The sequence below is a fragment of the Cavia porcellus genome, unplaced genomic scaffold (assembly GCF_034190915.1).
Source record: "Cavia porcellus strain 051 isolate PalLab524CR breed Dunkin Hartley unplaced genomic scaffold, mCavPor4.1 scaffold_17, whole genome shotgun sequence".
Lineage (NCBI taxonomy): Eukaryota > Metazoa > Chordata > Mammalia > Rodentia > Caviidae > Cavia > Cavia porcellus.
In genome coordinates, this window is record NW_026947500.1 from 27,977,104 (window position 1) to 28,100,328 (window position 123,225).

Below are 123,225 nucleotides of genomic sequence, written 5' to 3' on the forward strand. Positions count from 1 at the left end.
GGGCAGGTAGTTGAAGCCCTGGCTTTCTGTTCGTTCAGACAGGAAATTAAAGCGTTCCCGTACAGGAGAATTGTACAGATGTGACCTTTGCGAAGTGTCAAGGGCTGTTGCATGGCAAACGACCAGAAAAAGCCTGTAGTGTCTCCGTGGGTGCGGAAAGGGATCTAGAACACCGCAAAAGCATTAGCAGGGACCAGGAGCTAGGACCACTCTCTTCCCTTGCTTCCACCTGAAGCACGGTTAGCGACCCCAGCCTGGGCGGGGCCTGGAGGGCGGGGCTTAGGGCACAGGAGCCAATCAAGACTTAGGAGTTGCAATCCACCCACTCCCTTGGAGGCGGCGCGTGCGCACTCCGGCCGCGGCACTCCTGGCCCTCCCCCGGGGCGGTGCTGACGCTCAGGACGACGCGCCGGACGTCGGGCACGTTGACGCCGGCGACGCGCCGCGGGGCCCGCTCCTCCGCGCTCGTCAGTGTCCGGCAGCGGGCCGGCCTTCGTTAACTGGCGGCTGGCCCTGGCCGCGCGTGGGGGCCGCGGACAGCGGCCGCGGGCTGCCTTTCTGGGCCCGCGAGCTCGCCTGCAGCGAGCCGCCGCCCGCGGGCCGCCGCGGAGCCTCCTCGCCGCTCCCGCCGGCCAGCAAGGTAAGCAGCGGGAGACTGAGGCAGGATGGTTGGAGCGGGCCGTGGGCCGCGCGCTAGATGTCACCCAGGGGTCGGCGCGGGCGGGGACAAAGCTTCGGCGCTCGGCTGGCGCTTAGTCCTGCGCGCGCCTAGCAGGATCCCCTACGTCTCAAAGGACGTGTTCTAAATTGCTGCGCGTCGCCCCGGAGACCCCAGTGTTGGGACTGCGGCCGCGCACCTGTGGCCGCATCACGGCAAGCTCTAGGGTAAGTGGGGCCAGAACTTCTACAGCACCCGGTGCGGTGCTACAAATCGTCGTGGGGCAGGTGTGCGGTCGCGGGCATCTCTTGCTGGAGGGTCGCGCCTGCCAGGGATACTGCCTGGAAGTCCTCAGCGACCGCTTTCGCCCTCATTAGCCCGTCTGTCTGTGTGACACACTTAATAGCCTCCCGTAATCTTAACTTTCACCTTTCCTTTCTTCCTAGCTGTTCGTCACTGTATTGACCTGCTGTATTTCCATTGTGGAATCCTTTTTTTTTTTAGCTGTAAACTTATGTAAGTTAGGTTGACTGACCAGCCACTGCAGTCCTTGAAAAACATCTCTCTTGAGCCATAGCGAATCCAATTTCTTTCCGTGTTCACTAAATCCAGCCCAAGAATTCAGGGAACCGGCAGGCCTTCTCAGGAGCTGACTGCACACATTCCTGTAAGATGCCTGTTGGATTTTGTACTTGTCAGTTTTCCTGGCTGTATACTCCTTCTGTGCTTTTTCTGAAAAATGATTGGGTGGAATGGGCCCCTACCGAGAAATAGAAAAAACTAGGTAACAGAAGCGCACTTGTTTTCAAAACTAAAAATCTGCTTTTGCAAACAAAACCTCACAAGGTTTGCTCTATTGTTTATAGGAGAAATAAGTAGTTCTCTTTGGTCCTTACTTCTTCCCAGGATTGTTGTCTTCTTTGGTGTCTTCATATTGTGGCTTTCTGCATTTAATGGGTGCCTGGGTGTATCTTTCACAGAGTGTTTGTGTCCAAAGAATGACAGATCTGAGAATACAGAGATTGTCAGCTTTCCTTTATTAGCTGCAGATACTCATAAAGTTGTAGATTTGTGGGAACCTGTATTATCCGCTTAATGACTAGTCTGTGTTTTTGTTCCAAGATGATGTGCGAGGTGATGCCCACTATCAGTGAAGCAGAAGTCCCTTCAGGAGGAAGTGGAAGCCGTGGATCTGGCTCCCCTTCACAGCCAGATGCAGATTCCCATTTTGAACAGCTCATGGTCTCCATGCTAGAAGAAAGAGACCGTCTTCTGGACACATTGAGAGAGACTCAAGAAACATTGGCATTGACCCAGGGGAAATTACACGAGGTTGGTCATGAGAGAGATTCGTTGCAGAGACAACTCAATACTGCGCTTCCACAGGTATGTGTGTTTTTCACCTGAAACTACAGGTTTTTTCTGTTAAGTGTCTTTCTATGATACCATATTTTGTTTATGTACCTGTATATTTTGTGTAACCAGTCACTTGTGAAATGATGGTTCCTGGTGTTTGTAAGCACATGCAGAGTTCCTGGGGATTAAACTACTTAGGGCAGACAAACTAGTGTTCTATAAAGTCATGTGAAAATGTTTTACTACTTTCCTCTCTTTGAGGAGCTGCTAAAGATTTGGGAATGCACTTTGAAGGTTTTTTAAAAAGACTTGAAACAACAACCAAGTGACATAGTCCTTGGTTTCTCTGATTCTGTTTTGTGAGATCTCTTGCTTAATGTAGGGTTCCCGTGGCTTGTATCTCAGGAATTGTATGTGTGTTTAGGATTGTATCTCAAGGATTTACAGTTTTCTAATGTATTTTAGTAGATAATGAAGTTTTTTTTGATATCAGGAATCGAACTGAGGACCTTGCTTTTGCCAGGCAGATGCTTATGCTGCTGAGCTATTATCTCTAGCCTTTGAAATTTGATAGACAAGGATTGATTTCACAGAAAAAAATTTTTACAGCCTGTCTTTATCAGAATACCTGTGTTCGTAAATCACATTTGTAATAAGGGATAGAAGACTGGAAATTGATTCTTTAGGAACTTTCTCCTTGGTAGACTAGAGTTTTAAGTTTGAAACAACTGGGCTGGGGCAGCATAAGCTCCTGCCTGGCAAGCGTAAGGTCATGAGTTCGCTCTCCAGAACCAAAAACAAACAAACAAAAAAATCCCTCAAAGTTGGAAACAACTGTAGTTCTTTCTTTCTTTTCTTTTTTTAGGTTTTTTTTTTTTTTTTTTTTTTTTTTGTCTTTTTCGTTTTTATCGGTACCAGGGATCGAACTCACGACTGTCTGCTTGCAAGGCAGACGTTTATGCCACTGAGCTAAATCCCCAGCCCCTAGTTATTTCTTTAAGGATATTATATTCACCCCAGTATTTCAAAACTGCCTCTTGTGGAATTAAATGGAGACTCAATGGCATGTGAAGGGAGAACATAGTAAAACTTGAAAAATATAAGGTAAATGGTACACAACATAGTGGAAGATAAGTAGGTTATTATTTAGGTGTTTATCAGTCAACAACTACCATTTTACTTGTTCATAATAGTTGCCTTTCTGGTCCATTCAGGTAGACCTGAATAAGCATACATTCATACTGTCATGATGAGTCTGCAGTGATAAATCAGCAAATGAACACTAGCCCTCATGTATTTCTTGGCTGTAGTCAATTCTCCTGAAAGATTGATATGCCAAGCATTTGAATTTCCTTTTTAGAAACAATAATTTGATGTTAGTGCTATATGTTTCTTTTGTTGGAGAATCAGTAAATTGTTTGCTTTTGTGGAGCACAGGGTTGAAAGAGGGCTTCATTCGTGATTGGCTAGTGCTCTGTCACTGAGCTCCATCCCTAGCCCACATTAAGATTTTTCTCATTGGAGTCTTATAAATGACAGAGTTTATTTAGATCAGATTTTGCTATAGAGGATTATAAGAATTGGTCAACTTGTATTTCTGTAGGGAGGGAGTGGGGAGCAGTTTATGTGAAGGATTTTATTGTATATACAGGTGTTTGTAAATTTTTGGTGGTTTAGTTTTGTTTTTGTAATAGATTGACTGTAATTTGAGGTATATCTGCAGTTTATCTAATACAGCAGTTAATCTGTTCAGTTTTTGGAAAAAACAGGTGGGCAGGACCTGCGAGGGAAGTGACAGGAGTTTTGTACAGCTGGTGTCAGGCAGTAGGTGTTGTCACACCTGCTGATAAGGTGGGTGCCCGGTGATTTGTTTCTGGCTGCTGCTCAGTGTAGCAGCCTGGAAATGCTTAGTTGAGAGCATAATGTGATGATGCCACCAGGTCCCGTCACCATCTGAGTACCCGATGCAGCATTTCAGAAACACAGAAACCATGAGACAAACTTGTTTTGGTCCTTTTCCTTTCCTGGAATCAGGCTCATCTTTGGTAGTTGTGTGACCGGAGAGGCCCGTCAAGTAAGTGCCCGCTGTACTTTTGGCACATTAGGTTGGCAGGTCAGAATGTACCCTACTTTTAAAAATTGAAGTAAAAGGCTGGGCATGTAGTGCATGCCTGGAATCTCCAACCCTTAGGGAGGCCGAGGCAGGAGGATCAGAAATTTGAGCACAGCCTGAGAAACTTAGCAGTTGTCTTAAATAAAAAATAAAAAGAGAATGGTGAATGTTCCTCAGTGTGAAGGCCCCCAACTATAGCAAATATCAGAAATCTTCTCAGATAGGAATTGTCTTTCTCAGCAAATTTTCCATAGAGCCAACACACTTGAGAAACAGTTCCTAGATCAAAATGAAACACTGGAAGCCCCTGCCTAGTTTCCAGTACAGGTGTTTCTGATTTAATGACCGGCCTAACAACTGTTTGGACTTCCCTGCTGCTCAGACTTACGCCTCCTCTTTTTTTTTTGTACAATTCTGCACTTCTTGTTCATAGACCCTCAGTGTTTTTTTCTATTTAGTACTGTTTATACAGTACTATAATTTTTCTGATGGTACTATATAGTACTGTAGTTTTATGTTTTGTTATACATTATATACTGCATAGAAGTTATGCAAATAAAGGCAAAGTCATCTAGTTGAAGTTTCCTTTGACCATTTCTTTGTTCTGAATATTGTAATGTATGTACTATATACAGTTCCTCATTTAGCAACTAATTCTTTTAACGCTCTACTGACAGGAATAGGACTTGGTGGTTAAATGAGGAATCCTTTAACTTTCCTCCAATTCTAACAATGGTCTTGATCTTTCACCATTGATTATTTTTGCTTCTTCTTGACTAAATGAAGTAAAATAATACCTATATTGTGTTTCTTGGTTGTTTCATTGTGAGATTTACCTGTGTTGTCTATGTTGTTTGCCTATTCTCATCTGTTGTCTGGTAATCCAGCATACAGATATATCAAAATTTGTTCTTTTCTATTTATGAACATTCAGGTTGATTCCAGTTTTTATCAATTCAATCCTGAGTATTCTTGTGTATTATTTCTTTTGTATATGAGAGTGAAGCTATGGCTGAGCATGGTGGCATATGCCTGTAAACTCAGCAGGCAGAAGGCTGAGGCAAGAGGATTGTGAATTTGAGCACTTCTTAGGCTTTATACTAAGACCCTGTCTTTTTTTTTGGGGGGGGGGGTATGGGAATTGAACTCAGGACCTTGTCCTTGCCAAACAGGAGTTGTGCCACTAAGCTATATCCCTGGCCCTTGGATCCTGTTTTAAAAAATTAAAAAAGCAGAGAACTATGGAGTGATAGTCCATGCATTTGTTCAGCCTTAAGAGATACTGCTAAAAATGGCATTGTACTGACACCAACAGCATGTGAGAAGTCAGTGTTCATATCATCTTTACCCCTGACACTGTTCATTCTTTTATGTTAGCTTTTCTGGTGCCTATTTAGTGGGAGAGGTGATTCAGTGTGATTGGAATTTTGTGCTCCTGAAGAGCAATCAGCATGCATATGTGGAGCTTCGCTGAACATGTTCATTGGCCATTTGGATGTCTGCTGTGTATTATCTTTTGCCCATTTGGTGACTGGGCTCTGTTTTCTTTCTTTCTTTCTTTTTTTTTTTTTTTTTTTTTTGTCTTTTTTGTTTTTATCGGTACCAGGGATCGAACTCATGACTGCCTGCTTGTGAGGCAGGCGCTTACGCCGCTGAGCTGAATCCCCAACTCCTGGACTTTGTTTTCTTAATGATTTAAAAGAGTTCTTTATATATTCTGAGTACATGTACTATATGTATGGCGGATTATTTTTATACTTTTTGCCTTTTCACTTTCTCATTAGTATATTTTATTTATTTAATTTTAAAATTTTATTTAAAGGAGAAATAAAACAAAACAGTATAATGGTACAAGTAATACAGAATTTAAAAAAAAGTAAGAAATCACTAGTTAATAGATTACATATTGTCATCTTAGAAATAGTTGTTCAAGTTACAGGATTAAAGCATACAAAGTGGACATTCAAACAGTGAGACTGCAAACAGTTGTGTTCAGTGATCTGACAAAAACTTAGTAATGTGGTCATCTATCTTAACACACCTAAACACACTTGCAGTTGTATCCTTTAGAGCACTTTTTTTTCCCCTCTCTTTTTTACAACAACATTTACACATTTTGAGTTTTAGTACTCCCATAATTCTTATTATTTTTTTTGGAAGAGAATAAAACCAAATATGACAAAACAAAGCAGTCAGTCAAAACAAAGGATGGACATAGTACATGATGTAAGAACAGAATACAAGGAAATCAACAGTGTTTACCATAATGCGTCTTGCTAACTTAAAAAGAATTGCCTATATCATTAGGTATAATGAAATTGAACAAAACAGTACAGAATAAGACCAATAAAACCTAAACATTGGAGACATTACGAGACTTCAAAAGAAGATAATAGTCAAACCAGAATGGGCATCATAGTTAATCTTATTGCCTTCAAAGTAGTTGCCTATACCCTCAAACTTGATACTATCAAACAGAACAGAACAGAGTTTTATTTTTTTTTAAGGCCAGACTGGCCTTGAATTAATGATGTAGCCCAGGCTGGCCTCATAGTAATCCTCCTGCCTCAGTCTCCCTGAGTGCTAGAGTTACAGGTGTGTGACACCATGGCCAGCTCTCATTAGTATCTTTTGATAAGTAGCAGTTTTACATTTCATTGTATCTCGGTTGATCAGTCTTTTCAGTAATATTTAATGCTTTGTGTCTTAAGAAATCTGCTTGACCAAATCTGTGCATTCCATCTTATATTGTCTTGTAAATGTGTTATCTTCCATCCATCCAAAATTGGTTTTATGGTATGAGATAGAAGGCAAGCTCTTCCCCTGCCCCAACATATGGATGTTTGATTGACCCAGCATAATTCATTAAAAGGACCATGCTTTTCCCGCTGTGTCGTCCCGGGCCATCTTTATCCCCTCTTCAAGTGACTAAATGTATGGGTCTGTTGCTGAATTCTCGTTTACTCCACTGATATTTTTGTCATCTTTGCAACAACAGCACTTTGTAGGCTTAGGGTATCTTGAGACCTGGTAATTTAAATTGTCCACCTTTATTCCTCAAGATCTCCTTAGCTGATCTTGGTCTTTTGTATTTTCAGATAAATTTTAGAATCAGTGAGGCAATCTGTCTTCAAGTGTGTTGGTATTTTAATTGGGAGTACACTTAATCTGCAACGTAGTGTGGGGAGAAATGATACCTTTTCAATATTGAATTTTTAATCCATGACCATGAGACAGCTAATATAATTGTTTATTACTAATCTATAGAAGTAGACCTGATATTTTACCTGTTGGGCATTTGTTTCCAAGTCCTGCAACCATTTTTCTTTTTCTTGCTTGATTGCACTGGCTGAGAGCTCCAAAACAACCCTGAAAAGAAGTGGTATGAACATGTATCCTTGTATCCCTGTGTTGTTCCTCACGTGCAAGGAAAGCTTTCATTATTTCCCCTTTAACCATGAAAGTTACTCTAGGTCCTAGGGTTTCCTATTTTGTATCAAAATGTAATTTTTTATTCTTAGTTTGTAGGAGACTTTTAGCAATCTTGAGTGGTATTGAATTTTATCTTTTAAACAATTAATTAATTTTTATGTTTATGGGTACCGAGCATTGAACTCACGACCACACGCTTGCAAGGCAGACACTTGGTACTGAGCTAAATTCCCAGTCCTTGAATTTTATCTTTCGAAACACTTATAATTTTTCTTTTTTCTTTAAGAATTTATATATTCTGTTTACTCATTTTGTACTTGTTATCATCTTACAAAACTAGAGAAATCAAAAGTAGGAAGTTAACAACGTTGGCACAGTATTAACTGTAAAAATTATTCCAGTTTCACCAAGTTTTCCCTGATGCTGTTTTTCTGTTCCGGAATCCAGTTCAAGGCCTCATATTATCCTTTTGTGTTCTTTTCTGATTTTTTTTTCTATTATGTAATGTAGTCTTTTTTTTTAATGGTACTGGGGATCAGTGCAGACCCTTGAGCATGCGAGGCTCATACTCTACCACTGGACCTCACCCTTAGCCAATTTAAGTTTTGCTATTCTAGAACAATTGAAACCCAGTCTCTTTATAGTTTACTTTTACTAGATTTCTTTGCTAATGTTTTGTTTAGGGTTATTGTGTCTGTATTTATAGAAGATACTGATGTAACATTTTATTTTCTTGTACTATCTTCCGTGTGTGTTTGTGTGCTTTGCACCAGGGCTTGACCTCATGACCTCACACTTAGCAGGCAGGCACTTGAGCCACTGAGCTACATCCCCAGCTCTATTATCTTTAAGTTTTGCTATAAAGGTTATTATGCTGGTCTCATAAAGCAAGGTAGAAAGTATTTCTTCTTTTTCTTTTCCCTGGAAAACTTGTGACTTTTTTGTTTTCCTCCTTAAATACTTGAAAGAATTTATTGACAACACCTCCCAAGTCTTGGGTTTTCCTTCTGAGAAAGAAAATTTTCAGAATCAACTTTATAGTTAGAAGTAAGATTTTCCTGATAGTGATTTACAGTATCTTTATTATCTACATGATCTGTAGTGATGTACATTTTAATAATTCGTTGTATTGGCAGTTTGTGCTTTGTCTCTTTTTCTTAAATTATCTTGCTAGGAATTTACCAGTTTTATAAGTTCTTTAAAAGCTGAATTGTAGCTTTGTTGATGTTTTTGTTCTCATTTGTTTTTTAGACAACCTTGCCTTGGCGTTTCCATCTTCCCGTCTCAGCCTCCGTTAATGTGGACGTTGCAGGCCGGCTCCAGCATGCATGACTTGGCTTCGTTGTTGTTTTCCTATTTAATACTTGCTTTCTATTTCATTACTGAACTCTTTGCCTTTGTTCATTTTTCTAGTTTCACAAGTAAATATTTCATCAAATTTTATTATTATTATTATGGCACCAAGAATCAAACTGATGACTTTGTGCTTGCGAGTTAGGCACTTGTGCAACCGAGTTATATCTCCCGCCCCCAATTTTTAGACTTTCATTCTTTGTCTTTTTTTGTACTGAAGGTTGATTTCAGGGCTTTTACACTGAGCTACATCCTCAGCCCTTATTTTAATTTTGAGATAGGATCTTGCTAACTTAAACTTAAGATTTTCCTGTCTTACTCAGTCTTTTCTTATATATATATTTAAAGCTATTAATTTCCGTGGAGCACACTTTTAGTTATGTTCTACACGTTTTTGTAAGTCAAATTTGCATTAGCTGTAATACAAAAAATAGTTTCTTTTTTCGAATCTATTTTAATTCATAATAGTTTTTTAAAGTATAGCATTTAACTTCTAATTTTGGGAGAGTGTCTAGTGTTTGTTTGTTTGTTTTTAAGTTTCTTGGGCAGATGAAGATAAGGTATGTTACCCGGCATGGTGGCCCATCCCTGCAACCCTAGAACTTGGGAGGCTGAGGCAGGAGGTTGAAGATTTTGAGAGCAGTCTGGGCTACATACCAAGTCAAGGCAGGCCTGGACTATATAGGGAGGTCTTGTTCCAAGACAGAAACAGATGTTGTTAATATACTGTGCGTAGCCTTTTATCTGGGTTGAATAAAATATATTATTAAACTTAATTTCACTTGTTTCTTTTTACCTTAATGAGGCTACTGGAATCTGAATATATATTAATTTAATCAGTGTAGATAAAGGACTGGATTTGTCACTATCTCCTTTTATATTTATCTTTTTTTTTTTTTTTGTCTTTTTCCTTTTAATTGGTACTGGGGACCAAACTCACGACTGTCTGCTTGCAAGGCAGGTGCTTATGCCGCTGAGCTAAATCCCCAGCCCCCTGTTTTGTTTTGATAGTACCAGAGATCAAACCCAGTGATGCTTTCCCACTAGGCTATGTCTCCAGCTTCTTTTATTTTTATTTTAAAACAAGGTCTCTCTAAATTCCACGGGTGGGACTTGAATTTGAGATCTTTGGCTTTTCCTCTCCCAAAGTTCTACAATTTTAGGTGTGTGCAACTGTGCTTGTATGTATTTTGAGACTGTATTTTAGGTACATTCAAACTTAGAGCTTTTGTCCTCTTTGTAGGTTGAACTTTTATTATTGTGAAGTGTCCCAGTGTACCTCTAGCATTGATTTATGCTTTTTTGGGGGGGTCGGGTACCGGGGATTAAACTCGCAGCCTTGCACTTGTCAGGCTGGCACTTACGCCGCTGAGCTAAATCCCGAGCCCCTGATTTATGTTTTTAAGTCTTTCTGATGTTGTTTACCACAACACCTTTAGTTGCATTTGCCTGTGGTCTTGTAATTAGAGTGTGCCTCTCTGAATAGTACAGTGTGTGGTTTTATTTTGGTTATCCTCACAATCTTTGTTTTTTAATTAGAATATTTGTTCCATATATATATATATAACTTAATATCTGATTATTTATAAGCACACATTACTGTTGGTTTTGTTTGTCCTATCTGTTCTGTGTTCTTTTTACTTTTTGCCTTCCTTTAGAAGTATGAACTTTCTTTCTTCAGTATGAACTTTCTTTCTTTCTTTTCTTTTCTTTCTTTCTTCTTTCTTTCTTTCTTTCTTTCTTTCTTTCTTTCTTTCTTTCTTTCTTTCGAGACAGGGTCTTGCTATGTAGTGCAGGCTGGCCTTGAACTTGTGTATGTGGCCCAGGCTAGCCTCAAACTCACAGGCATCCTCCTGTTTGGATTAAAGGTGTGTGCTACCACACCTCAGAAGTATGAAGTGTTTTTAATTCCGTGTTTCTTCTGTTAAAGTTTTGGATATATATATATAAAATGTTTTTCATTCATTCCTAGGTAATAGGATCAATTTTAAATTTATGCCTAATCTGTGGACCAGGGGTTTAGCTCAGCGGGACAAGTACCTGCTTGGCAAGTGCCAGGTCCTGAGTTTGATTCCCAGTACAAAAAAAAACAAAACAAAACAAAACAAAAAGAACAACAACAAAACATTATGCTTTATTAAGTACTTTTACTGTTTTCGAGCCATTGCTGTTTTTTAGGCACTTATGTCCACCTTTTGTGCCATTGTTACGTATTATAATGTTAGATATATTTTGGCATTGTCAGCATTGTTTTATATAATTAGTATTACTTAGATTTATCCTTATAGTTATACATTTTATTGCTCTTTATCTCTTGTTTCTTCACATTTCTTTTAGTTTGTTTATTTATGATTTGTTACTGGGAATCAAACTCAGGACCTGGTGCTTGCCAGGCAGGTGCTTGTGCCACGGAGCTATATCCCAGCCCCTTGTTTTAGTTTATATATGTGGGAGATGGGTTGTCCTTTTGTTTGCCTGAACAAAACCTCTCTTGCCTTCACTTTTTTTTGGTACTGGGAATCAAACTCATGACCTCCTGCTTGCAAGGCAGGCGCTTACGCTGCGCAGCTAAATCCGGCCCCTGCCTTCACTTTTGAGGAATATTTTCGTCGAGTACAGAGTTCCTGGTTTATGGTTATTTTTTATGCACTTTTTCTCCTTTTCAAACTGTATTTTTTCACCATTTGTAAACTACCTATTTGCTGTTTTCTGGGCTTCTTCTCCTTTTTCCCACCCCCCTCTCTCCTGGAGGGGGACAGTCACACTACATAATTAAGACTGACCTTGTACTCTTTCATTTAAAAAATTTTTTATTAATATATATTGGTCTTGAATTTTTTTGTTTTTATCTTTTATTAGTACGTGTTTGCAGTGTGTAATGATTACATTCCTTGTGGGGTATTGGTACATGTACACAGCATATCAGTTATTTTCTTTATCCCTTACACTCCCCTTTCCTCCATTTGTTTTTTGTTGTTGTTGTACTGGAAATTGAACTCAGGACCTTGCACTTGCCAGGCAGGTGCTTGTGCCCTGAGCTATATCCCCAGCCCCTTTCCTCCATCTTTTGCAAAAGATCATTCTCCTTAGTTCTGTTGTCTATCTTTTATTTTGCTGTTTGTGTTTTGACTTTCTCTGTAAGAGAAGCCATGGAATCTTTAAACTTGCATGTCTTGATTTATTTCACTTAACGTTGTGATTGCAAGATACATCCAGTTTCCTACAAGTAACTCAAGTTTGTCCTTCTTTGTGGCAGATCTGCACCCCATCATGTATATAGCACAGTTGTTTTTTATCCATTCATGTTTTGTTAGACATGTATGACTTTAACTCTTGACCCTCCTGCCTCAGTGGCCCGTGCTGGGATTACACACGTTGTTGCCATCATGCTCAGCTCTGCACTTGTCTTTATTAACAAGTTAGCTTACTATGCTGTTGGCCTGCTTAAAGTAGTGCCCTTTTCCTTGTTTCTTTTAATTTTGGGGGGAGGGAAGGCACAGGATCTCACACTAGGCTGGCCTTAACTCACTGTGTAGCCCAGGCTGGACCCACGCTCAAGGCAGCGCATCTGCCTCAGCCTCTCTAGTGCTGGCTTATTTGATTCTTTCCTTCTTGGTTTAGGCATCAGCAAAATTGCTGTTCTTTGTTGTTTCAGGTGACTTGATTCTTTGATCAGTTTTGGAAAAGTTTTCACTATTTTCTTTATAAATTTTCCTTATTCTATTTTTGGTTCCATTTCAGTCTCCATTTGTATGTGCTTTAGACTTTTTATTTTTTACCCTATAGGTATCATATGCTCCCTTACAGATTTTTAAAACTCTCCTATTTCTATCTAGATATTTATTTACTGACCTTTCTATTCAGCTCATTGATCCTCACTTAAGCTGTATCCGATCTGCTGTTTAGTTCATAGGTTCTTGTTTTCAGTTCCTGTATTTTTTAAGGTTCTGGAATCTGTGATTCTTTTAAGTAATCCAGTTTTCTATTGAAAATTTTCCCTTTGTGAAGTATGATTTTGAACATTTGAAGTTGCACCTGGTAACTTGGGTAATTTGGGACATTTTTAGGTCATATCTAGATCTGGTCCTGTTTGTTGATAGTCTTTTGTATTTCTTCACTTGAGCATATGTATTCCATATGAAAGATTGTAGTAGGTTGAGAGATGCTCTGTTTCTCCTGTCATGAAATGTACTGGTCACCTCACTTGGTTCAAGATAAGAGACTGTTAGCGCATGCATTCTACTTTTTTAGTTCTTGGTGGGTTAGCATTGTACAGGCTTTGTGTGTAACAGGAAGTAGAAGAAAAGACTGGCATGTTCTCCATCTACAGTTGCATATAAAAGTCTTAGTAAATATATTGATCAGTATTATCACTTGTTACAGGAGCAAACAAAAGCAGTACTTGCTTGTAGTCATTGTTGAGTTTCTAGTCAGAACCCCTAATCTGCATCGCCCAGTGATTTAACCTTAGAAAGACAGTGTCACTTTTCTGGGTCTTTGAAGTTCTATTCCACTCTCGTCTGTTTTCCCTGTGCCCTGCTGCTCCAGAGAAACAGCAAGTCAGGCAGGGGCAAAGGACAAGCTAGGGAGGTAGAAGAGGACTCATGATGTTCATTCAATGTGTTGATCGTGTGTGACTTTTCTTTCTCCTTTTTTTTTTTTTTTTTTCCCCTCTTCACTACTGAGCTGCATCTCCTGCCTTTTTTTTAGAAAATTTATTTATTTATTGCTGGGGACGGCTACTGGGAAACAAATGCAGGACCTTGCGTTTGCTAGGCACTTGTGTTTGCTTGTGCCACTGAGCTAGCTATATGTTTGGCCCTTAGCCGTTTTTATTTTTATTTTTTATTTTGAGACAAGGTCTTACTGAGTTGCCTAGGCTGGGCTTAAACTAAAGATCCTCCTGCCTTAGCTTCCCAGAATGCCGGAATTACAAGTGTGTGCCCTGATACCTGCCTGTTGTTTCTCAGTTTTTTAAAATTGCTGCTTTTAGATATTGCTTCAGTTTCAGTTTGAAGTTCTAGCTGGATTTTCAAATGCAAACTTTATTCTTAAATTCTAATGCAGTAGTTTTACAGTCTTCCAGGAACTCTGTACGATCAAGAAAATGGAACATATTCATGCTAAATTGCAGATGGGACCCTACATTTTGCCTGTTTCTTACAGAATCTGCTAACTTGATCTAAGAGCCCAGCAATCAGAGTGTTATGAGGAAAAAAATCCTAAAAATCATACCTTGATGAAAAATGTACCTACCTCGCCAGATGTGTCCATTGTCAAAGCAGGGGCAGAAGTCATGCTGCATGGTTAGTACTTCTGTGATGAAGATGTGAGGTGCTGTATCAGGCTAAGCACTAGAATATAGAGAATGGAGTTAAAACAGAACCACCGAGCACAATGGTGGCACTAGAGTATGAGAGAGAGTGGGGATGCCCAGGTCAAGCTTGAGTGTGAAGCAAAGGAAGACACTGACATTTGATGTTGGGGGTATTTTTGGTCATTGCTCTTGGACCTTGGGGGAAGGGAAAAGTGGAACCAGATGAAGTTGGCCAGAGACAGGGCCCCTGGTGTTTACGTACACTCATGTCCAAGACAAGAGCAGGTTGTAAGACATACTCTGACAAAGTGAAGTGGTTAAAGGGACTGAGCTGTGGGGCAGGCTGCATAGCTAGCACCTTTGCCCAGGAAAGCAAGACTTTCTGAGCGAGTTCACTTTCCAGTGAAGGGATGGAGGGAAGGAGGAATTTACCTAGTTCAAGTGTTGGGAATGGCGGGGGGGGACCTTAAAAGGATGGAAAAGTGGAACCAAATGAGCTTGGCCAGGTAGACAAGGATGGTATCAGACGGAGCCTTGAAGGGTAAGGAATTGCTTTTAAGTGCCTTTGAGGCCTCTGCATTTTGTGTACTGTATGGAAGATAGGGAAATAGCGAGGAGTGACATTATTTGGTTACAGGATGGAAACCCTTTTGTGCTTGGGCTATATATAACATTAGTGCCATTGGCCAACATTTGCTTTTCCCACAGAGTCTGAAGCAGTATGTGCTTTTACATATAGTATTTCACTAAACAGAATATATGTTTACATATTATACACAAGCCATTTTAGCATACCATCCTAGTGTTTATGTATATGTATGTACTATGTACATTAACATATTCTGTTTTATGAGTGCTTCCTTGTCTTTACACTGAATATTCAAAATGTGATAAGGGTAACACACGTAGCTTACATATTTTTTTGTGTATAAAATGAAAGAAGGAATAGAGCCCATCTAGTTTGGCTTGAGCAAATTAATAATGTAGGGATAGCACAGCTCTGGAATGCTTGCCATCGTTGTCCGTGTGGGTAGAATTTGGGCAGGTGGCTTTGCCTTAGCATTCCAGCTACCCATTGTACCCCTGGCTCTCATAGCTCCATCTCCCACATGCAGAGCTTGAAATCGTGTGGACACTTAATTTGGATGGACTTTAGACTCCTTGAATTGAACATTGGCCACCTCATCTTCCTCCCTCCCAAATCTGTTCTCTTGTGCGTGGTACTTTTTCCTGTCTGGTCAGGTAGATCAGATCCTCAGGCAGTGGTGCTTCTTTTCTGCACTGACCTCCTTCTAATAGTTGACCAAGACCATGGCCTGGGTCTTTCCATCTCTCAGAAGTCATTTCAGACCCGTTTTTGCCCAGGGTGATCTGGACCCTTTTGTCTTCATTGAGCTGATTCCAGTGGATATTCTTAGTGTCCCTCCAGGTTGTTATTGGTTGCCTCAGTATGGACTTTCTCAAATGCAAATCTTCCCTTCTTGAACTCAGAATGACTCCTAGAGCACAGATTGTCTCTTCTGGCGCCAGCAGCCTTCCCACTTTCCCCCAATTGTAGGTAATACCCCATAGGCAGATTCCTTGTTATCCCATAACTTGTCATGCTCTTCTTTTAGACTGGTCCTTTCTTAATGCAGCTCCTGTTTGTTAGCTTTTCATGCTCGCTATTGACAAGTAATTTTGGTACAACTTTTTGGAGGAAAAAAATGCTCATATTTTGGTTGGTAATTCAGAGTGCTAGCCTACCATCCATGAAGCCTTGGGTTCCATTCTCATGTGCATCAGCACATGCACTTGTGTGCACACACATACACACTTGCACACACATACACGAAGCTCTTTTTTTTTTTTTTTTTTTTTTTGTCTTTTTCCTTTTTATCGGTACCAGGGATCCAACTCACAAATGCCTGCTTGCAAGGCAGGCTCTTATGCCGCTGAGCTAAATCCCCAGTCCCTCAAAGCTCATTTTGATGCAGTAATCTGCATTCTGTTGGGAAAACAGTTACTACCTGGAAGAAATGCAATGCATAATGATGTTCATCCTAATAACTTGTATATTTCTGTTTTCTTGGTTTACAATTTTAAGAGTTAAAATATGCATAAAGTACAATACATTCTTCATTCACAGAATGTATACATCATCATCTGTGCAGCCTCATTCACTTCCTCTGCTTTTAGCACTGTTTCAGATGTACAGTTTCAGCAATCTCATTTTTGGTGGTAAAAAGTGGAATCACTTGGCTGAGATTGCAGACTTTTCCTTTGAGTCTTTCTGCATTTCTCTTCCCTAGTGTCCTCCTTTCCACCTACTCATTTTGCTGTCTGTTGGGCTCCCCGCCCAGGAGTTCTTAGGTTGTTAGGTTGGAAGCTGCAGAGTGGTGATTTTCCCACTTTGTCCTGCAATTGCTGACAGACACTCATGTGGAAAGAGGAACAATTTATTCCCTTTGTCCCTCTCTATCACTGTGGACATACTGTGTTTACTTAGTATTAGAATCCTCATGCTAGTTAGCCAGTAGTTGCTCGTATTGTCCCCTTCCAGTTTTCTCTTGTGTTCTTCTGCCAAGGCCCTATTAATTTGAAGTGTTTTATTGCTTTATGCCACCAAATTTTGTCCTGGGCCCATTTGGTGCTTTTTCTGCCTCAGGAACCTCAATTCCTGTCAGTGATGTAATGATACTTAGAAGTCATTATCCGGGGGCTTTGCTCATCATCCCAGGGATCAGCATCTTGGTTTTCAGTACACAGAGCAAGAAAAAAATATTTACAGAAAGAAAATCCCTAATTTCATATTGAATATTCCTTTATACATTAAAACTTCATTCTTTTTATTATATTTCTTTTGACAATCTTAATTTTTAACAACATGAGTTTTTCATCACATGATATGCATAAAATGGCTCCAAATTTTAATAACTTCTTTTTGTGGTACTGGAGATTGAACTTAAGGCCCTGAGCCTTAAGGCCCTGAACTAATTGCACTGGGCTATACCGCTTAGGCTCCCTTCGCACACCACACTTCTTTTTAAATTTTTGAGACAGGGTATTTCTGAGTTGCCCAGGCTAGGCTCAGATTTATAACCTTTTTATCTCAGTCTTCCAGAGTGCTGGGATTTATGCATGTGGCACCTCACCTACGTCTTCCTATTTATGTTGCGTGGTGATGCATATCTGTAGTCCCAACACTCAGGAGCAGAGGCAAGAGGATCGCCATCAGTTTGAGACCCTACTAAATAAATGAGTTCAAGGCCAGCTGGATTTACATAGTGAGATCCTGTCTCAAAAAAACAAAAAAAAATTTGTTTATTCTTTTCTTCTTAATGAATTTATATTATTTTATTGGTACATTTTTTATGTACATAGTGATAATATTCATCATAGGGAATTTGTACCTGTACCTGGTATATCTTGCTTTTTTTTTTTTTTTCTTTCCCCTATTCCTTTCTCTTCGCTTCAGCTCCTCTTTTCCTTATTTACAAAAGCCTTGTTCCATTTTTTTCCCCACCTTGGTCCTTCTCCCATCCCCCACTCCTCGTTCCCCTTCTCTCTCTCTTTTTTTTAATTGTTTATTTATTTGGTACTGGGGATTGAACTCACAACTTTACACTTGCCAGGCAGGCACTTACACCACTGAGCTAAATCCCAAGCCCTCCCCTTCTCATGTAAACATTTTCTTCCCATTTCTCACAATATGTAATGTATATTTTGGTCCTTATTTACACTTAGGGTTTCTCACACCAGAGAAACCATGTGATATTTATATGTATGTCCAATTTATTTCACTTAAGAGTTTGGTGTCAAGGTACATCCATTTACCTAGAAACATCTCAAGCATATCCTTTATGGCACAGTAGTACTCCATTGTAGAAAAAACATGTTCCTTATCCATTCACTAGTTGAAGGTATTTGGACTATTTCCGAGATTTAGATATTACAAACCATGCCTCTATAAACACAGGTGTGCATATGTTGCTGTGGGAAGATGCTTTTAATTCTTTTGAGAAGACACCAAGAAGGGGAATAGCTAGGTCAAAAGGAACCTCTAGGTTTTGTTTTGTTTTGTTTTTTTCGTAGCGGGGATTGAACTCACAAACTTGATCTTGCCAGGCAAGTGTTTATGCTGCTGAGCTAAATCCCTAGGCCGGGACCTCTAGTTTTGAGGAAATGTCCATACTGATTTCCAGATTGGTGGTACCAGTCTGTACGCCCACCAGCAGCGGAGAAGTATTCCTTTGTCCCCACTACCTTGCTAGCATTTGCTACTGGTTGATTTCTAGCTATTCTTTCTGGAGTGAGATGGAAATCTCAACATTGCTTGAATTTATATCTCTTGAATGACCAATAATACTAAAGGTTTTTTCATGTATTTCTTTAGCATTTCTACTTCTTCATCTGAGAAGGGTCTGTTCATTTCTGATGCCCATTTTTGAATCTGGGGGTGGGTCTGTTTTTTTGAGTTCCTTATATATTCTAGGCAGTAATCCTTTGTCTGAGGAACAGCTGGCAAAAATGTTTTACCATCGCGTGGCTTGTCTCTTCACTCTATTGGTAGTTTCTCTTGCTTTGCAAAAGCTTTTGAATAAGATGCAGTCCCAGTTGTTGATTCTTTCTGATACAAGCTGTGCGATTGGGGTTTCTTTCCAAGAGGTCTTTGCCTACACCAGAGTCTTCAGGAGTTCTACCTATTTTCCAGCAGATTGCAGTGTTTCTATTTTCATATTGAAGTCTTTGAGCTGTTTTGATTTTAGCTTAATGCCCGGTAAGAGATATGGGTCTAGTTGTAATCTTTGGCATGTGGAAAGCCAGTTATTTCCAGCACCATTTATTAAAGAAGCTGTCTTTCTTCTAGCGAGGATGTTTGGCTCCTTTGTCAAAGATAAGGTGATTGAATATTCTGGAGTAGTTCCTGCATCTTAAAATCTGTTCCATTGATCCTTGAGTCTGTTTGTTTTTTTTTGTTTTGCCAGTTTTTATCACAATAACTTTGTAGTATAATTTCCAGTCAGGGATTGATTGGATTCCTCTCTGGTTTTGGTATCAGGATAATACATGCTTCCAGGAACGAATTTGGGAGTATGGCTTCCTTTCAATTTCATGAAAGAGACTGAAGTAGTAGTATTAGGTTTTCTCTAAATTTCTTGTGACGTTCAGCAGTGAATCTGTCAGGGCCTAGGCTTTTCTTTATTGATAGGTTTTTAATGACATCTTCACTTTCACTGCCAGATACTGATTTATTTAGAATTTTTATACCTTCTTGATTCAGCTGTGGTCATTCATATGTATGTAGGAATCTGTCCATTTCTTCTTTGTTTTCTATCTTAGAATACACATTCTCCAAGTAGGTTTGGTTTTGACAATCTTCTGAATATCTGTAGGGTTTGTTGTGATTTCCACCTTTTCATTCCCAATTGCATGGGTGTGGGTCTTTTTTTAAATAAGAATGGCTGAGAGTTTGTCAAATTTATTTAATGTATCACAGAACTCTTTGTTTCATTGATTCTTTGTATTATTTTGTTAGTCTCCATTGCTTTAACTTCTGCTGTGATCTTTGTAACTTCCTCCTTTGTACAAGCTTTAGGCTTGACCTGCACTTGATCTAGAAGCTTGAGGTTCAGCAGTAGGTTATTTGAGCTTGCTCTGTTTTTCAGATATGGGTATTCACTGCTATCAGTTTCCCTCCTAGGACTGTTTTCATTGTGTTCTTTATGTTCTGGAACAATGTCTTGGCATTATCATTTAATTATAGAGACTATTTAATTTCTTCTTTAATTTCATCTATGACCCATTGGTTATCCAGCAAGGTATTATTTAATATCTATGTGTTTATGAATCTTGTAGTTGGCCATTGATTTCCAGTTTCTTTGCACTATAGGCTGATAATATGCCTGGAATAATTTCAACTTCTTTCCATTTCCTTAAGCATGTTCTGTGAGCTATAATGTGGCCTATTGTAGAGAAGATTCCATGTGCAGCAAAAAGAATGTGTATTCTGATGTTCTGGTGTGGAATACACTGTAGACATCTGCTAAGTCCATTTGTTTAACAATTTGGTTCAGTTCTGACATTACATTGTTGATTATTTTGTAGAGTTGATCCACCCATTTGTGACAGTGGGGTATTGAGTTCCCTGTTATAATTGTATTAGTGCTTATTTTGTTTTTCATGTCTGTTAATATTTGTTTTGTATAGTTGGGTTTTCCATGGTTGGCACTTGGTGCATATATATTTATGATTGTTATCACTTCCTCTTGGATTGTTCCCTTGACAAGGGCACAGGGACCTTTGTCTCTTAATCAGTCTTGGCTTGAAATCCCTTTGTCTGCAAATAGAATAACTACCCCTGCTTTCTTCCAGGTTCCTGTTGCATGAGTATGGTTTTCCATCCTTAGACCTTTCAGTCTGTGAATTTTTTTTTGAATGAAATTGTTTCTTGTATGCAGCATATTGTTCGATCTTGCTTCTTGATCCATTCTGTCAGTCTGTTTCTTTCGATGGGGAATTGAGGCCATTAACATTGGTTATTGTTATAACTTGGGCCCCGGTATAAAATCCAAGGAGGCAAGAGACCAAAAATTTAGGTGGCAAAGGCTTTATTTTCAGGCCTGGAGACCAGTCTCCGGGAGCCAATTTGGAGACTGTCCCCCAGAAGCTGAAGGGAGGACTTTAAAAAGGGGCTGGAGGAAAGGGCGGGGGGAGAGAAACAAAGAAACCTGTAGAGCCATCAAACTTGTTGACCCGAGTCTGGAAACTGTATTGCTCTGACAATCTAGGGAGTTCCTGGTGTTTTTTAAAATTACTCCCATCCTGCAGACTGACATTATCTCAGAGTGGCACGTCTGCAGCAATATTTGGAGAAGAAAGTGGAGAGTTAATTATCTCAGTACAACTTGTCTTCGCTAGTGAGTGCGAAGGGGTCACAAGTTATGAGACGCTGGAACTTAAGTTTTACAAAGACCTGATATCTAACTCATTTGATACATACAGAACAAAAGGAAAGCACCGATTGGGGTTTGGGCCATAGTATTACCCGGTAATTTCTTTAAGCTAAGCAGTTCTTAAAATTGGGGCAGGCTCATTTTACGACAGATCATCACCGGGTCGGGGGGAGGTCACCAGAAACCCAAATTCTTTATGGCCTAGATAGATAGGTGAGGGGAGAGGGAGGCAATAAGGCGCCATACAGAACAGAAAATGGCGGTAATGTGTCAAGGTCAGGGTAAAGGGTTAAACTCACAGGCAAATCTCTCTGCACACAAGCAAGTTACTTTAAACAAAATGTAAATTAATTGCCATTCTAGTTTTCCTTAGCTCTTTAGCGGAGAATAGAGGCGCCTAGCAGTGATTAACAACCCTTGTTAGCTTGTTTTAGCACAGCTTCTGTAGTTTGTAGAGGGCAACAATGGTTAACATATCAATTAGGTGAGATTCTTGCAATTCTTTACAGAGGAGAGTGTTGCTCAACAGATCAATTAGGTCACTTAACATATCAGTTAGGGAAAAAGGATAAAACAAACACATTTAGTAAGCCCCTATACAGGTTTGCTATAATACACATATAACGAAGCTATTTTCTTAGAGTACAACAGTTATAACTGGTATGCATTGACTTACCTTTTCATGGTTATTCTCTTATCATTGGTTCCCTCCCCCCTCTGTGAATGGCTTGCCTTGCCTGGTTGATTGATTCTTTTGTTCCTCATGGAGTTGTAGTCCTTGATATCTCTTTCTAGAATGTCCTTCAGAACATTTAGGTGTGCTGGTTTGGTGTTCATGGGTTTCCTCAGGTGTTCTTTATCATGGAAATTTTTATCCATTAATTTTGAAAGCTAGTTTTTCAGAGTATATCAATCTAGTTTGGAGGTTGTTTTCTAGGGCCTGAAATACTTCAAGCTCTGCTTAACTTGAGCATTTATGTTGAGAAGTCTGCTGATTCTGATGGGCTTTTCTTTATAAGTGATTTGTTTCTTTTCTCTAACAACTTTTAATAATCTGTTCTTGTGTTGAATTTGTGGGATTTTGAGTATTGTATGCCTTGGTATAGATTTTTTTGTAGTGGTTATTGGCGTTTTTATAATGGCTAATTGCTTCACTTACCTCTGTGCTGAATTTTTTTCCCTGCTTCGGAATTTTTCTCCTGTTACTTCTGTGAACAAGTTTAAGCAATTTGTGAAATCTCCTGGTTTTTCATTGACTTCAGTCAATCTTACATTATTCCTCTTTGCATCATTTAGTGGCTACTGGATTGACTTTTTTTTTTTTTTTTTTTTTTGGTCCTTTGCTTTTTTAAAGAAATCTTTCTTTTCATGATTGCTAACTGTAATTCTATCTTCTGTATCTGATAGTCTGTTCCCTCCTTGGCCCATTTGGCTGCATATACCTTTAAAGGAATTTTTAATCTCCTGGATATTTGTTTGAATCTATTTCTTCTTTGTTCCTCTCCCCCAAACCCTTTTTATTCTGAGAAATAGAAAAAAAACTAAAACAAAATTTCAAAACACATCAGTCGGGGCAACAATGGCCCATACATGGTGCATTGTCATCCCCAATTCATTCACTCAGAGCACAATATTGATTCTGTTTCTTTCCTGTGTTGGCCGTTCATGGTTTCCATTGTTTTCCTAAGCTCTTCTATTATCTTTTTATCCATATCTGTTCTAGAATCACTGACCATCTCTGTAGTTACCTGAGAAATTATTTCTGATTTTATTTTTATAGAACTTTGTTCATCTGCTTATTACCTCTGCTAATTCCACTTGAGAGAGTCCAGTGGGGGGTTTTGAATTGTTCCACCTCATTTATCCCAGGGTTTGCCTTTGTTGAGCTGGAAGTCTGGGGTTGCATCTTGTTTAAATGTCTCTGTGTTTATTTGTTTTAATTCCTGAGTTGGTGCTTATAAATTGCTTATGGTGAGTAACATTATTGCTAGTATTCAGAACCTTTAGGAAATGACTGTTTCTCAGAGATGTCTTCCAGGGTTATCTGGCTTTGGAGTCTGTTGTGAGATCCCGCCTCTTCAGTTTATTGGGAATGAGAAGTTGTGGCCCACTTGGCCCAAGCTGTGGTTCTTTGGCATGGGCCTATAGTGTTGTTTATGACTCTTAGGCAGTCTCAGTCTTGTTATACCAGGAAAAACAACTGATTAGAACAATTGTGTCACCTTACCTAAGGTAGTGCAATCATCAGTAACAATAGCATCAAATAGTATAGAAAGTAATCAACTGTGGTAACTGTTCATTTGGGATGTTTAAGTGTATGAACTAGATTTATGATCATATAACAAAATCTAAAATAAACTAGGAAATTGTATATAGTGAATATGCCCTCAATATGGCAATTTGACCCTCAGAGGAGAATAGCAAAAGAACTAGAAACCACATTCACACTCATAAAAACAAGAAAAAACAAAAATAAGAAAGGGGGAAAAAACATCCACTTCAAGGTGTGTCTCTGCTGTTACTGGTAGACAGCATGGGCAGAGTCCAGACCCTATTTGATTAATTCCAGTCAGCAGGTCTTGGCTTTATGTGTGTGTGAGGCGGGGGGTAATGGAGAATCCCAGTAAGCGCACACCTTCAGCTTCACTCAAGTTCAGGCTGGTTTCTGACTGTGAGGCTGGAACTAGACTTTTTCAGCCTGTAACACTCTGTGTGAACCTAGCTCCCCGATGCCCTGCTGGTTTGAACCCAGCAGCCTCACCCTGACATTGGGAGCAGCTAGATGGAGCTGGCCTACATCTATTCTGAGTTCTAAACTCAGTTTGCCCTCTCCAAGATGGCTATCAGCCAGTCACCCTCTGTTAGGGGCCATGTGAGCCTGAGTAACTCTCCAACTGCTGCCGCCTGGTACATGCACTGCTCTGTTCCAGTGACGTCTTTCTCTGTGGAGGCCTCCAGAGTGGTCATTGCGTGTCTTCAGGGGTTTGAGCTACTCTTGCCGTGCAGTGAGTACAGGCTCAGGGAGAAAATGCCCCCTGCCATTTCCCTCTTTGTTGAAGCCCCTCTTTGTTCTCCCCGTGGGCTTCAGTTCACCCTCAGATCCCTCCTGGGTCCCTGGGGCCCACGTTCTTTCTACTCCTCTTCTTTCATCACATTGCTGTATTTTAGCTTCTGGATTCCAAGTCTCAGAGAGTCTCTTTTTCTGCTGTTCCCCACTTTGTCATCTTCAGTGTTCCTATTTATTTTTAATGTTGAGGTTTGTATTTATCATTTTAAGTTTGTTAGTTATATTTTTATTTATTTATTTTGGTGCTACTGGGGATCGAACTCACAGCGTTGTGTTTGCCAGGCAAGCGCTTACACCGCTAAGCTAAATCCCCAGCCCCATATTCTTTTTAAATACATACATTCATTTACATGAATCACGAGGCAGAGCTGTATGAAAACATCAGGCAGAGCACTGAAAAGTCATGCTCCTGACCCTGTTCCAACATCCCCTGTACGTGGGGTGAGCACTGGTCCCAGATTGCTGGGATGGTCCCAGTTTGGGCAGTTTGTCCTGGATTAGCAATCCTGCTCCCTTTTCACTTTCAGCTAAAGCTGTGTTGATGCCTGCTAATGCTGATTTAGAGATTTGCACACGTTTCTACTTTGTAGACTTTTTTCCAGTGTGGCTCAAAGTAAGCACTTGGCTGAATACAACAGACTTGGATTGTGATTCACTTGCCAAAGGAGGTCCACTCATGGAGTTGCTTTTCACAGAGTCTCATTCTTATTCTGAGGAATAAGTATCACTTTGCTCCAAACATAAATGTGGGAGCTTGAAACATCCTGCATTTCTAAGTTTTTCTTCTTCACAAATGGGCTAATTATCCCTCCTGCCTGTGTAGTTTTAAACCTGTGCCTGTACTATTATAAAAATTGATTTCCAGCAGTGACACAAAGTTGTTGAATCATACATAAAACAGTAAAACCTGTATTTGACATTAATCAATATCTCTGAGCAGTTAGTCTCTTGGAATCTCAAACTCTTATTGGGGAGCCAGAGTACTTTCCTAAATTTCTTAAATTACCTTAAAGGTAATTTACGACAGATGAGGTCATTAGATAGTGTGTACTGTCAAATAGAGATGTGGTGGCATTAAGGTTATTTTAAATTGTTTGTGTATTACATTTGAGTACTGTGGTGTGATCTTTATTTTTCTATAAATTGAAACTTAAAGGACTTCATTTAGAAAACCAGGCAGATGATGCACACCTATAATTCTGCACTGGCAGGCTCAGGGGGAGGATTGCTACAAGGTCTAGGCCAACCTAGGCTACATAGTGAGTTCAAGACCAAACCGAACTGCACAGTAAGGTGCTATCTCAAAAACAAAACAAAAATACAAACGATTTCATTTGTGACCAGATGTGAAATTGAGTTGAGAAAGATTTATATTCCGTATAGAATTTTACTTGCTGTTTTGTGGCTTAGCTTCTTTATCTCCATCGTAGACACTGTGATGTTTACATTGAAGGAAGCCAGTTGGCAAACAGGCTTTTCATTTTTCTTGTTATTTAAAGACGTTTTACAAAAAAGAATTGTGCGCATTCTTTTCCTCCATTCTTTTCTGTGATTGATTGAGAGTGAATAGTTGAAACAAGCTGCACACCACGTGCATCCTTGCTTGCGTTACTGTGTCTGTAAGACACATTCTGCCGTGCCATCTCCCCACATGGATTCCTAGATGAAGATGGGTAAGTGGTAAGGAAAAGTCATCTTCTGGGTGGAGCATATTCCTGGAGCAAACCAGCTTTTCCTTGTATTTGTCATTCACCTTATCTCTGACCTTTCAATATTCTCATTAGTACATGAGGGGTGATTACTATCATGTGTTTTTTAAAGCAAATACTTACTGCATGTTTGCTATGATAAGCATTTTCCGAGGCCTGGGTATGTTGGGGTTTAGGAGATTAAACGAAATAGTAGCATTCATTACCTCTAAACCTCTTTGTGGAAAGGATCTCACTTGAAACCCCCAGCAGTGCTCTAAAACAGATGATTTGAGAGTCTATTTTGCAGGTCATATCATTGAAGCACGAGTGGGTTGGGGAGCTGTTTGGAGTTCTGTGATTACTGGGTGGTGGAATCTCTTGAACTCAGGCATTCTGACTCTAGAGTGCTCTGAGTGTGGTACGAATTGGACATATGCGTACTGCTCAGATGGCCTTGAGTGTCCCTGGACCCCCTATACTGGCTTAGTAGCAGAAAGTATCTCCCAGCCCACTGCTGTCTGCCCTTCTTTCCCACTGCAGAGCTTCCTTCTACCTAGGATGCGGGCCTGAGGCTAGCCAGGGTCCTTCTTTTCCAGCCTGGCACATAGTGGACCCACATCGTTGTGAAATGTTGAAATGAGCTTGATGTCTGAAGTTGGTTTCTGTAATACCCAGAATATTTTGAACAGTTACCTGTTCTAAGTGTGGTGACTAGTTCTTCCACCTAATTCATCCAAAGCATTTAGAGTTTCTGTTTTTCTTGGTTTCTTTTTACAGAATCTTTTTCCCAGTACAAAATGTTGTACTAAGATGCCAAAAAACTAAATAGTTAAAAACATAGTTATTAGCAAAAATAGTTAAAAGGATAGTGACTAGCAGTATTGTCATTCTGTGCTGTGCTGGTTACCCTAGTAACTACGAAGCACCAACCACATAGTTATAGATTCACTGACGTAGTCCTCACCATGCTGTTCTGTATGAATCTCTTGCATCTTCTGCCCCTACCCCCAGTAACCTGTTTGCTATGTCAACCTTTGTTCCCTTTGTAAGAGACAAATGATGCTGTATCAACCATGGTTCCCTTTGTGAGAGACAAATGTTCCTGGAATTGGCAGACCAAGGGCTATGAATTGGCTAACCACCCACTGTGAAATGCCTCTGACCTCAAGCAAAGGGGAACAAAGGCCCACCTTGTTTCTGTTTCTCATAGCTATGTACTTAATGGTCAAAGAGCTAATCATAAATGAACTAGAAAAATCTGTCAATATTCTAACCCAGTTGCACAGCTTTGCGAACTCCCATCAGCACTATGCTGCGGGGTACCAGCTTAAGTAAAGCTCTCTTTTATGGACGTCTCCCCCGCCCCCATTGTGATTAATATCTTGGGGCCTTGTTTTGGGGTACAACACAAAACGAGAGGATTCAAGTATTTCGTATGTTAGCCTCATCCCCAGTGTGTGCCACTATTGTTTTGTTCAATGGATTCTGACCTGTTACCAAGTTAAAATATACCAACCTGTAACTGTGTCAGTATTTTAAAGATAACTTGAAACAAATCACTGAATAGTTGAGAGAAAAACTAACAGCAGTGCTAGGGATTTGAATGGATCTGCCAGCCCTTGTTTCCCTGCCACAGGGGGCAAGACCATACTTCTTGTTTCTTGCCTTTGATGTGTACAGGTATTGCACAGTGTGGAAGCGTGGTAGCCTACCAACCAGTAAATAAATGGCTGAGGTTCTGGTTTGTCACAGTTACGCTCTTGGGACCTGGGATTACTACTGGGCAGTGTAAGGGGGTACGTGAATCTTATGGTTTAAAGCTGTTTAGAAGTCTGGATCTGTGGACTCTTTTCAGTAGGTAAACCAGCATAGAGGGCTCAGATGAGAGGTGGTCACTGCAATCTCACCTGCTAAAACGCCACTGGTCTTCTGCTTTACCCTAGTCCCTGAAGGGTCCTACGAGGACATTTGAAACCTTAGAGCAGTGATGGCGAACTTGTTAGAGCTTTCAATGATAACTAAGAGCTGAATGTGGTATATGTGATATGGAAACCTCTGAAAGGTTCACCATCACTGCCCTAGGTGGTCCTGAACTTCCCTGTGTGCTCTGTGCTTTTGTAAACTGCATTTTATACAGCTATTGTCTGCATGTTTTGAAGAAGATCTGTATTTGACTGTAGTGTTCAGCTGCAGAAGACCTGAATTTATGGTTGAAGAAGATTGGTGGATTTGGGTAAAGGCCACCCAGAGAGAAATACATGGCATGTCCACATCCTTTAGCTACTGCATCACCAAATTTAGTGCTTTTGAATGGGGATATCATTCCTACCTCGAGTTTAAGAATAGAGATTTTGCAGGAAGGACCAGGAATCAAAAGGGAAATTGACTTTTCTTTATTGTGTTGGTTTCTGTGGTTTGTAGACAGCATTGCTTGTTAGTACATTACCGTACACTGTGGCTTTGAGGTTGTGCATAGAATCTCAGGCCCTGGGTCTGCATTGTCACTTCAGCTGTGTTGTTCACTGTGGGACCTGCCTCACAGGGTTGTGAGAAAGAGAATGGGAGGTCACTGCTATAAGGTGGGGTGATCAGGTGTGGTTCTAGTGAAGAATGCTTTCCTCATGATGCTCAGAGTTAATCATGGTGTGTGGGAATGGTTCAAAAAGCGAAAATGAGTGAACACCATGGAAATGACCATTGTCTTGCCTCCATTCAGTATGGCCAGTGTACAGGGATAGCTGGGGGTAGTGATGTTTTTAATATCCACTCATGCTTTTCATTGAGAAGTAGGTAAAGTTCTAGATGTGAAAATACACCTAAAGAATATGCTAAGTCAAGAGACTTATTTACAGACTGCCTATGTGATGAGGGCAGAAAAATATATTATTAGAAGCATCTTGAATAAGCCACAGTTGTCTCTAGGAAGTTGAAGAACCGGGATTGTAGACCATGGTACCCATTGCACTGCAAAGCCTGCTGGTCTTAGAAGCTGTGCACTGTATTGCCACTGGCACCATGTTGGATGGCCACCTCTGCACCACAGTCTTTCCCGTTCAGAGTTAGCTCTGGGGTAGAGGGCAGGTGCGGGAGTGGATGAGAGAGCAAATAGTTGGTATGTTGGATGCTTGCTGTTCCTTTAGGGTGAGCCATTAGCCATAGGAAGGGAGTTCAGGTGCTGGGTGAACAAAACAGATGACAAGCATTAATAGCGTGATTAAATTTATTGGTAGTCATCAAGCCTCTTAAATTGAGGAGAACAGATGGCTTTCCTTACATGGTGGTAACACTGCTGCTTCCCAGCTGGAATTGTCAGGAAAACTTGGCATGTAAATTTCTCCCATCCTTCAGCTTTCCTCTAGAAAACCTACATTAGCTGTTTGGATTTCCTTTGTTCTATTTTTGTTACTGTACCTAGTTATCTTTAGTCAACCTCAAAGACAAAGAGGAAAAAGTTTCACAGACAAAATGTGTGTGTGAAGTTGGGCATGATGGTAAGGAATCGTAGGTGTTTGGGAGGTTATGGCAGGAGGATTGCAATTTCAAGGCCAGCCTGGGCAACTTAGTGAGACCTTGTGGGTAGAGGGCCTTGGGAAATGTAGCTTAGTGGTGGTCCAAAGACATCTGAATCAAGGGCTGATGATATGGCTCAGTGATAGCGCACTTGCCACAACAAGATCCTGGGTTCTATCCCCAGAACCAAAAACAGCAAAACAGAGTTGCTTGGATAATTCTCTTCATTTGGATGAAAGAAGATGGCTCTGACTGAGAAGTATCCTGAAGTCTCTGATCTCTTGTGGACCTTGTAGAGATTCCTCCTTTCTGTGGTATCACTGCCACATTTCTGAAGGCAATCTCTGTCTCTGGCTGATTTGGATTTTGCAGTGTGTTTTAGACACAGTCGTGTGGCTGTCTTTCTGCACCTCCTGTCCATCATGGCGCTCATCTTCTTTCTAAGCCAGCCTCTTCTTTCCCTCCCCATGCTCCCTCAGGTTTCTGCATGCATCACCCTTCAGTGCTCATTGCAAATCCTCAGTATCCCTTGGTGCAGTCCTCTCAAGTTGCACCTAATCCCCCACCTACCCAACCGTACGTATTTCACTCTTTTTCTATCCAGATGGCCTAGGTCATACTGTTCCCAGTTTAACACATTCTCAAAGGAGCTGTAATTTGTATGTTCCGCTCCTGGTTAGCTCTGATTTGAGTCTGATCCTCTGATATATAGCTAACCTGTGGATGCAGATGCTCTTCTTAGTATCATACCAAAAAATGTTCATGGTCATTTCACAGCTAGATTAAGCTCAGTGGTAAACTTTTGTTTTATTATTTGTTGTTCCTTAGTGGTTCTCATTTTTCTTTGGGATTTTCATTTGTAAGTAATATATAATTTTAAAATCAGTATTATAACTTATTTAGTTGAGCTTTGATTACTGTTTTATTTGGGCAGTAATTATTCAGATTCAAAGATTAACTAGATTTGGTCCGTTTATAGACCTTTTATTAGTTTTATTAGTAAAAAGACCGGTAAAGGTGATTATGACTGTATCACCAGTGATACAAACTGTCCCATGGGGCAGCCATGTATTTGCTACACATGTGGTTTCAGCCAATGGAAATGTGTCAGCCCTTCCCGCTCTTTTGAGAGTTGTTATGAATATGTGTATTTGGAGGAATAAGGGACAAAATCTGAACTCTGGCTTTCTTCCTACTCTGACTTTTCTCATTTCTCCCCCACTCTTGTCTCTCCTGGAGAATGCTTCTGTGTCCTAGCCAGACCAGTGCATCAGCTCTGTCTCTCCGCTCATACCTTATGCTGAAGTGCTTCTCCTTCGGCTAAACTCAGGCCCAGGTCTGAAGGCCACAGTCAGGCCTATGGGGAGATGCACGTGGACCTCCCAAGGTGCCCATAGGACTAATCAGATACTGAAGCCTCAACTTATTTTACTTTTTATGTTATTTATCTTAATTGCAGTTTGAAAGAATACATCTTAACTTTAAGAAAAACAAAAAGTTACCTTAACTTTAAGGCAAACGAAAAAGAAAAGAAAAACATAGGTGAAATGTTAGAATCGAATATGTATCGAGATTCACAAGATCCCTTTGAGATCACCCAGCAATTTTTTCTTCATTTTGATTAGTGGAGTCATAGGTTGATAGAAAATAGCCCCCCTTTCTGTTACTTCTTTGCCCTTTACTCCTTGCCCTCCTCCCAGTTGTTGAAGTCTTGAGTCCTCAGCCTGCTAACTTTCTGATCTTCGCCAAGATATTTCACCTCTAAGATTTTTTGACATGCATAAAAGTAGGACACTTTTTTCTGATATTGCGGGAGATTTTTAAACGAACATAAAGCATCTGCCACAATATTTAAAAAAAAATAAGTGTCTACTAGATACCTGGCATCCTTGTGCAAATCCTTCAGCATCCCCTTTTTCCCAGCACACTGTGGTAACTCCCTTCTGATACCATTGTGTCTCCCCCTGAAAATAACATCTGCCTTGGATTCTGAGTCCCAAGCCACTTATTAACTGAGTGAATTTTGTACCTTTCAAAGCTCCCTGGTCTTTGTTTTAAGTTTTAAAATGAGGTAGTTAGATGTGACTTACTGGTTTGTTGAATATAAAATGTGATAATATATGAAAATATTTTGAAAACTGTAAAATTCTAAATATAAAGTTATTGCAGTTTACATGTTGTGAGTACTTAGCACTATATCATAGAGTTTTTTGTTATTGTTCCATAAGTTACTTGAATTAAGTGGGCTACTCATTATGAAGCTCATGCTCCTATTTATGAAAGCTTAGTGGAACTACCAAGAGAAAATCCCTAATGAAATACTTTTCTTTTGTTTTACGTCTAGCATTTGATTCATTCTGAGATAGATGCTTGTTAAGTTAGGGGTAAATCGTTTAATAAAGGGCTGTTGTCATACTGGTTTTCAAGACATAAATCCATAGAACATGAGACTTTAACACTGTATGCAGTAATATTAGCTTTCAAATAGGACATTGCTGATTTAACTCCATGCATATTTACTGTGGACACTTGCACTTTGCTAGGTTCATTGCCAGCATTTAAGTTTTTAAAATGATGGAGAAGTTCTTTTTCTTAGGAAGCATTAGACTACAAGTAGATTCATGAAAGTACAGTAAAATGTTGGCAGTGTTATGATATCTACAGTGAGAGTCTTGTGTTTTCCAGGGAAGGGGAAGCCAAAACAGCCTCATGAGGAGGTGGGATGTCAGAGTTCAAGCTGTGGGAGTGCATTCAGCATGCAGAAGGCAATGAATTTGGGCAAGAGGAGCACCACATAGAGACGTGGAATAGGGAGACCGTGGTCTCTGGAGGAAGCATGCTGTACCAGGGAAGCTGGGGGAGGAGGGTTGACAGAGAAACAGGAAGGGCTTAGAGGACTGCGAACACGTGAAGATGGGTGCCAAAGGCTCAAATGGGCCCGTGAGAAACTTGTGAGTAGCTCATGATGGACAGGACCTGGACAAGCAGAGAGAGAGCTGTGTGGAGTTGGATGGAGACAGGGTGTGTCCAGACTCTTCCTTCGCTGACAATAAGCCCTTTCTTTTTATTGTTTTGACCAATGTTATGTTGTTTGCTCTAGTCATTCTTCTTATGAAAACTACGTGAGAGAATCAAAAGCATTTTTGAGTTTAGTTGTATTTATTACATTAGCCTTTGCTATACAGTCTTAAATACTAGAGCCTTTGTGTCTCTTCAACTTAGCTGCAGAATATCAGGAAATGCTGTAAGTGTAGCCACAGATACTTGGAGACTACTCATTTTAAAGCCATATTTCCATTTTTTAAAGCATAGTAGAGCCATGAGAGGAAATCCTTGGTAAAACACCTTTCAGTTACAGTTTTATATCCAGACCTTTGATTCATTCTGGAATTACCTGTTTGCTAAGTTGCTAAGTTGAGCTACCTGCATCCAAGATCATGTCAGAGCCTAAGTGGAAGGGGACCTGCCTACCATTCTTCTTGATTTTTTGTGTGCTGAGTCTTGAGTTTTCAATCATGGTCTTTCTGAATCTGTTAAATGGTGGCCAGTGTTTTGTCAATGTTTCTTGAATCCTGTCAGAGCTGCATTGTGTTTCTGTATCCCAGTTGGACACAGTATTGGGTGACTGTTGCATGTCAGGTTGCTGCTCTTCAGCAGACCTGCTGGGTGCTGGGCAGAAGTGATTTCTGTCACAGCACAGGCATGCAGTGCAAGGCGAGTCTTGTTTTATGGGCCTCTTCTGTGTTTTTGTGCCAGATGAGCGGCCTCAGGAAGTGTTGGGCATTTCTGCCTAAATCAGTGCCACAGTGTTACTTTTCAGATTAATTAAGCCATGTGTAAAATAGTCACTCGAGGCATTCTTTACAGAACTGCAGTGCTAAAAAAAACAAACAAACTTCAGTGCTCTTGAAAAATACAAATTAATATTGAAACTAACTTAGAGAAACATTGTGCATCCTCAAAGAGTTTTCAGTAGGTTTGCTAACCTGTAGACTTGAAGGTAGGTCCTGAGGGCTGCAAAGAAAAGGAGGAGGTTGTGAACTGGCATCGACATACCTTCAGGTTACATTCCTCACTAGAGACAGGCAAGGAGAAAGGAATATACTTCCTCTACATTTTAAACACTTGATAAACGAGGAACTTATTCATCACTTGAGTTACCTGCTCTGGGAAGAGTTCATAGCATCCTACTTTTCCTTCAGGATGGCCTCAGCCCCTCTCAAGCTCAAGGAGCTGCATACACTGGCACCTCCCACACTGGCACTTGTTCCATGCTGTGAAGTGTCCATTACTGCCAGCATCAAAAGGCACAGCCAGTATGTCAGAAGCTGGCAGCAGTTTGTGAGGTGAGCAGTTAGCTGGCCTGGCATCCCACAGGGAGAACAGATGGTTCCTTTTCAAGGTAAGGATGTGGCAGTGCTACCAACTAGCGTGTCGCAGGATGCCCAGATGGCTCACCAAAAGGTTGAATTGTCATGGCAAAGAGGGAAAAGCAGTTTAGGATTTATTGGGGGGTGTTAATGCATGTGATTGACCTGTAGGTAAAAAATAAGCATATTATATACAATAACAGCATGCAACTAGAATAAGCAATTTTGTCTATCCACCTGCCCACCTATTTATTTATTGTAATCGGCAAGTAAGGCTAAGTCTGAAAGTATTTATTTTATAATCTGTATTCCTTGTTTTTTTTTTTCAACCTGTATGCTTAAACATACATGTTAAAGTGGCCAAAAGCTTTTGGGCACGTGTTTTCGTGGGAAAGTAATAAAATTGCTTCTTACTCAAAATTGGCTTCTATGTGGACTTGGACAACATACAAGTAATGTTTAAATAAAGTTAATTTTCATATCAAGCTATATAATCATTCAGGGTTTTGGTTATATAACAGGATGATATTTTAATGTCTCCCTTATTGCTGTATGGAGGTTTAAAAAGGCAAGAAATTCAAATGGAGAAAAATTGTGCTGACATTTGAATGAAATGTATTTTTTTTAAAGCATGTTTAGAAATTAGTAAGGCAGCCTTTTTTTGAACAGTACTGCAGGACTGTGAGAATAGCCTCAGTACTGCAGGACTGTGAGAATAGCTGAAGTAATGGAAGTGATCTCCCCTACACCTTGGTACTGGGAGCTGAGTAGTGGGCTTCTCTACCACTGGACTACCTCCACAGCAGTTTATAATATTGATTGATTGATTGATTTAGTAGTAGGGATCAAGTTTACAGCTTCACACTTTCCAGGCAAGCACTTGTGCTACCAAGGTATATCCCCAGCTCAAATCTAACATTGAACTAATTTATTTTTTGTCTCTCTGTCTGTCTTTTTCTTTCTTTCTTTCTTTCTTTCTTTCTTTCTTTCTTTCTTTCTTTCTTTCTTTCTTTCTTCGTACTGGGAATCGAACTCACAACCTTGCACTTGCCAGGCAGGTAATATGCTGCTGAGCTAATTCCCTAGCCTTTAATTTAATTATTTCATTTAATTTTGAAATGGCCTTGCTGACTTTTCCAGAGAGGGTTTGAGCTTGTGACCCTCCTGCCTCAGCCCTGTACGTGCTGAGATTACAGGCATGTTCCATCATGCCCTCCTGTGATACAATCACCAATGGAGAAATTATTGTTGGTGAGGCCTTTACTTTTTTTAAGTTAAAACACGCAAGTTATAAGCATATAGGAAACATAAAAGCAGTAAAATTGATATTTATTCAGTACATTTAAATTATAACAGAAAATATTGTTCATTAAAAGTACATAACCCTTCACATTGAGATATTTATCAATAAATGGGCACAGCTTGAGACCATACTCATGAGTGAAATAAATCAATCTCGCATGTGTGAATACCGAATAGTTTCCCTGATGTAAGTAATTATTCAAATATATAAAAGTATGTGGTAATCATGATTCCCCATTATGTGGCCTTGAAGCCTTATAAAGTTTTCACTTACTAATTGGAAAGGCTTTGTTCTGGGCTTCTTGATATGGAAATATTTGAAGCTATAGTGTATGAAGTTATATTCAAATATTTCAAGGAAAAACACAGACACTATGGTAACTACTATTAAGTCGGGTTATTTGGTGGTGAAGCCCTAGGTTGCTGAAAGTCATGCTTTGACCTGTATTGTTATATTGTATGTCCTCTTTTATCTCAATCTCTCCCATATTCATTAAAAAAATTATTTAGTTATTTTTTATGGTTTTTTTAATTAAGGGGAAAAATTTTAATAATTAGCAGGATATATTATAGTAACTTTTTTGATTTCCCTATTAACTTGTTTTGAAGTCCTGTAATACTCCCACTATCTTGTTTTGACTGATCAGACTCTGTTCCATTCTGCATGATAGTATCAAGTTTGAGGGTATAGGCAACTACTTTGAAGGCAATAAGATTCACTAAGATGCCCATTCTGGTTTGACTATTATCTCCTTTGGAAGTCCTGTAATGTTTACAATGTTTAAGTTTTATTGGTCTTGTTCTCTACTGTTTTGTTCAACTTTATAATACCTAATGAGATAGACAATTCTTTTTAAGGAAACAAGAGACATTATGGTAACCATTGTTGATAACCTTGTACTCTGTTTTTACATCATGTAGTATGTCTATCCTTGGTTTTCACTGACAGCTTTGTTTTGCCATATTTGACTTTCTTCTTTTCCAAAAAAAAAAAAAAAGTAATATGAACTAAGGAGTAATAAAACCCAAAATGTGTAAATGTTATTGTAAAAAAGAGAGGGAAAAAAAGTGCTCTAAAGGATACACCTTCAAGTGTGTTTAGCGGTGTTAAATAGCTGACCATATTAATGTTTTTGGTTGGATCATTGAACACAACTGTTTGCAGTCTCTCTGTTTGAATGTTAGCTTTGTATGCTTTGCTGTGACTTGAGCAACTGTCTCTAAGATGATAATGTGTAATCTATTAACTGGTGATTTCTTACTATTTTTTTTTGTAGTTCTGTATTACTTGTACCCTTACACCGCTTTGTTTTGTTTTGTTTTTTCTCTTTTTCCTTTTAAATAAAATTAAAAAAAAAAAAAGTACATAACCCTTGAGTGCAGCAGGTCCATTTCCAGGTGTATCCCCTACAATGGTGCTGGTGGAACTGTGGTCCACATGCTTCAGTGGGTTGTTTATCATTGAAAGCTGCCCCACAGCATTCCCATACTTCCTTTTTATAATATTTAAAGTTATCTAAAATGAATTTGTTTCAAAAAGCATATCTACATGTATGGTTTTAGAAAATCACAGTGTAATTATATTAAAGGAAATTATTTTAGGGTAAACTATTACGTGACTATTTGGATACAACTCATCAGCAGATAAGTGAAATGTTTGTACCTCCTCATAATGCCTGTTTGTGAGCAAGAGATGATCAAAATTCATTCCAAAGAAAAATATATGCAAGAACATGGAAGACAAGATGGCTAGTATATAAAAAATATGTCTTAAAATGCATAAAAGCAGACCAGTCATGATGTGATTAGAGAAAAGTTAGTGACGTATAATAGGGATAACATGTAACATGGTTTGCATACTATAAATTGTCAACTGAGAAAATGCAGTACTGTTAGCAGACAAACAAGCTGAACCTTCCTCGTTTCCAGTGAAACACCGGTAGAATTCCCTTGGTCCTGATAAAACCAGGGGAGTGGCAAAATGTGCCAGAAAACATATTCCCTCTCACACACCTCCCACTAGTGTCCAGGCTGGCATTCAGGTAGCACATAAAAAGATTTTGGAGACTTGTATATGATAAGCAGTGGAACATGGAAGATGGATTTAAAAGATAGAGATAAGAGATAGTAAGGGTACAAAGAAACAGGTGGTTTTATAGGCTGGCCTATGGGAACAATTTAATAGTATTAATATTAAAAATATCTTTTGACCCAGAAATTCTAAGATTTTATCCTACAAATACACTTGGCACATGTGTAGGATGACCTGTATTCAAGGTTATGCATTGCAGTATTATTTGTGGTAGCAAATGATTTGGAGCAGCAACATAATATCCATCAGTAGGTGAACAATTAAATTGTGACACTGACTGGGATTCAATAGTGTGCTACAGCTACAAAGAAAAGGAGGAGGCTATGAACCAGCAGGGAAGTATCTTGAGGTTACATCATTCACTGAAGACAGGCAAGGGGAAAGGGCTATATTTACTATACAGCTTAAAAACCCAATAAACAAAGAAGTTACTCATCACTTGAGTTACCTGTTCTGCAGGAGAGTGAAAACACTGGGAGATGTTTCCATAATACCTTGCTTATCAATCAGAAAGATTAAATATTTTATTTAAAATTATATTTTCAATAATTTTTTTTTGTTAAAGACGTTTGTCCTGAGCTCTTTTCTCTTACTATCTCTATTAGTTTTTTTAGAAGCTTGTTAGGGCCAGACACATCTGTAGAAGTCTGGATTATGCATATTCTTAATTATGGCTTCAGACTGTCAAGTTCAAACAGGTAGTTCTGGTTTCATACTTTAAAGCCAGTTTCTTTATGATTCAATAATTTCTTGGCACATGCACAGATCTATCAAATTAAATATTTGAAAGTATAGTTTTGTAAACATGAACAATGCCATGTATCATGTGTTGATTGGTACAGGGACTCAGACTCACGGATTGCCAGTCAGGCACTGGGCTGCTGAGCTATATCTCTGGTCCTTTTTCACACTTTCTTTATTGGAAAGTTTGAAAAAGAATTGCAAACTGGATGTTACTGTTGCTCACACTGTGTTTTTACCTTATTTTTAGTGTTTCTAATTTATGCAAGGCTTTTTTAAGCTTATTGTCTTTGGAAAATGTTAATGTTCTTTTTAAGACAGTGTTATGTCACGATGTAAAATGGGCTTAGAGGGTAGCAGAAAGCTCTCATTTCAGTTGCTGAGTCAGGAATTTCTGTCCTTCGATTTTTAAACTAAATTGGTTCGATTCTCTCTTTCCCCCAAGGCTGTTTTAAAATTTTAATTAAAATATTTTTCCTTTGGCTTTTCACTAAGATTTTACATTTAAATTCTAATAAATGTGAAACGTGCATTTACACTGATACTTCTGGTTATTTTGAAGTAGACACGTACATTCACATTGTCCTACTTACTCTAAGGGATTACTTGTGTTTGAGTACTAAATGCTAACAACTAAAAACAGTTCTGTTTGCTTTTCAGCAGAAAGACTATATGTAAACATGTGTGAAGATAGTGTTTCTTAACTCCCATGAAAAAAATCCCAGTTGTGCCTAAACCAAAACACTTTCTAGGGAGAGAAAAGGAATTAAAAGAAATGAAACTATATCATGCTACACAGTGAATGACCCTTGAAAATAGTTTGTTAAGTAAAAAAAGCCAGGTACAAAGGGCCGTGTGTCCTAGGATATAGCTCAGTGGCACAGTGAGTCCTAAGTTTGATCCCTGGTACCAAAAATGGTCATGTGTTGTATAACCCATGTCTATGCAATATCTAGAATAGAGAGCTCCATAGACACAAAAGAAGAGATGATTGCCGAGAAAGGATTGGGGTGATTGCTAGTGGATGATTTTTGGGTAATGGAATTAGAGGCATTGGTGGTACATTGTGAATATATTAAAAACTACCTTTTAAATGGTTGATGTATTTTTATCTTGATAAAAATTTTAAATGTATACTTTTATGAATTTAAGTGTAAAATATTTATATTAGTATTTCAATTATTTGCAATAATGCAGTTCTCTCAAGGGTAAATAAAAAAAGTTAAATTGTCAAGAATGATGAAGTTTCAGAGCTTTCAGGCTTGATGGATTTTAGATTGTCCTTGCATTATTGGTCCCTGGAAATGCCACTTTCGCTGGCAAATAGACCAAATCCTACATTAAGGTTTTCAGGTTGGACCTAAAGTAAGGCTAGTTTGAATTTCAAACCATAAGTGTGCATCCTCCTTAGTTGCTAAGCCACAAGTTAGGAGAGAGACTTAGTGCATTTTTAACCTCTTAAGTCATTATATTTTAAAACACTCAGAGTTTCCTTCTGTCTTTTCCTGCTCCAAATGAAAATCACTTTGAGTTTTTGATGGGGTAAGTTCAAGCCACCATTGGTATCGGTGAGCTCCTTAACATGTAGCAAAGACAGAAACAGTTCTGGAAGACAGCTTAGGCCTGGGGGCAAAGTGTTGGTAACTGTTTGACCACAAATAAAGACCCTGTGTTGGGAGAGAACAGAAGCTAAGATGTGTAGGTTCTTAGGGGTGCCGATTGTGTGTCCTTGAGAATAACTTATCAAGTGTGAGGAGACCAGGTGCCCTGAAAATACAGCCCATTCTTGGGAGAATTTTGATAGCCTAACAGGCTGGAAAGCTAGAAAACAGTCCCCAGTCCAACAGACAGGAGTGCACAAGTGGTGTATGAGAGCATTTTTGTTTGATAAAAATATTGCCATGATGAATGAAATTAATACTTGAAAGATGTTGAAGTGATTTCCTCTTGGCAATGTGGCATTGCTTCTCCTGGCAGGCAGCAGCCTTGGCGGAGCAGAGGGTTGTGGGTATCACAGTGGAAGGTCTGTGGGACTCTGTCGAGCTGGGGGACTGGCAGCACTACTACCTCTGTAATTGAGTGGCATGGTTTGCAGCTTTCTCATTTGATTGTCCCAGTTGTAGGCTCTGGGTAGAGTGAGATTCTTTTTGTAGATAAATAAGTCAGAAAGAAGAACTTCTGTGATGTTTCTGAGGTCCTCAGAAAGGTTCTAAGAGGTAAGTTGCTCCCCAACTTTAGAAGACTAGTAAATTGCCCAGGGGAGCTTTGAGAAACCACATACCCCATTGCCAGCACTCCCGAACCCTCTGCTCAGTGTTGATTCAGAAGGGCTAGGCCCAAAGTCTGACTTGGAATCCATTCCATGGATAGGCATCAGACATTGGTCGTGTCCTGCCACCTAGAAAGCCTGGGAGTTAGTTTGGGTGACTGGGTAGTGGGCAGATGGAGGACCACAGTAAGCAGCTGAAGCTGTGGACACAGGTGGGCCAGTGACCAGTGTGTCCCGGGCTGAGCAGCACCCTGGACGAGCACTTCAGGAGCACCCACATTTTATGAATGGAGAAGCAGGAAAAGGGGCTGGTGGAAGCGCTGGAAGGACTTCATGTCTGCAGGCCAGGTTGGGTAGGCACAGCAATTGGCCTCTGGGCTTCGCAGAGGGGTGTGTTAGCAGAACTTTTCAGGGAGACAGTGGACGCTCAGACCCATGGTGGAGATGCAGGAAAGCAAGTAAAAGACTTGAAAGCCAGAGGGATGCTTGTGGACAGTCCTATTCTAGTCCTGTCTTTGAGTTAGCCTGATTTGGAAAGAAGAGGAGAAAGGAAAACTAGTTCTGTTTTTTTTAAAGCATTAAGCAATACATACTTAGAAATCAAAATTAAAAGGGGATGTAAATTGCCAGCTTGCTTTCCCAGCCATATGTGCTAACAGCATTAGCAGTTTGGTGCGTATCTTTCTATATTGTATCCATATACCTAGGAAAAGTATATACAAGTGTGTATTTAAATTCCTATGGGATCATACTGAAATGTTATTCTACCTAGATGTTTGAATTCAGTGTTCCATAATAACCACTGGGTGTGAAATGTGAGTGTAGTCTTTGCCAGTGTTTATATTTCCCAAAGAGAAAGACAGAAGAAAAAAGTTAAATGAATTGGAATTTTTAGAGTGGTTATCTTTTTTAAGCTTACAAATCACAGTCATCAATCAAAAATTCAAAGTTGTTTAATTTGTGATGGCATTGAGTAAGTCCGGAGCTGTGTTAGAGGCTGATGGCCATAGGTCAGAGTTTACAGAGGTACAGGGTTTGTTGTTGTCTGACCTGATGTCCCTATCTAATCAAGACATGCAGGTTTCAGTTTACAACTTTCATTTAAATACACTTTCAATTTTCTTTCTATTTCAGTTTTGACATGCTTTTCAATCTGACTAAAGCAAAAAAACTCAGTTTTCCTGCTAGAGAACAATGTCAGTCTGTGAGTCAGTTCGTCTGGTGCTCATTTCCATCTGCTAAAATTAGAGCCCCTTTCCATTTTGCTCCCCTCTATATTACTAGAATAAGGGGACATGGATTTTTTGCCTTCAGTGAAGTTTTTTTCTCCCAACGTTTTTCTTATGGTAAACCACAACAGCCCCTCCTCCTCGTTCCCCATTGTAACCACTTTTTAAGGTTCATGGTTTAGGGACTTTGAACACTTTTACAATATTGTGCTCTATCACCACTGTCCATCTCAGGACTCTTCATCTCTTCACAGTGAAACACTGTCCCTGTTAGACATTGGCCCCCACCCTCACTGCTTCTCAGTCCCTGGCATGCTTTATGGACCTGACTCCTCTAGGAACCTCTTACAAGTGGAATCCTACAGTACTTGTCTTTTTATGATTGACTCACTTCATTCGGCATAATGTCCTCACAGCTTATCCCTGTTGCTGGGTGGGCTAGCATTTCCTTTTGATGGCCAAACAGCACTCCAGCCAACAAAATCTTCCCTGTTTTAGCAAAAGGTTAGTGAAAAAACAAATAATTTAAAATAAAACGGTGCTGTTGATAGTATTACAGAGTAAGAGCTGTAGAAATGTAACGTGTTTTGACCATGTAAAGAAAATGGGGAGAGGAAGGAAGGTAAGGCCAGGGGTCCTTGCGTGTGTGGGGCCCTGAGTCCTTGCTGTTTTCTCTCTACCAGGAACCACCTGGAAGTCTCTAGAGGGATGCAGTGGGAGGTGCCTTATTACCTGTGAAAATACGCATCACATTTGATCCATAGGACACTAGTATTTTTTAACACCAAGTACGTTTATTAGAAAGGGAGAAAGTTATGAAATATGCTCATATCTTTCCTCAAGAAAATAGAAATAAAAGAATAAAACGAAAAACAGAACAAAATAATAAAGATCAGAAAATACAATCCCTTATCAAAATATCAACATAATTTTTCATAAAAATTAACATTTTGATTCTTACATTTCTGTAGAAATACAAAAGACTCAGAATACAACTTTTTTTTTTTTTTTTTCTTTTCTCAGTACCAGGGATCGAACTCACGACTGCCTGCTTGCAAGGCAGGCGCTTATGCCACTGAGCTAAATCCCCAGGCCCCAGAATACAACTTTGATAAAGGAACAAAGTTAAGAGTTTTAACCCTTCCCAACCCCATGACTTATCACACAGTTACAACAATCATGACAAAACGGGGTTGATATCAAGATAGGCAAACCACCATAGTGTCAATATGAGGTCCCAAAATAGATACCCACATAACAGACAATGGATTTCTAGAAAAGATGCAATGGAGAAGGGATTGTACCTTCAATAAATACACTGGAACAACTGGGTATCTACATGCAAATAACCCAAACAAAAATTTCTTAAGATATCCAAAAGTCAACTCAGAATGGCTCACAGTAAAGGCAGGTGTGACCTGAGTTGTTGCTTTGACTGAGGTCATTCTCTCTGGGACAAAAAGACTGGGACCAGGTGTAGGAGAGAAGGCAGAACCACAGAGGTGTTCAGTGAAGGGAGGCATTGAATTTGCTTCTGAGCAGGCCACGTAGAGACAATGGAGGCCATTATGCTTTAACTATTTTTATATATATATGCATACACGTGTACATGTTTTTCCTTTCAGTTTGTCACACTAATGAAACAATACAATGTTTACATATGGTGTCTTATTTCACTATTAAGTATGTTCTGAAGGTGCATTCATTTACCTATAAATAAGTGTCCAATTTATCATTCTTTCTGGCTGAGTAGTATTCCATTGTGTAGAAATTCGACGGCTTTTTTTATCCATTCCTTAGTCATTGGGCATCAAGGGTGTTTCCAAGATATGGCTATTATAAACTGTGCTGCTATAAACGTGGGGCATATATATTTTTGTGGTATGCTATTTTTAATTCTTTTAGGAAGATATACAGAAGGGGAATGGCTGGGCTGAATGGGACCTCCAATCCTAGTTTTTTGAGGAATCTCCTTACTGATTTCCACAGTGGTCACACTAGGCCACATTCCCTTCAACAGTGGAAAGGGTTCCTTTTTTCCCCACAGCCCCTCCAGCATTTGTTCTTGGGTGGTTTCTTGATAGTAGCCATTCTTTCTGGGGTGGAGTGGAATCTCAGTGTTTCATTTACATCTCTCGAATGACCAGTGCTGTTGAATATTTTTTCACATACAGTGCATGTTCATCTCAGATGCCCGTTTTGAATTGAGTCTTTAAATCTGGGAGGACTGGGTTTTTTTAGTTCTTTATCCGTTCTCGATAGTAATCTTTATCTGAGGAACAGCTGGCAAATGTTCTCTCCCACATTGTGGGTTGTCTCTTCACTCGGTAGTTTGTTTCTCTTGCTGTGCAAAAGCTTTTCAGTAGGATGAGATCCCATTTATTGATGCTTTGCAATAAGTCCTGTGCAGTCTGGGTTTTATTCGTAAAGTCTTTGCATAGGACTCGATTTAAAATTTACAACCTGGATGTGGCGATGCACACCCATAATCTCAGCTGTTGGGAGACTGAGGCAGGAGTATTACCACAAGTTTGATCCTAGCCTGGGCTCTGTAATGAATGAGTTTACGATCAGCCTGAACTATATAATGAGACCTTGTCTCAGAAAGTAAATAAATAAGGTGGGCTTGATGGTGCATGCCTGTAATCCCAGCACTTGGGAGGCTGAGGCACGAGGATTGCTGCAATTTTGAGGCCTGGATTACACAGCAAGACTGTGTCTCAGAAAACTTTAAAAAAAAAATGATTCGCCTGATTGTGGATTTATTAATAATGTTTGGCTTACTGCATCACCAGCCCTAGTGTATATCAATTGAATGTGTTATCCAGATCTGAAACTTTTATCCAGAAATTGATATTTATCAACGTTATTAAGCATGATGTAAAGCCAAGTTTTTCAGCTTCTCTCGCAATCTCAGATAATATCAAGTGTCAGTGAATTTGCATTGCAATCTTATATTTCAAATGAACATTCCCAGTGATGATTATATCTCTTCAGTTTCAGAAAGTATTTGAAATTTTGGGGCTAGGAGGAGATTGGGTATTGAACTCAGGGCCTTCTCACTGAACTACATCCCCAACCCTTTTTTAATTCTTTATTTTGAGACAGGATCTTAATAAGTTACTAAGTTGCCCATGCAGTGTTTGAATTTAGGATCCTCCCGCCCCAGACTCTCAGAGTGCAGGGATTACAAGCAGGTACTACTATTGCTGTCTTACTTGAAACTTTAATACCAGTAAATGTTATGGTTTGAGTCAAAAATGTCTCCCAGAAGGCTTATGTGTTCAGGGGTGGGATTTGGGGGAATGTGAGTAGATGGATCGTGGGGACACTAACTTGATTAGTGGGTCAAGACACTGAGGATGAGTTTGTAGCTGGGCATGTTGTTAGGATCTGTGGCATGGCTGGAGGAGGTAGGCCACTGGGTGCCTACCTGGAAGGGTATATTCTTGTGCCTGCCCCCTTTTATTTATCTCCATCGGTCTCTCTTGCTCGCTTTGTTTTTTGGCTGTCATGAGGGGAGCACTGTTCTTCTGCCATACCCGTCTCTCTTGACGTTCCTGCTTTGGAGCCAGTTTACCGTGGACTGAAACCTTTAAAACTACAAGCCAAAAATAAACCTTTTCTCCTTTAAGTTGCATATTGCAAGTATTTTGTCCCAGCAGAAGTGATTTAATACAGGAAATGCAGTCAGTCAATAAGATGTCCCCATTAGTTGTGCAGGTTTTTTTTCTTTCTGTGCTTTCATCCTCAGAAGCAGCCTTTATCTTTTCCAGTTTCCCACAGACTTCCCTAAAACCCTTAAACAGTTCTTACTCATGTATTGGTTTTAGATTTTCCCTTTAGAACAAGAGAGAATATGTAATTCCTGATATTTTGGTTAAATACAAGTATTTCCAAAAAATTCAACAGCCAACATCATTCTTGGTACACTGTTCTGGCTAAAGTAAAAAACTAATTTATAGAACTACAGTATTTTTTTTCCTAATGTTAGATTGAACCCAACAAGCCTTCAGCAATCTCCTCACACTTTTCTTGATTTCAAGACAGTCCCATCACTTTGCCCACACTAATCTTGAACTTGCAATCTTTCTGTGTCAGCCTCTGCAGTAGCTAGGATTGTAAGTGTGAGTCACCACACCCAGCTGCTTTACAGTAACTATTAAATTAATATTTTTTTTCTGAAAGGATGCAGAAAATTACCTTCCTGTGAAGGCAAAAAGGCAGCTCTTTTATTCCTGTACTTGAGATTTATAGTAGTTTTTTTCTATAATAATGCCCACAGTACAGTAAGAACATGCTTTTGGAATGTCCTGCCTAATGTTTGTTTAAATGCGTACATTTAAATTTGCCTTGATACGCTTTAAGTTGTCTGATTCTTTTAAGCAGAGAAAAATGTTTCTTTGAGTAACATACTTATCAAGTTCTCTAAATTGATTTTGTACTCAAAATCAGAACAGTATACCAAGAATGACTCTGACTTGAATTTTTTAGGAATACAAGGATTACATATTCTGTTTGGTTCTAGAGGGCAAATCTAAAACCAGTAGGTGAGAACAGTTTAAGGGTTTTATGGAAATCTATGGGAAACTGTGGAAAAGATAAAGGCTGCTTCTGAACATGAAATGTACAGACGGAAAACAGACGAGAGGAACCTGGGTGAGGGTTTATATGGCACAACGTGGCCCGAGTACAAGCACCATCCTTTCAGTGTCACAGACAATATTCGTACCTGCAACTAGCACACATATTTCCAAAGTCCTCTTGCTCTGCCTCGATTGGGTATTACATGCACACACAACAACATTGATTCAAAGTACAATTGTTAAAGTGAAATGCTGATGTTCAGTCCTCCTGGTACCTACAGGCCTGGGACACGCCCACCTTGTGGTGTGTCACCCATCTTGCATGTCATTTTTCTGTGCCCACCTGAATCTCATGTTGCCATCACAGCCCTAAATGCCCTTCTGATTCGTTCCTTTTTCACTTCACTGCATGTACCTGACCCAAACCTGTGCCCTGCTCAGTGCATTCTCTATTCCCACTTAAGGCTGCTGGTGGTCATGTATGCCGTACTGCCCTCACCTGCAGGTGCAGTCCCCACACACAAACTGGTGACATTGACTTAATTTTTCTCAGTAAAACTGGAAGAAATCCATGAACCCCGTCACATACCTGGCTCTGTGCCTGTGTGTGCATTCTTACACTGTGAGGGACTGTTCTCCCAGAAGAGCCCAGCTTCTTCTCTTAGGCCCTAGATTCTGCCTGCGTGTAGCTGCTCTGTCCGTTTCCCTGCTCAGTGGATTCTTGCCATTTGCATACCAATATCTGTCTCATTTTCCAGAAGGCTCCTCTTAAGCTCCTATCCTACTTCTCGGGGCCAGGGATATAACTCGGTGGCACTGTGTGTGTCTGGTGAGCATGAGGGCATGAATTTGATTCTTGGTCAAACAAAGCAAAACACAACTAACACACCACACTAGAATAATCCTTTTTCTTTCTACTCCTTGCTTTAATTTCTCCCTCATTCTGTGCTGCACTTTGTCCATCATTGCACTAGGCCGCCGTTGTGACTGTTGATCTCCACTTCAGCATATTCTGCTGCATGTCATCTGATTTACTCTGCCAGTGACAGTACATAGGTGTGATTGGACCTCTACCTGCGAACATGCAAATTCAAAGGTCACTTCCCACTTTTCTTCCTGCTTGGCAGACCTATTCCAGGCTCCCTGTTGATACCCAGCAATGTTGACTGTCCAGGATCTGACCCTTATCTCCTTTTGCCTACACTGAATTGTGTGGCAGGAAATTGATACTGGTCTCCCCTTCCCTGATACTAACAAGAACCGCAGAGTGAGAATTACAGCTCTCCAATCACTTGACATTGCCCCGTGACTGTGTCGCAGTCATCTCAAATTCAGCAAGTTCAAGTAAAATCCTTAGATCTTCCACTTCCTCTTCCTCTGGTCACTGGCGTCTCATAATTCTTAGAGTCATCCTCAGACCTGTTTTCCCCTATGACAACGATGGCGAACCTTTTACTGCTTTCAGTAATGACAGACAGTTGGCTGTAGCAATTGGGCTACAGGTTTACCCACTGTTGGCTCTAAGACATGTTCATTATGGCTGTGCTTTAAATAGACCCAGAAGCCCTGCTTCTCCTACCTGTAGCCTTGGGGGAGTCTGTCCCCCAACTCCTAGCCTCAGCCCCAGCAACCTTTGAAAACTTTTTCTGGAGGTCCTGTTAAAATAGATGAAGGGTAGAGCTTGTAGCACCTATTGCTTGTCTCACATTCTTCTGCTTGGTGTTGTGAGTTCTTTTTGAGTTTCTCTGTCCCTGGTATTGATCTTAACTCAGAGCCTCCTTTCTTCTTGGGGCTTCTGTGGCACCACTGGCACCACTGGCTGGCTTCTCATCTTCCTCTCTTATGTGCAGCCCAGCTCAGCCCTCCTCCTCCTGAGCACTGCCTGAGACTGATTGTTTGACCACTCCTGTTCAAAGGTCTCCCAGGCTGTGGATAAGAGAACGCCTGCAGGTCAGTGCAGACTGACTATTGTACAGCGTTTTCACGGTCATGCTGTTCACTTACTCCTGCACTGCTACCACCCAGGCCTCAGCTCTTCTCACTTTCCAGATGCCGTTCATGTTTTTGTGTAAAAGTAGCTTGTTCAGAACCAGCTCAATGCTGGGGATGTGGCTCAGTAGTAGAGCTCTTGCTTGCGTACATAAGGCCCTGGGCTTGATCGCCAGCATCACAAAAAATAAACGGAATCAACTCAGTTGCCTTCTCCTTCAGCGAAGCTGATAAGCATGCCAATCCCATGATGGGTGGCTTAGTAGCCTGAACGCATCTCATTCAAAGCATCTATCAGATGAAGGTTCTGTCCAGTTTGCCCATCCTCCCTGTAGAGCGCCCTGAGGAGTGCCTTTACTCTGTGGTGGACTAGTGGCTGTGACAGACTGCACGTGAAACTGTTGTTTAAATGAATTGTGATTCTGACCAAACAGGATACATAAACTCATGCTTTGCCACACCGTTACTCTAAGCACAAGCAATGAGAAGGTAGAGTTGAAGTAGAGGAGCAGACAAGATGAAGACCCTTCAGTAGAGAAGGAGATGAGAAACCTACATGGTATGCATGAATTGCCAGGTCTCACTGGTCTGCTGAGCCTGTGCACCCAGCAGTGTCATGGGAAATTTGGTTGTTCAGGGTTAGAGTCAGAGGGACTGAAGCGTTCTGTAGAATTGAACTAAACCCTGACACTTTTTGAAGCTGGGCTCAGGTAAGGTCCCTAGCCAAGGCCACTCTCGGTTGTGCACACTGGGCTTTATAGGGTGTTAGGGTCCTGAGAAGTGTAGAACCCCATCTAGTGGTTCTGTAATGGGACAAACCTGCTCTGTCATGGAACCATATATCACCGTGAAAGACCAGATTGTAGATTGACATCTGGGGGAAAGGTGCAGGCTGGCAGCAACCATGGAGTGTTAAGTGCTTTGGTCTGAATGGTATGTCCCCTGCAGAAGCCTTTTGGTGAAGTCCTAACCCTGAATGTGATGATGAAGAGCTGGAGCCATGAGGGAAGAGCTGGAGCCATGAGGGTGGGACCCTCCTGGGTGGGGTTACCATAGAGAGTTTCCTGGTCCTTTTGGCTCGTGAGGACACAGGGAAAAGTTAGCAGTACGGCTCTCACCAGATGCTGGATCTGCCAACACTGTGATCTTAGACTTGTAGCCTCTAGAACTGTGAGAAATAATTATCTGTATTTTATTAAGCACCCAGCCTATGACTATGATAGGTTTTTATAGTAGCTGGAAGTGACGACAAGAGAGAGTGCTAACAACATAAAGCCTCCTCATCTAGATGAGCATGAAACCAGATTCCACAGTGCTTAAAAATAGATAATACTAAGACACTCTTACAGAGATGACTACTCACGGACAGGTACCTATTTCACTCGAGCACAGATGGATGGGGAATCTGCCAAAACTGTCAAAATAAGTGTGCATGATACGTAGAGACAGATTAACATCCATATTAACAGGGACTGGCGGTAAGAGGAGGCAGGTATGACACAAAACCAACTTGGAATCTAGTAAATGAAACAGACATTAGCTGAAATGATAGACTCTGTTGTGGACATGGTCAAAGATGAAGAATTGGCAGTAATTCCCCAAAATTGAACCAGATTGTAACAAGAGAGACAACATGAGAAATATTCAAGGACCTCCATTCAGGCAGGCCTAGAGCCAGGTCTGCCCATTGACGTGATAGGTGTGTGAATAGAATTGATTTTTGACTTAGAGTAATTAGAGTCTACTTGTCTTCTACCTGCCACAGAATCTTTCTGATAAAAGATTCCATTAGTGAGATGGCACACTCTGGCATGAATGGTACTTATTAGATGAGTACCATTCAGTCAGCTGGTGCTCATCACCAGGGCAGATGCCAGTCAGAACTCCATCAGGGCCGTGTTGGCTTCTACAGGAGAAATCTGTACCACAGGGAAGAACTCACACTTAGTAGAGAACATGACAGAAGTCTAGATGGCCGGCTGGCCAATACCCTTCCCCCACTGCTGCGCATCCACAAGTCCTATTCCTGAAGTTTGGCTTTGGGCCTGTGAAGATGTCTCAACACTGGCTGGACCACTATCAGGTTTGAAGACACATTTGTATGATTTTTACCTGGTTGGCAGGAAGGAGCAGGCAGACCCTGCCTTAGCGGCCTTGGTGAGGGAGCATTTGAGTGTGAGGAGAGAATCCTGAATGGCGGGTCCAGGGAGGGGAGCCTGTGCGGTTGGCCTGGTGAATGGACCTTTCCTTGTTGACCCGAGGGAGGAAGGGCCCTGCTCTTGGTCTGGGTATGAGAACCATGTGTTGCTAGCTCGGAAAGAGAACGCTCTGCTGGCCTGGGGAGGAGACTTTCTATGTTGTTAACCTGGGGAGCCACCATGGTTTTAGCCTGGTAAAGGGAACTGTGTTTTTGGCTGGAACAGTCTGCTATGCTGAGCTGGGTGAGGGAGGCAAATAAAAGTCCTAATTCAGATACTGTGGACTTCTGCCCTTCTTCATGATATTTCTTGAATAGATACTTTCCTCATTTGCTGTTATTATTTGAGCCATTTCTCGGAGCTTTGAAGAGTGCTTTTCATCATTTCAGGTCTCCCTGGGGAGCAGGCTGCAAAGTTCCTACCAGGCTAAGATGGTCTCACCCGCAGGCATGATTTTTGCAGAAGAAAAACTAGTTTAAAAGAGATTTTGTTCTTTTCCAGTGCTTTGTGTAGCAGTGTTATCTCTCTTTGTCTCTCACTTTACTTACTCAATCTCACTGTGGCTCACATAGGCTCATGAGGCCTGGTCTGGTTAAAGCATACTTCATGGGCCTGTGCTTCCTGTGTTGAGGCTGATTGTGAGCTGCAAAAAATTGCTACCGCTTCCCATTTTAAGTGCATCACCTGTTTTAAACCAGCTTTCTAGAATTATCTAACTCAAGCACATGTTCTTCTGAATGACTGATTATTTATCGCATGGATCTTTATTATTGTCTTTTAAAGGAAAAACACCTAAAGCCGAGAAACACTGCAGATGATTTTACTTATTTCAGAGTTGCTTTGCTCCAAATTCACATCTCTCAATTCAGTTCGTCTGTGAACCTGTGTCGTAACACAAGGTTCAGCTCAGGATGGTGCTGGAGGACTCCTACAGCTTCTGTCTGCCTTTTGGAAGCTCTCCCACACTGCTGCATGCATAGTGTTTTGAGACTGCCCTCTTTACAAAAGGCTTCCTAGTACTAGCAGTAAGCCCATTCTTCATACTTGACTTTGCTCCCATGATTCAGGGAGACTAAAGGGAATAAGGGAAAATCAGAATAGAGAGGAGACTAGAATTGGATGGTGACCTTCTAGGCCTTTTTTCCTTCATCTCTGTAAGGATTCTAGGTCTGAGATCTGTGAATAACTTACAAATGTCTTCAGATGCTTCATTTTGGGATACCAGTTGAGGAAAATGCTTTTGTTTTCTGAAGTCTAAAGAGGTGGACCTGGACACTCATAATCCCCTCCTGTGCTTTCAGCAGTGCCAGGGTGGAAGGAAGTCAGATGGCCTGGGTTAGAGTCTCATTCCATTGGGAATATCTGTGTGGCCTTAGGACAACTGATTATCTCCATTTCTCTGGAAGAGAATGGGAATCCTTTGCCTTGTATCTTGTGTTTGGGTTGCCTGTGTGTGTGGAACTATGAGGCCAATGGAATTCTTGCTTAAAAGGTTTTTTTTATTTATTCCTATATGTGTTGATTTATTCCTTTACTTTGCTGCTTTGTAGGAGTTTGCAGCACTTACAAAAGAGCTCAACATTTGCAGGGAACAGCTGCTTGAGAGGGAAGAAGAAATTGCCGAACTGAAAGCAGAAAGAAACAACACGAGGGTCAGTGGAGCTCTAGTTTAAATGTTTTGTGCTTTTTCCTTTTGTAGAGTGTGTTCAGTATTAAATGTTGCTTATAATTTGTGATATGAGGCCAGGCATGGTGGCATGTGCCTTCAATCCCAAGTTTCCGGTAGCTGAGGCAGGAATGTCTTGAGTTAGAGGTCAGCCTTGGCTAGCTAGTAAGTCCTCAGGCAGCCTATACTACAAAATGAGACCTTCTTGTTAATAAAAGAAATTAATGATGGGAACTAATGACATTCGAATACAATTGAGGGAAACTTATCTAACTCTACTGGATTGAAGGAATTTGAACTTGTTTGACCATGAGATTGTAAAGGATTTGAATGTGAAATTGAAGGTGCTCTTTACATGCCCCCTCTGGCCTGGTTTCAGCTGCTCCTGGAACATCTGGAGTGCCTTGTCTCCAGGCATGAACGCTCTCTCAGAATGACTGTGGTGAAGCGCCAGGCACAGTCTCCTGCAGGTGTGTCCAGTGAGGTGGAGGTGCTGAAAGCACTGAAGTCCTTATTTGAACACCACAAGGCCCTGGACGAAAAGGTACATCAGCCACACTAGTGGTTCTGGGTTCTTACACTTGCTGTGTTCATGGCAGGCTTTGCATGTATTTGTTTACCTTTACCATTTGTTAACTTTTTGAATTCTTGTAAACAGATTTTCTTCATTAAAAGGCAATGTTCTGTATGATTAACAAGCAGTAATTGGAATGTGAGTCTTCAGTTGATTACTTCTGAATATTGACTTCTCATTAAGAACTGGATAGCATTCATTTATTTAGGAACAAGAGTTTCCCAGCCTTAACATTCAAAGCCATTAACAAGGACATTTTCTTGACAGTAATAGCAATGAAAGACATTGAAATTACTTCATTACATGGGTTTCATCAGTATCTGGATAACTATACAGAAAGTGTGCATACGAATATAAATACTCAACTCTTTTCAGGTGCGAGAGCGATTACGAGTAGCACTGGAAAGGTGCAGTTTGTTAGAAGAGGAACTCGGCACCACTCACAAGGAGGTAATTGTGGGACATCATCCTAGCCCTGAAAAGGAGAAATTATTTTATTTTAGTCTCTTAAAGTACAGTATGAAGCCTGTAATAGTTTGGGGTTAGACTTTTATTTCAGATTGCAAGAATCTCTAAATTCCTTGTCAAGCAGTCAGTACATTCTGTTTCTAGTAATCTGGTTCTATTCAGGATGGACAGCTTTGCCATGTACTGTCTTTTATACTATGTTCAGTACTGTAGAATTATGTTTTTCCAAAAGGAATTTTGCTGTCTTTACTCGTTTCTCTTCCATAAGTTATTGTAGTCTTATACTCAATTTTTGATTGTAGCTAATGATCCTTAAAGAACAGAATAATCAGAAAAAAACACTAACAGATGGAGTGCTTGACGTAAACCATGAACAAGAAGATACACCAAGCACTAATGGAAAGGTAAGTCCTTGAGCTCTCTCTGTTCTGTTGCTGATTTCTTGTGTTTTGTGGTTCCTATGTGAAGCTGTTTGGATGCTGTTGCTGCAGTGGCCTGCTTCCAGCTGAAGTGATTGTGAGAGTCCTTTCATCCAACAGATGGCATCAATCCATTTTGATTGTCTCTATGCCCAAAAGGATTTTATTTGGTAGTACACTAAGGTTATTTAAGAGTGTCCATTTTACCTATCAGAGATCTTCTGCTGGCTCCTTAAGCCATGAGGAAGACCTTGCCAAAGTAATTGAGCTCCAAGAAGTCATAGACAAGCAGTCCAAAGAGCAGAGTCAGATGAAGGAGCGCCTGGCTGCACTTTCCAGCCATGTGTCAGAGCTGGAAGAAGATCTTGACACAGCTAGAAAGGATCTCATCAAATCTGAAGAGATGAACACAAAATTGCAACGAGATGTTCGTGAAGTAAGTGATGATAAAAATTACAGGGTTGTCATAATGTTGAGTCCTTAGAGTGGTTAGGATAGTGATTCTTTTTTTTTTTTTTCCTTTCTTTGATCAGTTATTTTCAGCATTAGTATTGTTGAATGAGTATAAATATGAATAATACAACACAGTACTGCTATCAGATTATGACATATCCCCTGCACATGGTTGGGAAATTTCTCCTTTCCTGTGGTCTTTAAAAAGGTAGAGGAGAACTTGCCCAGCTTTTCCCACTTAGGTTGTGGGAGTTTGTCCTTCACCCTTGTGTGGATTCTTCGTCTTTTCAGCTTCATTGCTGTCATCATGTGTTCTTCCTTCTGTTTAGCTTCTCAAGTACATGAACTCCTTAAACAAGGATTTTCAGTACTAGTTGTGCTTTGAGCTCGCTTAAAGAGATGTGAGTACTCTCTGGGACTGTGGCTAAGGGAGCATTATCAGGTGTCTCCTAAGTTTTTTGTATTTTCTTCATACAGAGAGATATGGTATTCAATTTTGGAGGTTAGGTCTGTTGTAAGATTGTGAAATTGATTTACATTTGGATCATTAGGATCTATTTCTGAGAGACATTTCTGTGTCTGTAATTTTATGAGAAACTAATCACTACTATAAAATCAAATGAGGGCCAGATATTTTCTCTGATACTTCCTCCTGTCACTTTTTAACCTGCCCTCTATAGCTCTTTGATGCCCTAGCCTAGTTTTGCAGGTGTCTTGAACAGGGGTGTTTGTAACTTAGCAGGGTACATTTGTGTAAGAACTTAGAACAAAAGAAAGCATTGGCATATGTTATGTAACCTATTCTATTATTTTTTTGGCCATACGCGGAAAATATTCATGTATCAGAAAATTACGAAATCTGCCTTTTTAAATGTTAAGAATTTGTTAAACATAATTACTTAGTAAACAGGAAAAGACCGCAGAACAATGAACTTGGCGATACAAGATAGATATTGCATATGTAAAAAGTTGTTTTTGATAGGTATAATATAAATATGAATGTGGGCTTCAAGTGGCTGCCTTCAGTTAAAATAAACTTTGACTTGTCTTCCATTTGTCAGTGTGCTTCAATTTTATGATTGTATAGAATTTTGTTCATCTTTTACCTGAGTAAATGAGTCTTTGTGTCTTGGTGCTAAATCCCTGGAAATGTCATACCCTTTACTGTGTAAGCCTATTTACTGCTCAGGGCAGATATAGGCTGTCCTCATCTCGGATACCGTCACATTCTTGAATTCCTCTGGTTTGAGATATTTTATTATGTGTAGTTTGTAATACTATATATATCAAGGAATAAGCTTTGGTAAAGTGAGGAAGATAACATTTACCCAGATGAATCTGTGATAATCATTGAATATTTACATTTGCTTCAAGTATAGTTTCATCCACAGCTGAGAAGACTGACATCAGTTTAGTTTTGAGGACATCAGTGTAGCTTCATGTTTGATTTGAGTTTAGGATTTTGTCCAGTTTTTTTCTCACTGAAGTGTATTAATGTTTTGTGCACTAATTACTTGCCCTTTTTCCCCTCTGAAATACCTAATTTAGGCAATGGCCCAGAAGGAAGACATGGAGGAAAGAATCACTACCCTTGAAAAACGCTACCTCGCTGCACAGCGTGAAGCCACATCTGTGCATGACCTCAATGATAAACTTGAAAATGAAATTGCAAATAAAGATTCTATACATCGACAGGTAATGGGCTTTATGACTTTTTTCTGATTTTAATAAATTATATTTGTGGAGGTAATATATTTGAGTCATTTATTTGCATTTTAAGATATTCTGTTCAGTATTAGTACCTTGATTAAAGGAATAGGTGGCAGAGAACTTCAGGGCATTTTGCTCTCATTACTAACACGAAATACACGTACCAAGTTTCTTTAAAAATGTGTGGCACAGTTTTGCCTTGGTTCACTTACATTTTTGTTTGTAAGCACTTTGGTTCACAAACAGAAGCATTTGGCAAATTTTATTTGTTTGCAAATTCTACATTGGGTGACAAGCACAACTTCATCCATGTTTCCTATACATCTTTTTCCAAAGTTATAGAACAAATTAAGTTCATGAATTATAATACCAATGTATTTTATAACATACATTGTTTAATCTAAAAGTAGTAGGCAGACCTTAAAAGTGATGTTGTAATGTTTAATAACATTAATTAATTAACTTAATAAAAGGTTCATGGGTGAGTGACATGATTAACAGATTATAAAATAGAACATATGGGGATTCATACTGAGATAAATATGCACTGAGAAAAAGGGAAGTCTTCAGATCAAAGAAAAATCCTCATAACAACCTGTACTTGGAGGTGTTTTCTAGATGTTTTGAAAACTCTGGTAAATATTCTACATAGAAACTTTTTTAGAGGAATGGATTTGTGAAAGAATAATCATCTACTTTAAAAGCAACTTGAGCAGAGTTTGTCATTAAGGTGCTTTTGGAAAAGCTCTGTGAGAAAAATACCCAGAGCCAGTGAGTTCTTGCATGTTAGCAGTAATCCCTAGAACTGGCGTCACCTTAGAGTGGGGGTTGAGGCTGCTTTTTGACAAGAGTTAGTACTAAGCCCTCCCCCAACCAGTGTTTTCCCTGTCTTTGTGAGAGTACAGACTGTCCTTGAACCCATTTGTAACCCAGGGTGGCCTTGAACTCATATCAATCCTCCTGCCTCAGCCTCGTGAGTGCTGGGATTACAGGACTGTGCCACAATGCCTGTCTGTACCAAGCCCTTCTTGCCTTGTCAATAAGAATGCCTGTGGTCTTACAGAAAACTGGTTTTCCTAAACATATTAGAAGCTTGGTCTTTTAAAAAACACTTACTTCTTTGAAGCTATTTGTGAAAAGCAAAAATTGTAACAAGAAGTGTTTTACACATTGAAATCAAGCCTAGCAAGGTGGAGAGAAAAGCCTCACCCCAAAGCAGCTGCGCAATAACTTCTGTCCTGCAGCTCAGTCTATGCCTGTATTCAGTTTGTGTAAATCTGTTAACAATGGAAAAGAGTCAGGAAGAACATGCTGCATTCTGATGCTGAGCTCTCTTCTTTAGACGGAGGACAAAAACCGCCAGTTACAGGAGCGCCTGGAGCTGGCTGAGCAGAAGCTGCAGCAGACCTTGAGGAAAGCAGAGACACTTCCTGAGGTGGAGGCAGAACTGGCCCAAAGAGTGGCAGCGCTGTCCAAGGTACCTTGGTGCCCTTCTGGTCCCATGCTAGGACTTTATTCCAGGTCAGGGCCCCAGAATCCATGGAAGGGTTCAGACTTGTTCTCAGCGCTGTTGTCTGAGATGAGATTGGCTTATCAGTCTCGGGCAGCACCCTCAGCTGCTGTCAGCCCAAGTCTCCCTCCTGCTCTGTCAGGTGTACGGTGTTCCCCTGCCATGTTGTGATGTCACTGCGCGTTAGGGTTATTTTAGTCACCAGCTTGAAGCATAGGCTTAGCAGCTTCATGTAAAAAAAGGATAGCTTTCTTCAGAGATACGGAAAAACCATTTTCTTATAGAAATAAAATAATTTTGTAATATGTTTTAAAGTAATTTCCTTGTTTTGAAATTGCTTTAAAATGTTTTGAGTGTTTTTTGCTTTGTTTTGTTCTTTTAGTTTTGAATGCAAGGTCTTTCTCTGTTGCCCAAGCTGACCCCAAACTCCGGTTTTTTAGGTTCATGGAATCATCCTGCTTCAGCCTCGTAAATAGCTGAGAATACAGACATACATCACCATGTCTGACTTAAAAAATAAGGTTTTAAAATAATAGTTGTTTAAGAACTATTGTCTAAGCCTCTGAAGGAACAACCCCTGCCCTTCCAGGTCCTGCTGTCCACAGGGAAGCAGGCATGTGAGACAGCTCCAAAGTACTATCGCAGGTACTGGATTGGTCAGTCCACACAGGGGCCCTGGCGCACCTAACTGGTAAGGCCTGGCTTCCCAGGAACATAGGGAAAACCGAAACCTTAGTATAGTACCACAGTGGTAGTACACGTGGCCATGCCCAGTATGTCAAGTACAGGCTGCCTTGGCCCCTGGAAGGTATGCCATCTTCTTAGCCTTGGGCTTAGTCAGCTACCTTAGTCAGCATCTTCTCTGGGAGGACAGAGTCCACATCCTGCTGGCAAGGGTAACCTTGGGGAGGGTGTGAGATGTCCCCTTGAGCTATCTACTCTAACAGACCCTTTGCTCCCCTTTGTGATCTACTTGAAAGTGTCGGTTTCTTTCCTCCCTGCTGTCTTCCTGTCCTCATTGGTTTTGTAGTCTGATCCTTTGCCTTCTGGGAGCTCTGCTGTTAAGGAAGCTAAACTGTTTGAACTTACTTCCAAGCTTAGGAAGGTAGAATGTACATTTCTCCTTTCTTGTGCCTGCTGCTTTCTGCTTTCCATGCTGACGAACCCGAGGCAGCCTGAGGATGGGAACTCACAGATCTGTGGAGCTCAGGCATGCGGTGGGGGAAGCACACAGTCATCAGCGCCTGCTGTGCTTCAGCATCTCCACACCAGAGGGTTGGCTATCTCACACTTTAGGGTGTGCAGCCACAGCGGGTGTGCAGCCAATTCACCCAGAGCATGTGACGCTTGCTGCTGCTGCAGTAGTACCCAGCATGCCTCTGAGAGTGTGCCTACGAGATCAGCTCACGCTGTCTTTGTTGGCAGGCTGAAGAGAGACATGGCAACATTGAAGAGAGGCTACGGCAGATGGAGGCGCAGCTGGAGGAGAAAAACCAAGAGCTACAGCGGGTGAGTGCAGAGGTAGAGGGGGTCAAATGGATTTGAGCCAGAAGTTCCAAAGCCCAGCTAGGGCCGAATGGATTGGATTTCTTTTTTGCTGCTCCCTTCCCTAGTCTGCCACATTTTCTCCCTCTCAGTTTTTATTCTGTATACTTTGTGGCTTTGTCCATGAGGTGTCCACTGATGGACGAAAGTTTTAAGTCCACAGGAGAAATACATGCCCATGGGCAGCACTGCAAGGCTCCATGAGATCCTAGGTCCCAGAAAGGCTTCTTGCTCAGCCAGTATGTTGAAGGAACTGCTCCAGGGACAAGTGGGCCCTTTCAGGTTCCCCTAAATCTGTGGTACTGTTTAAGCGCCCATCTGAAACAGAGCAAGGCTTCTTGATGTAGATGAGTAGTCTACTTGCCTAGGATGTGGCCCTGAAGTCCCAAATTGATGATCAGACCTTGATCCCAAAGTAATGACCTATTAACTTCAAATGTAAGGGTAGGTGCAGGGAGAGAGACACCTGAGCAGGGGAGCATCACAGTTGAGCTTCCATGAAAAGAGCATTAGGAAAACATTGTGGTGGAGGGTTCTGTCAGCTGAAATCCTAAGAGAATTTTCTCTGACAGAGGTGGGTGCGTGCCGCTGTGGAACAAATGCAGAAGAGGCAGTCCCAAGCCCAACTGACACATGGCCTAGTATTTGGAGGTGGATTTCTGTTTAACAAATGGTGGAGGAAGGAAGCATAAACACGTAATTCTAGAACCCTGAATCCCACATCGCCCATCTTTTTTAATGTTAAGACTGTTAGGTCTCCTTTTTATCCGAAGTCTGTATTCTTGGCCATATCCTACAGAGTCAGATAAACTTCCAGGAAATAGTGATTTGAGGCATATTAAGAGATTGCACATCAGGCAATCCCCACCTCCCAGCACACAGCCACATCCTTAAGCACACTCTTACCTGTAAGCAGAGATGATGTGTTACACTGATAGAAGACTTCTTTACTTTAAGATCTGATTTATGGAGGTATGAAAGATAACTTGATGTGATAACTGGTGTTTATAACTATGGCATTTACAAGTAAATGTTAAACTGTTTTACTTTAAAAATACTCAAGTGCTGATAGAAAATAATGACAGGTATCAGGTTTTCTTTTTTTTAGGTATCAGGTTTTCTGTATCCTGTATGAGGTGGGAACCTCTTTTAGATAATGAGTTACTGTGTTGTACACATCCCAGAGACATTATAGATTTAACCTTTACAGCGAGTGTCTGAGTATCGGGAGAGGCATCTACTCACACTTTCCCAGTGCTTAGGAAGCTGCTTCCCTAGCCATTGCCAGGCCTGGTGGTAGGCAGGTCCTTGTAGTCAGTCCTCCTGGTTGGGCAGGGCAATGAGACAGAAGTGCACATCGTAGCTCACACCCAAGGCCCTCTTTCTGGGACAAGGCCCCGGGCACTACAGCAGGGCTCAGGCAAGAGGGACTGTGTGTGTGCCGCCTGGTAGCACTTCTTCCCTTTACCTGTCGCTTGTGTTCATTCAGGGTGTGGAGTAAAACCAGTCTTCGGAGTCTTAAATAACTGTGTGCCACTGATGAGGGAGCACCTCTGTAATCCCAGCACTCTGAGAACCAATGCAGGAGAGCAAAGTTTGCACACAGCCTCCGTAACTTAGTAGGCCTTGTTTCAAAATCAAAGATGTCTGAGAATGTAGCTCAGTGTCCTGGGTTTAGTTTCCAGTACTTCAGTAATAAAATGAAATAAAAACAAAAGCAAAACCCCAGATTTTTCCACTTTGTTACCACATTTTAAAATAACTTACAGTAATTGTTTGTGGTTTTTAGATATAAACTTACATTATGAGAAATTTAAGCAATTCAAGAATATTTTTAAAAAACAAAATATCCCTCCCTATCTCTACTTTTTTCAACATAATTTATTTTTCTTTTTTTAAACTTTTAAATGAAATTAATTTTCTCCCTTGAATCCAGGCCAATCTTTGATTTACATAAGGGAAAATCCTCTGCGAGTATGTAGAGAAGCTGGTCCCCTGAATACCTGCTGTCTCCTGCATATTACGTCTGCTCTGAGTCCACTGTACAGTTGATGGCTGGGGACGTTCTTGAGGCCCCCATGAGTCCTGTATTTAATGGGAGCATTCAGACCTTCTAGTTAACAATCTCCAAGACTTGTCGCTGAGCTTCCCTTGCCTGAATTGGTTCTGAACATTGTGTTACAGAGTCCCAACTGGAGATGACACAGCCAGGGGAGAGATCGCCCATGTGTGGTTCTCTTTTAGTCCTTTGTGGTTGTTTCTGCAGTAATAGAGAGTAACCTCATGCACTAAGCTATGTCCCTGGCTGTTTTTAAGTTTACGTTTATTTTAAGATGAAGTTTTGCCAGGTGGGGAAGTTGACTCGGCTGGGCTTCACCTTGAGATCCTGCGGCCTCACCTTCAGGGCACTGGGATTACAGGCACACACCACTAGGCCCGAGTGGTCCCTGGTACTTTAATGGTAATATGTCTCCTTGAAGTCCAGAGTCTTTGTTTCTCCTGTTTTAGGCAAGGCAGAGAGAAAAGATGAATGAAGAACATAATAAACGTTTATCAGACACTGTTGACAAGCTGCTTTCAGAATCCAACGAGAGGCTTCAGCTGCATCTGAAGGAGAGAATGGCTGCTCTGGAAGATAAGGTAGGTAGGCTGAGCACCAGACTCACTGCAGGGCCTTTGCAGAGGAGCGCTCAGCATCTCTCTTGAAGGATGATGCTGGTGGATGACCATTCCAGGAAGTAGGACTTTCCGTGGAGGGGAAGGTGCAAGCTGCTATCAATCGCTAAGTTCACTTAATCCTTTGTTGTGTTCTTGCCCCATTTGAACATATGGGACATTGTCATTATTCTGTAGGACAGGAGTAGGTAAATAATTGCTTGTTAGTATCTCAGGCTTGTAATAATTATGAGGAATTAAGTAAAATATTTGTTACTAACCAGTAATTAGCACAGAAGTGGTCATAAGTAGCACATTCATGTGTGAACATAGCTTTGTTCTGATAAAATTTTTTGTTAGCGAAGATATGGTGGCATGTCAGCCTTGGCAGGAGGATCTTGCTGCCAGCCTCATGAGACAGGAGAGGTCTTCTTTTTAAAAGTTGTTCTTTTCTTCCCACAGTGACATTCAGCGTCCTGGGTTAAGCTAATTGACCCTAGTTTGCCAATCTCTGCACTAGAATCTTTATTTGGCGCTATGTGTGTCCTTCAAAGCTTTCTCATTAGAAAAATATTTTTTCTTTTTAAATTTGAGACGAGGTTTCACTGTGTCACTTATTTGCTCAGGCTGGGATCAGACTTGTAATCCTCCTGTTTTGCCTTCCAAAGGTGCTAGGATTGTATGTCTGGCTTGGAAGTTAATTTTTGCCTTATTTATAAACATGGTAGCACTTCAGGGATGTGGTGTAATAGGATTTACTCAACTAAACCGAGTAAGTCTGTCCCCTGCTTCTTTCTCTTTTAGTTTGGAAGAAATCTGTGAGCTTGGGCTCTGAGGGATCAAGTTGTGGAAATGTGCTAGCTGCTCCCACAGTGAAGGGTGTCCAGAGCTGACAGACAGTTGGGCTCAGATTTGATGACACCTGTTCTAATTGTACAGTGTCCCTGGCAATGAGGCTCAGAATGTCCCAAGATTGTCACTAGCGTGGGTTGAGCTTACCCAGAGAGACTGATACTTTTCACTTATTACGAGACACATTTAATTTTGTACAAAACTGATTATAAAATGCATGCTTACAGAGCTCAAATAAAATAGTAACTGTCACCTCCAGATCAGTTTTTAAAGTAAGAATTTGTTTTTAATTGAATTTTATGTTTGAAACTTCATTCCTGGTTATGTAAGTGACTAAAGAATTACAAAATCTGAATACTTGCATAAACTTGTCTACCTGCTTGAAATAAACTTAGACCATGAAATTTGCATTCTTAAGTCTAGAACTTTGAAAAATGAAAATAGCAGTTTTACATGGGAAGAGAGAGTATGTATTATCCTAGTCTTGTGGCCAGTGATGGACTGGGATTGGCTGTGCTCCATAGTATACCCATCTGAACCTTCCCATAGCCACATTATTACATGGAGCATTTTCAAGAATGAGCACTCAAGACCTCTCGTTATCTTTTTCAGAATTCTCTATTACGAGAAGTTGAAAATGCAAAAAAACAATTAGAAGAAGCGCAACATGATAAGGTACTTTAATCTTTGATTTATTTAGAGATTTGTTAAGAGCTAAGTTGAAATGAATTATTTTATAGTTAGCACAGATGTTTGACACAAGTTGAGATAAACTTTCTTTATGGCTTTCCTAGTCTACCTACTTAAATAAGACATGTAACATTCCTAGATTTGTATGTGAGGTGGATTGGTTACTGTTCGGAATCTTGAGTCTTTTTTAAGTTTGAAAGTAAAATAGCATCAACCTTTCATCAAAAATATTGCTGTTAGTGCTGAGAGTGCGCTCAGTGGTCAGGTAAGTCTTTGTAGGCAAAGAGGCCATGTGCTGCATCCCCAGCATCTACATAAGTAAGTAAACAGACAGACAATCAGATACACTGGCTAATGCCTGTGATTCCAGCACTCTAGGAAGCTGAGACAAGAGGATCACAGGTTGAGACCTAGCTCAATGACTGGACTTAATGAGATCTTATTTCACAAAAAAGAAATGAAAAACAACACACATATACACACATGCACACACAGCTGGGGATATAGTTCAGTTCAGTAGTAAAAAAATATTAAAAAAAATCAGCCGGGTGTGGTTGTGCACACCTGTAGTCCTGTAAGTTTTGATTGGTTGTGCGTACTCTGTACAGTTTTTCTGTGATGAGATTACAGTTGTCTACTCATTGGGGTTAATGTAAAATTTCTATAGGACTCAGGGAGCAAATTTATAACTTGCAATTTAACCTCATATGTTTACTCTCAACATCTGAGCACATTTGATGTACATGGTTTTACAATCTAAATGAAATCATTTCAATGTGAGTCGCATTCTGTTTTATAGGAGCAGCTTGTCCTGAATATTGAAGCCCTCAGAGCAGAGCTGGACCAGATGAGACTGAGAGGGCCTTCACTCCACCTTAGGTATGGTATCACATGTAGTATCAGCACTATTTTGATGAGCAGGGGCCTGTCCTTGGCTGGGTGAGCAGCACTATTGGGTAGAGGCATGATTTGACCTCTGGGATCCTGTAGCATGGTTGCAGACTAGGGAAAAAAGTAAACTAGTGTTCCAGAGTGGTAGCTTGTGCCTAGGAGACGTACCATGGGCAAAACTCAAAAATACAGGGCCCTAGCTGAGAAATTATCAGCTAGTATTTGGACATGGGCGCCCTAATTCAGTATGATTTTAAGGTGCAAGGACGGGAAACCAAAGCCAAGGAGAACAGTTAAAGGACTGTCTTCATGGGAGCAGAAGAGACACGATAACCTGAACCTGTCTGGAGGCAGCTGTACCAGTTAGAACGCCAGAGGAACTTGACATTTTATGTGTGTAGGACAGCATGTGGAGTTTATGCTTTTCAGGAGATACTGACAATTCAGGATATGTTGTTATTTTAGAATCTTGAGATAAGACTTCAGGTTGCCTGACACAGGAGTGAACCACTTTACTTGTGAGTGAATCCAGTGAACTGCTGAGCATATAAACCCCACACACATCCCTCTTTTTTTCCCTCTTATCTTTATGATAGAGGCAGTCATTTTCATTAAGGTACTTCAATTTTTTGGGTAATCTTTGAAGAAAAGTGGTCGACAGACAAGAGTTACACCTCAGCAAAAGGCACCAAAGTGGTTAGCTGTGAAATCCGTTTACAGAGCAGCTCCTAGTTGAAACATGGCAAGAGAAAAAGTGTGGAGCTTGGCCAGTTGTCTGCATTGCAAGTTTAAGATACCAAAATAGGGAAGGCATCCCATGTGCTGATCTAGCCACATGTGTTTCTAGAGAACAAGAAAAAAAACCAGGGCAGATGGCTCCCAGTCAGAGATAGGCTTCTACTGTCGGCAGAAGCAGAGCAGCGTGAACTTTCCAAATGAAGGTCTTACCTGCTTATGCGGGAAGGGGGGGTCACCTTAACGGCCATTAAAACAAAAAAATGAGGTGTTGATGATGGAGAGCCTCACCAGTTGAAGCTAGTGTTGCGAAGACAGCAGTAAGACACACGCTGGGGACTCAGTAAGATGTATCTTTGAAAAGTGTACATCAGGAAGCAGATGAAAGAAGGTCACACAGTCCTTAATGAAGGGAAGAAGGGAGAAGCTGAAGGAGCAAAAAAGTTTTAGGGACAAATTTTTTAAGATACACAGCTGATGACTTGCCCATGTTTATCAGCCTCAGGTGTTGAAGTGAAAGGAGGCAGGGACAGGATCCCTTGCTGTGGGGATTCCGAGGGAGCAGCAGGGATGGACCATGTCACACACTGTTGGGAAGCACGAAAACAGTGGCCGCAGAGGCACCAAAGAGGAGCTAGCCTGGTTCTAGGAGACAGGTCTAGAAGTTCCACATTAGGTGGCCTAGAGGAGCAAGAGCAAATCCCAGCAGGCATGGCATCAGCTTTGGCCAGGAGGACTGCAGAGATTGTAGCAGGAAGGCTGACTTCATGTGACTTGCCGGTGAATGTGTTCTCTTGTATTCGTGGTCTCCTCCTAGAAAGACTGCTCCCAGGGGCCAGCGATATAGCTCTGCAGTGCAGTGCCTACCTGGCCAGTGCAAGGTCCTGAGTTCAATTCCTGGTTCCAAAAAAATCAAGATTGCTGCAGCTGAAGAGTGGAAAGACAGATGAGGGACAGGCTTCTGTCAGTAGGCTGGGAAAGGACTGGTTGTGGGTGGTGGCACAGCTGCGAGAGGCCCCACTGAAAACACATCAAAACTAGGAGGAATCAGTGGCCTTCAGAGGATCCGTGAACTGTCTAGAATTATATACACAGTTTTATGCGCTTAGCTTCTGTCCAGTCCATGGTCTCCAAGCATGTAGTACAGTCATATTGGAAAAGATGAATAATCAATTTAATAAGTATGAGGGAGTGGAGGACGTCAGGTACAGTTATGCTGAAAGGAAACATCCAGGTTTTGGCACGTTATGAACAAGTGAGGAATGTCACTTTACATTCCATGGAAACACTTCTTTAAAATATGGCTCTGCAAATGTGAAGTAAATGAGTTGGAGTATGCCATGGGCCTTGTCTGTGGATGGGAGGGGAATCATGAGGGATCCCTGCTCAACTCCACGTGAGCAGATTGGTGGGATTCATCTCCCAGCATCTTTGCCTCTGAAGGATTTCTGAAATGAAGGAAACCACCTTCTTTGCTGGAATATCAGGCATTCTAGCAGAAGCAGACAGCAGGAAGATGGATACATGAGTGGGTGCTGGAGCTGAGTTTCCACTGTTTCTCTGGAGCCTTAGCCCCTTGGAACAACAGCAGTGTTCCCCACACCCCTGGGAAGGGCCTGCACACAAACCTGGGCTTTGCGCTCCAAAACCAGAAGGCAGCCCTCAGCTCTGGTTCCCAGGTGCCCCAGTTGTGCTAAAGGGATTTATGCAGTCTGCACCTCAGGGCTGCTTTATGACTCCCAGCTCTCACTCATGGCTCTTGACAGGAGAGGGAAAACCCTGGAAGGCTGGAAGTGGCATCTGGGTGTGCCCCTTGGGGAGGCTGAGAAAGAGTTGAAATGAAGGGGCTGCATCTTTGACCTAGAGGACGATTCTCTGGTGGGTTTCGGGTGTCTGGCTTACCTCCATGTCTGTGGCAGTCTGCATGGGTTTTAAATGTTGGTGTTGAGCAGGCTGAATGTAGCTCTCTGCACATAACAAAAGTGCCCTCCTTGGAGACCACTTCCTGTGTGAAATTACGTGGTTTCAAGTCCACAGGTCTGGCTTGAAAGAGTCACAAAATTTGTTTACCTTTCTTCTAACAATGACCTTTGTTTCACATTTCAGCCGCCCCCACTTGGGCAGCGTCCCAGATTTCAGGCTCCCCATGGCAGATGGGCACACGGATGCCTACAGCACCAGCGCAGTGTTGCGACGCCCCCAGAAAGGCCGACTGGCAGCGCTGCGAGACGAGCCTTCCAAGGCAAGGCTTGAGTGAAGTACAGTACATCTGCTTGCGTAAAAGTTACCTGCTTGTGTCGTGTTGAACTAAGTTCTGAATACGTGGCTGGCTGCTTCTCCCCGGTTCCCTTTATCTGACGAATCGTGTAAGAGTGTACTTTCGGGGCTTTTTTTTGTTTTGTGAGAGAGAGAGAAATTCTGATAAAGTGCAAACCACTCAGATGATGCAATGCTAATTGCTACCAACTTGAAGTTGATGGATAGTAATGTATCTATGATTTAGTGAAAATAATTCATATTTCTAGTATGATAACATATCAGTCATTTATCTTATAAACAGAAATGATTTTTGTTGCTTCACCGTTTTAGTTGTAGGGGTTTTAGTGTGAAATCAGTTGGCCCTGTTGCTTTGGATGAGGCAGCCTATCATGTTGGAGCATGCGACAGAGCACAGGTGCTTATTTCATGGCCAAGAAGCAAAAGAGAGGGAAAGAAGGGGCCAGCATCTCACAAAAGCAAGCCCTCTGTGATCCAGACTCTTCCCACTTGGATCTTCTTACAGGCTATACACACCACCGAGGGCTGGGAACCAAGTCTTTAACAAGGGCCTTTGAAGAACATTCCAGAGCTGAACTACAGCACCTGTATACTTCATTCTCTTCAACAGCATGTCTTTTGATAATCCACCTTATTACTGAGTACGCAGAGTTGTTCAGCTGGTTAAGGCCAGGCACCACTGTAGACCGAGGTCTTCAGTGGTGCTGAAATGACAGCGTGCCTGCTCACTTCATTAGATCTGTTCTACTGAGGACAAAAAGCGCTGAACAAAATAAAAGATGGCATGGATGTTAGTTATCTAGTGCTACATAACAAGGTCCTACAAAGTATAGTGGCTCCATTCAGTGAGCATTCCTGGTTCACCAGTGTGTGAGTTCAGGAGCTGCACAGCAGGGTGACTCCAGCTCAGAGTCCCACTATATTGCAGTTGTGAAGGGCCTGGCAGGGGCAGAGGCCCTGCCTTGGGGGACTCCCACAGCTACAGGCCATAGGCTCAGGTTCTCACTGTGTGTGCTGGTGTGGAGCTGCCTGGTGCTGGCTCTCCTCATAGCACACACTATTAGAGAGTGGGAGAAAGCCCAGTGTCTGGCCTTGGTGTCCAGCAAATCCCATACCGGTACTTCTGTTCACTTCTATTCATTTCTATTCCAGCTGGGTCTTGCCCATTTGGTGTGGGGCAGGTGAGACTTATTCTCTACCTCTTAAAGAGCAGAGCAGAGTCTGTGAACATTTGCAAACCATGCCAGTGTGTCAGGTGTTAATAAGATGGACACAGAGAAGGGCCAGCATACCCTGTTTGTGGCGTGAGAATTTTCAGTAGAGTAGATAGGGAGGTGTCTGCACAAGTGCGATATGTGAGCAAAGACTTGATGCAGGAACGAGGAGGAGGCGTCCTGACACTGGTAGAGCCAGCTGGTGGTGTGTGCTGAGCAATTAGACACCGCATGAACGAGTGAGGAGTCCAGCTGACCCCGAGGGTTTAGGCCTGAGCAGACAGAAAGCCGGGGTCTGCTTCCTGAGATAAGGAAGGCGGCAGGATTGAGGCTGGCTAGGAGTTGAGCTGTGGCTGCAGTCGGATTGACAGGCCTGTCCTGTCTCCAAGGGTTGGGGTCAGACACTCATATCCATGAGAGCAGTCCAGAGCTAGAGCTAGAGCTCCAGCATGCGGGCTGTGAGCTTCCACGTGGCATTTGAAGGCATGAGGCAAACTGAATTCACACATGAAAGCCTGCTGATAGGTGCACAGATGAGCTGCAGAGCATTTCAGGAGTTGGGGGAACTATTGTGAGATGGGAAGGACCCATCAGGTAGGAGGAAACCAGGAAAGGTGATGTTTTGTGGCCATGTGAGCAGGATGCTTTAGGGAAGAGGGAGTAAGCAAGCCTGAGCCTGTCAAGAGCAGCTGGAGTTGTAACTGTAGCTTGGGGAGGGGTGGCAGGCCTCTTTGCCACATGCTTCAGGCTGGGAGCAAAGGAAGTGCAGACTACTAGGGCAACTCCCTACACAAATGCAGTCAGGGGGACAGAAAAGTCGGGTTCTAGACTCTGGATCCTGGAGCCAGAAGTTGGGGATGAAGTGTGGTTTGTTTTCTGTTTGTTGTTTAAAGGTGGAAAGCAAGGAAAATGTTTCCACACTGAAGGGATGAACCAATGGGAAGGCGATGACCTCGAGGGAGTGCTCATGTCTGTGCTGTGTGCTTCCTGATTCCCTACAGTTTTTATGGGAACTGCGTTTCTCAACAACATGCTACCTGCCAGCTCACTGTTACCTATGGCCTGAGAAAGCCGTGTCTCTGCACAGCTTGCTCCTCTTTCATTGTGTTTTTCTCAGTGCCACAAGAGTCTCAAGACTCAAGTTCACTGTGCTATCTGATTAAAACTCTTGAAATGTGATGGCAGCTGAGTAAACCCAGTGCATTTAAGCCATTTTTTCTTTACTTTTTAACATAGCCATTGGTACATAGCAGCAGTGGACTCCCTGCCCACTATTCCTTTGCACCCTTCCAGCTGGGATTCAACCTGGGGATGGCTGAGTTACATCCACCCCTTTTTAATATTAGTTCAGATAGGGCTGCACAAATTTGGCCAAGGTGAGCTCGAATTTGCTATCCTCTTCCCTCAGCCTCCTGAGTTGCTGGGATTAGAGTTGTGTGTCACCATGCCTATACCTTTCATTTCTTATATATCACATGCCAGCAGTTTATAAACATGACCCTTCTTTCCAAACTCTTCTGGGCCTATACTGAAAATGTTTTAAACTTTGGTTATATCTCTTTAATGCCTCTATAACGAGCCTTGTTGATATCAGTCTGCTGAGATTCAGCTTTCTTGTTGACAGGTACAGACTCTCAATGAACAAGATTGGGAACGTGCCCAGCAGGCCAGTGTTTTGGCAAATGTGGCACAGGCATTCGAGAGCGATGTGGATGTGTCTGATGGTGAAGATGACAGGGACACTTTGCTTAGCTCAGTTGATCTATTGTCACCCAGCGGGCAGGCCGATGCACAGACCTTGGCCATAATGCTTCAGGAACAGCTCGATGCCATCAACAAAGAAATCAGGTGTGTGAGAAGCCTGGTATGCTCTGAAAAGTCACAAACAAATAGAATTAGCATCCTCTAAATGTTCAGTATCAATAGAACTCAGCTAAATTCTGTTATACAAATATGGGGTTGGTTAAACTCAGGGAACATGCTGAACAAGCACCACCAAATTACATTCTTCTTTAATCTTTTTGAAACAGGATTTTTGCTATGCAATTCAGGCTTATACTCACTATGGAGCCCAGGCTGGCCTTGAATACATGGGGATCCTCCTGTGTTAGCCTCCCCAGTGCTGAGATTATAGGCATGCGGCAGCCCATGAGTTACATATGTAACCCCTTAATATTTTAAGACAGGATGTTGCTAAGTTGTCCAGGCTGGCCCTGCCTCAGCCTCTCAAGTACCTGGGTTATAGATAAATCACCATGCCTGGCCATTTTAAGAATTTTAATTTCTTGCTGGATGCAATGGTATACACTTGTAATCCTAGCACTCAAAAGGCTGGGCAGGTGAATTGGTGTGAAGCACTCAAAAGGCTGGGCAGGTGAATTGGTGTGAATTTGAGGACAGCCAGGGCTGTATTAGTGAGTTCAAGACCAACCTGAAACTACATATAGAGACTTGCCTCAAAAAGAAAAACAAATGTTTTTTGCCTTTTTTTCTAAATTTGTTTTGATTATAAATTCAGATCACTAGAGCAGTCTTCCTGTAATTGTGGTGTCAGTGTTTCTATGTGAGATACTGTTGGAAATGAGAAATGTCGTCTTCTCCAGAAGCTGACAGCACAATGAGGAGTGTCCCAGAGGCTCAGTGCCCACAGCGAACTCAGCTTCCCCTAGCAGCCAGTGAGCTGTGCCTGGCGGGGGAAGATATGCAGAGCACTCGTCTCCCTCACCCAGTGCACAAGCCTCAGGTCTGTGGTCTGGAGAGGTAGTGACTGGAACACACAGTGAACAAGTACTAGCAGCTTTCTTCTGCTAGCCACTGCCAGGCAGCAGGGTGACTGGGCAAGAAAGAGGTCAGCATAGCCCATAGCAAGTGAAAGATGGGAAATGAGGGAGCGTTGCTTATTAGCATCCGTCCATCCTGAGTGTCCCCTTGATTGTAAGTACCCCCAGGGTCCTACTACACATCTCTCTCCCCACCTCCACCCCATAGGCCACTGCACTTCTCAGGGCTTCATTTCCAGAAGCCTGTTGAATGGCAGCCTGGCATGGAATGCAGAGTCTGGTTTGTAAGTCCCTACTCTTCCTTGTCTTTTGCCATGTGAAGGTACTACTACAGCCTGTAAAAATTTATTCTCTGTAGGAAAATGAGTGGTCTAAGAGTTGGTGTCTGAATCTTCTTAAAGGTTTTTATTTTCTTCAACAAATCTGATAGGGGTTACAATGGAAAATTTACTAAATTATGGGAACGTTTTTAAATCAGATCAAGAATTTGCCCACGTAGTGATGAAGATGGCCCAGTTAAGTCCTTTGCATAGTAGCTTGGTCTGGGGTGCAGCATTATAGTCAGAGATATTGTGAGATTCACCGTGTTGGCTCAGAGCTGATGTAGACACAGCCAGGCCTGAATCCATGTGAGAAGCAGCTTGTTTCATGGGCTGGGTTGAGGGAGGTTCTTTCAGATTGACACAGAAATACGTGTGATTGCCTGTAGAGAACCTTAGACAGATAAGAGAACAGATAGCTGGGGTGCTGGTGCACACCTCCAGTAACAGCACTCCAGGAGGCTAGGGCAGGAGAATGGCAACTTCAAGCCCTATCTAGGCAAGTTAGTGACAGTGAGACCCTGTCTCTGAGTGAACAAGGTCTGAGGATGTAGCTCAGTGCCAGAGTCCTGTGTTTAGTCCCCATCATCACACAAGGGGAGAAAACAAACATCCAGAGGACTGAAAGCTTTAAAGCAGAAAATCAGTTGTACTGCAGAAGTGTTTGACTTTATAAACTGAGTTTATAGCTGCTATTTTTTGTCCTTGTTGTTTGATTGGTTTTGTCTTGTTTGAGATAGGGTCTTGCTCTGTAGCTCAGGCTGGCCCTGAACTCACTAGGTAGCCCACCAGCCTCTAACTCACTGTGGTCTCCAGCTTTGTCCTCCTCCTCCTCCAGGTGTTAGGATTACCAGTATGTGCTACCACACCCAACCTACAGGCACCTTTTTTAACAGTGGTAACTCAGAAAGACAGTCCTTCCCCATCTTTCTGGGCCTACAGAAGGATTATGTACCATTAGTTTTTTATATCAATTTATTTTTGAGACAAGATGTGGCTGTGTAGTCCAGGCTGGCCTTGAACGTAGCCCAAGCTAGCCTCAAGCTCATGGCAGTCCTCCTGCCTCAGCCTGCAAAGTGCTGAGACTATAGGCTTGTGCCACCACACCTGGCAGTTTTTATTTTTTTACAATGTATTGCTAGATAGGAATAATTATGCAATAAGTTGACCTGGTGTAAAAGCTAAGATGCATACACTGACTTGTAGATTTCCTTTTGTTAATAGTAACCAAAAACCCACTTTTCTCAGAATATTTAAGTAGAATTTTGATTCCACAAATAATTCCCCTAATATTAAGGTAATTGCAGAGTTCCTGCAAGGTGTTTGCTCCTTATTGTTAGGATAATTATTATTGATATGGTTGGATACCCCAACTACTGTTTGGTTATCCATAATGAATAACTAAGGGAAGAAATTACACATAATACCTTTGGATAGAAGAGCAGGTAATCTTGAATTATAAATTCATGCAACATGGTTTACACGAATCCAGAAACCTGCAGAAGACAGGTAGAGAATTCTGCCAGGCAACAGTTGTATAGTAAATTGCTTGGGAACGTGTTGTTTTGTTTTTTTTTATGAATCAATTCTTTGATCAGAGTTTCTGATTTGCAGTGTTTAAATCTATAGAGAAATGTACAGCTTTAAATAGGAAAGTCAGAGTTCTAAAGTTTAAATGGCACTTTGCTTACTAAGGAATTATTAGCAGTAACCATGGAAAAGATTATCATCCAGCCTCCTCCAAATGTATAAAGTGATTAAATCAAATGAGAGATATCAGAATCAGCAAAACTCAGCAGAAGGTTTATTTTTTGTTGTTCCAAATTTATTATATTAAAAACAAATAGAAAGTTATTGGAGCTTGCACATAGTGATACAGTGTATGAATAAATTTTTTTGTCCAAGCACATAAATCTGTTCACTAATAAAGGGAGGATGACCACTTTTGTTTTTATTTTAGGCTGATCCAAGAAGAAAAGGAAAACACAGAGCAGCGAGCAGAGGAGATTGAGAGTAGAGTTGGCAGTGGAAGTTTAGACAATCTTGGTCGTTTTAGATCAATGAGCTCTATTCCCCCCTATCCTGCTTCCTCTCTGGCTGGCTCCTCTCCTCCAGGCAGCGGTCGCTCCACCCCAAGAATGGTCCCACACAGCCCGGCCCGGGAGGTGGACAGACTGGGCGTCATGACTCTGGTAAGTGCAGGCTTTCCCCTGCGGCTGCCCCAGCACCTCTGCGTGAAATGTTGCATGTTGCATGTTGCATTCCTGTCTTTTTACCCTGAAGAAAACGGCCTGTATTTTAGGTTCAAGATTTTGAAACTGAGTTATTAATTAATCACACATCTACAACAGATTAATTTTAATATTTGCATAGCTAGATATTCATCATGAGGTTTCTACAAGGCACAGCAGCAGTAGAGTTCCTGTTTCCTAGGAATAGACAGTGTTAAGGTAAATTTTTTTTTCTTTTTTTGGCAGTATTGAGATTGAACCTAGGGCCTCCCACATACTAGGCAAGCGCCAACCCACTCACCAAACCTTTTTTCTTTTTTTTTCTCTTGGTACTGGGAATTGAACTCATGACGTTGTGCTTGCCAGGCAAGTGCTATGCCATGAAGCTATATCCCTGGCCTTTTTTTCTTGTTTTCAAACATTTATTTATTATTTTTTGGTTTTTTGCAAAAGGGATCTTGTGGTGTAAGTCAAGCTGGCGTTGAACTCATGGCAATTCTCCTGCCTCAGCCTCTCACATGCTGGGATTACAGACATGTGGCACCAAGCCTGGCATTATATTTTAATCTTTTTGACAATCTCATTTTTCAATTGTGTCCTTCTTTCCAGACATTTGTAAAAGAAGTGCAGTAATACGTCTGTAATCCCAGCTACTTGTGGTCTGAACTGGGAGTTTTGCCAGTTTAAGGTCAGCCTGGACAATTTAGGAAGACACTGACTCAAAAAGGGCTGAGTATCCCAATTGGGTCACACCTATCATTCTAGCTACTCAGGAGACTCAAGCAGACAATCATAAGTTCAAGGGTAGGCTGCACAATTTAGCAAGACCTTGTTTTGAAATTAAAAGGAAGAAATGATGGGACTATAGCTCAGTGTTAGAGTACCCCTGGCTTCTATTTCCAGAACCACAAACAACCATGGAAGAAAACTCTTTTTTCCTGGTTCTCTAATTCAGTATGCTGGCTGACAGTCTGTGTGCTTCCATTGTTGGTTTTGATTTCCTATACCTCCCTTGTATTTGTTTTATTTTAGCCATCTCCAGATTCAATTCTAATCCAGGCCCCAGGGCCCTATCAATTTGTAGTTTGTCCATCAAGCTCCCCTTCCAGCCCCTCCCCATTCTGTGATGGCTCTGCACAGGTAACCAGGCAAGCACCTGTGAGTCTGAGCTGGATTATGACTCATTAGTGGGGTTTGGGGTTTTTGTCATTATACATGTATTTTGCTCAGTAGTGATCAATTGCATTTAATATATAATTTGTGAATGTGTTTACAAGTGGGATATAAGTGGTTGAGTGGTTTTCGTTAGATTGTGTAGGATCTGCATGATTCATGAGTGAAATATTTCCTATGTTAAGAAATACTCTAGGCTTAATGCAGTGGCACATGCAGTGGTAATGCCAGCTACTGGGGAAGCTAAGAAGGAGGATTATAAGTCTAAGGCCAGTATGAGCAGTGTAGCAATGTCCTGTGTCAAAATAAGAATATATTCATGGCTGGGAATGTAGTTTGTTGAGTTCCCCAACTGGATTCAACCCTGCATACTGCAGAAGGAAGGGGAGGGGCCACTGCTGTGTGTGAAATTAATGGAAACTTTATACAGACAATATGAATCAGATTTTAATGATTATAATCAGAATTCTAAATCTCATCAACTTATTGGGCATATGCTATAGTCTTTAATGGACTACTTTGTAATTAAAATACTACCTACCTTGTACTGTGTTAGCTTTTTGTGTGTGTGTGTGTGTGTGTGTGTGTGTGTGTGTGTGTGTTTTTATCGGTACCTGGGATTGAACTCACGACCGCCTGCTTGCAAGGCAGGTCCTTATGCTGCTGAGCTAAATCCCCAGCCCCGTGTGTTAGCTTTTTTTGTTAGGTATTTTAGGATGCGTAGCTTGCTTTCTTTTATTTCCAGTCTGCTCCTTTGTATTCCACAGTACCCCAGATGGAATCCAGGCTTGGGCAATGAGATACACACACTCCTCTTTTTTCCAGTATTATTTTTTATTGTGAGACAGGATCCTGCTAATTGCCCAGCCGAGCTCAAACTTGTCAACCTTCCTGCCTCAGCCTACCAGAGTGCTGTGATTTCTTGTGTATGCCACTGCACGCAGGGATAAATGATATATTTTGAGAAGCTGTAAGTCATATTCTAGGTGAAGATTTTACTGTATTGCACAAAAAATGATTAACTAAAAATAAATTTGTTCAGATTTTTGTGTTTTTCTGAGACAGGATCTCGCCATGCAGTGCAGGCTGGCTTTGAACTCATGTAGTGCAGGTTGGCCATGGACTTGTGGCAATTCTCCAGCCTTGGCTTCCCAAATGCTGGGATTATAAGTGCACTCCTCCATGCTTGGCTGTTCAGTTTTACAATAGATGTTGCTGTAACATACTTGTCATCATGGGAATATTAGAGAGTAGGTGGTTATCAGAGCCCTTTGTTCTATACAGTGCCATGCTTTAAATCGCCTGTGTTGTAACAGAATTTGCTTGTTGAGTAGTAATTTATAGTGCTTTCTAGTAAATCTTGGATAACTTAGAGTTAAATTTGTGATAAAAAATTATTTGATTTCCAGTTATATTTCCTCTAAATCCTGTCTGCCTTATTTCTGTCTTGTCCTTCATATTGTAATATATTTGCTCGTGTAGATACTTGAATTTTTAACTAAAGCGTGCCATAAATCTGGTCTCTATTTCTTTGCATGCATCTTGTCAGCCTAGCGACTTAAGGAAACATCGTAGAAAGGTAAATTGTCCAGTAACTAAGCATACCTTTTTTTCTCCCTAATGCATGGAAGAGTATTGTATGTCACACATAAGTGTAATGTTGTCATTATTTTGCAATAAATAACTGGTGTTTCATTGGAAATGTTTAAACTGACCTGCCACATCAAAAGTTACTATTCTCTGGGCAATCAGCTATCCATGGAACTAGGGGAGAAATGTGAGCATTGGCTACTTTAACTGCTTTTGCTTCTAACCATTGCATGCGTGTCTATAATGGACATGGAATTATGGATTTGAAAGGTGGGAGTGTTTGAAGCAGAGCCATAGGCTTTAGATTGAGGAAAACCAGTTTTTCTCATATGGATGGCTAGAACTTAGTAAGCACTGCTCTCTGCCAGGTGCCAAACTCAGTGCTTGGCCATTTTGTTGATATATTTAGTCCACAAGCACATCCCTGTGAGAAACCAGTTACTGTGCTTACCCCATTTACAGATGTGGAAACTGAAACTTAGATCACATGATGTGCAGAGCAGGTATGAGTTAAGTCTGGTTTAATTTGAAAACCTGGACCACATCTCCCTTGGGCCTGGATTGGTCAAGATGCTCTGATCTGTTGGCAGTCTCCCTCTCAGAGGAAACCTTGGAAATAAAAGCAGTGCCCTGGGAGCAGTGGGGATTGGGGGGCTTTCTTTCTGTCGATCTAGAACCTCCCCCTAATGCCTGCTGTCTCTGGCTCTGTGCCATGCCCGCTTCTTACTTCCTGCCTTCCTGGTGGTGCACTTGTGGGGCAGTGCTGCCACAGGTGCCAAGTGGTAATTGTCCTCAGCAGCTGTGTGTGAGCTTCTCTATGGGGCTGGGCAGAAGGGTAATTTAGTAGGACACGGGTACAGATCCTCACTCTGATGCTGATTGTTTCCTGGCCTGGGAGCTGTTCCTTGGCCCAGTGGGACTGTGGCTTGCTCTCATATAAGTGAGGAAGTGATCCACACAGTAGTGCTGCTCAGAATGGCCGCGATCTGTGCCTGCCCAAAGTGAGATGAGGCACTTTCACCAGCAGCCAGTCGGAGAGTTTACCTCCGTTCAGTGGACTTAAGTGTGGTTCTGTAGCCTGGTCTTGTTCACTGGTCATCTCTCCTCAGCATGCAGCCTGGTGACTTAGAGGAGACTTGTCCTGGGCTGGCCGTGAAGATTAGCCTAGGGCTGAGTCTAAGGACACCAAACACGGGCCAGACAAAGACCGGTATGGGATGGTTACCTCTTCACTTCAGTTTAACTGGGCAGACCGAGGGGACTTCTTGTCACTTGTGGACAGGTCTGAGACAAGGCAGTGTGTCCTAGCCTTGAGCTTTCCTCCCAGAAAAGAATACAAACAGAATGAAGGCCTTGTTCAGTGAGCCTGGAAGTCTCTGGGCAGAGCGAGGGCCAGTGTAGGGAGTCTTGGTGCAAGAATCTCTTTTTGTGCGTGGAGCATACATATAGTACCCTACCTCTTCTTTTTTCTTTTCTATTTTAACAAATGATTGTTTTAACCTGAAACTTTAAATGATGCCTGGCAAACAGCAAGGTCCTAAGTTTGATTTCTGGTTCCCTCCCCAAAATTTTTTGAACTTTTATGATTCATGTTGGTAATTTCAAGCATGATGGCCTTTTTTATAGATGAGATTGCTGGAGGTTAAACACAGGGCCTTGAACATGCTAAGTAAGCATGCTCTGGTTACCCCAGCCCACGGCAGTTTTTTATTTTGTTACTACAATTAAAAATGAGATCCAGACAAGGTGGTATATGCCTGTTATCCCAGGACTCAGGAGGCTGATATAGGAGGACTGCTGGAGTTTGAAGCCAGCCTGGGCTGCAGTGTGAGTTCATGGCCAGCTGGAACTGTATAGTGAAACCTTCTCTCCAAAAAGAGAGAGAAAGATACAGAATTCATCTATTTATCAGTTAAGATCATATCCTAAATGCTCTCAGCTGTGAATTACACTAATCTAGCTGGTCCTCTGTGAGCTGCTACAGGACTATAATGGAATCTGTATCTTTGCTACAATTGCACTGACAAAGAAGTTAACTATTGAAGTCTTGTTGTTCATACACTTGTCCACCATGAATGTTTTATGTAATCTAGTCCTTCTTCAAAACCAAAAAACAACAGTCTTCTAAACAGGGCCTACACAGACCCTGAAAGGTTCACATGTGCACTGTTTCCACAGTCCTGCCTTCCTCAACACAAAGGCACACTCCTGTGCCATCCCCAAAAGGAAAACTCAGGGTCTGCACAACCCTCTTTTAATAATATACCCCGGATTATTCTATCAGGCCACATGAAGTAAGGTTTTAGGCTGCACGCAGATGCTTCCGCTCGTAACATGTGGTCCAGATAGTGATAAACAGAAGCCACACACATGCATATTTGGTTCTTGGCTCATGCTGTCCTTGTCTTGTTTCCTGCTAGAGGTAAATATTGACAGTTTCCCTGAGTCTCGGCCCTCACTAGTGGAGGTTCCCTTTGAATGACATCAGGAAGTGAAGCTACGTGTCACATGTTCTTCAGTAATGAGAGTAACTTTGTTAACTTGAAGTGATAATTGCAGTGAGCAGGCTTCATTCAGGACTTCACTGTCCCTCAGTAATTATCCTCCGATGTACCTGAGGTTGTAGGGAGAGCAGAACCTTGAGCTGAAGGGGGGTCATGGTGTCCCTGGGCTTGCCGTGGCTTCCAGGAAGGAAGGCTACAGGTCAGCCTGCCCTGTTGTCTCTGTGTGGTCCCATTCTCCCAGACAAAACAGGCCTTCAGGTTGGCATTCAATTAAAATGAGATTTTTTCAGTACAGGTAGAAAGTGTAGCTAATAGGTTTGAGTCAGTTTATGTCATTTAAAGCCTATGTGATGTGTTTTCTAAACAATTCACTGTTAACTGGTTTTGGTTTTTCATTCCTCAGTTGCCACCTTCTAGAGAAGAAGTACGAGATGACAAGACAACGATAAAATGTGAAACTTCCCCTCCCTCCTCTCCGAAGTCCCTTCGGCTAGACAGGCTGCACAAAGGGGCATTGCACACAGTCAGCCACGAGGACATCAGGGACATACGAAAGTAAGGAGCAGATCTCGTAGGCCGCTAGACCCCTGCGAAACTTGCCTGTCTTAGGTTTGATAACATCTATTAGTCTTTTCCTGGGGGAAAAAACAAGGTTTTAAAGAATGCTCAGCAAGGTCATTCGGTTGTGATTATTTAAACATTAGACCTAGAACGTCTGAGGCTGTAGTGACATCCAGGCATTCTGTTTGGGCAAAGTTAAGAAAGAAAGGAAATTATTTGGAATTACCACTTGAGAGAAAGCTCCATTTCTTCAGATCCCACACATTCACTTCTTTTAAGAACTTTCTTTCTATTCCTGTTGAACAATTTGCCACACGGATGTGACAGGTTCAGGATCGTGCTGTTCTGTGGGCAGTATGTGCCTGTCAGGTGCCCTCCCACACTCTGGGTCTTTTAAGCTCTTGAGAGTCCCACATCATCCCTATCCCTTTAGTAAGCATGTTCCATCAGGAGGCCATGAAGGCTTGGTTACCTGCAGACTGTTGTTTTTCACATTTCCTCTTAGAAGCTTCTGTTCCATACCAGGCAGTATGATCAGGCAGGCACATTGGTCTCCACAGTGTCCCTAGAGATAGTACGCCTCTCGCTTTGCATGTGAGGAGAGCAGGACCCAGGGGCCAGCCTGCAGGAGCTGCTGAGAGGGAAGGTGGAACTCCAGTTGCTCCGGCTTCTGAGACCTTGTTCTCTTTCCTGTTGACAGAGCACAACCCTCACTGGCTGAGCAAGGCCCCTGCAGAGGGTGTTCCTTAGGTGTCCACACCAGGCAGGCTAGAGTACAGGCCTCCTCTGAGCAGGGAGCAACAGCAGAGTCTTGGCTTTCCAGACAGAGGTCTGTGGAAGCATTACTGGGACCCTGCGTTGCTAGGCACAGTGTACTGCGGGTAAGAGACTCGAAATGTTCTTTAGGAAGTTGATTGAAGGAATATTGAAAATGCAGACTGTTCTGGTACATGTGAGTGGACTGTGGAGCTATGAAGAGGGCATGTGGTAAAAGTCCATTTTCTTTCCTTCAAGCTCAACAGGCTCCCAGGATGGTCCTGTGAGCAATCCCAGTAGCAGTAACAGCAGCCAGGACTCCCTCCACAAAGCCCCAAAGAAGAAGGGCATCAAGTCCTCCATTGGTCGTTTGTTTGGCAAAAAGGAAAAGGGTCGGCCTGGACAAACTGGCAAAGAATCAGCAGGACAAGGTGGGTGGGTTTGCGGCAGCTGTCCTAACTGCTGGGAATGGGAGAGCTTGAGCTTTTTCCCCTGTGCCTGCCGCGTGTGCCCAGTGCCCACGAGGACTCATGGCTGAGCGTTCTCCAGACAGCCCAGTCTCCTTCGTCAGTCTGTCTACCTGTGAACCAAAGCGGAGCACTGGACACTCATTTGGCATGAATGATTAACCTCATAAGTGCTAGTTTACTCTCTTGAACATTTGTATGTGTTTGCTTGGAAGCTTACCCTTCAGAAACTATTTAGCTCTCTACCTGCAGAATCTTCTACGTATTTGTGAAAACATATAACTTTGCCATGTGAATTTACTCCAAATTTCGGGGCTTTTTTGCTTTTTTGTAGCCGGTGTTTCTGAGACAGAAAACTCATCTCAGGATGCCTTGGGACTTAGCAAATTGGGAGGACAGGCTGAAAAAAATCGTAAACTTCAAAAAAAGTAAGCTTTTTGTTATTTCTCCATCTTATGAAACAGTTTTCTGTGTTCATAGTAATTCTTAGCTGTTTTCAAGTGTAATATCTAGCTGTATAAACACACTGTCTTTTGAAAGAATAACCTAAAGCAGTGATAGCAAACCTTTTAGAGCTTTCAGTGAGGGGCTGGGGATTTAGCTCAGCGGCATAAGCACCTGCCTTGCCAGCAGGCAGTCGTGAGTTCGATCCCCGGTACCAATAAAAAGGAAAAAAGACAAAAAAAAAAAGAGCTTTCAGTGATACAAACATCTTGCCGCAGCATGCATGCCATATGTTTGCCTCCATTAACCTAAAGCCTGTTTTAAGCCATCATGTCTGAAGAACAAGGACATTTGGAAATTTTGACTGAACTCACACGTGTATTCCCAGTCTTCCTTTGCAAAGTTGCCTCCCTAGAATGGGTAAGAGTTAGGCTTGGCCATTTGAGCTCTGGCCGTGAATCCTGGTTCCTTCTCAAGTTAGCTCTGTGTCTCTGACAAAGTTCCTTAGCTTGTGCTTCAGTTTTCTCAGCTGTCAAATGACAGTTACACTTGTTCATGCATCATCTGGCTTTTTTTCAGTTCAATAGAATTATATATGTGCATGTATATGGTTTAAAACATGGACACAAATCCTAAATAAGCTATAATTATGGTCACTAGGGTGACTTCTAATGTTTACACAAGTGGTCCTCTAGAACCCTTCACTGTGATGTAATTTTGGATTTTATCTCAGATAGAATCTGTTTTACAGTCTGTTATTGAACTGTAATTCTAAACTAAATCTTAAGGGGTTGGGGAGTGGAGTACAAGTGGGAGCATACTGGTTTGGCATGCCATCCCTAGGGCCACATAAACTTAGAAGCAAAGTCTTGATTCTGAAAATAATAAGTACTGTTTGGAATGATTTTGGATAGAGAAGCACAGGCACCAGCATACGGGCAGAGTGTACAAGTCTCTGTGTATAAGCTGATCACACTCAAAACCACAGTTAGCTAAGTGAACTAGATAGGTCGGGGCATTTTCCTAGTGAGATGATTTATGAAAAAAATCAATAAAAGCTTTCTGCAACAAAATCAGACAGTGTGTAATGTCTAAGAGGTACGATTTGAACTTGACAGTGGTGAAAGATAAAAGCCTAAGGTAAGATGGTCACACTGGTGTTGAGGAAAGGTAAAAGTTGGTGGGCTCTTGGCTAAATTTGTCTGTGGGAAACATCAGGTGTCCACATCTCAGTGAAGCCAGCACTATCTGGAACTCAGAGTGCAAAGGCCCTGACCTCAGCATTGTACTTGAGTCCCTGGGAAACCTGTTTGCTGGAAAGTTATGAAATCTGGCTCATTTTAGTTCTCTTCTCAGTGTTCATGACTGCCTTTTTTTTTTTTTTTAACTTTATTGGTACGTGTTTGCAGTACATAATAATCATGTTAGTTCTAGGGAGTTGATACATGTATATAACACCTTTCTATTCTTTTTTTTTCCCACCATCCTTGTATTTTGCCAGAATTTAATTCATGTATTTCTCTTATAAACCCTTGTCATATATATAGATTAAAAACCAGACTATTAAAAAGAAATATATATGTATATATATATATATATATATATATATATATATATATGCACCAGACTATAGGACAAAACACGTATAAAAGATGTAAGACAATTGTACTGAGTGGAAGTATACCTTTAGATACATTGTTCATGCTGGGTTACAATAACTTTTTTCTTCTTTCCTATTATCTGTCTTTTATTTCATAGCTAACTTACATATTAAGGTTTTCATATCATAATGAGTTTTTCTTTTGGTTTTTATTTTATTTATTTTTTTGTTTCGCTTTTGAGACAAGAGTCACACTTTGTAATTCAGGCTGGGTTTGGATTCATGGCAGTCCTCTTGCTTTAGCTACCCATGTGCTGGGATTACAGGCATGTGCCACGGCACTTGGCCATCGTGACAGTTTTAAGCAGCACAACAGTGTTGACATGCCATTGCAGGTGAAATTCTGTTATGGAAACATTCTACACAGATACTCTGCCTTTGAATGCTCTGTAGATAGAATTGTACAGATACCATTTAACCACAAAATCTGAACTGTCTTTTAAAATAGTTTAGGCAATGAGCAGTTGGCTTTGTGGAGCTTAATATTAAAGCTTGTCCTTTTGCCTCTGGAAACCATGCTAAAGAAATAGTGTTGCCTAGATTTTGCCAGTGTCTTTTATTTCACAGGCTCATGCTTACTGAAATAAAAACAACAACAGCACAGCTTGATCATCTACCTCACTGCCTTCTGCATCTTGTGTTTCATGTAAGAGAAGAATTGAGTATCCTAACGTGTTTGACTGTTTTGCTGGGGATGTGACTCAGTAGTATAGTGCTCCCTTAGCATGCATTAAGACCTTAATTCAATCCCCAGTACCACAATAAAAGCAAAAAGCAAAAAACCAAAATGTTTCACTGTTGTAAAAATTGATTTTCTGTCAAGAAGTGTGTGTGAACTCTCAGGACAGGCTTTGAATTATTTGCCCAAACACATGATTAAATTGCATGCCAGGCATGCATGTTTACAGGGTTGTGTGCACGTGTGTATGTGTGTGTGTACGTGGTGCTAAGGAGGGAGATGTCTCATTAGCCAGGAGATTCAAGTTTATGCTGCTTACTTCAAACGTCTGTTGTGGCTTTGGCAAGGTGTCTAAGAATGGGTCTTTGCTCTGTACTTTGTAGTTCTATGTGGGATGCATATGTGAGTTCTGAAACATACTAGAAAGTTCATAGGGAAAATTCTAAAGTAGTCATCTGACTATGGTGGGCAGTTTTATGATATCTGTCAGATAACCTGAATGTAATTGATTTGAAGAAAAAAAGTATTCTGTGAATACAAGGTACAATTTAATACTTTGAGCATTCTTGGTTTTTTTGTTTGTGTTTTTTGTTTTTTGTTTTTGTTTTTATGAGACAGGTCTCACTATGCAGTTCAGGCTGGCTTTGAGCTCACTTGGTAGCTCAGGCTGATCTCAAACTCACAATGATCCTCCTGCCTCAGCCTCCCAAGTGCTGAATACAGGCATGCACAACCACATCCAGCAACTTTGAGCATTCTTGATGTAATAAAGAAGTGTTTTGTGAATACAGAGTACAGCTCAACACTTTGGTCGTTTCTCAGAAATACAGTCCTTCTTGTGGTCAGCCCTCACTTGGCTGTCGGCTATGCTCCTTGCTGCTGAACCACTAGCCTGTCACCTTGACTGAAGGAGGCTTCCGAGGACTCAGTGCACATGTTGACCAGCTGAACTCATGCTCTCTGAGAGTTACTGGAAGCATTTGGGGCTCTGCTGACACTTGAGATGCTCAGTAGTCAATCCAGCTAGCACCATGACTCAGCTCATAGAATGCTGTGTGAAGTTTCAAAACTTGGATCTCTGAGTCACCTCGTCTTTGCAGTGCTCTCCTTCCCATTGCGTGGCACTGTGGTGCATTTGCTGTGGGAAGTCGGGTACATAGGGAGCCGGACTCTGTGTGTTCTGAGTCATCCAGTGTGGAGCGCTGGTGTTACCAGCTTTGGGTTCTGTGCTAAGCTTCCCAAGAGTGTATCTCTGTTAGGTAAGAAAAGTTGCTTCCATTCCTCACTTGTCAAAACAACACACCAGTGCCCAGTACTCTTCCTCACACTGTGACTAGCGTGTGGAATGTGAGCCTGAGCTGCAGCCATGAGAAAGGGTCTCTTTATCCCTTGTGCAAGACCCCTGAAGTTCAAAATTGTGCCACCTTGGAAATACAGTCATGTATTTACTATGGAGAGTTAAAGTTCTTGCTATATATCACTTAGATAATTTTTGTTCTGCAGAAACTCACACAAGCTTCTTGAAATGAAGGAAGCTTTACCATTGTGCTTTTGTCTAACTTATAAAATCGTATCATAATTCATAGATTACATGACTTTTTTTGTTGTTGTTGTTGTTCCAGGGATCAAGCTCATGACCTTACCCTTGCCAGGCAGGCCCTTACCTGCTGAGCTAAATCCCCGGCCTTTACATAATTTTTATTTTATGCATTTGTTCCCTGTAGAATTTCGTGTATTTTGGTCTGAGAATACAGCTTAGCTGTAGAACACTTTCCTAGTATGCTAAAGCCCTGAGCTCCATCGTTAGTATGACAGAATCTAAAAATGTTTGCCTCATCCAATCATATGTATGTATGATGTATGTACATGTTGGTGCTGCAGGTCAAACATAGGACCTTGTGTGTTCTGGACAAGTGCTTTACTAATGAGCCACACTCAGCCCCCTCTCTCTAATTTAAAGGCAGGAAGGTTCCCGTATCACTTTGCATTAGAGCAGATACTTTGTGGGTGTGTGTTTGTGTTTGTTTGGTTTCTTTTCATTTCTTTTCTTTTTATGGTAGCGTGGATCAAACTCATGCCCTTGCACTTGCCAGGCAGGCGCTGTGCTGCTGAGCTAAATTCCTGGCCTCCTTTTCTTTTTTTGAAAAAGGATCTCCCTGTGTTATTAAGGTTGGCCTTGAAATCACTGTGTATGTAACCCATGCTGACTTTCAGCTCATAGCAATTCTCCTGCCTTGGCCTCCAAAGTGCTGGGATTACAGGTGTGTACCATTATGCCTGGCATTAGAGCAGATATTACAAAAATCAACCCTGGTGTCTAGTGTTTGGTTCTATGGGGAAGCTAGAAGCTGAAGAAAAGAAGCTCTGACCATGTTAGGAACAGAGCAATCTTGTGCCCAGCCACCCTCTGCGAAGGGTCCCAGCTTGGCCTGGCTCCCACATCAATTGGGATATAATGTCTCACAGCCCAGGGAGCAAGCAAATATCAGGAGAAACCAAAGGGGTCTTCTTCTGGAGTTGATGGTTATGACACATCAACTTCTAGGACAACTGACATATCACTCAGATGACCAGGGTGGCTATTCAGTGTGGACAGATGATGGACATTCTGCAAAGAGTACTGTCACACCCTGGTTACTATGTTTTTATTTGCTGTTTTAAAATTTTTTCTTTTCTTTTCTTTTTTTTTTTTTTTTTTTTTTTTTTTGTCTTTTCTGGGAGTGGCTCCTATTGTAGTACAGACTAACCTTGAAATCATGGTAATCCTCCTGCCTTCATCTGCCACATTTTGGGATTACAGATGACGCCACCATACCCAGCTTGGTTACGTTGTTTGAAGCTTTGGGGTTAATGGCTAGAAGAGTTGTTATCTGGGAAATAGAGTAATAAAAGAATGAATGTTGCTAAAGCTTAAATGTTGTGCATATTTATGTTTGCAGCTTTAGTAGAGTGGGGGGAAACAGGTGGTTCTCCTATTCCAAAATAATCATGAGGGTAGATGGATAACCTTACCTAAATGGATAGTCAGGCAGGTGAGTACACAGATTTGGAGAAATGGGTGTCTACATTAAGTATTTGCAGTAGCAAGCAAAAGAGATCCAGTTTCACGACCCAGTGAATAAGGAAGGTAGTTGTGCATATCAACAAACATTGCAAAGAGCCAGAGTGGAGGTGACCAGAGGTGTCTGCAGGCTCCAGATTCTCCATCTTAATACAGGATCCTTCTGTACACTTTTGGGAACAACTCTCAAGTAAACTGGACTCTAATGTGCCAATCTATGGTGTTAACCAAGGTGAGGTGCCCAGTCTCGTAGTCCACTACCTGGTAGGGGAGGTGTGGCTACCTGTAAGTGGAAGTTGGGCCAACTCCGCAGCCAGGGTCTTCTGTGCTTATCTCCTAACATCCCATGACTTTTGAATGCATCATCCTACTTCTGCTACCTTCACAGCCCTCCCCCACTGCATCTGGACGCAGGTGTAAAGAGGAGGGAGGTGTAAGTAAAGGCCAGAGCGGTTTACACTAAGCCTCAGGTAGAGGGCCTTGTTCTTTTTCACAGTGCATGTCTGGTGTGTACTTTAACAAATTACATTGTGCAGTGGCGTGCACCTTTAATCATCCGAGCCACCTGGGAGTTCGAGGCAGGAGGGTCGTTCATGGTGACACTACCGTTATTCTAGGCCACTGAAGAAACTGTCTCAAAATGAAAAGTAAAGTAGAAAAGGCTGGCGGTTTATTTCAATCAGTAATAGAGTGCTTGGATCCATCCCCAGTACCATCAAAAATAATGAAAAATCCAACAAAGTCATTCTTACGTACTGAGTCCATAGTACTTACTTAGTCTATTTGAATGTGCACATAATCTAGAAGTGCTTCTGACCCATAGCAGTAGTCTTCCTCTTCCCTTGGCCTGGCCAGAGCATCCAGAACAAACCCTCTCTTAATATTACCGAAGTTCAGATCTTTGCCTTAAAATGGATTTACAGTGCCTCCTGTGGTTGGTCCTTCTGTAGGTCTGTCTGTCTGTCCATCTTTCTGTCTCTGTCTCTGTCTCTGTCTCTCTCTCTCTCTCGGTTGGTCTGTCTGTCTGTCGGTCTACCTTTCTGTCTCTCTCTCTTTCTCTCTCCGTGTGTGTGTGTGTGTGTGTGTGTGTGTGTGTGTGTGTGTGTTCCTTGTTTCCTTAAATGATGCGTAGCAGCTCTGTAGACAGGTTTGGTAGCCTACTGCTTCTTATACTTAGGGGCACACTTCTGCTGATCTCTTTCTCTATGAATAGCTTTGCTTGTTTCTACTAGGAAATCTTTCTTCTTCGTCTTCTTTTTTTGGTTCCATCTGAGATAATAATGTATTTGCTGCCTACTCTGGTATAATTACTCCCTGGTGATTGTTCCTGTAAGCTTAGGGGTAACTTATAGAACTCTTAGTTGAAATTGTATATGAAACATTTCACTTAGGAGCATAGGTTTCGAAAAAAAAGAAAAGGGGTAGAGAGACTGACTGACTGAGACTAAGTTGGGTTTTTGTGCACATGAAACATACTTGTCCTTTGTGTTCTAATGCCAATAAGACTCACCATGCTTACACTGCTACTGTTTCGCATAACTGTGTTACACAAATCATTTTTAGAGATGTTAGTATAGTAAAAGTGTGACTTGAGTCTTTAAAAATAAAGCATATATGAATCATAGTTTCAATCACATTAAGGAGTGCATGCAAGACTCACCTACATACTTCTCTGCCAGTACTGCCTTGGTATTGCATGAGTTTCTGTGCTGGTGATACATTTGGCATTGAACGAGGTGTTGGGAATTCTGGCTGGATAAAGAAGAGATCTATGGGTTAAAACCACAGAATGACCCAGTGACTTAATTTATCAGGCACTTGTTTACTTAAGGAGCAGCATACAGTAGAAACTGTCATCTGTTACTTGTTCGCTATATTAGACGATAATGTTTTTGTGGTTGAAAGTCTGCATTACAGCTGGGAGTATGATACATATCTATAATCCAGGACTGGGGAGACTGGCTACACAGAGTTTGAGGCCAACCTGGACTACATACATAGCAAGACTTTGTCTTAACATTCCCCAACCCCCATCCCACCCCCCCCAAAAAAAACCACTATTTTTAAAGACTCTCAGAAAGATAGTCATTGATGTCTCAACTGAGGTGTGGTTTCCTCTTCCTAGATACTGTCTCTTCATTGTTGAAGTAGGGTTTCATGTTTTCCCCTAATTGTCTTACTACCTTGGATATGAAAATTCTGCTTGAGTTTTGTAAGTTGGTAGTAGTTCTTCAGTTCTCTGAAGTAATGGTGATTTGACAGGGAATCAACAGTACTCTGTAGCACTTTTTATTTACTCAGGCATTGTCCATAGTATGTGTGTGACTGTGATTACGAGAGCGATGTTAGTAACATTAAAGCTGTAGAAGATAAAAGGAACTGAGAATACGTGTTATACTTCTGAAATGATCAGAGACTGTTCCATTAACTTACTGGATGTGTAACAGTGCTTCTTTAATTTGAATGTCTTCTTCTTCACAGGCATGAGTTGCTGGAGGAAGCTCGGAGGCAAGGCTTACCATTTGCGCAGTGGGACGGGCCAACTGTGGTTGTATGGCTGGAGGTACATCCCTTCACTACGGAGTCGTATGCTACATGACACAAGCTTGTCGGTGCATCTGTTGTCTCTACCTGATGTTCTGGTCTTTTCATTCTTGTTTCTAGCTCTGGGTTGGGATGCCCGCTTGGTATGTGGCTGCCTGCAGAGCAAATGTGAAAAGTGGGGCTATCATGTCAGCCCTGTCAGACACAGAGATCCAGCGAGAGATTGGCATCAGCAACCCCCTGCACAGACTGAAGCTTCGCCTGGCCATCCAGGAGATCATGTCGCTCACCAGCCCATCGGCTCCACCCACATCGAGAACGGTGTGTTCACAGAGGCTCTGTGTGCCCTCTGGGGAGGAGAAAGGCAGAGCCCATGAAGGCCATGTCCTGCTAATGTTGTTTCCGTGCTGCTTCCTAATCATACAGGGCGATTTCAACTTAAAATTTCAGGAAAGCATAGTACAACCTGTAACTTGGAGGGTTTGAGTGATCCAAAGAAAATGTTGTGAACTGCTTGGGTAAAACTGTGGTTAACAAGCTGGGCGTGGTGGCACCTGCCTGTAGTTCCAGCATTCAGAAGGCTGAGGTGGGAGGATCACTGTGAGTTCGAGACCAGTGGGTTACAGTGTGAGCAGCTTGAACTGCGTAATGAAATCCTGTTTCAAAAAAGACAAAAAAATAAATAAATGAATAAAACTTGGTTAGAAAGGCCTCCTTTAAGAAAGAAAGCTTTTTGGAAGGTAGAAAATTGTCACAAATTTACATAGAAATCTGTCAAAATTCACTAAGTATAAGGACCTCTTGAGGAAGGAAAAGTTAACATTTTAAGTAGTATTTTCTCCTTGAACTTTGTTTTCTATTTCATCATTCAAACAATAATTAGCACTTGTACTGTATATAAAGGTACTTTCTAAGCAAATTATATGCAGTAAATATTGTTTTTCTTCAAATATACAGATAGCAAAATGTACGGATAAGCCCAAGAATGTATAAACCCTCACACACATTCCCCCAGCATGAACAAGCCCCTGGCTAAGGCCCCGGCTAGAAATGGGGCTGGGCTGCCCTTCCTTTGCTGTGTGAGGCTTCTTTCCTTCAGCCTTCTGCGTGTGAGTGCAGCTGCGTCACTGCACATATAGGCAGGACTTACAGAGTCACTGTAATCCACCGCAGTCCAGAGTGCCTATGAAATACAGCTGACATGCTAGCAAGCGGTGGTCACCTCCCAGAAATCCACTGGTTCCTGGACAGTTCTAAGCTTCTCTTCTTAGTGGATGTTTTTTCCCTATCAGAACTGAAGGAAGAAAAATGCTGAGTTTCCTAGATGCACCTTGGCTTGTGTGTCACGGCATCAGGAGGTGCTCTCAGTCTTAGGAGCTGCAGGTGTCTGTCCAGCCATGCCTGTGCTCACACAGATGCTGTCCACTTGGGGAGTCTTGAAGAGCCCTCAAAGACCTTCCTGGTGACTCTTCTGATCAAACATTGGTGGTTATTAGGAGGGAAGAGTAGGCCAGCTCTTAATTTGCAAAGTTCAAGGTTTTTCCATTTAGATGTTCCGTCCTCTGTGTTTCAGAGAAAACAAACTCTTTAGAGCCGTGTAGACATTCTTCTGAGCAGCAGAGCAAAGATCTGCCTACAGTAACTTTACACACAAAAAAGTGCGATTATTTTGTTAGAGAATTATGAAAATGAACGATAAACCTTTTTTTTTTTTAACCTATGGCCAGAGAACACTTTCCCTTGGTGGGATGTTTTGTAACCAGTATCTGTTCTGCAGCTGTTTTCACATTGATGTGGCCTTTGTAGAAATGACGATGCTGTGTGGCTTTTCCAAAGCTTTTAGCCCTTTTTCAAAAGGGAGCTGCTGTGATTCAGTTCAACTATTAGCAAGGACTAGACCTTACATCAGAAAGACTCTCCATATCACCAGTTACAAAAACAGAAATTGCTCTTCTTGGGGAGCTTACAGTGGGCTTGCAGAGTGGCCATCAGTCTCATGTCTGGCTCAGATGGTGACACAGTGCTTTGTTTTAGGTGTTTGTATTGTTTGGCTCTCCTGTGGCTCACTATCTTGTGCCCTGGCCTCGTAGGCTTCCTCTGGCTTTGGATCATCTGCTGAAAGCATCCACAGGAAGCCCAGGCCAGAGCATCCTGTGTTTAGCCTGTGCTGGGGTGTGACTGCTTTCTGGGTGTTCTGTTTTATTTTTTGTTTTGTTGTACTGAGGCTCACACCCAGTGCTTTGGGAGGGCCAAGCAAACACCCTATTAGGAGCTATACCTCCAACATGCTGACCCTATTGAAAATACTGTCTATTGAGTCATCAGTTACTGGGGAAAGTAAGTGTTCAGAAATATAAACTGTGTTCTCAACCATACTTGTAAGCATGATATCCATGCTCTGGAAGTTGTGTGCTGTTCTCCTTATATTCCAACCATACTGTTAAATAGGTGTGGTTATTGTTTAAAACAGGATGAGCCTGTGTTAATGATCTCTGGCTTTCTCTGTGGGTGCCTGAAATGAAAATGCACAAAGAGTGACCTTTGCCTCGTGACTCCTTACCTGTGCGTGTGGCTCATATGTGCGCCCCTCTCCTCTCTGTCACGCTTCCCTTCCCTGGATGTGGCTGGTGCTCTGGGGTCACCTTAGACCACAGGAAATGTCTGGTTAACACACGAAGAGATGGAAACACTCGCAGCCACGCCGCAAACGGTCAGTCAGCCCTGCAGCTTGCGCTCCAAAGTGTGTTTCCCACTCCAGACCAAATGGTCCTTTGCCATTTGTTGAAAACAAAAGTTATTTTGCATTTGTTTCAAATATGTGTTCTTTTTGGGTTATTAGCTAATAGCTAATAGTTATATGTGTATTTTTAAGATTTTTACAAGAATTTAGTTTGTAGATTTGCCCCATTTAGAGAAGATGTAATTTGCTTCTCCTTTTGGAGAGATCTCCATTGAGCACTGCGTTGTGATTGTCTAACCCCAACCTTCTCCTGAACAAGTGTGCTTGGCATGGAAAAAGTCTACTCCTTGCATGGAAAATTGAAATTCTTGGATTTGCATGAGTTTTGCATGATGCTTTGATATTTTGAATGTTTTTCACTCAAGTCAAGGTTTACGTTCCCTGCAGAATTAATTTGCTTGCACTACTAGAGTTCACTAATACTAATGGTTATGTTCTTTTGCATTCCTAACAACCCTAACATCAGGAAGATGAGGAGGGAAGCTGGGCTCAGGTTGGAGTCTTTCTATAATATTTCTTCACTCTGTAGCAACAAAAAACAATTGAGTATGTAAACTTCTGTGATCTGCTTTAGTAGTTTTTCACACCTGAATTTATTCATAGTATTATTAATGACTTGAAGCATTAATCAAACAAAGCACAGGATTAAAGAGTACGTCTCATGGACAATCTTGAACATTTCTCGTATGGGATCATGATAATTACTTTGAACATAGGTTGCTTTATTTATGAGTAGAAGCTTTTATATAAAATCCCCTGGTTCAGGCAGCTCCTGAGATTATGTGCATGTAGTTGTTTGCTGGGTTAGTTTTAGTTCTAAGATGTACTGCTGAAAAACATCATGAAATACACTTCTAAACCTGAAAGTTGGCATGGGGCCTTTCCGTCTATGTCTTTATATTGTTATTTGACCTAGTACTGTCCTACTATGTTGAGTTAAAGATCTTACTGAGTTCTTAGAATTTAAGGCTTATCACTTCACATAGATTGAAAGTTTCAGCTGCCTAATTCTTCACTACACAGAAAGCTCTGCCCCATGTTTTACAGTGTCTGAGTCAGATGACTTGATTAAATTCCCAGCATGCCTCTGCCCTCGTGGGTCTTTGGTGGGCACAGTGCAGTTCCGGAGGACTTGTAGTGCTTCAGCTTTTCCCAGTGGCACGGTATTCGGGGTCTCAGAAGAGTTAGCATATGTCTGAAAGCAAGTAAAATGAGTTAAGATTAGAATTTCCTGACTCCAAGATGATGCTTGAAACAGTTGCTTCTGTTTGTACTTCTAAAGGTTATTCAGTTATATCACTTGGTTTTTTGTTTTCTTTGTGCATTTGAAAAAGAAGAGAGGTGAGCATGGTGACACACATGTGTCATCCCAGCACTTGGGAGGTCAATGAGGCAGGTTTGCTGCAAATTTGAGACCAGCCTAGGCTACATAGTGAGTTGAAGGCCAGCCTAAACTACATAGTAACATCCTCTCTCAAAATCACAAAAAGTTTAGAAACAAAAACTAAGAGGAAATAGAATAGCTACTAACTGGATTTCCCTCCCTAGGTTTAGATACTCCGTGCCTCCACAGTCACTTAAATTAACCTACTTAGAGGTCTCTCTACGGTACCTAAAATGACCATCCTTGAATTAAGCAGTGCATTTCATAATTACATAAGTTTCAATACATATTTAAAATCACAAAGTAGAATATGGTCACCACTTCAGTATGAAATAGCATCAGAGACATGAAGTGTAGTTGAATAAGCTTAACATTTGCTTTTTGCAGTGAATGTTTAAAAAGGGGCAATGCAGAAGGTTCTAGATTTACCCCACACGCAATGTCTTTCAAAAGCTTGGCGCACTTTGCCACCATCCTTTCCCAGACAGAGCTACTAGGATAGAGCTCTGCTAGCACAAAGCATTGTGCTTTTCCCATGCTGCAACTCGGTGGCCTCACTCCTGACTAAGCTTTGGAAGGAACACTGAAGTGTGGTGAGAACTGTTTACATATCAGATATAAGATCCGACTGGCTGTGTGAGAAGGCTGTGCCAGCTGCCAGGAGCCATTAATGAGCAGCGCAGCTGCAGTCCCACTCTCATGGAGCTCACATTTTACTAACCTTGAGGCTGAGCATGATGTGTCCATGCTTGGAGCACGAGATCTCTTTGCACACTTCTTCAGAAGGCTGTGATGGCAGCCTGGGAGAGGAGGAGGCTATCCCTGAAACTGAGTCTGAGCTGCCAGATCCGTATTATCAGCAACTACAAAAGTAGTAATAACAGAGATATGGAGGGTTTGCTTCCGCACAGCTTTTTATGTGGAAGATTTCTACTCATTAGAAGATAGCATAGTCAGCGGTCCAGAAATCACTGAATATTCAGGCTGTGAATCCCAGGCCCATGAAAGTATGACTCAAAGAACTAAATCATGGTAACATTGTTAGGTACCTTCATGGTTACCACAGTGGTATATTTGTCGCTCATCATTTAAAGAAAGTTATGAAATGGTTTCTGTTACAATTGAAACTTTCCTCTTAGCTGAGCCATCCCTTGTATATTGACTGGAACAAATAAAATACTAGAGTGGAAGCCACTGTTCTAAACCAAAGACCAAGGCTAGGCATGGTGGTTTATGACTGTAACCCCAGCACTCAGGAGGCTGAGGCTGGAAGAGATCAAGTTAGAGGCCAGCCTGGGCCTAGTGAGACCCTGTTGTAAAATTGTAAGGGTTGGGGTGTAGCTCAGGTTAGAGTGCTTGCCTAGCAGGTGTGAAACCCCGAGTTCAAGCCTGGAGAAGACTGTTGGGAAGAGATAGTTTTCATTTTCAAGGACTCCTCAATGCACCTTAGGGTTCCTGTGAACATAACTTAATCTTCCTTAGCTGGAGAGTATATTGAACCACTCTGTTTTTAAGTGGTTGTATATCATGTGTATTTTTCAACATTGTGCAGGCCTCAGACATACTCTGTTGGATTGGTTGCTAAGGATTTTATGCAGTTTAGTGCTATTATAAATGATACTTTTAAAATCTCAATTTCCAGTTCATTTTGTATATTTAGAAATGGTAATTTTTGTGTATTCATTGTATATTCAGCAACTTTGCTAAATTCATGTATAAATCCTAATAGCTATTTCATAGACTTTTTCAACATTGATAGTTGTGTCTTTTAGTAAGAAACAGAGGTTTATGTCTTACCCAACTCATGCCATTTTTATATCTTTTTCCTGCCATTACAGTGGCCAGGTCTCCAGCACAGCCAAACATAAGCAGTGACAGTGGACACCCCCTGTGCTTCTTTCTGTTCAGGGAGACATTTGGTCCCTTACCCTGAGGTTTTTAGCTGCAGACTTTTGGTAGATGGCCCTTAATACATTGAGGTGGTTGTCTTTCATTCCTAGAACGCTGAGTTTCATAAAGGAATGATGGATCTTGTCCCACATAAGATATTACGAGGCATGGCTTTCTTTGTTGATCTTGTGATTGGGCAATTTCATTGATTATTTTTTTTTTCCTTCTCAGTTGCTGAACCAGTCTATTCTTGAGTCAGTAAACCCACTTACCTTGTATTTGATGTAGTGCAGGCTACTCCCAGTCAAAATACTCCTGCTTCTGCCTTCTGAGTGCTGGGTTTACAGGCATGCACCACCATACCCGATCCAAAAAAAGTACATCCTGAAACCAGATGTGATGATGCACCCTTGTAGTTGCCAAAATTCTAAGAGGCTGAGCCCGGAAGTTAGCTGCTCTAATGTCCTATGACAATTGGGCATTAAACTAAGATGGACATCACACTAAGACTGGCATCAATGTCTCTTTGCATAGAGAGTGCCTATGGATAGCCAATGCACTCAGGCCTGTGTATTATAATGAGATCTCTATCTTTAAAAGGTGGGGGAAGGGACTAGGGATTTTCCTCAGTGTGGCAGGACCTGCCTCATAAGCATGAGGTCCTGAGTTCAATTCCCAGTACCCCCCCCCCAAAAAAAAAGACAGGAAAATCTTGGATAGACTGTTCTGTAAGTTATATCTGGGTCAGATTGATTGACAGTATTGTTTCAGTCTGTAGCCTTCCTGAATTTTTTCCTTTTCTTAGTCCCCTTTTTTTTTTTTGATTGGCACATTGAACCAGTTCTTAAGAGAAGAGTGTTGAAGTGTTCCAAATTTAATTTCTGTTTTTTGTGTCAGTCTCATTAGTTGTTGGTTTATCTTTTTAAATTTACTTTTTCTGATTTTCAAAATACCCTTGTATTTTAGGAAAACGCAGTACTAAAAACAAAATACAAACCAGCCAGAGCATATTTGAATGATTTGAATTGAACTTCAAACTTGTTCATGAGTCGTGATCATTCTTTATTCTTATATTATTACATTGAAAACTAATTCAGAAAAGAAATTTATAGACAGTTATGATTTTACTGTAGTGTGGTAAATTGTCCTAAATAAGTCATAAAATTTTGCCAATATGATTTCTATTGTATAAAACTAAGAAATTGAAAAGGTAGGAATGGGAGACCAAACTATTTCACAATTGTAAAGAGCAATATTGTCATTCATTTATCCTTTGGGAATGTTGTCTATCTTAAAAATCTGAACTGATGCCACTCATTTGTTGAAATCAGACACTTGCATATGGGGACATGAACCACGAGTGGATTGGCAATGAGTGGCTGCCCAGCCTGGGCCTCCCTCAGTACCGAAGCTATTTCATGGAGTGCCTTGTGGATGCTCGGATGCTGGACCACCTGACCAAGAAAGACCTGCGGGGGCAGCTGAAAATGGTCGACAGTTTTCACAGGTGAGGTGGTGCAAGTGGTTCTTCCTAACGGTCAGGAGAATTCACAGTGCCACATTTAAATACCTCTTATTTTGTAAATAGGAACAGCTTCCAGTGTGGAATTATGTGCCTGCGAAGGTTAAATTATGATCGGAAAGAACTGGAAAGAAGAAGAGAAGAAAGTCAGAATGAAATTAAAGGCAAGTACATTATGCCGGATGGTTGTAGTACATGCCTGCTGCCTGCCAAGCAGCCTCAGTGATTGCCTGTTTTAAAAAGTGTAGCAGCCAGCTGAGCTGGCACATACCTGCAATCGTAGCACTCTGGGAAGACATAGCAGCAGAGTGACAAGCCTAGCCTAGGCAGCTTAGACTCTGTGAAACCTTCTCTCAAATGAAAAGTATAAAAGGGCTAGAGAAGCAGCTCAGTGCACAAGCCCTGTGTTTATTCCTGAGTGCCTAAAAAAAAATCAAGGGCTTATTGATAAGGCACTTGCCTCGCCCTGGACTTGATCCCAAGTACTGCAAAAAAAAAAAAAAAAAAGCTAAGTAACCATGCATTTCTCTGGGAATTACACAAATTACAGTTGCAGCTACTTAGAACACTGAGGCAGGAAGATCACAAATTCAGGGCCGACCTGTAAATTTAGTGAGACCCTGTCTCATAAACAAAACTAGTTTTGAAAATTGGGGTGCTAAGAATGTAGTTCAGTGATAAAAGTCTTGCTAAGCATGCACAAGGCTCTGGCTTCCATCTGCAATACCACAAAAAAAGAAAAACAATCAGGAAAGACTTTTAGTGGAAACAACTGGCTTGGCATGATAACAAGAGGAGGGATGGAAAGGGGTGCCCTGAGACAGGGTGTGCTTATCTCAGTCTGTAGGCTGCCCCCTTGGGGCTGGCATTATTTCATGTAGTTTTCCTTTTGTTAGTGTGCACTGTATACGCTCTCTCAGAGATGCTGCCTTGTGCTGTTAGATCAGAGCAAGGCAAACAAGCCACTGCCTTTTGCTTACTGGACAGAGGTCAAAACTACAGCTTTGGGGCTTTCTCCAAGGCCTGTGGCAGCACGCAGGTCACACAGTTCTGCTCCCAGAGGGAGGGAGAGGTCAGGCACCCATTAGCCTGGCACCCATAATTTTGTAATTTATTTATTTACTTATTTGGAGACAGAATTTCACTAAGTAGCCTGGTGTGGTCTTGCACTTGTGATCCTCCTGCCACAGCACCCATACTAACTGAGACTGCAGTCCTTACAGAAGCAGCAGAGTGTCCTGCGGTCAAAGGAAAGACATGTCCGAAACAGGCCAGGAGGTAGGAGAGGGCATGGCAGCCCCTCAAAATGACAGGGACAGGCATGTTCTCTGAAGACAACACTGAATGTCATGCTCACGGGAGTCTCTCAGAATTCTCGGAAGTTACTGATAGTACTGCAGTGATGAGAAGAAACGAGACTTACGGAATAATGCATCAAGCACTGTCTCAGCTCTTTCTTAGTTCATTCATTCAGGCTACATCGTGGTTCTGTCATTTACATCCTCATTCTGATGTCTTTCTCTAACTCAATAAAAGGATGGTAGATTGGCCAGGGATGTAGCCCAGTGGCAGGACACTTGCCTAGCCTGTGCAAGGCCTGGGTTTTAATTCTTTTACTGAAAAAAAAAACAAAGAATACATTGAGGTCTATTTAGAAAAGAAAGTCATGGCCGGGGATATAGCTCAGGACAGAGCGCTTGCCTGACAAGCCCGAAGGTCATGAGTTTCATTCCTGGTACCAAAACAAAGTTGAGGGAAAAAAAATCAGACATAAAATGTATCAGTCCATTTAATTTGTTTCCTATATCCCTTCTACATATTTTGTCCGTTGACAAAAGCAGTCTTTGAAAAGATTGGCAATCAGATATATTTTTACAGAGTGGCAATTTTTAGGTCTCTAATAATTATCTTTGCATGAAATAAGATTGCCAAAGTCTAGTATGCCTGAAAATGTCTTTAAAATTCTGTCTTAAAAATTAAGATGTTAACATGAACAAAGCTTCAGAAGCAAAGGGGCCTGGGATAGGGCTCAGTGGCTTAGCACCTACCTGGTAAGCACAAGGTTCTGAGTTTGATTCCCAGTACAACAACAAGAAAAAGAAAAAGAAGGTCAGAAGCAAGGAGTTTGTGTTGACCTCAACAAGGTATCTGAACTGTCATGGTATCTGTCCCTTTCATGATGGAGAAGCATTTCAGGAGACTCTGGGGTCTGTGTAGGAACCATGCTTATATATGCCGGGTCTGACTCTGACCCTCAGCCTGTTGTTTTTGCAGTCCTAGGAATTGAACCCCAGGCCTTGTGCATGCTAGGCAAGTGCCCTGCCACCGAGCTACATCCTCAGCCAATCATGCTGTTTTGTTCCCTGAATACATCCTGTCCATAATCTTACTGTGACCCCTGAGTGCACTAGGGGAGGCTCTTAAAGGGAAAGTTTTTATTAGAATGAGGCCAAACCAAAACAGCTGTGTCTAGGTGTTGAGTCTGTCAGTATCTGTGAGTGTGGAGTCTGTTTTCAGGTACTGAGGGATCAAGATCCATGCTAGGAATCTTTCCCCTGCACTGCAGGACATGTGTGATGAAGAGGTTTTCTGAAGCCACATTTACAGTTGTTTTGTTCTTTCACAGATGTGCTTGTTTGGACCAATGATCGAGTGATTCGCTGGGTCATATCCATTGGCCTTAAAGAATATGCAAACAACCTCATAGAAAGTGGTGTTCATGGTGCACTGCTGGCCTTAGATGAAACCTTCGATTACAGCACACTGGCCCTCTTGTTACAGATCCCGACCCAGAATACACAGGTGACAACGGAGTCTGTGCCTCTGTCTGCTTATCACACTGTTCGCTTTTTCTGTGGTTCTAGAACACTTATGTATTGGTTTCAGTGGAGAGAAAACTTAACTCTAGACAACTAGTAATCTCTTTGCATAGCTAATCTATAATATGGTAGTTCAAAATAAACACTTGATTTTTCACTATCTTTTTCTTTCCATTTTGCGTTGCAAGCATGTGAGTCTTTTCAGCATTTGTTTTAAAAAATTGTAATGTGTAACATCCTTTAGATATATTTAGTTGTTGTTTTGTTACTTCAGGCTCGAACTGTCTTGGAAAAAGAATTTACTGACCTTTTGGTCCTTGGGACTGACAGAAGGTTTGATGACGTAAGTTTTCATCATTTTTCCGTCTCACTACTAGGGATCAACCTCAGGGATTCACATATGCCAGTTTAAATGCTCTACTACTGATCTTTGCTCTTGGTCCACTACTTAATTTTTGGCAACCTTCAAAAATCATTTCCACATTATCCAACAGATTGCAGCCTGCGATCAAAGTCTTAAGTTGTGTTTTGGTGACAGCTGAATGTCCTGCCCCAGTCCTTGTGTTTGGAAATTTTCTTTCAAATGTATATTACATTTCCCCTCATGCTAAATCATGACTCACCTATTCCCATGCATTACGATTCTCTTCAGCGAGCATCAAGAGTGCTTGATTTTCACAAAGAAGATGGAAGCTGACTCTGACAGCAAAACACTTGTTGGAATATGCACCTGGTATAAGCCAGGATTATTTGTATCCGGACTATTTTGAAAATCAGTAAAAGTATATTATATAGCAGGCAAGAGCTTTGTGCACAAAAAGAAATAAAATATTCCAATGAGTGAGAAAATCACATCCCTGTGGCCCAGGACTGCCCTCATTTCTCCATTTAGGCCCCAGCTGGAATGTAATCATGCTTCCTCTCACACTGAAGCTCCAGTGTGTGCAGAACATTGCAAAGTCACCAGGAAAGACTAAGTAAAGCAAAAGAGTTGGGGTTTAGGAGTCATTCTCAAGGACAGTTATCTTTATTAGAGTGTACCTGTTCTGTGTTTTAATTTGCCAGGACGATGACAAAAGCTTTAGGAGAGCACCTTCATGGAGAAAGAAGTTTAGACCAAAGGACATTCGCGGTGTGGCAGCTGGCTCATCAGAGACACTCCCTGCAAACTTCCGAGTCTCTTCTTCCATGTCTTCCCCCTCTATGCAGCCAAAGAAGATGCAGATGGACGGTATGTGGTGGGTCATGTAACCCACCACTGGCTGGGAGCATGTGTGCGCTAATAATCACCTAGAGTGGCCATTGAATGTGTTACAAAGCATCTTGAGTTTGGTTGCATGCCCAGGTGTTAATGCTTCAGAATTAACCCTAACATTTGTTTGTAAATGGTTAACAACAATAATAGAATTATTTAAAAATCTGTCTGGTTGAACGTTAGCATCCTTGCCCAACTAATAAAGTGGAGCACCCATCTATGTTCTCAGGGCTGAGGCTGATGCACCTGTGGGGTGCAGTGCGTGCCAGGCAGCACTGGCTTGCCTGGAAAATTGCAGTGTGGCACTTGGGACTTCTCTCCGCACTAGAAGGAATGGCGGAGTAAACTTTAGCTCACAGCTTCCAGCTTCTGCCAACTCTGTCTTTCCTTTTCCCTTCCCTCCAGTGTCATCTTTCCATATACTTACATTGTGCCACCTGAAGAAGGACAGGGAAGAAGGCAGAAGCCTTGTGGAGACTGCTAGGGCAGCCCTGCTGCATTATCAGTGAGAGATGGCCAGGCACTGACCTTTCCCTTGCGGTCGCAATGGCCCTTAGGGACCTGCTGACTGAAGAGTGCAGTTGGCTGAGAGGAGACCGTGAGTCCCTGACAGTCCTGCCCACCTAGGAAAAGGCACTGCACAGGGTCCTGAGCGAGCCCAGATCCACATCCACCTGTGGCGGTAGCAGGTACATGACCTTGAGCAAGTCATGCAGCTGTGCTGTGCCTCAGTTTCCACAGCTGTAACTTGGGCATCATAGTAGTGTGATTTTGATGCTTCAATGTGTCATCTGGGTGTAGCTGATGGAGTCCAGGCCCCGTGCGTTGCTGACAGTCTCAGGGTTAGGTGAAGACTTCATTCCTTCTCATTCCTGATGTACGTCGTTGTGCCGTGGGCTTGTTACAAGATTCCTGTTGTTAGCCCTTCCTTTAGGTAGTTCTCTTTTTTTCTCTTTCTTGCCTATATGAAAATCTGAGGAAACTACATTTGTATAAACTTTTTATAAAGATGAACACTTTGCAGTGTGTCTTTTAACTAAAAAGTTCTTAAGAATTAGCACTTTCTCCCTCAAAGTGTCTCACAAATGTTGGCAAGGCATGGAAGTACATGCCTGTAATCCCAGTACTCAGGAGGCTAAGGCAGGAAAATCATGAGTTTGAGATGTTATATCGGTCATAAAGCCAGGTTAAGGCTATATTGAGCTACATAGTAAGGCCTTGTATCATAAATAAAATAGATAAATAAGTAAGCTGTGACGAGCCTTGAGCTTAATTTCCATTGGCCTACTGAATAGTGTAAATGAATGCTCTGTTTTTTTCCCTATACCTTCAATTTCTGTTTCTGCATTAAGAGTCACATTTTCAGGGGCTGGGGATTTAGCTCAGCGGTATAAGTGCCTGCCTTTCAAGCAGGCAGTTGTGAGTTCGATCCCCGGTAGTGATAAAAAGGAAAAAGACAAAAAAAAAAAAAAAATCACATTTTCTCTCTGAACATTGCAAGCATTATTAACATACCTAGGTGTGGCAATCACCTGTAATCCCGGCACTGGGGAGGTTAAGGAAGGAGGGTTGCTGAGAGCTCAGTACCAGCCTCAACTACGTAGGGATTTTAGGGCCAGTATGAACTACACAGGGAGACCTTTTTCAACAAAACAACAAAAATAAAGGGTAGTATTAATGAGTTTCTTTGTTGTTGATTTGTTTTTGTTGGAGGCATTTTTGTTATTGTTGTTACTGTTGTGGGTTTTGGAGTGATACTGGGGAGGGAGCCTTCTTACTACACTACACCCAAATCCTTTTTGTATTATCCAGATAGGGTCTTGTTAGGTTGTCCAGGCCTGGTTTGAACTTGGAGTTTTCCTGCCTCAACCTCCCAGAGTCCTAGGATTACAGGCATGTGCACGCATACTGTGTAACACTAAATTTAAATGGATTAAATAGAAAAATCTGTCAAGGGAAATTACGTAGAAGACATCTACACTACATTGGTAAGAAGGTGGATTGTTACAAATGACTTGAGAGTTGGAGAATGTAAGATAAATTACAGCAGGTCTCCTAGACTTTAGAATGAAGGTTTACAATGACTGCCGAGTCTTACCAACACGGCCAGCTACCTGTCTCTTCTAGAGCTATGGCAGGATGTTGCTAAGAAGTATTCCTGGTATACTTGCAGGAAAACAAAACACTGTACAATCGGAAGCGTAAATATCTGCAGAAGATGTTGCAAGCTCTTTACCCAGTTTGTGACAGGGCTGTACTGCCTGTTTAGCCACCCAGTGTTTGTCAAACAAGGACCCCTGTCTCCGTGTTCGCCATCTTTTTTGTGGGAACTGAGACAAGCTGTAGTCTTCTGAGAAGCACTGGCCACGGCCTCTGCGGCTGTGCCTCTTTGCCTGCAACCCCCCCTGAGAGCAGCGAGTGCAGAGCAGCTGGCTTGCCCTCCTCCCCTTCGTGCTGCTGATTCACCCCGTTCATTCTTGGAGGTCCAACTCTAGGGCAGAAGGAAAAGTCCAGTTGCTATATAAAACTGTGGCTTAAGGGCTGGGGATTTAACTCGGTGGCATAAGCGCCTTTCCTTGCAAGTGTGCGGTCATGAGTTCGATACCTGGTACTGATAAAAAAGAAAAAAAGAAGACCAAAAAAAAAAAAAAAAAGGTGCCGCTTAAATAGCTGCAGAGTAGTTATGTTAGGTGCTTGTCCTTTCTGTATGTGCACACTGAAGTGGTTTGCACTTCCAAAGGGTCCTATTGCTAGTTTAGGTGCCAATGTCCCCTCAGCTGGTGGACGATCCACTCTGGGTAGCCCTCTCATGTTCTTGCCACGGCTCCTCCCTCACTGTCCCGGGCACTGTTAGGATTCCTCAGTAGGTACCATTGTAGGTGTGGAGATGTGTGTCTTACCTGTGCCCCGTGTGACATGTTAAAACTAACTGCACGCTGTGTTTGCACGCTTCCTCTCGTGGTGGTCGGAACAGGCAGTGTATCAGGAACACAGAGGTTGGATTCTGCTACAGTCAGGACTTACTCCTGCTAACGCCTCCTGTTGGTGAGTAGAGAGCAGCGTAATCCCTGGAGATCATCCCTGTAGAGCTGTCAGCAGTGCGAAGCTGTAACGGGTAGGAGTGTGGGCTTAGACCATGAGAATTTACATGAATTTTAAAATGACAGACATACTAGCTGTGTATCTATCAAGGCGATTTTGGTTTTTAGCTGACCGTAAAGAGGGCAGTGTGTCATTTTTATTTTTATTTATTTATTTTTTTCTAGTCATGGCAATTTTCACTGCAGTTTTTATTGCCTCTGTTGGGAGGATGACAGGGATTGTAGGAACACAACTGAACGTACAGAGATATGCAATGATATTCACTAAAGATAATATTGATCTCCAGTGTTTTCATATGTGGGCACTTCTAATTTTACATTTTACTATTTTAAAAGCATTACATTTTAAAATTTATACCTGTTCTGACATTTGGCAAAAAGGAAACTGGTTCAACCTGAAAAGAATCAGCATGGGGAGTTGAGCAGAGTAGAGACTGAAATGCTTGTGAATTAAAGCTATTCAAGTTGTGTGTGTGTCTTTTCAGACTCACATACGCTTACACATATGCGTACACACGCACACATACATAAGCATTTTTAGTACAAAATATCCCCTGTATTCAGACATTTATCTTTAGAATAATCACAACACATTCAATCAGTTCTTTTCAGCCCTAGTAATAGCTTTAATTCTAAGATGCCATCATAATGAACAACCTTAACTTTTATGCTACATAATTATATTCAAAGCTTTATGTACTTTTGTTTATAATTACACAGTACCAAACTGATGACAAACACTATTTTGTTGAAAATTCTTGCATTTAAAAGAAAAATCTGTAAAACCCAAGGCACTAGGCCACAAGCAATACCAGATTTTTATGAAAACAGTTTATACTAGAGGGAAAAAAATGGGATCTCATTTCAAAACACAGCATACTTGAAATAATCTGAAAACGGAATTGTAACTCAAAATCTTTAAGACAGGAAATAAAAGTACATGTACTTTTAACCTTTTAAAATTTTTTCATAATTGAAATTCCTTTTTCTTTTGTTAACTTTTATTTTTATTAGTACGTTAGTTGTACTTAAATTCATCGTGGAGAGTTGGTACCTGTACATAGCACATCTTAAATCTTTCTACCTCCCCTCTCCTGTCTCCTTGTGTATATCAGTTTTAAGGAAAAATGCGTTACCATTTTTTCCTAAAGGCTACAAATGCTTACTCACTTGAAGTGGTGATCTGCTGATGCCATTTTTGGGGGTGGGCAGGAAAGCAGCAGCTGAGGAAAAAAGCCCTCCAAAAGCAGACCTCACCAGGAGGCCAGAGCCTGGGATTGGGAAGCATCTCTTCCACTGTGTGCATACACAGTGGTACACAGCTCCTATACTGGCTTTGTTACAAACACACATGTACGCACGCATATATGGGAATTGATCCCAGAGTGTTTCCACTGTGCTATATCCCTAGCACCCCATCCCTCTTTTTAGAGGGGACAGGGTCTCCCTAGAAAATCTAGTCTTTGTTCAGACTTGTAACCTTTCTGCATCAGCCTTCTGGTATACTGGGATCACAGACGTGCCACCATACATGGCAGGCAGATTGCATTTTAAACACACAGCTGCATTGCCGTGCCTGGGCGCCAGTGAGCCACCTGTGTGTCCTCATGGTCTGGAGCTTTGACTGATTGATGGCAGAGGTGTCGTTGAGTCATATTCAGAACCCCAGCTTGAGCTCTGCCTACTGTGCTCATGTTCAATGCCTCAGCTGGAATCTGGGATCGGCTCCATAGTCTTTTAAATTTAACTTTTAGAACTGTTGCAAAATCTAGACAGTGAAGAACCTCTCTAGTCTGTGAGCAGGGTCCTCGGTGTTCTGTCTGCTGACGCTCCAGCAGGGAGGAGGCAGGAGGCCTGGGGGAGTGGGCCCCAGCGTGTGTGTCTGAGGTCATGGTCGTTTTCCAGGTGGTTTGTATTAAGAGAGGCTTTCTGTTTGTTTTTCTCTTCCAGTTTACCCACACTACTTCTACAGATGATATGCAGCATTTTGAACCCAACAGAGACTACATTTTGAATTCAGTGGAATTGCTATCTGTTGATACTTGTTATATGGACTCCTAAGATATTTTATTACAGAGTTTTTAATTAGTGAAAACTTCATGAATACCATAGAGAAAATATTTTAGAATTTAATATTTCTTATATTTATGTAAACTTAGGACTTTTCATTATATATTTACTCACTTTTTCATGTATATCTAGGCTATAAATATCTCTGGAATCAATTCATGTTCTTATACCTAATTTTAGTTTTTCAAATGAATGTACTGTAATGCTTGTATATATAAATCCTATGAACAAATATGGGGCTTTTGTACATTGTGCACTTATTGTAATTATCACTGTTTAATTTTTTAACGATAAGCCATCACAGAAAAAAAGGATTTTACGACATTTATAAAATTGTCCTGACATAAGCAATGTGTATTATCCTTCACCTTGTTCTACAGCAGTCATTTTAAAATCATCAGAGTTCATTCCACGCAGTTGTCATATTTTGAGGTTGACTGACCTTAACTGTTCTTTTTCTAGCAAGAAGTCCGCGTGTAAAAATTCAGGACTGAACCGTTACACCAGAGCACTATAGAACTTTCTTAGCACTGGTTCCCTTTTCCCCATCCTGACTCTGGACTTGGGGAGCTTGTCTTCAGAGACTTGAGCAGAAGCCATGAGCTGGGAGTTGCTCTCAGCAGGGCTGGAGTGGCCAGGGGCCGACCCCAGCCTGGCACCTTCTCTGCCTCTTTCCTGCAAGCATGTGGAAGGTGCCTCCAAGTATTCTTCGCGGACCAATCACTGAGCACTGTGCTCACATCTCACAGACATTGGTGCATGAGCAGATGAAAGCAGGAAACCCTGAAAATAAAGTTGTACAACTCTAATAAAGGCCTTATTTTTCTTATGTGAGTCACCTTTTTACAGTGGTTTTTAAACATGTTTCAAGAATGAACCTAGTCATACATTTTTAGATTTTGATGACATAGCCATTTTGGATTGTACAAGTAGTAAATTTAACTTGCTTTTCCCTGGCATATTAAAAAGCCAGCAAAAAAGGAGTCAGATCATGGTGGTGCGTGTTATTTATTATGCAGCTGATACATAGGTAGAGGCAGCATGCCTTTTTAATTTGGGTTCTGCTTTCAATTCACTTGTACAATTCATTGTTACTATTCTTTTTCTATTAATCTTTTGTGAACTTTCTGAGTATGTAACAAAGTGTACAGTCTACTTTTGAACTATTTTTATCACAGTATTATTTATTGCTTTCTTTCAATAAAGTTCTGAAACATTTTTCACTGCCAATTAAGAGTTCTTTGAATAGGCCATGATTGTGTTAATAGTTTAGTGTGGCTGGATTGTGTGTGTGTGTGTGTGTGTGTGTGTGTGTGTGTGTTTTACCCGGGATCGAACTCATAACCTCACACTTGCCAGGCAGGCACTCATGCCACTGAGCTAAATCCCTGTCTCATGCACACCTATTTTGCTTCCTGCTCCTGGTTCTCTGAAGGGAGTGTCCCTATGGAAATCAGCCAACAGAAAGCTGGACAACATAAGTGTAGCGGAGCATGAGGCAAGAGAAGACAGGGTCTTGCTGGAGATTGGGCCTGATTAGACCATGGTGGGGAGGCGCCCCCGGCCCAGTTGGGGGTGGGACACTGACAAGCTCAGTTTTGCCTGCTGTGTCAAGCCCTTTGTGCAGTGTTACCTCCTGTTTTCAAGTTTCACGTCGTGCATCTCAGAGTAATCGTGGGTTTGAAATTTTGGTTCCTTGCAAAGTATGTGTTTCCTAATGGGGTTTGCTGAGCAGAGAGAAGAGGCCAGACTCTCCCACATTCCTTGCTGTGTCCGTGGGTGGTGGGTGGATAGATGGTCCATATCCTAGTGCTATTGTTGCTGCTATTCTGAACACCCACATGTCACTTAATGCATTTCACATATCCCACATGCATTTATTTCTCCTCATTTCCTGGCCTTAATTCCCTGGTGAGAATGATTAGTCAGTGATTTTACCTTCCTGTGATCTCTCAGTCTCCATTGGGGAATTTACCCCAACGATCCCAAAAGCCATGGCTGCTCAGGCCGTTGTAAAAAATGCATCATATTGGGGCTGGGGATTTAGCTCAGCAGCATAAGCACCTGCCTTGCAAGCAGGCAGTCGTGAGTTCGAACCCTGGTACCAATAAAAAGGAACGCAAAAAGACCAAAAAAAGAAAAAGAAAATGCATCATATTTGTAGAACCTGCATGTGTCCCTGCATAGATGCTTTGTGTCCTCTCTGGATAACTTACACTTAATACAGTGGCAATGCTATGGGAATAGTAGTTTGCTCTTTAGGAGATACTGAGAAGAAAAAACATTTGCATGTATCCAGTACAGATACAACTTACCCCACCCCGGTGCTGGAGGTTGAACCCAGGGCCTTCACACTAAGCTATGTCCCCAGCGCTTTGTATTTTGAGGCGGTCTCAGTAAGTTGCTAAATTCTCTTAGGCTGGACTTAAACCTCAGCCTCACAGTGTTGGAAGTACAAGCACACATCACCAAACCAATTCAGATGCAGATTTTTAAAGAAATATTCTCAGTCTGAAGTTGGTTGACTCCTTGGATGTAGAACCCACGAGTACAAAGGACCCGTGGTGCTACCTGAGGACAGTTTTTCAGACCCGTGACACCTGACAGCGCAGGAACACACAGAGGGAGGAGGTAGCAGAAGGAAGCAAGCAGTTCCTCTGGGAAGTCCTGGAGAGTCCTCACCTCCACAGCTTGAGGGGGAGCTCCCAGGGGTGCCTTGGGGCACCTCCACTCAGCCCCACCTGGCTGCTCCCAGAGGGAGGGTTTGAAATCTGCTCAACTTGTTTGGGAGTTTGTTCAATTCAGGCATCCTAGCGTCCTCTTGGAATCCACATGTGAACTGTTCTCACACCTCAAGGACCCCGGTGCAAAGCATCCTGTGTTACATGAGAGCCCTACTTCCGCCCCGTGACCCTTCGGCAACACCTAACTGTGATTTGATTATAACTACTTAGACATTTCACCCTTCCCTTTCAGAGGAGGCCAACAGAAAAGCATGGGCCTTTACTCTTAAGTGGGTAGTTGAGTTGATGACCTGAGACTGTCCTATAGTCCACAGTTCTTGTCTTCAGGTGGACAGAAGTCTCTTATAAAGTGGTATAACAGTATTGTAGCATTTCAAATGCTATAGTGCTGGAGAGATGTTAATCACTAAGGCTTCAGCCCTCTGGAGTGTGTGTGTGTGTGTGTGTGTGTGTGTGTGTGTGTGTGTGTGTGGATGGGTGGGTGGGTGGGTGTGGGTATGTATTACAAGGGAGACAAGTGTGGTACACCTGAGCTCTACTCTCAGCTCCATTTTGTTAAAATATGAACATCGTTTGTGTTCTGTTCCCGCCTCCTCCTCGCTCATGGAGAACTGTTTGGAATCTTTATTGTGTTACTCTCCCACTCCTGCGTGTGTTCAGTGTTCTCTCCCAATTTGCCCACCAGTCCTGCCTTTGGCTTCTCTTTGTGATCTATGAAAATTTTAGCATGCAGCACACTTCTGTCTCCTCCCAACAGAGCTGAGTCAAAACGGAATCTGTGTTCACTACTTTGAGTATTCAGGCTGCAAATGTTTCTTTCTAGATGTGCGAGGTACTGCACCATAAAGGCACTTTACAGGCTGTATTTGTCTGCTGAGGTCCTCACAGGTGAGATCAGGTGATGTCCAAAGGGACAGCTCAGGACATAGAAGAAATATGATCACCTGTGCTGATGACAGTTGAGGGCAGGTGAGATCTGTGAGGATTTGTCTTTTTTGTTGTTTTCTGGGACAGGGTCTCACTGCGTAGCCAGGCTGGGTCTCATTCCTCAGTCTTCCCAGTGCTGTGATTACAGCCGTGTGCCACCACGCCCACCTGTGTTAGTCTGCTTGTGAGTATGGAATTTTCTGTAATGAAATACAAATAGTATCTTAGGGAAACCCCTCTAGTATAAATTTAGTCTTTATATGTCTGCAGGTACTGCTTGTTGGCCTTCACTCTTAAAAGACTCCATCCTGTACCAAGAATGTTTACATCACACGGTGTGTACCCCCTACATTTCATAAATCCTATCATGATTGTACTCTTTAATGTGTTTCTGTCTGAAAAGTTGGATGCTACAAATCAGGAAAGACATTCTGCACTTGAGAAGCCACATGAAGACATCCGGCTTACTGTGGCCTGCAAATTCAAGTGCATCTTATTTCAAGGAGAGAAAAAAACTCAAAATTTCAAAAGATCAATCAGGAGGAAATAATGATACATACATGGTGCATTGTCATCCCCAAATCATTCACCCAGAGCCCAAGAAATCTGCAGTCAAGTGTCCAAACATTACCAGCACAAATCTTTCTCTTCAGTGAACTCAGGAGAAATCAGTAATAGAACTATTTTTTTTTTTGTTTTGTTTTGTCTTTTTCCTTTTTATCTGTACAGGGGATCGAACTCAGGACTGCCTCCTTGCAAGGCAGGCACTTATGCTGCTGAGCTAATTCCCCAGCCCCAGTAGTAGAACTATTTTAACCTCTTCTTGCATACATATACATATGTTGTTTTAGCATCACTGAACAATATGATGTTTACACACGCGCGTCTTATTTCGCTTATGAATATGGTCTCAAGTTGCACCCATTTAGCTACCAAAGTCTCAAGTTTATCCTTTTTTCTGGCTTTATACTCCATTGTATAAAAATACCACATCTTGTTTCCTTCCCCATTGGATGGGCATTTGTGTTGTTTCCAAGATCTGGCTATTACAAATTGTGCTGCTATCAACATGGGTACAGATACATCACTGTAGTATGATGTTCTTTGGGGGAGATGCCCAGAAGGGGAATAGCTGGGCCAAATGGGACCTCAGGTCCTAGTTTTTTGAGGAATCTCCACCCTGATTTCCAAAGTGGTTGCACCAGTCTGCATTCCCACCAGCAGTGGAGCAAAAGGATTCCTTTTTCCCCACAACCACTCCAGCATTTGTGTTTGCTTGATTTCTCGGTAATAGTCATTCTTTCTGGGATGAGATGGAATCTCAGTGTTGTTTTAATTTGCATCTCTCAAATGAGCAGTGATGTTGAACATTTCTTTCACATATTTATTTGCTGTTTGTATTTGTTCATCTGAGAAGTGTGTATTCATCTCAGATGCCCATTTTGGATTGCGTCTTTGAATCTGGGAGGATTGATTTTTTTTTTTTTTTAGTTCTTTATATGTTCTTGATATTATTATCCTTTGAGGTACAGCTGGCAAACATTTTCTCCCTCATTGTGAGTTGTCTCTTCACTGTGTTGGTGGTTTCTCTTGCTGTGCAAAAGCTTTTCTTTTCTTTTCTTTTTTTTTTATCGGTACCAGGGATCGAACTCACAACTGCCTGCTTGCAAGGCAGGTGCTTATGCCGCTGAGCTAAATCCCCAGCCTGCAAAAGCTTTTCAATAGGGTGAGATCCCAGTTGTTGATTCTTTGTGATAGTTCCCGTGAAATCTGGTTTTTGTTCATAAAGTCTTTGCCTACACCAATGTCTTCAAGAGTTTTACCTACTGTATCTTCTAGCAGATTTAATGTTTCTGTTTTAATACTCAGATCTTTGATCCATTCTGATTTTATCTTAGTACCTGGTAAAAGATATGCGTCCAGTTTTGATCTTTGGCAGGTATAGAGCCAGTTTTTCCAGCACCACTTATTAAAGATGCTATCTTTCTGCCAGTGTAAGTGTTTGGCACCTTTGTCAAAGATATGGTGGCATAGTGTATCTGGAGTTATTTCTGCATTTTCTAATATGTTCTACTGATTTTCAGGTCTGATTTCTGGTTGGTTTTTTTTTTTTTTTTTTTTTTGCCATTACCATACTTTTGATCACAATAGGTTATGTATAAGTTCAAGTCAGGGATTGTGATGCCCCCTGTCTTGTCTCCATTGCTGAGGATTGCCTTTGCTATTCTATAGCTTTTCTAGTTCCAGATGAATTTTAGGATTGTCTTCTCTACTTCTGTGAGATATGCTCTTAGGATTTGGATTGGAATTGCATTGAATCTGTGTAACAGTTTTGGAAGAGTGGCGATTTTCAGTATATTGGTTCTTTCTACCCAAGAGCACAGGATATCTCTCCCTTTCTAATATCCTCTTCAATCTTTAATGAGTTCAGTAGTTTTCAATGTAGAGGTCTTTTACATCTTTTGTTAGATTAATTCCTAGGTCTTTCTTTCTTGGATGTTATTGTGAGGATTTCTCTCTCAGTGAGTACAGGAAGGCTAATGATTTTTGAGTGTTGACTTTGTAACCAGCTACATTACTGAATTTGTTTATTAAACCTAGTAGTCTTTTGGAGGAGTATTTGGTGTGTTTTATGTCATCTGAAAATAACAATAATTTAACTTCTTCTTTTTCTATCTTTAGTCTTCTTATTTCTTTCTCTTTTCTAATTCTTTCAGCTGAAATTTCCAGCACTATAATGAATAACAGGGGAGACAGTGGACATCCTGGGCTTGATCCTGATTTTAGAGAAAAAGCTTTCAGTTTCTGTCCATTTAGTATGATGTGGGCTGTTGGTTTGTCATTGATGGTTTTTATCAGATTGACATAAAGACCATGTATTCTGGTTTGCTGTAGGGCTCTTTCATGAATGGCTGCTGGCCTTTGTCAAAAGTTTTTATGCATCTATTGAGATGAACATATGATTTTTGTCCGTGGCTCTGGTAATATGGTGTATTACACTTATGGAATTAATTATGTTGACCCATTCCCGCATGCCGTGGATGAATCCCACTTGAACATGGTGTACAGACTTCTTGACGACTTGCTGCAGTCTGTTTGCCAGTATGTTATTGAGGATTTTTGTGGCAGTGTTCATTAGGGAGATGGGCCTGGAATTCTTTTAGTTTGAGTATGCGGAAATGCTTGCTGCTGTTATAGTAAGATGTTAAATATTAAAATAACTTATTAAAAGATAATTAACAAAAATGGTTACTTAAAAGATAGTTATTAGTAATATTGTCATTCTGTACTGAGCTCATTACCCTAATAACCAAGCACCAACCACATAGTTATAAATTAACTGACTGCGTCATTCTGCTGTTCTGTAATGCATCATCCCCCCCACCTTAGTGACCTGTGTGCTATGTCAACTTTTGTTCCCCTTGTAAGAGACAAATGATGCTGTGTCAACCATTGTTCCCTTCACGAGAGGCAAATGTTCCTGGAATTGGCAGACCAAAGGCTATGAACTGGCTAACCACCCACTGTGAAATGCCTCTTACCTCAAGCAAAGGGGAACAAAGGCCCACCTTATTTCTGTTTCTCATCACTATGTACTTAATGATCAATGAGCTAATCATAAATGAACTATAAAAATCAGTCAAAACTCTAACTCAGTTGCACAGCTTTGCAAATTCCATCTGCACTGTGTTGCTGGACCAGCTAAAATAAAAGCGCTTCTTTTAAAAAAGACGTCTTGCCCCATTTGTCATCTTGGGGTCTTGCCCCGTTTTTCATCATGGGGCCCTGTTTTTTGAGTAGAGTACAACATTTGGGGGGCTCGTCCGGGATTACATGGGGACCCCCTCCCCACATTTTTTCATCGATCGATTGTCTTGAAACATCTGTAAGTATTTGGATCTTTTGTTCTTTGTAATTTGAGTGCGCACCTTTGAAGTTGCAGAGGAGCTTGGCTGACTCCTTCTGCAACGGAGCGGTATGCCCTCCAGGACAGGGCTTCTAGCCCATTTGTGATTTGGGATATTTTATCCATTTGGTTTTGTGCTTGGTATATTTTTACAGTGAAGCCATTTGTTCATTTGAATCTGTTACCTCAGTACTAACATTTAGATTTCTTTTTTCTCTTAAACTACTGTTGCAGGTTCCCTGTGACTTATTGGACTTAAGGGTCATCATGAAAATTTATTTCCCTTTAGGTCACTGAACCATGGACAGAAAAGCCTTTGTTTGTGTCTTTAATGTTGGTCTTGTCTTTTGTGGCACCTTGTTTAATGTTTTAGTCCTCAACTGATTATGTACAACCTTGGCATGCCTTTAAAAGTGTTTTTCTGGTTAAAATGTAAATATATAACAAAACATATATATGTTTATGGTTTTTAGAATCATATTGGCTTTACCAAATAAAGCCAGGTCATACTGTTATTGAGCCAGTTTAAAAAGTTATAGTTTTTAAAGTGTAACCTTTTAAGGTGGTAAAAAGACATAAAATGATTTAATATATTTTAAACTACTAAGAAAGTCACTTCAAGGATTTTGTTAAAAGTTTTAATGTTATCTAAAAAGCTAGAAAAAAGGTAATTGACGGGTAATAAACAGAAACAAAAACAGAAAAACAAATGTGTTCAGAATTTCACAGTATTTGATCAGTAAACTTTTACTACAAAATGTTTCCATTATATGAGATTATATTCTAAAAAGGGGAGGATAAACTGAAGCCCTTTGTCATCCCAAGTTTATATAATGGTAAAAAGTCAGTGTTGACCATATACAAAATATATTTACCTATAAAAATAAAAATTAAAAAGGACTGTAATTCTCAGTCCCATCTGGACTAAAAGCCATCAGCGTTCAGAATTGCTGGACTCCTCTTCCTCACCCGCCCTTTTTCTAAGGACCCTCAGGGCCTTATTTCTCTTTTGGCATTTGTCTTCTCCATTCATCACCCCACTTGGGATGACTGCCAGCAGATTTTGCAGGTTTTGCTTACAGTAAAAGAGAAAAAAAAACATTCATGTTTCGGGATAAAAAGCAAGTGTGCATTCCAAACAGTTGTGTCTTCCCTTTGTCCTGCCCCGATTGGACAACCAAAGGTAAAAAGGCTCTCGTTCAGTATCGCAAGTTGATCTCAGAAGCCTTTAAGTGCTGCCAGAAAATCCACCAATTTGTCCAAGGTAGCAGAGGTGAGACAATTGGATGATGAGTCTCCCTCGGGGTTTCTGGAGAGATTGCTAGAGGCCTATTACATTTGTACACCTGTAGATCTGGTAACACCTAAAAGACAAGGGCCATTAATAATACCTTTGTAACTGTCAGCCCCTGATGTTGAGCAAAAATTGCAAAGGCTTGAGAGATTTTAAAAAATGCCCCTCAGTTAGTTATTAGAGTTTGCTTAGAACTGACTCTTTCCTCCCAGCTGGTGCAAGCCATTCAACAGATTCCAGTTCCTGTGACTAAAAAGCAAATATGAAAATTTCTAGGAGCCATAGGATATTGCCTGCTTTAGATTACAGACTCATGAGACCAGGCTTTTCAGCAATTGAAATCAGCCTTAACAGAAGCTCCAGTTCTGGCTCTGTCAAAGTTGCAAAAACCTCTTTCCCTCTATATGTTGATAAAAAACCAAGGGATAGCAAAAGGAATACTGACACAGAGTTTAGGACCATAGCAAAGGCCTATTGCCTATCTTTCCAAGAGTCTTGATAATGTGACAGCCATCGCCTGCAGATGATTGCCTCGGTGGCCCTCCTGGTGAAAATGGCCCAAAAGGTGACATTTGGACAAAAACTTTTAATTATCTCCTCTCATTCACTGGAGACTCTCATCAAAGCTTCACTGGATGGATGGCTGCCTAACTCCTGAGTCATGCACTATCAGGCATTACTTCTGGATCTGACTACCATCAATTTCATGGGGACAGTGTCTTTAAACCCAGATACTCAGCTGCCTGGTGATGACCTCTCCTTGTCCCTCTGATCATTTCATGGGGCTTCGACCAGACTTGACAGATGAGCCACTGTCCGGAGTTCCATCATATTTCTCTGATGGAAATAGTCACATCTATCAAGGTAAGCAGGTTGTGGGAGCCACTGTCACAGACTCTCAGATTCTATGGAAACAAACCTTGGAGCCAAAAACATCAGCCCAATGGGCTGAACTCATTGCCCTCACTGAGGCCCTCAAGTTGTCAGACTAATAACAGATATGCATTTGCTACTGCCCATATTCATGGGGGCATTTATCAGGAATGAGGTTCATTGACTTAAGGGGGCCAAAAGATAAAAATGCTCCCCAAGTTCTGGATTTGTTAGCTGCCATTTGGATGCCAAGGAATATGGCTATTAAATAATCTAACATACGCAGCTACCCAAAAAGCAGCCACAAAATCAGTGGGGATTGAGACAATCCCGGCATTGCTACTGATTCCACCCACTCTGTCAAAGCCCTTTTACACTCAAAAAGACTTACATTTGGCAGCTCAACTCCAAGCAAAGTCTGATATCCCTGGGCCTGGTACCAACTGCCTCATAATCGAATCCTCCTCTTCGAGGCCTTGAGATTAAAAACTCATCCAACAAGCTCATCAGTCCACTCACATGGGAGGATCAAAACTTGCTGCTCTTTTTGAGATCATTTCTTTATCCCTCAGTTATTGAAGCTTACTCAGTCTGTGAGCCTTAGAGGCCCTCAGTGCCAGTTGGTAAACCCTAAGCAACCATAACAAATGGAAACCACTTCATATCGTGGGACTATGCCTGAAAAACATTGAGAAATAGAGTTCACAAAAATAAAAAAGCCTGGACTTTAAGGGAATGAGTACTGGTAGATAGCTTTTCCTACTAAGTCTGAGTCAGCCCTGATAGCAGTTTCCCCAATTTGGCCTCCCTTTATCCATGGGATCTGACAATGGCCCGGCTTTTATAGCCCAGATAACTCAAAAACTAACCCAAGCTTTGCAGATTGATTAAAAACTCCATTGTGCTTATCGGCCTTAAAGTTCAGGACAAGTAAAAAGGATAAACCAGACTTTAAAAATGGTAATAACTAAGATGGCATTAAAAACTGGCGAGAACTGGGTGAGTCTCCTTCCTTTTGCCCTCTTGCATGCGCCATGTGCCCCCTATGTTACAGTTGTTTCCCCTTTAAAGTTCTATGTGGGAGACCTCCTCCTCTTATTCCTAAGATTTATGAGAAAAAAAAATTAGCTGATCTGGCTAATCAAGATCTTGTTAAGTTCCTCCAGGCCCTTCAGCTAGCTCTGACTTCCACCTACCAGTTATTCCGAGAACAACAATCTCTGCCTGCAGCCCATCCTGAGGATAAACGTCCTGCAGTGAAACCTAGGACACTACTCAGCAAGAGACATCACCGTGAGTCTCTCAAACCATGGTAAAAAGACCCTTACACCGTGGTCCTCGACATTCTGACTGCCGTCGAAGTCACGAAAAAGCCTGCGATTCGTCGTTGCCACTTCAAGCCAGTTCTGGCCTCTGACAGTGGTCAACCTACAGATAAGTGGACTGTTGTTCCCTTCAAGGATTCTTTAAAGCTTAAGATTGCCAAATGTATCTGATAATCTTGTTCTTAGGTGTTATTCCTCATGGACACCCCAAGGAGATACCTTGTAATCCACTGTTAAAAACTTAAAATTACTATTTCACTGGTAAATTATTGGCAGCCAATGCTACTGTCTATGAGATAATTAAGATAAATTTATGTTCCCTATTAGATAACATTCCAACAAAAATTAGACAAAAAAATGTTGTTGGGTTTGCATGTCATGCTGCCTGATTGGTTGCTATTAGAGACTTACAGGGACCTATGTATTAAAAAAAATTATAGTCCACTGGCTGGTATCTTTGTCCCCAAAAGCAACAGTCAGCCTCTGATCATAGGTGTTCACAGTCCATAGAGATGAAATACTTTTGTAGACATTGGGGTTGTAAATTTGTATCTCCTTGACAGAAAAATAAAGGGGGTTGTTACCTTTTTCCTCACTCTGGAGACCCAATCTTCTGTTCTCCTCCACTAGACTTCCTGCTCCTGAGACCTTTTTGCCCTCTGCGATTTCTGCACCATCTCTAGCCCCTTCTTGCCTCTGGACATTGCTTATGACAAATCAACTTTTACATTCCTGTATAGATGACACCTTTTGTTGGTGGGATGCTAAGCCCCTGCTCACACTGGACAATGTACAGGGTGCTCCAGGAACCTGTGTTTACTCTGCCTCCTACTCCTTGCACACTTCCGCTTATGCTGCACTCTGTAATCCTACCTCTTCAGCTTTGATTTATACTTTTTCCTATCCTGCTAATCAACACCTTGTTGCTCCCAATGGAGCCTGGTTTGCCTGTACTTCTAATATAACTCCTTGTTCCATACATCACCTGTTCACCCAGTGCCCTGAGCTTTACATATTAGTCCATATCTTTCCCCAAGTGTATTGGTACTCTAGAGATAATGGTAGGAGTCACTTGTTCCCTAGCTTTGACTTAAAGAGTCCAGTAAGAACAAAAAAAAAAATCCTGTATTATTACCTGTATTACTAAAAATTGAGATAACAAGGTCAATAGGTTTAAGAGTGTCCAGCCTAATAGTCAAAAGACCAAAATTATAGACACTTACATGCACTCATTGACCAAGATTTAGCAGCCCTTAGTGACTCGGTCTCCAAATTAGACGATTCTTTAAGTTCGCTGACTGAGATGGTTCTACAAAACCGTCGGGGTCTAGATCTCCTGTTCCTAAAGGAAGGAGGCCCTTGTCTGGCATTAGGAAAAAATTGTTGTTTGTATGCCAGTCATTCTGGGGTTATCAGACAAAGTATGGCCAGCCTTAAAAGGTGGCTACAGAAATGAGAACAAGCCAGACAAGCTAAACAAAATTGGTTTGAGCAATGGTTTTCTCTATCTCCCTGGTTGACAATGTTCATCACAACAGCCTCTGGACCTCTGTTAATCTTACTTACTTGTTTAACAATTGGACCTTGCATTATAAACAGATTAATAAATTATATCAAAGACCAAGTTCAAACAATAAAACTCATGATTTTAAGGACACAAGTTTATGAACAAATACCACTGCTTGAAAATTCCATGAGCCAATGACAAACTTAATCTGTTCTGTTATTCTCAGGAAAATGGCCACAGTTGCATCTGTCTAAAATAGATGGTCGCAGTCATTTGGTCACCAGATGAAGAGTTCGTAAAGAAACAGAATTTTGCCAAATGCTTCTGTTTGGAAACCAAATTACTGACAAGCAAAAGCATTTGTGAACTGAGATACCACTGTGTAGTCCTTTGCCTCATTCGCAAAATCTGACCACCTCAGCTGACTTGGAAAGGAGGATAAACGTGTGGACAGCCCAACATCAATTTTCTGGGAAGGTACACTAGTATTGTTAATGTCACAAAGGTAATCTAAATCTTGGCTTACACACAAAACCCATTAGTACAATTCATGTGACACTGATAATATCAAGTACAGTAGTACTGGCCAAGGAAAATTGCATATTAACATACCATAGGAACCAATTATGTATCCCCCTTAACCCTAGAGAAGAAACCCACAATTATAGTGTAAACAGTAAAACAACCCAGGTTATTGGGGGTTTTTTTGTTTGTTTTTTTGTTTGTTTTCCGGTAACGGGGATCGAACCCATGACTGCCTGCTTCCAAGGCAGGCACTTATGCCGCTGAGCTAAATCCCCAGCCCCAGGTTATTGGTTTAACAGCTAACATGAGCCGGGCATGGTGGCACATGCCCATAATCCCAGCATTTAGAAGGCTGAGGTGAGAAGGACTGCTTTGAGTTTGAGGCCAGCTTGGGCTACAAAAATAAGTTTAAGGCCATCCTAGGGAACTGCATAGTGACACCCTGTCTCAAAAGAAACAAAAGATAAAATAAAATTAATAAAACCAGCTAATATGTACTAAGTGCAATCGCTAAATCTCTGCTAATAGTAGAAAAGAATTCAAGGTATTTTTATAGTCAGTTATCTAAAGATTTAAAAAGGTTTATAGTTACACTATCAAAAATGGGAATGAGGAAATTCAAGAGGAAAAATTTAAAACAAATTCTATGATAGGAGAAGGAGAGAGAAGTGGTACAAAGGATTCCATTGGGAGAATAGAAGGATAATTATAGAATTAGGTAAAGCTAACAGAAAAAACTGATGAGGGTGTGTGATGCCCGGATTATGAACAACTGCTGGGTGGGTGTTTTCTACACAAGCTGCGTGGTTTTCTCTTGGTGGCTCTGAAAGCCAGGGTTCAGCTGGCAGCAGCTCCCAGGAGGCTTAGGCAGGAGGTCACTCAAGGCCACAGTTGCCCTTGGGCACCCTCCCTGCTTGGCCTCACCTCTGCAGCCTGCTGAAGAGGGACTTGGCCCAGGTCCTCAGCCTCGCCACCCCCAAGAAGCATGCTCTCATTCAGGCCCTCCGGCTAGGGGTGCAGAAAGGATGGGGAGAGCTGGAGTCCTTGCTCTGACCTCTCTCCAGCCTCACAATCAAGGCCATGACTCCCAAGGTGCAGCAGCTGAGGGTTTGTGCCATGCACAGGCAAATGCAGGCCTCAGTTTCCCCAGGCAATCTCACTTTCCTCCACTGACAGAGGAAGCTGCAAATTTCTGTCTCAGGGGCTGTGGGTAGTTTGCATGTCAGTGTAGTTAGAAGACTTCTTGGATCACACCCCATCTCATCTTTCCTTTCTGACACTTAGATTTCCAGGGCAGCCTTTCATAGTTGGAGAAAGCACCTTATGTGACCGCTGCAAAGGACTTGCTTCATCTGGGGACGCTGGCTAATGGAACGCCATCAAAGCAGTGTTTTTGAAGGCTTATCAACCTATATAGAAATCTGCTTTGTGTTTTTTCGGGTTCTGTCCTAGATCTCCAATCTCCCAAAGCAGTGTACGGTGGAGATTCAATAAAAAGAGACAAATTGTATGATTTTTAGGGCTCCAGAAGGGTTAAAGCTCTTTGATTAAGCTTGAGGCTTCAAGGGTAAAGACAAAGGATTATGTGGGTCCGTCCACTTATATTAGAACGAAGGACAAAGGGCGGAGCAACTGAGGAAAGTGCAAGTACTGAGCAGGACCTTGGGAATCACTTCAAGGATGTCTCCAAGTGATGAATCAAGTCAATTCAGTATCACTGTCTCATCATGAAGACACGGTTCTGAATCTCCTCTTAGACTAGCGGTGTGGGATGGGATTATCAGTGCATTGCCATTCACTCTGAAAACTGGGCTCCTTGCTGGGCTCCCACCTTTGTCCCTCCTTTCCTTCCCCCATCCAGTTGTATTTGGCACAGAACCACAGCAGACTGAGCTCAGCCAATCAGCACACTGCTCCGCTCAAGTGCTGATTGGCCAAAGGGTGGCCATGTTTTCCAATCAAGCTGGTCCAGTGTGATTTTGTCCTAGGCTTCTAGAAGGCAGGAAGTCAGGCCAGAGCGGGCACAAACCAACAGAGGGAAACAGAGCCCCAGGTAGGGGAGAGGCGGGACATGTCAGTGTGGGTCCTTGCTATAGTGATAATGAAAATTCACATTAGAGCACAAATTTGCAGGAGAAAAGTTTTAATTGACAGATAAGAGAAGACAGGGAAAGATTCCAGCTTGGGTGGGAGCTAGAGGGGCACTGCCAAAGAGGGAGGCCAGCTTTTCAGGCTTAAGGTGAGCTGGGGTCTGATTGATTGTTCTCTTCCACCTGCTTGTGTAGCTTGGTTTGAATCCAGTTCATATGGAAGGGATCTCAGTCATGCAAGTCACCTTCGTATCCAAAGTGAACGTAGCCTTAGGTCAGTGGAGATTTGGGGCGTAGCTCAATGTCCCCATATTTATTATCTTGCTGCTGCTAGCCTTGAAGTGCAATGAAATAAGCTAGATAAATTTAGGGCTAATAACTCTTGTTTTACCAACTTAGACAAACACTCCCTAAATGACTAACATGTCTATAGACAGAGCTGAAAAGCTTTTGACCCAGAGTTTTGATCCACAAAATGAAGGCAAGTTTTTGTTTTTGTTAACAGTTGGGGAACTGAAGGCCCAAGGGAAGAGTAACAGTTTTTAGCAAAAAATATTTTCGGAGCCATGACTGCCTCAGAAGAAACTTACGTTTTGATAAGCAGCAGGTCAAGGGCCCGGGAGTTTGTCTCCCGACCCTTTGGAGGCCTCTGACTGTAGTGACCAGGCCAATCGCTTGGCTCTTTTTTGAAACCGAGACCACATCCTCCTCCATCCTTTCAGCTGTGAGTAGGTGAGCATGCGCTTGTGACAGTGGCTGTGAGTGTGACTGTGGCTGTGACTGTGGCTGCAGTGTGAGGACCAGGCTTCAACATAACTCTCAGACAAGAAGGTGTGGCGAAATCTCAGATGCTCCTTATAAGTGAGCAGAAGAGAATGGGGATGGCTAATGGCCGTAGGGGACTTACAGATAGAAAATAAAATTTCAAAAGCAAAGGGTCAGGCTCAGTGACCCAGGACGGGAGCCTCCTGAGTTTACTGGGACCCGGGCCATGCTGGGACCTGGAGCGCTGGGAAACCTAGCAAGCCCTCCCCTACCACCTGTTTTGTTTTGCTGAACTTCAATATACATGAACGTATGGACAACTATTTTGAAGAGAACAAGAGACTCTAGGACAGCCATTAGTGACTTTATGTTGTCCTGTCTTGAAGACCTAAATCGCATTCTTTATTCTGTTCAGATCAGTTTTATACTATGTTATTTTGTATAAATTCTCTGTATGTGGAGACATGGACAACTATTTGGAAGAAAACAAGAGCTAATATGATAGATAATGAAGATCTCAGGTAGTCTAGCTTTGAAATTTATATCTCTTACATTGCTTTCTTATGTCCTATTTTGTTTTGTTTAATTTGCCCCTTTAAAATAAAAAATTTTTTAAAAAAAGCAAAGGGCCAAGGATTTAGCTCAGTGGCCTAAGTGCCTGCCTGACAAATATGAGGTTATGATTTCATCCCTGGTACAAAAAAAAAATTGCAAAAAAGGCAATAGCTATACTTAGAAACAAACTGGAGCCGTATGTTGTTGGCACACACCTATCATCACAGCACTGTTGGAGGCTGAGGCATGAGGATCAAAAATTCTAGCTCAGCTTGAGCAACTTAATGACTTAGTGAGACCCTGCCTCAAAAAAAAAAAAAAAAAAAAAAAAAAAAAGACTGGGGATGAAGCCCAGTGCTAAGTTCCTGGGTTCAATCCCTCATACTAAAGAAACAGACCCAAGTGGGATAATCCTGGATAGAAGAAAGAATAATTTTAAAGTTCCGAGCAGGGATGTACCTGAAAGCCTACTCCCTTGACTACTCATAGTGTACAGGCAGCTTTAAAAGCAAAGTGCAGGGCCAGCGGTTTAGCTGAGCAGCATAAATGCCTACTTGGCAAATGCGAGGTCGTGAGTTCAATCCCTGGTACCAAAAACAAAACAAAAATCTGTCTCACAAGCAAAGTGCAGTGGAGTGGAGTGATGCATGCCTGTAATCTCAGCACTCGGGAGGCTGAGGTAGGAGGATCACTGTGAGTTAAGGCCAGTGTGCGCTACCTAGTTATTCTCCATCAGGCAACACTTCATGCTATAATGTAGGACAAGGGTTATGTTGGCCAGTGGAGTGAAGTTCAGCCATGGTGCCCAGGCTGGCCTCGGATTCCTGCTCATCCTCCTGCTTGCCTCAGCCTCCCCAGTGCTGGGACTGGACCCACCATACCCAGCTTACCTAAACATTGCAGTTTCAGCTTGATTTACATGGAACTTTAGTGACAGTGACTCCACTTTGATTTCTAGCCTTGTCTCTTGGGACCCATGGCAGGAGCATAGTCTAAAAAAATGACCTTCTATAATTTTCATTGAACTAAGTACAGTATATCAAACTGATGATTTTATCTTTTCTTTTAAAAAATTCTTCCCTGACACCTGACACTTCCTTCCCTACCCCACCCTCCAATCCATCCTCAAACCTACTGTATATTTTTTCTAGCACTGGGTAAACAACCCAGGGCCTTGACCATACTAGCCAAGGCCTCTGCCAGTGAGCCTCATCTCCAACCCAAACCGGATGCTTTTATTCTTTGACGCCTCTTGTGCCCATGTGCTCCTCCCTGTCTTTTTAAAACTTTTAGAT

The 123,225-nt window shown here is 41.6% G+C and overlaps 1 protein-coding gene across 8 annotated transcripts; it reads left to right on the top strand.

Annotated features, from left to right (window-relative positions):
• The first annotated feature begins 415 nt into the window (after window positions 1-415).
• On the top strand, window positions 416-106,648 carry Ppfia1 (PTPRF interacting protein alpha 1). 8 transcript variants are annotated; one of them, XM_003468328.4, is made up of 32 exons: window positions 416-640; window positions 1,781-2,044; window positions 51,759-51,860; window positions 52,254-52,418; window positions 52,824-52,898; window positions 53,219-53,320; window positions 53,550-53,771; window positions 55,337-55,483; window positions 56,841-56,975; window positions 58,039-58,113; window positions 58,434-58,517; window positions 61,062-61,193; window positions 62,673-62,735; window positions 63,550-63,629; window positions 66,483-66,618; window positions 69,492-69,715; window positions 72,928-73,159; window positions 75,921-75,950; window positions 78,869-79,020; window positions 80,041-80,213; window positions 80,584-80,677; window positions 88,575-88,656; window positions 88,758-88,958; window positions 91,285-91,347; window positions 91,844-91,870; window positions 95,983-96,158; window positions 96,240-96,337; window positions 98,800-98,975; window positions 99,267-99,335; window positions 100,058-100,223; window positions 103,222-103,292; window positions 105,299-106,648. In XM_003468328.4, the coding sequence occupies exons 2-31, from the start codon at window positions 1,781-1,783 to the stop codon at window positions 103,278-103,280; spliced, it is 3,804 nt and encodes a 1,267-aa protein (XP_003468376.1). In that variant the 5' UTR covers window positions 416-640; the 3' UTR covers window positions 103,281-103,292; window positions 105,299-106,648. The 8 variants fall into 8 exon arrangements, with proteins under 8 accessions (XP_003468376.1, XP_063083755.1, XP_063083756.1 ...); XM_063227685.1 differs by lacking the exon at window positions 103,222-103,292; XM_063227686.1 differs by lacking the exon at window positions 91,285-91,347.
• Window positions 106,649-123,225: the final 16,577 nt, after the last annotated feature.

Bases quoted from the DNA above. Each gene is read 5' to 3' on its own strand.
- Ppfia1 (XM_003468328.4), top strand. From the start codon at position 1,781: ATGATGTGCGAGGTGATGCCCACTATCAGTGAAGCAGAAGTCCCTTCA. The intron at 53,321-53,549 runs GTAAGTCCTTGA...TTTACCTATCAG, and splicing joins CACCAAGCACTAATGGAAAG to AGATCTTCTGCTGGCTCCTT. The intron at 58,518-61,061 runs GTGAGTGCAGAG...CTCCTGTTTTAG, and splicing joins AAAACCAAGAGCTACAGCGG to GCAAGGCAGAGAGAAAAGAT.